The sequence below is a fragment of the Caretta caretta genome, chromosome 27, assembly GCF_965140235.1.
Source record: "Caretta caretta isolate rCarCar2 chromosome 27, rCarCar1.hap1, whole genome shotgun sequence".
Classification (NCBI taxonomy): domain Eukaryota; kingdom Metazoa; phylum Chordata; order Testudines; family Cheloniidae; genus Caretta; species Caretta caretta.
In genome coordinates this window covers 16,070,023-16,211,667 of record NC_134232.1, presented here as the reverse complement: position 1 = coordinate 16,211,667, position 141,645 = coordinate 16,070,023, and the positions used below count along the sequence as shown (strand labels likewise).

At 45.4% G+C, this 141,645-nt stretch overlaps 5 protein-coding genes and 1 long non-coding RNA gene across 16 annotated transcripts; 3 read left to right on the top strand and 3 right to left on the bottom strand.

Annotated features, from left to right (window-relative positions):
• Nucleotides 1–17,509: 17,509 nt before the first annotated feature.
• On the bottom strand, nucleotides 17,510–19,221 carry ARL4D (ARF like GTPase 4D). The gene is made up of 2 exons (XM_048830399.2): nucleotides 19,082–19,221; nucleotides 17,510–18,686 (listed from the first exon to the last, which is right to left on the bottom strand). The coding sequence occupies exon 2, from the start codon at nucleotides 18,663–18,665 to the stop codon at nucleotides 18,060–18,062; it is 606 nt and encodes a 201-aa protein (XP_048686356.1). The 5' UTR covers nucleotides 18,666–18,686; nucleotides 19,082–19,221; the 3' UTR covers nucleotides 17,510–18,059.
• Nucleotides 19,222–22,262: 3,041 nt separating this feature from the next.
• On the top strand, nucleotides 22,263–26,135 carry CCDC200 (coiled-coil domain containing 200). Of its 2 annotated transcripts, none has more exons than XR_007353850.2 (4): nucleotides 22,263–22,389; nucleotides 23,164–23,251; nucleotides 25,177–25,259; nucleotides 25,912–26,135. XR_007353850.2 is itself a non-coding variant. In XM_048830336.2 (4 exons), the coding sequence occupies exons 1-4, from the start codon at nucleotides 22,913–22,915 to the stop codon at nucleotides 25,936–25,938; spliced, it is 276 nt and encodes a 91-aa protein (XP_048686293.2). In that variant the 5' UTR covers nucleotides 22,757–22,912; the 3' UTR covers nucleotides 25,939–26,135. The 2 variants fall into 2 exon arrangements, 1 of the variants encoding a protein (XP_048686293.2); XM_048830336.2 differs by lacking the exon at nucleotides 22,263–22,389 and adding an exon at nucleotides 22,757–22,990.
• A 1,405-nt stretch (nucleotides 26,136–27,540) lies between these two features.
• Nucleotides 27,541–43,450, bottom strand: TMEM106A (transmembrane protein 106A). The gene is made up of 8 exons (XM_048830335.2): nucleotides 43,342–43,450; nucleotides 35,886–36,123; nucleotides 35,362–35,425; nucleotides 34,672–34,831; nucleotides 33,929–34,069; nucleotides 33,427–33,470; nucleotides 32,234–32,287; nucleotides 27,541–29,493 (listed from the first exon to the last, which is right to left on the bottom strand). The coding sequence occupies exons 2-8, from the start codon at nucleotides 36,103–36,105 to the stop codon at nucleotides 29,373–29,375; spliced, it is 804 nt and encodes a 267-aa protein (XP_048686292.1). The 5' UTR covers nucleotides 36,106–36,123; nucleotides 43,342–43,450; the 3' UTR covers nucleotides 27,541–29,372.
• LOC142070176 (uncharacterized) lies at nucleotides 36,724–39,268 on the top strand. Its single transcript, XR_012666175.1, has 3 exons — nucleotides 36,724–37,227; nucleotides 38,046–38,158; nucleotides 39,044–39,268. It is a non-coding gene; the product is annotated as an uncharacterized LOC142070176 (long non-coding RNA).
• A 2,363-nt stretch (nucleotides 43,451–45,813) lies between the features above and the next one.
• On the bottom strand, nucleotides 45,814–74,948 carry NBR1 (NBR1 autophagy cargo receptor). 4 transcript variants are annotated; one of them, XM_048830134.2, is made up of 22 exons: nucleotides 74,863–74,948; nucleotides 72,703–72,813; nucleotides 69,267–69,329; nucleotides 67,877–67,895; nucleotides 67,069–67,091; nucleotides 66,038–66,256; nucleotides 63,691–63,765; nucleotides 62,312–62,529; nucleotides 61,109–61,273; nucleotides 60,285–60,491; nucleotides 58,882–59,041; nucleotides 58,047–58,338; nucleotides 57,411–57,559; nucleotides 56,798–56,873; nucleotides 56,137–56,247; nucleotides 55,063–55,218; nucleotides 54,801–54,935; nucleotides 52,526–52,889; nucleotides 52,160–52,254; nucleotides 51,316–51,397; nucleotides 50,348–50,453; nucleotides 45,814–48,381 (listed from the first exon to the last, which is right to left on the bottom strand). In XM_048830134.2, exons 2-22 carry the CDS (start codon nucleotides 72,802–72,804, stop codon nucleotides 48,205–48,207), a joined length of 2,994 nt encoding a protein of 997 aa, XP_048686091.2. In that variant the 5' UTR covers nucleotides 72,805–72,813; nucleotides 74,863–74,948; the 3' UTR covers nucleotides 45,814–48,204. The 4 variants fall into 4 exon arrangements, with proteins under 4 accessions (XP_048686091.2, XP_048686090.2, XP_048686088.2 ...); XM_048830133.2 differs by lacking the exon at nucleotides 74,863–74,948 and adding an exon at nucleotides 74,451–74,727; XM_048830131.2 differs by lacking the exon at nucleotides 74,863–74,948 and adding an exon at nucleotides 74,324–74,446.
• Nucleotides 74,949–75,107: 159 nt separating this feature from the next.
• Nucleotides 75,108–126,648, top strand: BRCA1 (BRCA1 DNA repair associated). 7 transcript variants are annotated; one of them, XM_048829914.2, is made up of 23 exons: nucleotides 75,108–75,210; nucleotides 77,617–77,716; nucleotides 82,777–82,830; nucleotides 83,184–83,264; nucleotides 83,775–83,863; nucleotides 85,646–85,791; nucleotides 86,806–86,911; nucleotides 88,653–88,698; nucleotides 91,869–92,017; nucleotides 93,372–96,827; nucleotides 98,015–98,100; nucleotides 100,370–100,544; nucleotides 105,478–105,610; nucleotides 108,626–108,825; nucleotides 109,594–109,919; nucleotides 110,916–111,003; nucleotides 112,599–112,676; nucleotides 112,991–113,031; nucleotides 117,114–117,197; nucleotides 120,711–120,765; nucleotides 123,622–123,695; nucleotides 124,255–124,315; nucleotides 125,431–126,648. In XM_048829914.2, the coding sequence occupies exons 2-23, from the start codon at nucleotides 77,637–77,639 to the stop codon at nucleotides 125,535–125,537; spliced, it is 5,715 nt and encodes a 1,904-aa protein (XP_048685871.2). In that variant the 5' UTR covers nucleotides 75,108–75,210; nucleotides 77,617–77,636; the 3' UTR covers nucleotides 125,538–126,648. The 7 variants fall into 7 exon arrangements, 6 of the variants coding, with proteins under 6 accessions (XP_048685871.2, XP_048685873.2, XP_074979661.1 ...); XM_075123557.1 differs by lacking the exon at nucleotides 75,108–75,210 and adding an exon at nucleotides 76,395–76,467; XM_075123560.1 differs by lacking the exon at nucleotides 93,372–96,827 and having other exon boundaries at nucleotides 75,109–75,210.
• The last annotated feature ends 14,997 nt before the right edge of the window (nucleotides 126,649–141,645 follow it).

Here is a 141,645-nt window from a genome sequence, read left to right as displayed (position 1 = left end):
TTGGGGTGCATGCCTTACCGAGCACCCCTGCAGGGAGTGGCTCTGCACAGCTCTGTCTGTATAAGAGAGGGATTCTGTTCAGAAGACCGACAGGCAGCATTCAAAGTTCATGAGTGACTGTTGCCAAGCCTCCAGGACTGGCCTGGAGTCTCCAGGAATTAAAGATTAATCTTTAATTAAAGATGATGTCATGTGATGAAATCGCCAGGAATATGTCCAACCAAAATTGGCAACCCTATGTGGGGAACCCCCAGGGCTCCAGCAGCCAGGAGCCTTGGGAGTGCTTAGCCCAGCCATGAGCAGAGAGTGCACCGTGTTCCCCAACTCAGGGAGGGGATGGAAATTAGACAACACTCTGCAATTCCTCGCCAAGGTCACAGCACAGCTGCAGCCCTCCCCTGGAGCACTGCAGGCCACACAGCTTTGGAATGTGCCTCAAACTCTCCCAGGTGAAAGCTGATCTTGTTTATTAATTAGGAATTAATTCTTCTGTATGTGATGGCTCCTCTAATTATCCAGGAGCAGGTTCTGCTCTTCCCAGGACAGGGAGCAGCAGCCTGTCCAGAGGCCAGCTTCTTGCGGGTGGCTGGGCCCCAGCGCGAGATGTTAGCTGGGGGAGCGTGTAGCGCCATGGGGCACAGTGCCCTGTTGTGCTGCGGTAGGGCCCAAAGGCTCCTGTCAAGAGAGGGGCACCATGGCCCTGGGCACTATGCACACACTGCTGCAACACAGACCCAGCAAGGAGCTGTGCCTCGCACTGGAGGTTCCACGGCGTCCAGGCACTGTAACAGAGCATCTCAGGACAAGCTCCCCCCTCCAGGAGCCTGCTGCAAAGTACTAGGTGTGAGAGCCTACCCTACGGTGGCTCATGCTCCCAAGTGCAGGCGAGCACCAACTCCCAGGCCAGCTGCAGTCTTCACAGAGGCCCCCAGGACTTGCATTTTGCTAGGGAGGAACAGAGAAAATATGAAAAAGAGGAAATATATGGCTGCAGAGCAGAGCTTCTTATCACAACCTGGGACGCTCGCTTTCCCTGCCGCTCCCTCTCGGTTCTGGGGTTTCCTCTGGCTTCCATTTGCCCTACATTTTCTTCTACTTAGGACAAGGTTGTGCTAACACAGATCCGGGGGAACCAGCTACAAATGACCCCATCCACCTGGGCTGCTGGCATGTGTCTCTGCACAATGGAGGGGAAGAGGCCCTGGCTTTTAAATTATCAGTAACACTACACTCTGATCCAGTTCTCCTACACGGTTCCTCTTCTCCACAGCATCTGTCTGTCTCTCTGCCATGACTGTTATAACCCTGCATGCTGCAGTGTGCTTCCTTAAAAGAAACTCTGAATTAGGCAGTGCAGACACGCCAGGCAGCGCAGTTAGTGCTATGATTGATACATCACAGGCTTGCTCATATCTGGCTGTGCTCTGGCCAGCCCCGCAGTCCTTCATTCAAAAGAGTCAGCCCTGCACGTCAGAGGCTCTCAGGCCACTGCATCCTTACACATGGGAGGAGACCCGATTCAGAGGTACCCAGAGCCTTGCTACGTCCCCATGTCATGCACCAATATCAAATGCTGGGGTTTCATGTCTGGTGAGTCCTTGCCAAGCTATTAAATAGTGCAAGAGAAAGGTTTTTTAAAGAGAGATTCAAAGCGGTTTTGGCTGGGTCAAAACCCAGCTGACCCCCTGGGTCACAGAGGGAGCGATTTCAATATCTATAACGCATCCCTGATGGATGGCGCTGGCGCGTCTGCTCCCTCCCTCGGCAGCTCCTCCCATCCCCAAAGCTGTTCCTAGATGTGCCAAATTCCCCTGGTATTTAACCTGCCTTCTCCCTGTGCAGCAGAGTCTCGCTCTGGCCACACTGACAAATGGGGACCTTGTGACATTAACCTGAACAAACTTCCAGCTTGGAAGCTACCCAGAAAACAGGTCCAAGCTCTAGTAACAACGGCTGGAAGGTGATTGATGTGGGCAGAACTGTGCCTGTAGACCCCAAACTGGAAGGCTCCTGCCTCCCAGCTGTTCTGCAGCTCTGGGAGGGACGGGGGCTCTGAAATAATCCATAAACACAGTGATCAGCAGCAAGGCGGGCGAGAGGCTCTAGATTCATCAGACTGTGATCCAGGCTAGGAATGTGACTTGGCTCATATGGTTTCCTTATTTTAGCTGCCACAATCATTATGTGGGCTGCAGATAGAACCTGGGGGAGCAGTGATAAATGTCAGGTCTCTCCCGCGGGCTCTAAGCTCCCTGCTCGCCATGCCAGTGTTCTCAGTGCTCGTCCCCTGGCAGCGGCCACTCAGCACCTCTGCTCTCCCATCCAGGGGGATGTGGGCCAGAGGCTTTGGTGCAGTAAGCCAGGGCAAAGTGGCCTTACACCAGCCAGAGCTTCTCAGTGGAGAATTCCCCCTGCAGGGGGGGATCCCCGCAGATGTCGTGCCCTGGAGGGAGGTGAGCCACCCAGGCCGCACCTCTGACATAAGGGGGCATATCGGGGACTGTGTAGGGAGCTGAGCTGCCCTACACATGACCTCCACCAGCGCAAGGGCCTTTCAAGAGGCTCTCTGCAGCCACCTCTCCGCCACGTCCAAGCAAACTGAGGTCTTTGTTTTCAACCACCTCCTGCTTCTTGGCATGGTGCACGTCTGCCAGCTCTCTGGGGTGGGCCATTTTGCTTGTGCCGCGCTGCACAAAGGAGTCCCAATCCATGATGGCGCCTCTAGGCAAAAAAACTCATAAACAGCAGAATATCCATAGAGCTGGCTTTGCCCATCTCCTCAGTGGATAAAAGCAAGAGCAAAGCCAGGGGCTTGTGCTCAGCATGGACTGTTTTCCTGCTTCCCAAGGCAGGTCCACACTAAAAATAAGACCAATGAAGCTCAGTGCAACATCTGGGAGCTAAATGCTGAGGCTTCCGAGATGGTGCATTTCTGGAGCAAGAGGTGCTTGGCTGACAGGAGGTCACAGAGGGCATAAACACAGTGAGATCCCAGCAGCAGCAGTGTCTGTAACACATGGGTCTTTTCGGAGCCAGGCTGCCCATCCGCAGCCATGGCCTGTCTGGCAGCACAGCACTCAGCCCCAGGAAGCTGTTATGCATTATTTACAGTGGCTCCAGCATTGTTTGTGGATATTGTGCTAAAATCTTCTGCACCAGTGAAGTTTAGCTCAGCGGGATCTGCCCCTTCCCCACAACTTGACAGAGATGGGTATAGGTCAGGGGGCAAAACAAAGCCAACTGCTCACAAAGCCTGCATGCAGCATGGGGAGAAGATGATGGTGTGAACTCTGAGCTGCCCAGCCCAGGAACATTGCGGAGGGGTGGAAGAACAGACAGAACAATCTTCACCCCATAGAGTGACCCCGGCTTGCTGGGGATTTAATCCGCTGACAATATAAACCATGAGAGAGAATCCCTTGCTCCTGAACAATACACCCGCAGAGTAAGCCCAGCAAGTTAGTGACACAGGTGTCTGGGTTTTTCCTGGGCTCTGTGCCACTCTTTCAGAGGGAAACGACGCTGTGCTTTATTTGGATAATACTTGGGAACCAACGAAACACCTGGATGCTTAGCTGAAACTCTCTACTCTTGGCCTGCAGGACAGATGGGACCGACCTGTAATCATTTAAGTATCTGTGTTTAGGATTCTTACTGCTGAGCTGAGCTGTGTGCAAATAACCTGCCTCTACCTGAATAGCAATGAGGTTCTGAGGAAATGCAGGTTTCAGAGTAGCAGCCCTTTCCCCATGTTTATTTTTCCCCACTACTGTTCCTCACACATTCTTGTCAACTGCTGGAAATGGCCCACCTTGATTATCACTACAAAAGTGTTTTTTTTCTCTCCTGCTGGTAATAGCTCACCTTACCTGATCACTCTCCTTACAGTGTGTATGGTAACTCCCATTGTTTCATGTTCTCTGTGTATATAAAATCTCCCCACTGTATTTTCCACTGCATGCATCCGATAAAGTGAGCTGTAGCTCACGAAAGCTTATGCTCAAATAAATTTGTTAGTCTCTAAGGTGCCACAAGTCCTCCTTTTCTTTTTGAGGAAATGCAGCACATCCAGTTTGCATAGTAATGAACCTCTCTCTGCCTGAAAGGTGTTGATTACAAAAAGGCGAGGAGGTTTGCTTGCCCGGGGATAATGAATGCCCCCCTTTGTAATGTTGTGGGCTGGGCATGATTGCAGAGCATGTGGCAGAATCCTATGTCAGTGTGTTGCACACCAGGAAGAGGAGAGGGATGCCTTCCTCCACAGCCCATGTGCAGTTAGACACCTCCCTGCTTAGGGAAATGAGTGGTTTGTAAATCCTGACATGGTCACATTGGAGGGGAGGACATTCTTGCTGGCTGCACTTGGGCAACCTGACCAGAGAAGAGCTAAGTTTGAGAGGGGGCCCTGCTTGGTTGCTATGGTGACCAGGTAATTTTTATTTATGTTAACTTCTTCCCTATGCGCCATTTCTGGTTTCTGTCAGATCTGCGAAAACCAAAATGTGACACTTGTGGTTAAGCAGAGCTGGCTGGTTGTTTGTCTGTTACCTGCTGCTGCTCTCCGAGGAAACAGAACTCTGTCTTCAAGGGACATGGCAGCCTTTCCCAAGGTCAAAGGGCATGGAGAGGCTGCAATCTTCCTCCAGAGGAGTGCCACAGAAATGCCCACGGCTTTCAGTGTGGGGAGACAGGAGGCCTGGTGACCTACGGGCATGATGTGACCCCCATGCCTCGGCCCCCTTGGTCACTGTTAGCATCATTTGCGTTGCAATAGCACTTAGGGGCTCCACTGTGCCAGGCACTGCACAGGAACATCAGGAGACGGTCCCTGCCCCAGGGAGCTCCCAACCTGGACAGACAAAGGCTGGGCACAAAAGCAGAGGCTTGGGAAGGGGTGTGTGTGATTTGCCCAAGATTAACCAAGATTGTCAGTGGCAGAGCGGGAGGGCTTGTCCAGGGTCCTAACCACTAGACCTCACTGCTTCTCAGGGGGTGAGTACAGCAAGCTATTCCCATCCCCTCTGACTCGCTGGAGGAGGTCCCTGGCCTCCCTTCCTCTCCCACTCCAGCTGTTCATGAGGACGCTGGCACTGTGCCAAGCATCCGTGAGTCTGAGCGAGGGGCTCACTCTCTAAGAAGGACCCGACCCCTCCACCCCGAGCATGGGGGGCAGGAGACCAGCTCAATAATTCATGCCAGTTGTTATGCAAAGAGCAGGCTGGCTGGTCCCTGAGGCAGGCGCTCTGACTGCAGAGGAGGGAAGCTGGTAACGAGGGCCAATGCGGGAGCCAGCAAACAATGCCGTGAAAAGCACTAGATAAATATTCACATAATGCCTCTCCTCTGAGCAGCCACACAGCTGGCGAGAGTTGCCAGGGAGGCTGGACGGGCCATGGGCCAGCACTGGCTCAGAATATCTGACTGTCAGGGGTAGGAGAGGTGCGTGTGTCCCCTAGGACAGTCAGTCATGCCTCACGCGCCAACCCAGCTTGGCCTGTAATGCATTGGCAATCTGAGAGCCCTCCAGGAGGTGCCGCAGCAGCCAGCCAGGCCTTGAACAGGTGGAGAGGCAGGCAGAGAGCTGGCCCCAGCCATTGATGGACTCCTGCCTCAGCCACATTGATTCATCAGAGCTGGGGATGAAGTTGCATAAAAACTATGGCAGCGCAGCAGCACAGGCCACTGCAAACACATCCCCCCATGCTCTGCACAGGCTCCCCCATGAACAGAGGCCAGCCCACAGTCTCTGTCCTGATTCTGAAATCTCTCCATGGGACTGGCCCTGGCCAGCAGAGATGCCTCTCACTGTTACTACGGTCTCCCATGACTTCTGTGCTTCACCAGCACAACAGGACTGTTGGCCAACAGCCAGGTCTAGCCTGTGGAACTCACTGCCACAAGAGATGTCTTCTCCATCTTTGCTTCCCCTCGCTAGCACATCGCCAAATTGAATCAAGCCCTCACTTATCCCCGTGCCCTGTGGCAGGCAGGAAGGAGAGAGAATTCCTTTGCTGTGCGTGTTCTTTCCAGGGACTTCTGTGCTACACTTCAGTGAGAAGGGATCTAGGTAAATGGAGACTGGAGCTGGAGGAGAGGATGTGGGGAAATGCTGTCTGAATGCTAGGACACAAGCCCCTCCTGATGCTCAGAGCAGAGGGCGCTGAAGGTACTGTCCGTGTAATGGTCACTTCTCTCTTCACTGAGCAGGACTTTGCCCTCGTTAGCACGTTTTCTTTCAGTCCCCTCCTTGTACTAACTGCTGCAGAACCCCAAGTGCTGGGGATGAGGGAGAAAACTAGGATTAACCAAAAACCAAAGACATTTAACCTGGAACCAGCCATTCTCTCCCCCTTGTTCTTCACGCCTGGCTGTAGCATGTTGGGAAAGGGGGACTAGAGGTAGCTGCCTTTGGCTCCACAAGGATCAATTACACAGGCCCAGAGGATCAGCAGAGATGCCTGCTCTGATAGCGGCGTCAGATGCCCTCTTCCTGCTCTGGGCCTGGTGCTAATTTCTGCTTTGATCATTTGGATGAGATCAAACAAGTTGCTCTGGATGATTGAGGGAGGCGCTTAGAGTCTGCTGGGCTCCCGTCTGCCCAGGACATGGCAGGCATTGCTGCTTCACGGATGGCAGTGAGTCAGCAGCGCACGGAGGATTCCTCAGGCAGGGATGTGAGGAGCATCTGGGCTTCTACAGACAGGGATGGTCAGAAGAAACCAGGCAGATGGGAACTCAGAGACTGAGCCCCATTCCCTGCCTGCTTACCAGCACGTCTGCAGGAGAGCATGCATGCCCTTGTTTGGGTACGCTTCCACAGCAAAGAAAAACCCGCAGCTGGTCCGTGTCTGCTGGCTTGGGCTGTGGGCCTGTTTCATTGCTGTGTGGAGCTGAAGCCTGAGCTCTGGGACCCTCCCACCCAGCCCGAGCCCAGACGTCTACACAGCAATGAAATAGCCCCGCAGCCTGAGCCCCCCGAGCCCAAGTCGGCTCACACAGACCAGCTATGGGTGCCTCATTGCTGTAAAGACATACCCCATGTGTGCTCTTGTACCATGGACACACCTGTGTGCACCCTGACTTGGATCATATGGCTGCAGGTCTGTGTGAGCCCACATCTGCTCCTGCACATGGCAGTATGTACCCACATGACAACATTCCTGCATGGGCCTGTTGGTACATACTGGAGTGTGCAGTAGTAACTAGGCTGCTGGGGGTCCGGATGGCTTAGGGGGCTGAAGATGTCCCCAGCCCAAAGGGCCCAGAGAGCCGGCAGCATGCAGGGTACAACAGGAGAGAGACGACACTGGCAGCAGGGAGCGTGCAGGGGAGATGGATCATGGAACAGAGTTCTGTATGCACCTGGGTTGCCTCGCAAGCAAAACAGCGGTGAACTGTCCATCAGCCCCAGGGTCTGGGACACAGAAGCCTCCCTCTGGGTTTGGTTTGTTAGCTGCTTCCTTCTGTTTCTTGTGTTCCACTCACTCCAGAGGAGGCACGTGAAGCTGCAGAGCTGGCATCTGCTGTACTATACCATTAATCTTCCTCCCCTTGTGCCTTTCACAGGTGGGCTCCTTCAGCTCCCTGGAGAGCTGCAGATGGGTTTCAAAAACTGCAGAACACAGCAGGACTCCTAGTCAGCTATCGCAGGCATGCCACCCCCTGCCCTCCATTGTGGCGCTGCAGCCAGGAGGTTTTCCCACCTCTATTGAGATCAATTCTGCACAGCCCAGAGAAGCGTAAGAAACCAACTGATGCATGAAATGACCCTTAGAGTTATGCACGTAGATGCAAATTACAGAGAGTCCAGGCCCAAAGAGACATTGAATTCCAGACCAATAAGCCTACAGTATCCTACTGCTCCATGCTTGCCTGAATTTTCATGAAGAAATTACAGTCTACAGAATTCTGAGCCAGTAATTTATACAGCACATTGGACAATATTTCATCTTTCCTTTCTATTGATCTTTGGCCTGTGCTTTAGTCTAATAATTATTCCAGTATTTCATACTTCATTTTACAATGTTCTTCAGGAGAACAGAAAAGGCTGTTTATCTTTGGGAGAACAGATGGGAAAGAAAGAGACTGCAGCCAGGAATTTCTTCTTCTTTGGAGCTGATCAAACTCTCATGGTTGAATTGTCAAGAATAAACATAATCAAATAGTGTTGACAACTTCAGCTGAGAGAGCAGAATGCATTTCAGAAGGAGACCTCGGCCTTTGCATATTCCTTCTCTACACACACACCAGCTGGCAGCCTCTAATATCACACACATCAGAACTCACCACGGATAAAAATCTTCCTCTTACAGCAGACACCCCAGAAGCTTCTTGTAGCACCAGAAAATGTGGGACCTAAATCCGCCAGGCGGATTTTCAGTTCCTAGCCCCCTTCCCTTCCCATTGCAGCATCTCAGTCTGTCTTTGCCTTGAGTTATTTACCAATGGAAAACAAGAAGCATACACAGTCCTGGGAGCCGGATGTGTACGAATCTCAGAGAAGGGTGGGGAACCACTTCTGAGAAGTGGGATGAACCAGGGGATGAAGTGTGGGGCTATGAAGTGAGAATCCTGGGTTCTGCCTAAGCCTTAGTTTTCTATAGTATCCGTTGCCATGGTAGCAAAGTCTGCCACTTAAACTGAAGCACCCACTTAATTCCCACTCAGAGATCAACTGCCTGGGGCAACCTTGGCTCTGTTCTGTTAGGAATCTCCCATCCCAGACCCCCACTACGAGCTAGTGGGCTATTCCTGCCTCTTGAGGAGGAAAGGGGGCCCTGTCTGGTTTAGGTCATGGCAGAAGAAGTGGCAGGATCAGTCTCTCTGGAGTGTTTATACGTCCCCCCACCCCTTGGTATACCAGCACCAGAAGCCCAGACCAGTCAGGTTTCAGCCTCCATTTGTCAGCCTGACCTTTGGTCTGAGTTAGCTGCTAAGTGCCACCCTTGACCAGGGCTGAGCTGGATTCTTTCGCAAGGGACCAATTCCTGGGCCTTGTCAGAGCTGTGTCTCCAGGCCTGCTCTGGGGTCGCAGACAGCGCCCTTGTCCCTTCCCCATGTGGTCCCTTCCCCATGTGCCAGCATAGAGTCAGGGCCCCGCTGCCTGTGGAGGGCCCTGGGCAAACATCATCGCCGGCTGGATCCTCACCGTGAGGTGGGCGCTTTCCCCATTTGAAACAGAGGCTGAGGCCAGAGTTTTCAGATGGGCCCAGCTCCCCTTAGACACCAAGCCAAGGGAAGATGTTTTCAAACGTGCCCAACCCCCACAGCTCCCATTATCACAAAGGAATAGCCACCTCCCGCCTCTGCTGAGGGCAAAGGGAGTCAAGGCAGGTCAGGACTCTGACTCAGGAATCCTGGCATCCCGTCCCGGGCTGGGGCTGCATCATTCCAGCTCTCCAGGGTGCCCTCTCCAAGGGAGCTGGTGATGGCAATCAAGGAGCTTGCCCATCAGGTTGTGAATACATGGTGGAAGTTGGGCCACGTAACAGGAGATCAAGAGTAGGGAGGGTGGTTGAGAATCTGACAACGGGGCAGAGTCCAAGGTTCTAGTGGTTTGCCCCTGTTTGTGGAGCATGCCCCAGGCATCCATCTCTGCACAGCTGGGTTCCCACAGAGCCTTGCTGTCAGGCAAGATGTGTCAGGAGAGACCTGTCAGACCAGAGGCCGTTGCAGGTCAAAGGGAGAGAAAGGGCTGGGAAAGCCTTTGAGAGAGGGACCCATGTGGGGCTAGTCACAGCAAGGTCCTCAGCCCACGCTGCTTGTCTCTGAAAAGAAGAGAATTTACGTGGACATCCCGAGTTTGGCTGCAGTGACTTCAGTGCTTCTGAGCCTCCAAGACTGCTCCCTAGAGCTAGCCCTACATGGTACCAATTCATCCTTACAGCCTTCAAACTGCTTAGCCCTCCTAGCACGCACATGCCAGCAAGGCTAGCCACAATCCCTCGGTTTAACTGGTCAGTTGCGCCCAGTGTGGCCTGCCAGGAAATCTAGTGCCCGGGAGTGGCTGGAATAATGAGACTCTGCTGTAGCCCCCAGACTTTCCCCTTGTTCCCTTTCAGTGAGCTTGCTTCAGTTAAAAAAAGAGAGGAGCCCATGCCTGGTTTGTTTGCAAAACCAGGAGACTTGATGCAAGTGCAGCCCCTGCTCAAATGTTTTCAGCATAAATATGCCTGGAGATTCCCTGAAGGAGCCCTCCAACCTACTCCAGGTTCAGCCAACCACTGAGCTGCATCCGAGCTAATGCATTCACTGCCCACCCCTCCCCCACAAGGTGAGAGCCAAGAGCATCACTCCACAGGACTGCATGCCCTGACCTACTTTGTTGCACTGAAGTTTCCCCTTTAATTAAAGCGCTGACCAGAGAAAGGGTCTAGCATCTCCAGCAACTCACAGCTCAGATAATGAAATGTCACATAAAAGAGAATTAGCAGAGTTGTGAATTTCATGTACAGATTTAGTTATGAGAGTCTCTCTGCAGTGTGATGGGCATTGGGGTCTTTGGTGCAATCATACGACGTAAAACACAGCAACAAAAAGCTGAGAGCACGTCTCTGCCTTGCTGATCCATTGCTGAGCCATGAGCTGTGGCCCTCTGGGGACTGGCTTTATTCTCTATGCTGTCATCCTGATGCAAAGTCCAAACTGCTGAGTGTATGGAGGAGCAGTGAGCCACACAACATCACAACTCACATTTTATACCCAAATTTCACTTTCCAGCCAAGAATCTTGGTTTCCCACCAAACCATCCCAGAGGTTTTGCTTTGGTATCTTGTCTAACTGCAGGTGTCAGGACAGTAGACGGGCAAGTGTTGCCAGCAAATTCTGCGGAGACAGTCACCTCAGACTCTAAGAAAGGAGAATGCCCAGGTCAGCATTTCCACCCCTAGCCTCTTTCACCCTCTTTCTCCCTGCTCTGCAGTTGTCTCCTCCCATTTATTTGGCTCACTGGCTCTGGCTCACTTTCACCTTTTAAATCTCTTGAGCCCTGCATAGTCAGGAGATGATTGTACTGAGAATGAATAACTTCTCCTTGCGCACATGATCCACCCATGGGTGTTTGCCTTTTATAGCCTTCCCAGGTAGCTTTGATACAGTATCACCCACACTGTTTGTAGCAGGCACTTATCCCTTCATTGACATCACCTCCTCCCAAGCTGAAATGCGGGGACGGCTCAGCCCAGTTCCTGGAGATACAAGCTATTGCAGTTCTTACAGGAAAGCAACATTTGGCAGCTGGATAATGGCAAGTAGCCGGCCAGTCCTGCACCGTGCCCCTGGTCATGGACACCATGAGCCAATGCCTTTTCCATCTCTCACTGCTGTGCCACGCTGAATTCTGGGGGTAATCTGGTCCAGGCTCTATCTAAAGTGGCCCCTAGCAATAGAGTCACTGAGCACCAGCTTCAGCTTTTGAACTACCCCAATTGCCCTCCAGAAACATAAGCTAGTTTATAATCAGCCATGTGTGTGCACCAGTTCGCAGACTGGCCCAGGGCAAAAGGCTTTTGTGTTTTATTCCGGAGAGGAAATCTTGACCCAGGTGTTTCAAGCAAGGAACCAGGAGCCACATTTTCTGGGCTCTGCTACTGAGCTGTTGGGTGACCTTGGGCAAATCACTTAGCCTCTGTAAAATGCCAGTGTCCCTTCCTCGCAGAGTAGTTGTGAGGCTCAGTTAAACAGGACTTATAAAAGACTGAATTTTCCAATGGAAGCCATGTCAGTGCTGTGTTATTATCATTGCCTCCCCCAAGAGGGGCAGGAAAGTTGAATCTCTTTAGTGCATCTTTCCCAGGGATCAGAAAGAAATTAAGTCGGCAGCACTCTCTCTATGCACTTATACAGAGCCCTCTCTCCAGCCCACCTGAGCTCCATTAGAACCCAGCATTTCAGGAGAGGGGTTTGCAGCCCACTGCCTCTGGGAGGAACGGGATTCCTCTCTGAACCACTGGCCAGCAGCCCACGGGAAGAGCTGGGTAGGAGCGGGCGCCGTGCATTCCTCTACCCAAACATCTGCTTTAGGTAGAGGCTGCAAGGCTTTGTCCAGGTCTCTAGTATTAGCCCTTGGAATAAATCTGCCCTCGAAGACCTTCTCCTCTTTGGTTTCACTCTGTGTGCTCCTAATGCAGCCTGTTTTGGACAGGAAGTTCTATGATTGTTTGCTTCCTGAAGGCACTGGATTTCTTAATGTGTGCTGTATGGCACAAGGAAATCCTGGAAGCCCCCCACCCCAGGCACTATATCAATAACCAAGATATACTAACAATAACTAATAGCTGTAGGAAACCTCCATCAGATAGTTCATAGATTTTAAGGTCAGAGGGGACTGTTTTGACTATCTAGCCTGCCCTCCTGCATGGCACACACTAGAGAACCTCACCCCTTGGTTCTGGCAGTGGAGGGAATCATTCTTCTCCGCTCCACGAGGGAACACTGCTGAGCCCACTCACTCGCGGTCGAACTGAGGCCTGTGCTTTAGAGAAGCCACCAGTCTCTATTGAACAGACCCCAAGTGTTGAGGAATTAAGCATGCGGGGGGAGGAGGGGGAGGGGGAGACAGAGAACCTGTTCCAATAGGTTACCCTCACACCAGGAAGGTTCTGCCAGTTCCAGTCTCTGGTCACAACAAGGCCATTCCCTTGAGTGTATTCTCCAGGTGTGCGTGAGATGCAGCAGAAAGGAGGCTGCAGTGAGAACAGAATAACTCATGCTCTCTCCGCTGCAATTCTCTAGCTTTGTGTGGCTCAGCAGACCAGGTGACGCCTGAGGCTACCGACAGCAAGTAAACACAGGGCTTTGTTAGTTCTGCTCTAGGGGAACTTGCCTTCTCTTACAAGGCAGACCCACTTTCCACCATGGGGGCTGAGCTCTCAGGTTAGGCTTTGATGGGGTTATTTGGGGCTCACCTGCTCTGCTACTTAATCACTGCAAGCAGCCAGTTGTATAAGTTAATTAAAAAATTAACAGGTAACAACAAAGCTTGAATTAAGCTCATTATGATTTTGGAAACTCAGCATCTCACCCCCAGCCGACTCTCCTCTCTGAATAGTCCCAGTGACATATCCTGCCAGCTGGGAAGCTTCAAAGCATGCTGAAAAGATTCTGTGCATTGACCCACCCCCATCGCACAGCCTCCCATGTGATTGCTCAGTGCCAGGTCCTTGACCTCCCAGGTGATGCCATGGGAAACTCTTAGTGAAAGCATATGGCCTCCTGGTCCTGCCATTAATCAAGTTCTTACATTCCCCACCTAAAGCTGGAGGGGGATTGCAGGCACTACTGATTTAAACAAGTCAGCAGAACATCCTAGGGTGGGGTGTTGGAGCCAGAGAGGATGCCAGACACACAGAGCTATATGTTCCTTATATAACAACCCCTAGGGGATTTAAACTGAGCGCAGTGAGCTTGGTTACATAAAGAGATTGGGGCTGAGGCTCATTCTGTCAGCAGGGCACCTTGCTTTCTGTGGCTCAGAATGGGACTCTGCATTCCACCACTTAGCAAAGCTCATCTAGCTTAAAATGCTCAGACAGCGTCCCCCTCCCCTGACACCCATGCTAACTGGGCCAGGAACCCTGCTCAGCCCAAATACCCTGGCACGTGGGCACAGGCTTTGCTCACCCTTCCCCTGCTGCTATCTGGGGAGAAGTGGGTGTGGCTGCTGCAGTAGCCTGGACCCACTGCTAGCCCCGTTCTTGCAAGAATCTGAGCATTGCACTCGTATTAAGCCACCTACGGGTCCTGTGGCAGCCCGGGCTCAAGAGCCTGAGCTACAATAGCCTCACTGCATTCTAGCACAATAACTCGAGGCCCACAGGTACAAGCCTGTCTACCCAGGCTCCCTCTCAGCTACAGCTTAGACATGGCAAGAGAGAGACCTAAGGGCTTATCCACACAGGGAGTTACTCTAGTGCTCTGACTCCCAACTCCAGCAGCCTCAACGCTCAGCTCCTCCTCTAAGCCCCAGACAGGTTTCCTAGTCTGTGACGATGCTAGTACAATGCGAAGAGCCCCCACTGCCCTCCGGCCCCTCCTAGTTCAGTGCTGCTAAGCTAGCAGACGCTCTCCAAGCTGGAGCCTGCCTGCAGAGAGGGGTAGTGGACCTGGGGAAGATCTTATACAGGATGGGTGTGACCCAAGCTGCCATCAGAGAAGAGCGGGATTGGCTGTGAGAGTAAATTGGCATCCTAGTGGAGCATTTCTCATGAGGTTCAGCTGAAGCCATTCAGGGTCTTGCTAATAAGGAAAACTACCAGTATCAACTGAAGGACTAAGTTTGAGGTGCCCAGAAAATCACTGGCACAACAATGGGATCCACAAAGCCTAGGGTTGCCAACTTTGTAATCGCACAAAACTGAACACCTCTGCCCTGCCCCTTCTCCGAGGCCCTGCCCCCACTCACTCCACCCCCCCACCCCCAAAACTCGCTCTCCCCCACCCTCACTTGCTCATTTTCACTGGGAGGGTGGGGTCCCTTTTCGACTGGCTGTTCGACCTGAGTTAGGCACCTAGGCAAGTCCCTGAACAATGCACTGGGGCAGCTAGATACCTGGGAACCACCTAAACTAGCCAATGGGAGATGCCGGATGAGAGGGGTGCGTCCTACGTCCCACCACTCTCACAGAGCAAAACGCCATAGACCCGGGCTGCAGGGAGGCACCTACCTCTGCTGACGATCCCCAGCTAGGACTCCCTCTCCCAGAGCCTGGTGGCTTTGGCAGCTAAAATGCAGGCGGCAGTGGTTCAATTTCTCCCTGCCCCCATCCAGGAGGGGCGAGATCTAGGTTCAATTCCCCCCTCAGCCTGAGGGAGGAAAAAGGATTTGGGGGGGCTCCCACTTCTTACACACTCTAACCATGGAGCTGTGAGATACTCTGATACAGTGCTACCTCAATCTCTCCTGTTCAAGCTATTCCCCGTTGAATAAATAACTGAAGTGTCATTAGAGCAGGGGCCCTGGCCCCTGAGTTTCCCTCCAGGCTATAGGGTCATTCTCATGCTTGCTCTGGCCTGAGGCACTCAGGGATTCTGATGCCTACACTCCTTTATGGATCTGGGCCTGCTCTCCTGAAGCATGAGGATTTATAGCTCCCTTCCAAAACCATTAAACTCTGAAGTGTGTGTGTGTGTGTGGTGGTGGTGGGGGTTTCCCCCTGGTCCTTGCCGCTGATCTCCTGGGGTGGAATGAGGGGTATGGGAAATCAGCTAGGACACAGATCAAGAGGGTTCTTGGCACAGGCACCAAGAATCCTTAGAGAGTCAAGGTAGAAAGATCTGACCTCACCCACCTTAGCTCTGATATCCCGGGACCAACCCAGCTACACCACCAGGAATCTTTAGTACGTTTAATCTGCCTGCAGAACAAAAAGAAACACTTCCTTCTACTACCCACTCCTCAGACACCTGCAACCCCTTCCCTCCTCCAGGCCCCCTTCTCCCCATCCCTCCTCAGGCACAGGCCCACTTCCCCTTATGATCCTGACCTTGGCCCAGGTTCTCAGAGGTACTTAGCACCTGCCTCCCCTGGGGAGTTGATGGGAGCTAGTACACAATTACCTCTAAGGATCTGGGTCCTTGTGACTGACACACTGCGGCTGTGATGGTCCTTCTGTGTCAGGGCTGGGGGGCGAAGCAGAGCAAGGCCAGCCAGCGTGATCATGCTCACAAAGCTCGTCCAATTATTTAAACAGCTTTTTAGGCAAATTATGTGCAAACCCTTGCTGCATATCCCTGTCATCTCTGGCAACTAACCCAAACCCAGGGCCCACATCGGGCTAATACCAAGGAAGAAGGGATTCTCTGGGAGGAAGTCAGTCCCTACCCCCCCCCCCCCACTTCCTCTCCTGCTGTGTGAGAAGTTGTGAATGGTCCAGCTCCCAGTTCTCTGTGCTTAAAACCACTTCTTGGCTCCTCAAACTCTGCTGCTCTTCCCCATGGAGCCCCTCAGTTGCCATAAGACTGCGCCTTCTCTTTGTCTGGAAAAGGGGAACGAGAGCTCTTCACGCACAGTTCATGATGGAAACTGCTTCCGCTCCCGGAACATGAGACACGGCAGCCGCTCCCACAGGTCAGGGGGCTCCGACCCCACCGCTGTCCCACAAACTGCTCAGCACACCCGAGGGCGCAGAAGTGAATACAAAGGTATAATCTTGTTTAGCGAAACAGGCTCCAGCCACACACACACGACCAGCTTAAGCTGAATAAACCCTGCGGTGGTCAATATTTATTCAGACTGGTCAATATTTTATTCAGACTGGTCAATATTTATCCAAACTCGTGTGGCACCCAAGACATTTTTACTCCGGGTCTAACGGAGCTAACACCCTCTAATGCCCTCCGCAACCGCTGCATTTACCACCCTATTGTTAAAGGAGTGGGGGGGAGAAACATCTTGTGTTCACAGGAATGGAGCTGTCCTGCGTATTCCCCCCCCCCAGCCCTCCAGTTCCTGTGACAGCAACCACGTTTGTTGTCACCTTTGTACAATTAGAATTGCTAGGGGTTAGGCTGCAGTGTTGTTAAGGTGTGTGTGGGGGGAAATATATTTTATTGGACCAACTTCTGTTGGTGAGAGACAAGCTACACAGAGCTCTCAAAAGTGTCTCTCTTTCCCCAACAGAAGTTGATCCAGTAAGATAGGATCTCCCCCCTCTGGAGCACCAGTGGGTGTTTATAGCCTGTGAACAGCCCAGCTGCTACAAGGAAGGGACCCAGGGTAGCACATCTGATCCCAGCCAGTTGGGTGTGAGGGAAGGAAGAAGCCTTGGGCTTTTCACAGTTACTTAAAGGCTCCTAGCTCATTTTCACCCATGACACCTACTCAACTCCATACAGGGCACTTCAAAAGGTGACTTTGGTCTAGAGTTTCAGGGGAGCAACTTTTGAGATTTACCATTGACAGAGCAGTAGGAATTGCCACACCGGATCTGGTCCAGTGACCAACACCAAATGCTGGAGAGGAAGGTAGGACACCCACAGTAGCAGAGTGAAATAATTTGCTTCCTCCCAGCCCCCACATCAGGGCTCATCCTGGTCTCCAGTAGTTCAAGACTGGTTTAAACCTACAGCCTGAGATTTAATATCCCTCCTTTGCTGAATCTGTATCATCACTAGTTATAAAACTCCAGATACATGCTGGCATTTGCAATTTTATGCAGTATGGGAGCTGCAAGGGCTTACCACCCTGGAAAAAAAACAATTGGATTGTGATTTTGTTACTATTCATTAGTGCAGCAGTCAGAGATTTGGTTGGTTTCTTTCGACCCCCACAAGAGCTCACTCCCTTAGCATGGAGACAAGGATAGGTTAGATTTCTGTTACTTTATGTTTAAAAGCCTTCTTTCCTTAAAGACAGCCAACTGTTTAGCAGAGGTCATAGGTTTCAATAAAAGGCAGTCCTGCCTTTGATCCCAATGTACCGTTTGTCCTGATCCAGCCAAGTGAAAGCTGGAATCTTGACAAAGTATGAACTCGGACAGCATGAAAGTAAAGAGTCAAAGCCACTCCCAGCTATCCAATCTCTCTGTTTAATAACTTATGTTTAGTTCCTACAAAAAAACCAAACACACGTGGTTTATAAAAAAACAACAACCCAGTAATACAAAGATTCCCCTCCCCCACCTGTCCTGTAGCAATGATGGAAATGAACACCCACACGCCTAGAAAACCCACTTGCAGTGTTTTCACCTAATGCAGGTTGCCATCAAGTTGCAGTCTCCTAACCCCACCCTACCTCTCCTTTAAATTTGATTTGGACACATCAGGGGCCATTGCTCTGAGCCTGGCTGGGGCACTCCGTGTGTCCTGTCGGCCGGCGGGCACAGGTCCAGACCAGTCCCTACAGCACACTCCCATTGGAGCCATCCCAAATCCTGGAGCCAGATTCACCGGGCAGGCACACGCAGCCCCCAGAGGGTGCTGTCCCCTAACAAAGTCCTCGTCTACACGGGCGATTTAGCCGCGCGGGGGTGAGCCAGGCCTGGCACTGGAGCCGCTCACCCCGCGCCCAACCAGCAATGCCCTGGCAGCTGGGTGGGGCCGGGGCAGGCCCAGGGGGCTGCTCATCGCTTCTTCTTGCTGTGTCGCAGCATTTTCTTCCTCTTGAGGATCATTTCGTAGAGCTTCTCCAGCCCCTGCTGCAGGCCCAGCCCGTCCACCGCGCTGCAGCCCTGGGTGTAGCTGAGGGTGGCGGCGCTCAGTTCGTGCAGGGCCAGCAGCTTCTCCACCTCGGAGGCCGCCAGCGCGCCCGGCAGGTCCTGCTTGTTGGCCAGGAGCAGCACGGGGACGCCCTGGTTCTCCGACGTCCGGGTGATCCTGTGGAGCTCCACCCGGGCCTCCTCCATGCGCTCCCCCTCCGCCGAGTCCACCACGAAGACCAGCCCGTCCGTGCGGCGGGTGTAGGACTTCCAGAGGGGCCGCAGCTTCTCCTGGCCGCCCACGTCCCACACCTGGAAGGCGATGGCGCGGGAGCCCCCCAGCGGCACCCGGATCTTCTCCGTGTTGAAGCCCTTGGTGGGCGCAGCGCTCTTGACGAACTCCTTGAACTTGAGCCGGTAGAGCAGTGAGGTCTTGCCGGCCGCGTCCAGCCCGATCACCACCACGTGCAGGGCCTGGAAGTGCGGCAGGAAGGCCGGCGCGGGCGCGATCTCCGCCAGCTGGTTCCCCATGGCGCTACGGGGCGCTCCGGGCTGCGGCGGGGCAGAAGGACAGGGTGAGCCGCGGGAGGGCCGGCCCCAGCCCGAGACCCGCCCCCAGCGCCGGGAGAGGCGAGGCGGGGGACCCCCGGGCCAGCCAGCCCCACTCGCCGGGAGCTCGCCCCGCTGCGGACGCTCCCGGGGCCGGCGTGGGACCAGGGTCCTTCCCACGGGGAAGGGAGCGGGCCGGGCCGGGCACCCGCCGCGCCCCGTCCCCCTGGGTCTCTCCCAGCTCCCATCCCCACGGGCCAGTTCGCCGGCGGGGTCCCAGCGCCCCCGCAGCCAGGTTGGTGGGGATCCCCGGGGAGACGCCCCTTCCCGGCACGTCCCCAGCCCTTCCCGGCTCGCTCCCCGGTCGCGCCTTCCCCCTGCAGCCCCAGCCCGTTTACCTGCCATAGGGGCCGGGGCAGCCCGGGATCGGAGCCTACTCGACCGGCAGGGACCCGCCACCGAGACCGCCTCTCTGCGGCGACCGGAGCAGCGGCTGGAAACTCCTGCAGGGGCGGCGGCGAGGGAGCTAAAAGCCTCCGCGCCAGCCCCGTGATGTCACAGCGCCTGAGCCAATCAACGCCAGCCGCTGCGCACAGCTGGCTCCAGCTGTTTGCCCCTGGACAGGAGCCCGGAGCGTAGAGCCAGCCGCGGGGAAGGAGGGCGCAGCGTGACCGGCGCGGGGGAGAGCTCGTCTTTACATTCGTCCACAGTTTCCCCCCCTGCGCCCGCCTGCTCGCAGTTCCCCTGGCCCCGTCATGCTGGCGAGGAGTCACAGCTTTCCCAGGACAGCCAATGTGTATGGGAAGGCCTGGGGAGAAAGGGAAGGGACCTGACAAAACAAATAAAAAATAAGTCTCCCATTATCCCAGGCAGAGCCTTCTCCCCCAGGGGCATGAGACAGGCCTTCACCTGCAAATCTCATTTGGCTGAGATACTGGGGTACTGAACATTACAGAAAACCCTAAAATATCCATCATCTGAGACTGGAGGGAAAATCCAATGGGATCCTCAAGGCGCACAGGCCCCAGGGCAAAGCCTTGTTTTCACAAAGAAAGCTCATAGATAGTGTTAGTAGCACCCCGCTCGTTTCCTTATGTTGGCGGCTGTCTAGAAGGACTGGCTGAGGTGCGGGTCTGCCTGCAAGCCGAGAATGAAAGGTCCCTTTGTCACCGGTAGATGCTGCTCCCCAAATGAAGATGGGTTTCAGAGTAACAGCTGTGTTAGTCTGTATTCGCAAAAAGAAAAGGAGGACTTGTAGCACCTTAGAGACTAACCAATCTCTAAGGTGCTACAAGTCCTCCTTTTCTTTTTGCAAATGAAGATGGTGACCGTTAACAGTCAATCATGAAATTAAATATGCTTCCTAGGAAGGCGGCTCCTGTTCTAGGAGGATGTATGCTCTGCATGACAGCTGTCAGTCATAGCTGGTGTTATTCGGTAGTCTTTTTTCCATGCTTCAGCTCCTGCTAGCCTTCAAGGTAGCGATACTCACCAGGCAGTGAGAGCTCATTTGCTGACAGAGAAGCCAATTACGCAAACTTAAAAGGGTTAAAGGACTAAACTCCTGCTATCTTTGGGAGATAGTGGAATCCAATAAATAGGTGACCGGGAGCATAAGCAAAGTACCTTGCAGGCAGAGGCCTGCTCACCCCTCGGCTGTGTAAACAATTAGGAAAAAGAAAAGGAGTACTTGTGGCACCTTAGAGACTAACCAATTTATTTGAGCATTAGTCTCTAAGGTGCCACAAGTACTCCTTTTCTTTTTGTGAATACAGACTAACACGGCTGTTCCTCTGAAACCTAAACAATTAGGGAGGATCTAAAGCAGAAGGATGGTCTTGACACTAAGGCAGCGACCTGGGACTCAGCAGATCTGGATTCAGGTCCTGTTTCTGCCACAGGGTCCCTGTGAGATGTCAGGCAAGTCACTGAATCTCTCTGCACCTCATCTCCCTATCTCTGAAAGGGGGGTGGCCCTATTTCCCTACTGCACTGTAAGGGTAAATGCATTAATGGTTGTGAGGTGTTTGGATGCCACCGAGATGGTTTTGGCAGGGCTATGCGGAGTTCCCACCCAGCAGATTAAGATGCTGCTTCATTCTGAATGAAGCACTTGCATAGTCTCTAGGGTTTCCAAATAACCCAGTTTTGATTAAATAGGCCCATGTTTGAGAGGCACAGAGAGGTGAAGTGACTTGCCCGAAGCCTACACAGCACAGCAATAACAGAGCCAGGAACAGAACTCAGGAGTCCTGACTCCCAATCCCTTCTGCTCTCACCCCTGGGCACAATTCCCTGTCCATGTATAATACAGCCCCTTCTTAAAACGGTTACTACTACTTATACACCCGATGAAGTGAGCTGTAGCTCACAAAAGCTTCTGCTCAAATAAATTGGTTAGTCTCTAAGGTGCCTCAAGTCCTCCTTTTCTTTTTGCGGATACAGACTAACAGGGCTGCTCCTCTGAAACCTACTACTTATAGGAGTCACTCTAGATTTAGCACTAATACAACCCCACTGTTCAGGCCTATGAATCTGCCAGTCCACCTCACAAGTGGGTGATGACCTAATTTAAAGGCTGTCAATACACTGCACTGCTATACTTCTCAAGCCAAGCCAAAGAGATTGTCATTGACAGGAGTAATTTAATGGGAAGCATCTAATCCTGTTGGAAGCCAGCGGTGGATGGTTCAGGGAACAAAGAAGTGGACCTTTCACCTCCATGCCCCTGCTGTGAGTCTTGCCTGCTATCTCAAGTGAAATGAGTTTTGGTAAACCCAGTAATCCACTACACTTAACTCATTAATGTAGACAAAGCTGGAAGCCTCTATTCAGGGATAATACCTGAGACTGTCCCTAAGCAAAAAGAAAAGGAGGACTTGTGGCACCTTAGAGACTAACCAATTTATTTGAGCATGAGCTTTCGTGAGCTACAGCTCACTTCATCGGATGCATGAAAGCTCATGCTCAAATAAATTGGTTAGTCTCTAAGGTGCCACAAATACTCCTTTTCTTTTTGCAAAAACAGACTAACATGGCTGTTACTCTGAAACCTGTCCCTAAGCAGGGACTCAATAGCTTCTGGCAGCAATGATCCTTCAAGGCTAAAAGTAGCAGTGAGGAAACAAAGGTCAGCTCCCGCTGTGGCAGGCCCACTTCCCTGGCGCATACACCCAGAAGGAGAGAGCATCAGTCCTAAACACCCTATTACATTTGTTCCCCCTATTCTCTGTTTCCCTGCCCACTTGTTTGTCTCACTTCTTGCTTGTAAACTCTTTGGGGGCAGGGAGTCATTTCTTACGCCTGCATGGTCCCATCCTGCACCAGAGAACTGGGCATTACCACAACAGAAATGTTCAGTAACAAGCACCACCCTCAGGTTTTCAGTGGGATGTTTTATTGCTGGCATTTGATAACTCTGGGGCACCCGGGAACGCAGTAGGTGTTTGTAACACCCACTCTTGGCTCCGAAGGAAGCTAGACACGGACAGGAAGGCGGAATTTGCAGCACCCTTGTGAAGTGTAAGCCACTCCCGGAGAGAGGGAGGCAGAGTTCAGTGCTTACAGGGCCTAAGGAAGCTGCCAAGCGAAACCAGAGAACTGGATTCCACCAGGCTGAATAACTGTCCGCAGCCTGCGATGGGCAGGGGGGCTGTGCTGGCAGGAGACACCCCAAGCCCCCGCGGTTTGAAACCTGAACAGCCAGGTCCGAGTTCCCGAGCAGGGGGTGGGAGATGGGCGCCAGCTGCCCCCACCAGCCCTGCGCGGATGTTCAGCGGGGCCGAGCGCCCACGGGCGCTATTGCCGAGGGCGCAGCACCCGGTGTGGGGGGCCCGAGCGCAGCCCAGCGCGGCTAGGGAGCGGGCGGGACCGGGGGCGGCCCCGCACCTGCCGGACCCCCGGCGCCCCCAGAGGCGCGCCTGGCTCCCGGGGCTCCGCGCGGCCCCCGGCTGGTCCCGGCGCTCGCGGGCGCGGATCCCGGGGGCTTCTGCGGCACCCCCGGAACGCCGGGCGGGCAGCGCCCCCTGGCGGGCAGCCCGGGCTGCAGGGGCCGGGCCGGAGGAGGGGCCCCAGCCGGGGGTGGGTCCCGAGGGAGGGCCCCCGGCAGGCGCAGCGGCTCCCCGGACCCTGTTGCCGGGCAGCCGCCGCCGCATTGTGAGGCCGGGTCCCCGCGGCGGCAGCTGGGCTCCCCTGGGCAGAGCCAGCCCCCGCCCCGGCCCCCCCGCCCCATGTCCGCCTACCACTGGGAGGCCCGGCGCAGGCAGCTGATGCTGGACCGCAGGAGGCGGAACCAGCTCCTCCAGCAGGTGTGCGCGGGGGGGGGGGGGGGGGCGTCCAAGGGCCGGGGGGGGGGAGCAGCGGGGGTGGGGTGGAGAAGGGGGCGGGGAGGGGGGGAGCAGCGGGGGTGGGGTGGGGTGGGGAAGGGGGCGAGGACCCTGCCAGGCGGCTGCTCGCTGAAGGGACGTTCATTCCTGTGCAGAAGGCGCAAGAAGCCTCCAAGAAGGTGCCTGAGCAGAGGCCCGAAATCAACACCCCCCAGCTGCAGCCCCAGAGGCCCCCCGCGCCAGGTGAGGGGGAGCTGGGCGGGCTCTTGCCAGGGCTCAGGAGAATAAGGGTCTAGGCTGTGGCAAGGGGGCACTGTCCTTGGTGGCAGCTTGGCCTGCACGGGGGCAGGGCAATAGACATTTGTGAAACCCCCTTTTTGGGGGGAGTTGTAACATTGGAAGATATCAGAATCGTTTCCTAGGCTGCAGTGATGGGCATAGAGTCAGAACCTGAAGCGACCCGAAGGTCCACCCCGGCGCCTGCCCCCGACAGTCGTATCTTAGCCGTCGGGGTGCTGATGAGCTCCGTGCTTCAGCTCCAACTGAGGATGCTCAGCACCTCTGAAAAATCAGGCCTTTTTCTCCCACCGACTGCTGGAGGCAAAGCCTTCGCTGCATGAATAACTGAAGGGAACCAGAACTTGAGAAGAAGGCGCTAAGGATCCCATCCTCACCTTCACAGCACTGGGGAAAATTCCTGTAGGGAAATGAATTGGTCCACTCACACATCATTCCACACCTGCAGCTTTTAACTTAGGTGGCTGGTGAATAATACATTAACAGATGAGTGAACTAGTAACTGAAGCAGAGTGCAGGATTTACAGGAGAATTGAGTCAATGACTGAAGTGTAGAAAGGAGACTGCTAGGACTAATACAGTGTTTCCAGTGGCTAGTACAGGGGACTGTAGGTCAGGGCTCCTGGATTCTGTTTGCCAGTAAGTCTGAAGGAGTTATGAAGTTTAATTCATTAGTGTTTGTAAAGCACCTTGAGATTCAAACCATGGCCTAGAATTCCAGAAGCGGCCCTTGCTTTAGTGCCCCCCAAATAACTGCACTGAAACAACACAGCCACAACTACCAGAGAGAGAGAAAAACTTCACGTGCAAAAAGAGAGAGGCCCAGCTGAAAATCGGGCCCTAGGTGTAAACAAAGTTTGTGTAGACAAAGAAAGGGAATCAAAGTAACAGCAGTTTAGTTCAGTTTTAGTTATTTTAGGGTAAGACTTATTTCAGATCATGTGTCCCCTGTTTGATTTCACATAATCAGAACAGGACACACTTTGTCCAAAAGGAGTTAATCCATTAGGGAACGCAGGCAAACCATCCTCTTCAGAAAGGCCTTTCCACCTTTGTCCTGACAACATTTACACCCTCTCCACCCAACCTCCCCCCCAAAAACAACAACTAAAACTCTGAAACAAATCAACCTAAAAACACCAATATAATTAATTAAGTTTAAAAAAAACTAGAACTCTGCTTCCACACAGTTTTAGTGTTCAACACTCCACTAGGTAGTCACCATTGCTATCAGTTTTATGTTGAAGGCCCTCAGATACTTCAGCGATGGACAGTAGAATAAGACCCTAAGATAGATAGAAACGTGTCCACACACAGAGATGCACCAAAATAATTAAAAGCGTGGATTAAAACAGAGTTAGCACAGATCCAGTTTGTGTCTAGACAAGCCCTTAATAGCTCTGACCCTATCAGACTACCGGGGGAATTGCAATAGTCTAGGTTTCCTCAGCCCTATTAAGATGGGAGTGAAAAGCAGGGTGGAAGTTCTCTCTCATGCAGCATTGTATCAGGTGTTCTAAAAATAAAGTCAATCCTTAAATTTTAGCTTCATAAACCAACGATGCTACACATCTGAGGCCAATCCTAAACTCGAATACACCACTGCAAATCCCTTTCACTAGGCCAGTTTTTCATTTTATCTTCTTACCACTTGTTGCTGTTTTATGGCAGTATGATAGCAACACAAAGGCATGTCAAGAAATTCTTGTGAATCTGCCTTTGTCCCAGAGGTGCAGTGTGGGTGGTTCTATGGCTCTTCATGGCTTTGCAGTTATTCAGGGCAAAGGCATTTAGTAAAATAAATTCACATTCGGAGAGAGAGTTTCTGCAAAGGCAACTGCATTTGGTTAGTAACTTGTGATTTGTTTCAGAAGTCACCTGCTCCTGCCAGTGCTGCCCATGCAAGTGTCATTACGTGACGATAAGCAGCGCAAAACTGCCACGTAGATTCTCAGTAAGTTGATGGGGAAGAGGTGAGAAAAGAGCTGGGAGCAAGAATTAGCTGTTTGCTTCCTTGATGTAAGGGTGTGATCCCTGTGCATGAGCATCCTGGGTTTCTCTGCAAGGAAATTCCCTAAGAGATTTCAGAGCTTTCATCTTTTGTTGCCATCACAGCCATCTTAATGAATCTCATCCACATCAAGAATTAGGGTTTCTCTCATCTTAGGTGTTTTGCCACTTTAACTATACCGGTATAGCTAAAGCAGCAAAATGTTCCTGGCATGAATGCAGTTACACTGGCATAAAAGACTGTACAGCAGCCTAACTTATTCCAGTTCAGCACCTTTACACTGAGTATAATGAGAAGTTATCAGCAAGAGAGTCACCTGAACTGTTGCTGGAGGTAAATTCCTCTCATTTCTGCATAAAACTGTTTTCTTGCCAATACTGGATCATTATCTAAACCCCACTGCTGTCCACTCCTCACCTCTGTTTGAAATTCAGTTGTGAATGTTAAGAACATGGTTCCTTTTGTTTTTAAAATCTTTTACAAATCCCACCCCCCCCCCCAAATTATAAAATGATGTGGCCTAAAACAGCCACCATGCATGCTTCCATCAGACACAAGAAACATGGAGACAAATGATCTTTCTTTACCCTTCCAGGCTGTACAATACACACAACAATGGTAAGGACCGAATAACCAGCAGCATCGGAATGACTCCTCACCTAGTAACATGCCTTTAAGCACCAAGGAGCTCCAGACGAGTGCAGCTAAATCCAACACCATAAAGAAGCCATCAGCATGAAGAACACATAGGACCTGCCGGCCACTTCCCAACAGGGGCTGTAACCCTTAATGTGTAATAAACTCTCCCAACCCACAGAATGTTATGAGGGTATGGTCTCTCTTAAGCAACCAAGTGCACCTTGCATTTGCATATCATCCATTCACTTTGCAGCAACCTCTCTGCTAAGACAGTTACACCCAACCAAGGCCAGGTACCTTACATTAAAACTAAGCTAAGTTCAGACCAAGAAAGCAGCATCCTTAAGAATTGACGTAGAACTTTTAAATTAGTGTCACCTGTCCACACACTGAAAATCGATTTGATAGACAAAATTCTGAGGGAAGAGACAATAAATACAGTGACAATTTTAGCCCATTTTACTCCACTGCTTATGATCAGGAATCAGATTATCCTTCCCAGTCCGAGTTGGTTTTGTTCAATCCTTCCCCCCCGCCTTTTTTTGCAAGGAAGCCTGGCATTTCTTGGAAGTTGTTATTATTGGAAAGAAACATTTCACCAGTGCCAGCATTGGCACAGCTCAGGATTTTTTACATGCTGGATGAAATCCTGCGAGGGTTTCATTGGGACCGTGAGGGCGAGGAAGAAAGTGTATAGCAGTGACAAATTTGTTCCTGATCTGCGAAGGGAACAGTCTTTTTGACAGAATGATCCAGGGGTGCTGCCCTTTACTCTGGCAGAGCAGGAAATCTGCTCCTTTCCTACCCTGGCACATTCATCCTTCCAACAGCTGCTAATAGAGTGACTGTGGGGTCTCCATCCTTCGTTACCTAATTGCACTAACTTTAATAACCCACACAGGGGAAGACAAAGAAGTCCACTGTAGATACCGAAAACGTTCTAGTTAAGAGGCCAAATTCGAACCCACAGAAGCAACAGGCAGGGGAGAAGGAGAGTTTTGTGCCTTAGGCATATGAATGGGAGTCAGGAGATCTAGGTTCTGGTCCCAGCCTTGCCATTAACTCATTGCATGACTTCAGACGGGTCCCTTTCCTTTCAATTCCTTATCTGTAAAGCTGAAATAGTCACACATCCCTTCCTCATGGGGTGGGTTATGATGAAAATGCACGGATGTACGTGAGGTGATCGGACACTGAAGAAAGGCCTGCAAATAGAATTTGATCTCAGTGTGCTATATTTACAGCTCGAGAAACAACTGCCCTGTAGGAGGCTACGATGCACAACCCGCCGGTGAGAGCAACTCCTGCCTCAGGCCTCCTGCAGAAAGTAGCTGCAAAACCCCTGGTGGGTGCCCCGGACATTGCTCCCCTAGGGGGGATGCTTAGGATGCACTCTCATGGGGCCTTGCTTTTCCCATTTAAAACCTTCCTCCTCCCTTTTTAAGCCCTAATATGCAGTGATCCCCACTGGCCAGCAGGGGTCATGTAACGCTACGAGGAGACTGATTTCCCCAGGGAATCAGGCCCCCCGCTCAGCACTCTCAGGAGTCGTCCCACCACAGATCATAAGGAGAAAGCACCACTCTGATTTTACAACGCCCTTTTTATTTGTGAACGGATTGATGCAGGCAGGTAACAGGCACAGTCGTGCCAGAGCACAGCCAGCTCTCCACGGCTGTGCCGGGGCAGAGGCAGCAAGAAGAGAATGGCAGAGCAGGTCCAACAACACAGCAAATGCAAACACACATTGAGAGACAATGGAAAAGGACCAGAGCCAACAGGCAAGTGACGCTTTCAGAACACGAGGTGCTTCCTCAGGCAGGGATTTAATCTATTGCAACCTTAATGGAACACACAACCAACCAGGAAAAGACACTTAATGATTAACGTGTGTCTGCTGAAATGTGCTAGTTTGGGAGCCCTGGAGACCGGACCTCTGGATCCACAGAGCAGGTAGATGAAAGGCAAGCTACAGCACACTGCCCTGCTGGGACCTCCAGGAAGGTCAGGCCCCTAGGCGTCTCTGCTGAGAGTGCCACCCCAGGGGCAGGGGTCTGGTGGACAGTGATTAGTTCTTTGCTGAGGCACAAAGGTTTCCTCTCCCAAGTGCTCTGATGCGTGTTGCTTTTCCCACCATGTCTCACCTGGCTGGAGAGGTGTTTAGGGCAATGCTGGGCCGCTCCGGGTCAGATCATATGCCCAGCAATTTCTATACATCCATCCATCCAGGCAGAACGTGCCAGCCATTAGCAACACTGGGATCTAAGGAGGGTGCTCACGCCCAGGGGTCTAGCAGGCAGTAACGTGAGTGTGTGTCCTCTGCCTGAGCTGTTCCTACAGCGAATGAGTCTGCACCCTACCAGTCTCTGGAGAGAGGGTGGAAGAGCAGCCAGGGATCCTCCCCTCATAGAAAATGCTACAAATAGGTATAAACAGCAGCTGTTGTTTCCTGGCATTTGCATGAACTGAGATTTTCTTATCCAGGTAAGATTCCTGCCACTTGTTAAAGTTCAACTCCTTAATACAGGAGCCCAGCAAATGGAATGTGCTGTGTGGAGAATGCATGATGGGCTCCTCACCTCCCTCTGCCCTCTGGGATGTAGCAATCCCTCCCCTCCCCTCCCGCCCTCCACGCTGCAAGGATCCACTTGCTCTGGTACAGTTTGATCACTTTGGGTACAAGACAGACCGTGGCTGCTGCATCGATCTGGACTGCACAACCCTTCATGCGAGACGATCCCTCTGGTAGGATTAGGAAAAGCCAGGGAATGAACATACTTACCCAGCCTCCCTAGCAGAGGAACTTGGCCCAGCATCCACTACACCACCCTTACCTCTCTCTGTGCAAACCAGGCATAGTTTTAGCACATTATTCAGAGCTTGTTATTTAAGAGCCAGAGGTTCTTAGATGTCAGTTCAAACTGGGTTTCTCCCTGCTTTGCAGAGCTGGGGGTGTAATTGCAATCCAAGAATCACTAGGAGAGGCACTCTCCAGCCAAGAGCATCCACACCACAGGGCTCAGGCACAAAAATGTTATTTGTCAGGAAGAGCTGATTTGACCAACAAGTAATGCCTCCCCTAGTGAAATACTGCACAGGATAAGGTAGCTAACAACCTAGCAGAGTTCTCTGAATCTGCTAATACAACAATTTCCCTATACAGTGTATAATCTGCTGACACCAACCACCATACAAGTTACAAATGGGAATTGCAAACTCAGAGCAGCATGTTCCAAGTTCATGAAATTTTGTCAGTCTGTGACCAGGAGACAGCAGCAGATTGAAAGTCTCCTCCCAAGGGAGAGCCAAATGTCCTGTTTAAAATCACAGTGGCTTGGAAGAGAAGCCCCTGGAGTGGCTATGTCCCTGGTACAACTTGCCTTTGCGACAGGAGAATGTCATCGTCCAGTGACTCTGTCATGGTGGGCGGTGGTACAGCGGGTGAGGCAGTGTTGCGTTCCCTCTACAGTCCACATACTGGTAGCTCTCAAAAGCCAGTTGCTCCGAGTGGCACAGGTATGAGCAGGTCAGGGTGCCCCTGCAACGCACAGTCACAACAAGAATCCATTTTACTTGAACTAGAGAGAGATTTGAAAGCACCAAGCTGGATCTTCTGCTGGGATTCACTTTAAGGAAAAGTTCCATTGTGGCCTTTCCCAGCCACTCAGACAATTCTCGTCTTTCTTACCCTGCAGCTCCAAACCACTCACACCACAAGTCCAGGCCGAGCTGCCCCGTTTCACACATTTGTGGGGCGGGGGTCCCTCAGACTGCATTTATTTTTAAGGCAGCATTTAAGCGATCCCCCATCAGCAATCTGCAATATTCTTCTAACACAACCTTTAAAGCTGGACCCATTCACTGCTACGGCCTCTGCACCTCTGTGCTGCTCCGCCTGCTCCTTAAACGTCATGCCAAGCAAACCGAGCACTTGTGCAGTCGAAGCGACGACGGACCGCGACAGCAGCACATACCTTCCCGTTCTGTTCTCAGTGTTACAGCAAAGAACAGCGTGTACCCCACCATGCCAGGCACCGCAGGGCTAACGCCACTGGGAAGCGGCACACCACAGAAGAGAGGCAGCAAAGGCCACCACTGAGTCACCTCCCGCCGCCTGCGAGTCCAGCAGATAGATGGCGTGGCTGCAGGAGCTGGGGCCGAGCATCAGCGCCACCGCAGCTGTTCACGCCATCCTAATCGATGCTCAGCCCCGTCACCACAGGTCTCAGTCCAGAGGGGATCCAGACTGTTCAACTGTACAGCAGACGGGCCAAACCATTCTCACCCCACAATGCACCACGGGGACTTGGCCGCACTGTGTCTAAGTCAGTGGTTCTCAACCTATTTAACATTGTGGGCTGCATATGCAGTCCACAATGCATTATGTGGGCTGCATCCAATACGACATGTATGGCCCCGAGGATGCCACATGGGCCACAGCGGAGAACCACACTCTAAGCCATGGTTCAAGAACAGCGTTGGAAATGGGTTTCAGAGTAACAGCCGTGTTAGTCTGTATTCGCAAAAAGAAAAGGAGGACTTGTGGCACCTTAGAGACTAACCAATTTATTTGGGCATGAGCTTTCGTGAGCTACAGCTCACTTCATCAGATGCATACCGTGGAAACTGCAGCAGACTTTATATATACACAGAGAATATGAAACAATACCTCCTCCCACCCCACTGTCCTGCTGGTAATAGCTTATCTAAAGTGATCATCAGGTGGGCCATTTCCAGCACAAATCCAGGTTTTCTCACCCTCCACCCCCCCACACAAATTCACTCTCCTGCTGGTGCTAGCCCATCCAAAGTGACAACTCTTTACATAATCAAGTCGGGCTATTTCCTGCATAAATCCAGGTTTTCTCACATCCCCCCCACCCCCATACACACACACATACACACAGTTTAGATGAGCTATTACCAGCAGGAGAGTGAGTTTGTGTGTGTATGGGGGTGAGGGGGGATGTGAGAAAACCTGGATTTATGCAGGAAATAGCCCGACTTGATTATGTAAAGAGTTGTCACTTTGGATGGGCTAGCACCAGCAGGAGAGTGAATTTGTGTGGGGGGGTGGAGGGTGAGAAAACCTGGATTTGTGCTGGAAATGGCCCACCTGATGATCACTTTAGATAAGCTATTACCAGCAGGACAGTGGGGTGGGAGGAGGTATTGTTTCATATTCTCTGTGTATATATAAAGTCTGCTGCAGTTTCCACGGTATGCATCTGATGAAGTGAGCTGTAGCTCACGAAAGCTCATGCTCAAATAAATTGGTTAGTCTCTAAGGTGCCACAAGTACTCCTTTTCTTTTTGGAAATGGGTTTGTCATCACTGCTCCATTGGCAGCCAGACAGGAAACTGCTGTCAATGGCAGGTCAGTTTCTGGGTCATGTTACTGACCAACCCCTGAGAAGGATTGTGTGGGCCCACACTCACTCCCACCTCCATAGGAGGAGGAGGCAAAGCTTTCTTGGCTTGCCTGGTGTGGGCCATTCGCACTGGCCCATTCAAAATACAGCACAATTCATGTGCAGTCAAGCTGAGTGCAATGCCTTCAGGCCATCTTCCTGGCCAGGACCTCCCCTGCAGCCAGGATGTCTGCAGAAGAGAGAATGTGCTTTGTTCCTTCACACCCTGGTCTCACAGCCATCTGCACATCTGGGGTCTTTGTTCAAATTCTGAAGACCTCAAGCACCAGTCTGAGTCACTCTGCCCCCACATGGTGGATGTACAGGATCTATCCTCTGGGGAACAGGCCAAGCTCATTCTCCCCCACACAGCCTGCACCATTCACTCCAGACACAGGTATAGCTGTTCCCAATGCAGGCTGAAACAGTACCACTGTACAAGTCACCTCACCAACCCTCTGGGTTTGCACTGCTGGAGCTCTCTGGGAGCTGAAGTCAGGGCGTGTTCCTCTGCACCAATAGCTTGGGTGACTTTCCCCTTAAAATTCAAATAACTGTTGCATCCGATGAAGTGAGCTGTAGCTCACGAAAGCTTATGCTCAAATAAATTGGTTAGTCTCTAAGGTGCCACAAGTCCTCCTTTTCTTTTTGCGGATACAGACTAACACGGCTGCTACTCTGAAATAACTGTTACACACCCACGCCAATAGTTGCAAACCTACCTGAGGAAAGACTAATTAAAACTTCAAACAGTCTTGGTCTTTGAAAACACTAATATGAAGGGAAATTCAGATTGCCTCAGTGAGGAATGTTTGGGACAGCGCAGATCAACAGCGAGTGATTTGCTTTTAACCAAATGCCACTTACTGTAAGTGCAGTAGAACGTTGTGGACTTTAATTTTGATCCAGGTGCAGATGTTGCTTAGAAGACAGAAAATAGAGAATTAATTTTGCAGTACAATGTTTTCATCACACAAAATCCGTCTGCACCACAGAGCAACCCAGGCCTGGGGAGAAAGCGCAAGCTTCTCCTAAGTACTTCTCTGATCAGGTCTACACTTGGAAAGCTTTGCCGGTGTGGTTGGACTGATCGGCTTACTTGGCAAAGCACTCCTTGTATGGACGCTGCTTATACTGGCAAAGCATATTCCTTTAAACCTTTAGCTGACAAAGCTTATTCCAGCCACGCCCCTCTCTCCTCCTTGAGCACGATAAGCTATACTGGTGAAAGTGCCATTTTGCCATTATAACTGCATCTACATTAGGAGCTTTTACCGATGCAGCTGATTTGGTCAGAGATCACACCCCCGACAGACATAGCTATGCAGTAGAAGTTTGTAGTGTAGACATGATACCCTCCCTGCAAATTTATCAAGCAAAACAAGATGGGAGAATTCACATTCTGGCAACACCTAGTATCTTCCCCCACCATGGGCAGAGCAGGAAACAGATCGCATGAGATGCCTGTGGAGAATCACCAAACTGCTCATTCACAGAGATTGGGGGTGGTAGATACACTTAACTGCACACAGATGGACTAATCTGTATCAGGCATTTCCAAACCAGATTGATTAATCTGTGGGGGGTATTAGATTTGAAAGTTATACAGTCTTGTCAGTTGCAGGCTGGGAAAACATTTAAGGCAGAAGAACTAGAAAGGAATAGGAAGGGGCTCAGGGATAGCTCTGTGGCTTAAGCATTGGCCTGCTAAACCTAGGGTTGTGAGTTCAATCCTTGAGGGGGCCATTTAGGGATCTAGGGCAAAAATTGGGGATTGGTCCTGCTTTGAGCAGGGGGTTGGACTAGATGTCCTCCTGAGGTCCCTTCCAACCCTGATATTCTATGATTCTATGAATTTAAACTGGACATGCTGGGTTTCTGTCCCCACATGATTACACATATGAAACTCAAAAGGACACATTCTCAGCTGCACTGCAGGGTCAGACAGAAAGAGGCTATGGCCCAAGTTATACATTTATGCCAGACTGCCCCTTGAGAAAAGCCCAGAAACATTAATGCTACTTACCAGCCAGGAAAGTAAGTCTCTGAGAAATACTTACTAGGTATTATAGTCCTGTATAAGACTGGAGACCGTATAATATATCTGCAAGTAAAACAGAAGAGTTAGTTGGAGATTTACAGTGATTACAGTAACCATGTACAGGTGCAGCCCAGTGATCTGAGCACACAAAGAGTTAAAGATTATCCCATCAATTCCACACAGCTCAGAGCCAGTATTTAAAATCCAATCCACACTGTGTTGGGACCAAGTTACAACATGGCAGATCTCGACATAGTTACAATATACAGCATGAACCTGTGCAGGAAACACCCATATGAGACTTCAGGATTCGGTCTTTTGCCTCCCCTGTTTGCTAAGTACTGGCCTGGGCCAGCAGGTGAATGGGCAGCTGGAAAGACAGGAATGGGGGTGGGGGGTGAAGGGACTCTCTGCCCCTGGGGCAATAGAAATACAAGGCAACAGAGAAGGGGACCACTATCTCTCCCCACCCAAAGGGGGCCAGACCTTTTGACAGGGCAGCAACAGGCAGCAGTACCCACCTGGCCGCTGCGCAAAGGGCCGATATTCAGGAGGTTCTTCTTGGTGGTTTTCCCTATCACCAGGGACAGGTGTAAGACCTCAATGTCCAGTTGGGTGACAGTGACTGCGTAGAAGTTGTTGTTGGTTACATTCAACACATTCTAAGGAGAGAGACAAACTCAGCCTGAAGCTCTCACAGAGCGAGGTTAATGCATGTGCTCGATTTCCGTGCAGTGACCTTGCAGCACCACAGCCCTGCAAACGCCAGTCCTCAGACACTCATAGCTTGGCCGTGGCAATTCCCCTCTGCAGAGGATTGGCCCAAGGAAACACCCAAGATCACATTTGGGTGAGAGTCACTGGCTCTTTAAGTTACAGGAGCAAAACTCCTCACCTGCCCCAGAGCTGCTCTGGGAATCACTTGCTCCCTGCTCTGCTCCCTGTGCCACATATTCATGGCTGGGCTGAAAGCGGAGGAAAGATACAACACACAACGACAAACAATTCCCAACATTTGTTACATAGTCAGCTCACTTCCACCCGGCAGCACCTCCTGCCCCATCACACACTGCTCCACCAACATGCCTCATTTCTGACTGGCCACTCCAGTCTTGCCTGCTGTCCCACTGTGCGCACACAGCTCTGCCAACTAGCTCACTACTGACCTGCCGCGCTATCTCCGAGACTTAGAAGTGAGCCAAGCTATGGACTGATAATGGGATATGAGCTCAATGTCACCGTACGCACTGAGCTGAGAACTCACTGTCATGTTGAGATCGATACTGGAAATGGTGGAATTAAAGGCAATGGAGGAGGCATTCAGCCCTGCGGGCTGCACAGCGATGGAGCGAGGGAACAGGAAGAATATGATGAGAGATGACATCAGCAGGCAAATCGTCACAGCAAGGGACACATAAAGCTTCCTGCAAGACAGCATCAAAGGACCATAACTGCAACAGTGGCCTAGCACTGCCCACAGCACTGTCCTAGGCTAGAGCCCTGTCTCTACGGGGTTGGACAAGCACGGGGGGAGTGAGTGCCTGCTCAGACGCAGTGAGCACCAAGACATGAGGGCCTGCGAAGGGACTGTGTACTAGCCAGTGGTAGCAAGTTCACCTTGGGGCCAGAAGGGGGTGGGGTTCAGACCCCGAAACATGCTGCTTGTCACTGCTGGAAGTTAGCAGTCCCACGCGGCACTTTTCAAACAGAACTAGCCCAGAATCCCAGCCCACAGTCCCTCCTGCATGAAGAAGTGCTGCTTGTACAGCCCACAGCCAACACAGAGCAGATGCCCTGCAGGCACCAAACCCACTGCAGCTCGGGGCCCAGTGAGAAACAAAGCTTTTAAATGAACTTCTGCAAACAGATTCCTCATGTAATGCTGTGCACCCTAGCTGCATACATTTAAACGCAGTCAGAGCATTAAAAGAACAGGGGAGAAACAGGACTTTACGTTCGTCTGGGCTTCAGCCTCTGGTCACCATATGGAATCAGAGCCACCAGCTGCTTCTCTTGCTCTGAAAGACAGAAGATAAGAGGTGCAGGTCAGAAGAGATGCATCGCACTGCGTGCAGTAGTGAACAGGGCACATCAGGCTGCAGAGCACCACACTGCAGTTTAGGGCCTATCAGCATTCTCGTTACAAACGCTGCCCCGTTCAGAGGGATGCAGGGATCTAACTCAAATAACCCTTGCTGGCTTCGACCTAACAGAGACAGACTGAGCTTTGCTCACATAGGGCTGCATGGATACTTTCCAACAGCCCCAGTCTTGCACTGATTAACACAAGATGGAGCCAATTGCAGGCTCTCTCTTTAGTACAGGACGGAGATTGTAGGTCACAGCATGCAGTGCTCCATCCTGACTGGTGTTCCATAGGGCGCAGAGCTGAGTGAGAAGCAATAAGCAGAGGTCAGATTGGTGAAGTGCCTGGAAAGGCTGAAAACCACTGACCAAGCACACACAAGAGCCACCTACCCCTGGGGATTCTTCCCGTTCCCTGGCACGTTGGGCAGTTGATGCAGCCCCGACTCACAGTGCCTACACAGGGCATGCAGGATGTGGCAGACTCTCCTCCATTGATGGTGCCATAATTGGTGACTTCATCCTCACCAGCCGATTTCCTGCGCAGAATCGATTTCTCTCCCCTCTCCTTCTGGACAGAGACCTTCCAGAACTGGGAAAACGTTTCACCCATAGTTGAAAGAGTTTTTCACTAGATCCAAAAACAAAAACATTCCAGAAAAGACGTCTCTTTACTGATCAGTCCTGCTAACTCTTGTGTTTTTAATAGCAAATATTGCAATAGTTGGAGTACTTCCTAAAGCCCCACGTCCTGGAGTCATGGGAATGTGTCAGAATCTCAGCTTTCAATTTAAAAAAATGAAAAGTAAGTTTTTCTAGTCCAAATGGTTACAGGGGAAAACTTATCTCGAGCATGAGCTAATGGCTACAAAAACAGAAGGTAAATAAAAAGAACCCAATGTGTTTTGGTTTTTCCAATCTCATTAATTTTGGGGGTCTGACTCATGAATTTTTGAATACTTGTGGGTGGCAACACTTCAAAAATCTACAAGTAACAATTCCCAGGTTCTTTCCATATGTCAGATCACTCACCCTATTGGCAGCGAGAATACCGTGTGCACACACGCATGCGCTCACTTTTGAATGCATCAATCCCTCACCAAACTTAACCTTACTAAACACATGCCTAATTAAAATCAGATCAGTGTTTCTCTCTCCCCTTTTGTTTAAGCCAGAATGACTTCTCAGATCTTCTTCCTAGCTCACTGCAGCCCCTTGCAATCAGAAACTCGTGAATCAGCTGTTGCAATGAGCCAGGCTTATTATTAAAGAGCGTTTGCAACTAAAGAAGAAAAATAGCAGAAGTGAAAGAATAATATTCTACCACCAGACCATCTGATTGCACCTTCCTCCATGATGTCATCTGCCGGCAGAAAGGAGAGAGGATTGCTCCCTAGTCGAGGCAGTCTCGCTTTAATGACTGAGACACAGGCTGCTTCTCAACAGAAAGGGCCTAAAGGAAGACCAACTGCACTCACCTAGAAAGTTATGAGGCTGGACGTAAAGAACCACTCCTGATTCTTGCTTGAAACACGCGCTGGAGAAAAGAACTTGGGGATGGGGCACAACACCCACGGACACATCTAGATCTTTCCTTTAGTCCCCAGACCAGTGCTGCTGAGCTCAGCATCAGAGTCTAGCAAACTCTGGAAGCCACTTATCTTTATCACATGGAGGCAAGTAGTGATATTCCTGGGTGACAAAGGAAGCATCTGGACTTCATTAAAGTAAGGAGGTAAGATAATCACTGCAGCACTGCTGATTTGATCACAGGGTCACAAGGTTTCAGAGTAGCAGCCGTGTTAGTCTGTATCCGTAAAAAGAACAGGAGGACTTGTGGCACCTTAGAGACTAACAAATTTATTAGAGCATAAGCTTTCGTGAGCTACATCCGATGAAGTGAGCTGTAGCTCACAACAGCTTATACTCTAATAAATTTGTTAGTCTCTAAGGTGCCACAAATCCTCCTTTTCTTTTAGGGTCACAAGGGGATCTCCCCACAGCAGCTCCCTGACACCCCATTTTCTGAGTTACTGCATCCACTGAGCACCCAACCCTTTTGCAACCCTGCAGCTTGGAAGGCTGCAGGGGAGACCATGGGCTCTGATGCCGGAAAAATTCCAGTGACTCTGCGACTTTTGATCCCAGGCTTTTCTGCTACGGACCCATCCCCTAGCTCTGCAGCTTCCTTTGGAGAGCTAGACAGGGGTTCTCAAACTTCATTGCACCATGACGCCCTTCTGACAACAAAAATTACTACATGACTCCAGACAGGAGGGGGCCAGAGCCTGAGCCCCCCAACCCTGGGCAGAGTTGGGGGGGCAGAGCCCTGCCACCCCAGGCTCAAGCCCTCTGACTTCGGCTTCAGTCCCAAGCGGCAGGGCCCAGCGAGCGTAACGCTGGCCCTGGTGACCCCATTAAAATGGGGTCGCAACCCACAGTTTGAGAACTGCTCAGCTAGAGGCTTCAAAGATTCCTCTAGCCAGTTTGGTCTCAGCCTCTTACCCTTGCAATTTTCCCCATTAATACTTGCGCTTTTTTTTCCTGTTCCAGGAGTAAAAAATGAGGAGGAGGAGGAATTAAAGCGGTGGTTTTTCATCAACTGGGACAAAAGACTACAGGGGCTGGGAGACGCCTGCTGATGTCAAGGGAAAGCCAAGCATAAGGTAAACCCTTTCCTTTGCTAATTTGCAGTACATTAGGAGAACGGCACTCTTTAGCTGCGACTCTTCATTCCCAGTATAAAATTGCTCTTATATGCTTAACCCCTGAGGGAGAGGGCTTGGGCGGATGCGGTTTGCAAGATACATAAAGGTGGCCTAATAACGTATGTAGATAATCTGGGCGCTGGGAAGAAGCCACACTGACTGTGTAACTACTATTATTTATACAGCACCACGTGTGTGCATGGCACTTTACAGACAAGAAAAGAGCAACTCCTTGATCAAAGAACAAAACAGAGTTTGAAGGATAGTGCTGGAAGCTGATAAACGAGTATCATTTCAAAAGGTCCAAAGCACTAACAGCTCGCTGCCTATCACAACAGACAAGTGCATCACTAGCGATGCTGCGTGCAAATGCTAGGCCAAAGAGGCAAGAAGGCTTTGCTTGTTAAAAGCAACAACCTGGGTTGGAGTTAGTGAAGGCAGCTATAAAAAATAAAAAAATAAAATATAATAAATGGAAGAAAGGGGAAGCTGATGGTAATGTATATAAATCAGAACTAAGGAACCGTAGAAAATCAATAAGGAAAACACAAGGAGAAATCTGTGGCCAGCAGAGTTAAGGACGGTAAGAAATTTTTAAAAATATATTAGCAAAAAGAATCCTGACAATGGTATTGATCCATTGATAGATGGAAACAGTAAAACTATCAGTAATAATGCAAAAAGGCAGAAGTTTTGGATAAATATTTCCATTCTGTATTTGGCAGGAAAAAAAACAAATGGTGCAGTCTCTTCCTAGAGTGATGTTAACACACTTTTCATTCCACTAAATATCTCTGGAGGATGTTAAACAGAATCTACTAAAATCAGAGATTTTTAAACCAGCAGGTCCAGGTGATTTACATCCAAGATTTTAAAAGAGCTGCTGAGGAGCCCTCTGGACTGTTAATGATGATTTTCAGTAAATCTTGGAGCACCACGGAAGTTCCAGAAGATTGGAAGAAAGCTAATGTTGTGCCAATTTTTAAAAACAGTAAATGGGATGACTTGGGTAATTATAGGCATGTCAATCTCACATGGACACTGGGCAAGATAATGGAGCTGCTGATATGGAACTCAATTAATAAAGATTTAAAGGAGGGTAATGTAATTAATGCCAGTCACTATGGGTTTCTAGAAAGTAGTTCCTGTCAAACTAACTTGGTATCTTTTTTTGACAAGATAATAAGTTTGGTAGATAAAGGTAACGGTGTTGACACAGTATACTTAAGACTTCTGCGAGGTGTTTGGCTTGGTATCACACAACATTTTGATTAAAAAAAACTAACAATATAAAATGAACACGGCACACATTACATGGATTAAAAACTAGTTAACTGATAGATTTCAAAATGGGAATGTAAACAGGGAATCCTCATCAAGCAGGTGAGTTTCCTGTGGGGTCCTACAGAGACTGATTTTTTGCCCTAAGCTATTTAACATTTTTGTCAATGACCTGGAAGAAAACATAAAATAATCACTGATTAAGTTATTTACCAAAAATTGGGAGAGCAGTAAATAATGAAGTGGGCAAGTTACTGATTCAGAACAATTTAGATCACTTGGCCAACTAGGTGAAAGCAAACAATGTGTTTTAATACAGATAAATAGAAACGTATCCATCTGAAAACAAAGAACGTAGGCCATACTAACAGGATGGGGAACTATATGCTGGAAAGCAGGAACTGAAAAATATTTGGGGAGGCATCATGCTGGACTGCTGCTGGAATACTGTGTCCAGGTCTGGTGCCCACAATTCAAGGACATTGATAAATTGGAGAGGGTTCAGAGAAGAGCCACAAGAATAATTAAAGGACTAGAAATGCTGCCTTACAACGACAGGCTCAAGCAGCTCATTATTCAGCTTAACAAAGAGAAGGTTAAGGGGTGACTTTATTACAGTTTAGAAGAAGTTACACAGGAATAGAAATTTGATAATGGGCTCTTCAATCTAGAAGACAAAGGTCTAATGTGATCCAATGGCTGGAAGTTGAAGCTAGACAAATTCAGACTGGAAATAAGGTATGTGTTATTAACAGTGAGGGTAATTCACCACTGGAATAATTTACCAAGGGTCGCGGTGGATTCTCCATCACTGACAATTTTTAAATAGAGACTGGATGTTTTTCTAGAAGATCTGCTCTAGGAATTATTGTGGGGAAGTTCTCTGGCCTGTGTTATACAGGAGATCAGACCAGATGGTCACTGTGGTCCCATCTGGCCTTGGAATCTATGGATTACTGGCCTCCAGGAGAGCTGAGGCTAGGTATAGCAGAAGCCCCATAGGAGGTAACACTGCCTCCCCAAGAGGGAGATTGTGTCTGGGTTTGGGAACTTGTGCCATGACTTCCGTTCAGTTCTCTCAGTCGCACAGGGTTTCCTCGGGATGAGCAGTAAAGGGGTTTGAACTCCACGGTGGTTTGGCAGGGATGACACAGCTTTAGACATCCGAGGGTGCCATTCACACCTCTGCAGTGCCTACTAAACACACTGCCATTCGCTTGCCTGGTTAGTATTGAACATCTGCCCCTCCATTTGCAAAAGTACAGTCCTGGTAGGCCGCCCCAGCACCTGTGCCATTCGCTCCCCTGTTCCACTCTGATGTTTGTGAGCTTGCACAAGTGGCTAGGAAGGAGCAGGACCCCTTTTCACAGGGGCCTAGGGAGTGGGGGTTTGCATGAGATCTTTCAAGCTCAGCCCTTTTATTTGTGATATGTTTCCTGCTGACATGGCTCATCAGTTTCCTGCTTGCTTAGGAGCCAGTTTCAGTGCTTTCGAACAGGGCTAGGTCATTTCCTTCTGGCCCTATGGGGTTGGGGGAAGAGGTAACAGATTTGGGGGTTGGATTTACCTGGCAGGGATCCCCCACAACTGGCTCCGTGCATGGGGAAAAGGGCACCAGCGTATTGGAGGCTGGAGGTGCCTCTACGGGGGGAGCAAGTTACAAGTACTGGGGAGGATATGGGGGCAAGGTTCCTCCATGACTAGCTCTGGGCACAAGGCTGGGGGTGGCTTGGACTTGGCGTGTCTGTAAAAGGGAGCTGGGGGTACATGTAATGGGGGCAGTGCTGGGTGAAGTGGTCCCCCTCATAGGGCAGGGCCCCCACGGCTGGCTGTGACGGGGGATGTCTGCAGAAGGGAGCTGGGGCTGCATGTAACAGGGGGTGATGATGGAATCCCCCTTACAAGGCAGGGCCCCCATAGCTAGCTGGGCCTTGGCGTATCTGTGGAAGGGAGCTTGGGGTACATGTAATGGGGGCAGTGCTGGGGTCCCCCTCAGGGCAGGCTGTACCTGGGGGGTGTCTGTGGAAGGGAGCTGGGGGTATATGTAACAGGGGGCAGTGCTGGGGTCCCCCTCAGGGCAGGACCTCCATGGCTGGCTGTGACTAGGGGTGTCTGCAGAAGGGAGCTGGGGGTGCATGTAACAGGGGGTGGTGATGGGATCCCCCTTACAAGGCAGGGCCCCCATGGCATGCTGGGCCTTGGCATGTCTGTGGAAGAGAGCTGGGGGTACAGGTATTGGGGGCAGTACTGGGGTCCCCCTCAGGGCAGGGCCTCCATGGCTGGCTGTACCTGGGGGTGTCTGTGGCAGGGAGCTGGGGGTACATGTAATGGGGGGCAGTGCTGGGGCCCCCTCATGGGGCAGGCGCCCATGGCTGGCTGGGCCTGGGCAGTACTGGGGCCCCCCCACAGGGCAGGGCCCCCATGGCTGGCTGGGCCTGGGGGTACATGTAATGGGGGGCAGTGCTGGGGCCCCCCGACAGGGCAGGCCCCCATTGCTGGCTAGGCCTGAGGATACATATAATGGGGGACAGTGCTGGGGCCCCCCTCACGGGGCAGGGCCTCCATGGCTGGCTGGGCCTGGGGGTACATGTAATGGGGGGCAGTGCTGGGGCCCCCCGACAGGGCAGGCCCCCATGGCTGGCTGGGCCTGGGGATACATGTAATGGGGGTCAGTGCTGGGGCCCCCTCACGGGGCAGGGCCCCCATACCTGGCTGGGCCTGGGGGTACATGTAATGGGGGGCAGCGCTGGGGCCCCCCTCACGGGGCAGGCCCCCATACCTGGCTGGGCCTGGGGGTACGTGTAATGGGGGGCAGTGCGGGGCCCCCCCACGGGCAGGCCCCCATGGCTGGCTGGGCCTGGGGGTACATATAATGGGGGGCAGCGCTGGGGCCCCCCTCACGGGGCAGGCCCCCATGGCTGGCTGGGCCTGGGGGTACATGTAATGGGGGGCAGCGCTGGGGCCCCCCTCACGGGGCAGGCCCCCATACCTGGCTGGGCCTGGGGGTACATGTAATGGGGGGCAGCGCTGGGGCCCCCCCACGGGCAGGCCCCCATGGCTGGCTGGGCCTGGGGGTACATGTAATGGGGGGCAGCGCTGGGGCCCCCCTCACGGGGCAGGCCCCCATACCTGGCTGGGCCTGGGGGTACATGTAATGGGGGGCAGCGCTGGGGCCCCCCCACGGGCAGGCCCGCATGGCTGGCTGGGCCTGGGGGTACATGTAATGGGGGGCAGCGCTGGGGCCCCCCTCACGGGGCAGGCCCCCATACCTGGCTGGGCCTGGGGGTACATGTAATGGGGGGCAGCGCTGGGGCCCCCCCACGGGCAGGCCCGCATGGCTGGCTGGGCCTGGGGGTACATGTAATGGGGGGCAGTGAGGGCCCCCCCACGGGCAGGCCCCCATGGCTGGCTGGGCCTGGGGGTACATGTAATGGGGGGCAGCGCTGGGGCCCCCCTCACGGGGCAGGCCCCCATACCTGGCTGGGCCTGGGGGTACATGTAATGGGGGGCAGCGCTGGGGCCCCCCCACGGGCAGGCCCGCATGGCTGGCTGGGCCTGGGGGTACATGTAATGGGGGGCAGCGCTGGGGCCCCCCTCACGGGGCAGGCCCCCATACCTGGCTGGGCCTGGGGGTACATGTAATGGGGGGCAGCGCTGGGGCCCCCCCACGGGCAGGCCCGCATGGCTGGCTGGGCCTGGGGGTACATGTAATGGGGGGCAGTGAGGGCCCCCCCACGGGCAGGCCCCCATGGCTGGCTGGGCCTGGGGAACACCGGGGAAGGAGGCGAAACAAGGGCGGGGGGCGGCCGGGCCGCTCGGGGTCCCCCCGCCCCGCGAGGGCCCCGGGCCCGGTCTCTTACCCCGGCGGCGGCTCCTCCGGCCCGCGGCAGCAGCAGCAGCCGAGCCAGCCCCGCGGGGGAGCGGGACAAAGCGGAACCAAACACGCCTCCGGCCGGGGGCGGGGCGGGGCGGGGCGGCCTCTCCCCGCCGCTGCCGGCAGGTGCGGCTCGGCCCCGGCCCGGCCCGCGGTCCCCCGCCGGACCGGCGCCCCGGGGGCCGCGGCCCGGCCCGCCCCGGCCCGCGGCCCCCCGCGGGCCGCACCCCGCCCGGCCTGCGCCTTAGCGGCGCAGACACGGGCTGCGCCCGGGGGGCCTGCGGGGTTCGTCCCCCTCCCCGCCCCGGCCCCGGCCCACGGCCCGTCCGGCCCAGCGCCGGGAGCCCCGGAGGGAGCGAACGGAACCGGGACTCGCCCAGTGATCCAGCCCCTGGCGCCAGCCCTGGCCGACAGAGCCTAGGGCCACCATTCTTGCCTATCCTGGCTACTGGTGGACTGATCCTCCATAAACTTATCTGGTTCCTTTTTGAACTCTCTTAAGTCTTGGCCTTCACATCCTCTGGCAAGGAGTTCCACACGTTAATGGGGGGGGGGGGTGCTGAGAGCTATTGAACCAAACAGGTTCTAGAGTAGCAGCCCTGTTAGTCTGTATTCTCAAAACAAAAAGGAGTACTTAGGGCACCTTAGAGACGAACCAATTTATTTGAGCATGAGCTTTCGATGCATCCGATGAAGTGAGCTGTAGCTCACGAAAGCTTATGCTCAAATAAATTGGTTCGTCTCTAAAGTGCCACAAGTACTCATTGAGCCAAATGGTAAACCCTGCATAGAACGGAAGCCACTTCAAGCCCAGGGGTGCAGCAGCACCCTCAATTCTAGCATGTATGGCCATTGCATCCAAGCACCCTTTGAAATCCCAGCCCCACCCTTGGATTTTACACAGCAGGAACAGGGCAGCTCTACAGCCCCTCTCAGCCCACTGCTGGCTTTCAGAAGTTTCCTTAAACCAGTGACCCACTTCCTCATCAAGTGGGCCCTTTGGAGGTGGAAATGTATTTTAGGTTAGGAGCAGGAAAGCATGCTGTTCTCCCACAGCAAGGCCGGGGGTGTTTTTGTGCAGGTGTACAGCAAAACTGTAGGCTTGTTAGGCCAGTGCCAGTGAGCAAACTGTGCCCTTTAAACAGACAAGAGAAGAAACTTTATGCCTATATGCAGAATTCTGCACAGTAGCTGAGGGTGGTTTAACGTTGGTATTACCACCACTGGCAGATTTAGAGCAGACTGCACAAAAATTTCACCAACAGTAGTGTCATAGGAAGATTGATAGTAGCTGAGAGAGGAGGATGTTTCAGGAAAGTTGAAACAGTAATTAAGTAGAAAGGGATAATAGAAATAACTACCAAATGGAGTTTACCTGCCACCATTACAAAAGGAAAGGAGTACTTGTGGCACCTTAGAGACTAACCAATTTATTTGAGCATGAGCTTTCATGAGCTACAGCTCACTTCATCGGATGCTGTAGCTCACGAAAGCTCATGCTCAAATAAATTGGTTAGTCTCTAAGGTGCCACAAGTCCTCCTTTTCTTTTTGCGAATACAGACTAACACGGCTGTTACTCTGAAACCTGTCATTACAAAAGGATGGCAGAGCAGATCAGCACCTTTGGGTCCACTGTATGAAAATAATCCAACAGGCACAGCTATGGTTCCGTTATGGCCACAATCACATTTCATTATTTTGGTGTTTAACATTGTCTACACAGGACTTTTAATCCCCTGCTCTGGCACTTCCCTAGCTGAAGCTCCCTCCCTATGACTGTAGAGAACTACTGAGAGTCAGATTAAAAGGTGTCCTGTTTATACCACTATTATTCTACAGAACTGCCCCCAACTGTGGAATTGCATAGAGGATTGTGCAACAGTGAGAAGTTTTAGGCTGTGTCACAGTCTACGGGTCGCTGTTCTCACATGATTGGCTCAGGGCCTGAGCACGCCTTTGAACTGTGGTTACAGCTCAACAGAACTATGATAAAAGTAGAGCTGCACACTTTCTACCAGAACAGTAGTAACAGAATGAGGAAATGAACCAAGATGTCCACTTAAATCACAGGTAGGAGTAAGAAGTTTGGTTCAGACTACAGCTGCAGAATCATAATGCTCAGCAGCTCCACAGAAACATTAGTTAAGTGACCTCAACATCTTTGTTTAACCTTGCTGTATTTATCCCCTTATGTGTCAAAGAGATTGCATAAGAGCCCTCACCAAAGCTGTGCCAAAACTGGAATTGTTCAGATGCTTTGTTCCATACTTCCTGCTCTCAACCCTGCTACCTAACATCAATGAACTTTTTTCTTGATAAGTAATCTGCATAGTGAGACAGTCAATCACTAGTTATGTGAAAGGAAAAAACCCAAAGTATCCTACTAGTTCATAATATCAGAAATGTACTTGTCACTCCCATTGTGTTACTGCAAGGCTACTAAGTGCACTTTAAGAGTTTGATGAACAAATAGTTAAGGATTTTATTATAAGGACCGAGGCAAAGATTTTTAATTTTTTTTTTTTACATCACATTTGAAGACTTTAAAGTGCTTATTCTAAATAATATACAAAGACCTTATCTGCACTATGGAATATATTATAAATTATATCATGCATCATTAACAAAATATACAAAGCCAACAGAAATATATCTTAAGTCCAAGCATACATTATCTAAAACGATCAGGATACAGGAGAATGGCTTAGAGTTACAACAGTAAAACTAACCCAAGCATTTTGGAGGGGGAAACTAAAGAGAATAGGTCTTGCAAACTTGAAAGGGTTTCAATCTCAAATGAAGTGTTACTTGCAAATCTTTTAGTGTTTAACAACTACTTAAAGTAGCTCAAATGGAAACTTATTTAAAAACACAAACAAAAAACCCCACCCACCCTAGTATAAAGGTATGTATTTAAAAAAAAAAATTCTTGTTGAACAATCCAGATCAAAGTAAGATGCTTACCAGCAACTGAACTTCATCCTCACCATTTCATTCTCTGTAAGCTTGAGCTACAATACTACAGACCAGAGTTTGCACACATACTGTAGGTGATGGAAAAAGTATTAAACTGTAGTTTTATCAAGTGAAGAATTATCTAGAATTGGTCCACAGCAGATAGAAATGTACTGGGGAGAAACACTGCAAAATAGTCTCACTGTATTTCAAAATAAATGTTTAACAATTTGTTATCTTGCATCTTCTATAAAAATAGGTTTTAAACAAAATTGTATCTGATACATATTTTCTTCTAATACTTTATTTAATAGAATCTAATTTATATTTGTATGGCTAATGATTATTATATAGTCAATCACAATACTGACACTGCTTTGGACTCTTTATCCACATCCTGTCAAAATATTAACACCTTAATTAGAAGCAGCAGAGATCAGAATTTAATGTGTTTTCGATACTGTCAATGGTATGAGTTTTGCTGTAGCAAGGACAAAAAAAATTCACTTACACCATGACAGATTCAAAATAAGAGTGTAGTCTACACTGCTGTCAAATCCAAACGACTGGGTTCTACGTTACGAAGTACCGGCACACTACTGCACAGCAGTGGACACTGATGGTTTCTGGTCTCTTCCAAGAATCAAACCCTAGCTCTGACAGGTTTCAAGGGGAATTATTTTCTCAGATTTTCACCTCTCTCAAAAACTGCACATAAGCCAAAACGGCAATGGCACTGTACCATACAATATAACTGTATATAGCATAACCTGATTCATCAAGAGACTGGGTAGTTTATGCTGCTGGAGTCACTGCTTTTTTTAAACCAGAAGTCAACCAAATCCTACCTCTCACTCCTACTCACATTCCCAAACATAACTAGAATTCACACGCCCATATAGGCCTGACCTATCATATTCTTCAGTTCTTTATCAGTAAAACAGAAGGTTTGCACTGGAGTGATTTGGAAAAAGTAACAGTCAAACCTTCATCCTTTGCAAAAGGTCCCTAAGGATTCATAGGTGGACTTTTCCCTGTAGTTCTATTCTAATTTAGGAAAATATTTTATGCAGGCTGTGTGACTTTGTACTATTCACCATTGCAGATACTGGTCAGGAACTGCTGGTGAATCAATTTCTCATGCTTCATTGTATCTACAATGAAATTAAAAAATGAAATTCCTGATCTTCATTAAGTACATTTAAATTAACACGGGTTATACTTTCAGTATTTTAAAATAAATTTTAAGTCATGGGTTTGTTTTTTTTGAAAGGTGTCTTTCATGTGAGCACCCCCTTTCTTTTTTTTTTAAAAAAAAAAAAAAGAGTGCTTAGTCTGTATTTTTAGTCTATTAGTACTTCTATCATGCATTAGAAAAAAGTCAATTTAAAAAAAAAACCCTCAGTAGAAGTGGCAACCTGCTAGCTGTGTGCAGATCTTGAAGATTAGGTAAGACTACATTTAACAGCAGTGTCTGGCCCCTCTTCCCAATGTTTTGTTTTGCTGACCTCAGCATGAACAAATATCCCAACTGCCCAAAAACAACTTATACAGTAAAAGAGGAAGTTGTCACTTTTGTTGGAGAAGTTTAAAATAATTCTACTGAACTCCCAGATACAAGAGATTAGTATCAAATCAGATTTAAAACTTGTTCAATTATCTATCCAGTGTCTAAAGCAAAGTTAAAATTCTGGTCTTTGATTCATAAAATTCTGAGTCGCAGGTGGCGTGTTTGAGATTTCAGTGAAGGAACAAATCAAGAGTTCAAGAAAAATGGAAACGAAGTGCTTCTATCCCCCAACCCCAAAACAGAAGGAAGCCTGGGAGTAGTCTGCTGCTGTGGTGTTTAATAACAGTCTGGTCAAATATGGGTGCTTTGGCTACAAGGAGGAGTCAATATCTGCTGCTGTACCAGTCATTGTTATTGATCTGAAGCAATTCGGTAACTACTTGCACTATGTTATAGTTGTGTTTCTTCAGCAGTCTCAGGTTTAACTGCCTGTCACAGAATCCCATCTCACACAGATTGGCTAGGAGAGTGGCAGTCTGCTCTTCTGTAGTTGTAGGCTGCTTAAAGAAAAGAGAACCCTTTAAATTCAAAATACTGAATTGACTGAATAGTCATCTCTATTTCAAAGCAGAAAACTTAATACTTTATAAAAAGATTTTAAAGCTAATCTTAGCTTTATTTGCCACTAAATTGTTTACAGTCTCTGATATTTGAAATGACCTCACTTTTTAGGGTCTCATTTAGCAACCAAGAATTAGTCTGCATGGGCTGTCTAGTGCAGCTGGTTAGTGCATTAGCCCTTCAGAGATGGATTTAAGTATCGGCTCATGTTCCAAATGAATCAAGATTACCATGTCCTACCCTACTGCAGGCAACAGGAGGATCACCTCTCAAACTACGCTCTTTGGGGCAGGGACCAGGTACAGCCACCCTTTATATGTGGTTGTACATTTCATCACCCTACATAAAAAAAGTGTGTATGAGGAGCAATCAGAAAGGGTTAGAACTGAAGTCACCCTGGGGAACTTGAAGAGTCTGCCAGCACTATGGCTAGTACTAAGCAGTACTACGGATTTCACAATAAGCACCAACTGTTCTAGTTTACAGAACAATTTCGAAAAATCAGTGATCTCCTCCAGGAAATACCTGGTTTATTTTATTTTAATGATATGATATCAGGATGTGTTTAGAAATCAATGCAAGTTACTTGCTGGAGAAAACACAGAATAATCCTAGGACCATGAGCAAATCATTATTTTAATGAGTAACTTGGTTCTTTAGTTACTCATGAAAATAACTGTTATATGCTCACTGGCCAGAAGATGGATGAGATGAAAAAGACCTCAATGGGTATGTCTACACTGCAGTTAAAGACCCTTGGCTAACCCGTGCCAGCTGACTCGGTGTGGCGGGGCTCAGGCTAACAGGCTGTTTAATTGTGGTGTAGACATTCAGGCTTGGGCTGGAGACTGGGTTCTAGGACCCTGTGAGGTGGGAGGATCCCATAGCTCAGGCTGCAGCCCAAGCCCAAATGTTTACAGTGCAATTAAACAGTCCCAGGAGCCTGCGAGCCTGAGTCAGCTGGTAAAGGCCACCTGCAGGTGTCTAACTGCAGTATAGGCATACCCTAAGAGGCATCTCCCATCTGCAACTTTTATGGTTCCATGCTGTCAGGAAAAACAGTGCAAACAGACTTATTATAGGGAGGTAACTCAATAGTTCCTAGCCATATTGGAATATACAAAGCCTTAAACAGCTGCTGAGATTTATTAGTGGTGGAAATAATGGTGAGATGATTAGCCAATCCCAAAAGGCACACACAACAAAGCAACAGATGACTGTTATTACACTAGATAAAACAAGGGTCTGCAGACACTCTAAAGACATCATGGCTGAATGGGACACAGGTGGTTCACTGAAGGGCAACTCATTTTTCAGGGCTGAGTGGTTGAAACAATTCTCCTTCTTCCAATTGGCTGAAAGTTACATTGGAATATTACTACATCAGCTGTCCAATCACATCACTACTTTATACAAGTCACTCCCTCCAATAACTTCACCTCAGCTCAGTCAACAATACATAACTGTAAATCTTTCCCAGCAAAGGAAATGGCATATCCCTCATTTTTGCATCTTAAAATCAAACTGCAGAATAAAAATAACCTTCAAGACACTGGAGTCAATGTGATAACCATACAGAGCTCAACTCTGACAGTTCAGCCCCCTTTTCAGATTTACTTGGTATGAAGCCAGTTATTGCTTTGTATGAACTGCTAGGATTACTAATGTCCCCCAGTTAACCATCTGTTGTTTGGCTTTCCTGAATTAGTCAGGGAAGCTGTGCTAGTGTTTCAACTGCGGACAGTTACTGCCAAACCTGTTTAATATTTTACTGTTCCAAGAGTAAAAGGACAGGAGTTTTACCCCTATACAGGGTAACAAACACATAATTAATATTTTTAATGTAAGGTTAAAGTTCTTAAAAAAAATCCACATAGTGCATCAGAAAATGAGAGATATACATACCTGTTCTGCAATGGACTGTCCAGCAAACAGTGCTTTGTAGGCAGAGGCAGCAACAGACAAAGCTCCTTTAACCAGCCCTCCTGCAATGCTGCTTCCTTGGGGGTGTCTGTGGAGAAGTGTGATGTTATCTGAAGTCAGTAAAGGCAAGAGTGTATTTCACTTACAGTATCTCCTTGTTAGAGAACCTACTGCAATGTAAGTCTCATTGGAGAAAATGGGGTATAATCAAAAGGAATCATTCAGAGGCTATTTGTGGAGGTCAGTCCATTTCTTTTAAGACACCTTATCAACAGGTTTTATGTAAGTATAGAAAGAGTGCATTCAAGACACACTTAACAGCTTTCTACAGTGGAACTATTATTTGCTTGCCCACAGAGATCTACAGGGTTGTATGTGGGTATGTAGCAGCATACTGTGTTGCCTGCCAAATACCTCTCTCAGAACAATCCTAACATCCAGATTTACCATTACCATTTCTGGTCTCTATTGGTCCCCTCAACTTAACCAGATATTCTGCCTGGTCTCTTGACCATTTTCTTTTTAGATTACTATGCTGTACATCCAACTCCCAACATCTTTATAAGCTGGTTGCATTCTCACTGTGTCTTTAGTTTAAATTTTTCCCAAGACCCAAGAATCTGAAAGACCTGGAGGCAACAAACCAGATTTTCAGAAGGACTCAGCTCCAACAGAAGCAGGCAAGTCAAGGGCAAGACTTTCAAAGTGGTCATCAACTTTGGTCCCTTCATTTAGGGGCATAAATCAGAGAAGAGCTCTTTTAAAGATCTGGCCCCATTGAATTCGGCATTAATTTCTGAAATCTTGAATTGAATGTTGCTAAGACAGGCTCCCCACCATCTCCACAGACTACAAAGAGAACTTATGCCCTTCACTGCTTTTCTCAGTTTAAAGAGATGCGAGGCCAAGATGCATCAATTCTGAAGTGATAAATGATTGGTTTCAATTACCTTGTGTATTCTGGGCACTTCAATTTATTATTATTTACAATTCCTGAAGGTCCTGGTCCAGGAAAGTCTTCATATCTGGGCTCTAGAAGTAAATCAAAACAAGTGAGCAAGTGCAGTAAACAAGCATAGTAGACAGCTGAGGTTTGCACATGTGAACTGAAGTGAGTAGTGAGGTTCCTACAGTCCACAAGAAACTAAGTTTAACACAGATATCACAAGCTTGTAGGCCAACAGTTCACCATACTCTAAGCTGGGTGCTGCTGCAGCTATCCAGTGTTTGGGGATTATGGGATAAGAAGAGAGGGAAAGCGCAGGGGTACTTATCTTTCACCCCCCTCGCCCTTTTTCCCCTGCACCCTCTGCATTCAGAAAACACCACTGAGACAGATTGATTTCCACAGGGCCTTTTGTGGCAAGCCTAGGAGTCCCACCTCTGCTACATCTGCCTCTGAAGATCTCTCTTTGCCAGGAAATGTGGTCAGGATTAGCTAGCACATCTCCAAATCTCTCTTCAGGCACATTTCTACCCAAACGAGAAGTTAAACCATTACTGGTGGGATAAATCGAAAAGCAGAAAGGGATCATTTGTGTATAAAAGAATCATTCTGACTGTATACTGGAATACTTCACCCCCAAAGAATTTATAGTATAAAAGACAAACATACAAAGAGTGTTGGGAGAAACTGCATCTTCCTTTGCCTCTATGGCAACTAGCAGATTTTAGACACTAATAGAAATAATATGCTGCAGAACCCAAAAAACGTGACAATTAACTACCTGGACTACTAACAGTGTATGGTACTAAGCAGCCACCCATGGAATTTATAATATATGCTGCAGGTACCTTCTCTTATTTGATCAGGAACAGCTGAAGGTATTTCCTCTGTAAATGGCAAATTTGGTTTTTGGAGACTATGGCTCTGAAGAGAAGAGGGGTTCCTGCAAAAAAGTTATATATAAAAACATGTACAAAGATACAGAAGCAAAAACCACAAACCTCAGTTCTGGAGTCAGTACAGGCTGCACAGAAGATGCTTCCTTAAACGGTACAGCAGGATCTGAGACATTCATACTTGCACATACTTTTCAAACAGCACAAATGTAACTTTTTCAGTTTGTACACAGGGCTCAGGCTCAGTGCCCCACAGACATAGAAATTCCATCTTTAGCATTTTTGTTCTTGTCACAGAAGCACCCACACCCTCCATACCTTTGCAGTTGGGGTAGGGTGCCGACGATCTCTGGGGTCAATGGTACTGCATCCAACGTCTGTGAAGTTGTTAAGATATCGTTGATATTATGGACCTGAGGCTGGCTCTCTCCTTCTGGGATCACCATCTCCATTTCAGCGTCTATTGCTCTTTCCAAACTGGGCTGAGAGAGGGCAGAGCTATACATAGACTCTCCCAGTGGACGGCTGGTATCGAAGCACTCAGGGAGGATAATGATATAATCCTCTGAAGAAGCAGAGGACACTTGGCTTTGAACTTCATCTTTAACATCCCCTTCCTGTTCATACTCTGCGTCGCTAGGCTCCCCACTGAGATTTGCTCCATCAGACCCTGCAAATTTCTCTAACAGAAGAAAAAGAATGGTGTACTAGAATTTTGCCATTAAGACCAGCTTGGCAACAAAGGCACCATTTGCCTACAAACACAAGACAACAAGCTCAGAAACAACTGCAGGACCTTTGGTGCCAAGGCTGGCCAGGTTTTTTTCCCTGTGCGCATGTAGTGATGGTATGGGCTTTTGATTGGCTAGGAAGCAGACCTTGTCTAAATGGCCTTTGGCATGAGATTGGTGGGGTTGCACTTTGTCTTTGCTACTGCCTGGCATTCCAACTGTATATCAGGTTGTTTATCCAGTGCTCACACAAGGGAAGAGGGGTGAGGAACTGCACTATGCCTGGGTACCTTAAGTTAGAAAGGCACTGTGACACTCCATCCCATATTCTTCATAGGGATATTATTATAATAGGATTATGGCATAATTATGGTGCATTTTGTACAAGATGGGCCATGTGAGGGGTCTTGCTTAATATGATTATCCTATTTGTATGTATGTTTCATTTTTGTACCTAAAGTTATGAATATTGATTATGTATCTGTATTTCAAATGTGCTTACTCTGGGTGACGCCCACAACTAGACTTTCAGGTATAACAATGAAGAAGCCAGACAGTGCTGATGGCCTATCAGCAAAGACAATGGACCCTGAAAGAACTTAACCTTCCTGTAAATGTTCCAGACAGTCTATAAGTAATGGCTCCTATGACTCAGCAAGGTAAGCAAGGCCATGTGACTAGGCCACATGACTCTGGACTTCCATGCTGAGACATTTGTATTTTTCCACAAACTGGTCTAGGAACCAAGTTTAAAACAAAGGGTTCCTACCATATGCTAAAGCAATATAAAGCAGAGTGACATCTCTTGTTCTTTACTTCCCACACAAGAGGACACCTGGAAACACCTGAGGAACAAAGACTGAACTGGGGGGGAAGTACTGGACCCAGGCTAAAGAGATTTCTAGCCTGTGTATGAAAAACTTGGGGATTCCAAGCTGTAAAGCAAGTGCAGCTTGTGCTTTAAGAATCTGCAAGCCTGCTTATACCATCACTCAGGCTGAGAAACTACTAAAACATATCCAATCTAGTATGTTAAGCTTAGTTTGTGTTTTTGTTTATTAGGTAATCTGCTTTGATCTGTTTGCTATCACGTATAATCTATCTTTTGTAATTAATACATTTGTTTTTGCTTTATCTAAACCAGTAAGTTTGAATGAAGTGCTTGGAAATCTCAGCTCAAGGGGCAAAGGCTGTTGAAGAAATAGCTGTGTTTTGTTGACAGCAGAGCTCTCTCCTGTCGACATAATAAAACCAGCTCAATGAGCAGTGATAGCTATGTTGGTGGGAGAGCATCTCCTGCTGACAGTGCTGTACACACAAGTGCTTCTGTCAGTGTAACTTATGTTGCTCAGGGGGATGTTTTTCACACACCCCGGGAGTGACAAAAGTTTTTCCAACATAAATGCTAGTATAGATACGGCCTAACATGGACACAGACTGAAAACCAGGCCCTTCACCTAGTGTTATGACAGACACCTACCCAACTAGAATTCCCCTTTCAAGTTTTCATTAGCCCCCTGTAGTTTAATTCCATTTTGCAGGAGAAAACTGTTTCAACTGCTGCTCGGTTAGAGTACAGACACCGATCTTCTAACGCAACAATGATTCCCTTCCACAGACTTCTTATTGTATTTCAGAGTTTATCACAATTCTTAACATGGGATCTATTACAGCCTTAGAGTCAGAGTCAGCCATTCAAACACACATTTGACCTCACTGGTTGGGTTTTTTTTTTTTTTTAAAAAGGCAGTTCTAAATCAAAACAGGAATTATTTTAAGAGAAGTCCTATCCTGTGTTAAGAAGGAGGTCAGATTAGATGATTACAGCGGTCCATTCTGGCCTCAGAATCCATTTTACTTACCAAACCTATTTTCCTCTGTCTGTTGGCTCTTTGACGCCATTTCCTTGGGTTTGGAAGTGGAATTACTTTTTGTCCTAATAGTTTCTTCACTTTTTACACTGTAACTGAAGGGGTCTTGTAGTGTTTGCAGAGAGCCTAACAGAAGAAACAGGAAGAACAGTTAAAATGCTGTACCCACCTTCAGGATGAGGCAATTTATTACCAAGGTTCAGCTGCACAAAATTAAATAAAGCCACAGAACTCAGCTGAGGGGAGCACTCACTCTGCAGCGATTTCTTCCTTTGAGGGGGTTTGTGGTCAGGTGCAGCATCCAGGGTGAGTGAGCGTATGACTGTTTCACATACAAACTGAGTCCCACTCATGTCTTCTTCCCCTTCTTCCACTGGATGTTCAGCCTTCATTGTCACCATGTGAGCATCTACAGGACAGCAGGCTTCAATTACCACTTTGCAAGTGAAGTACCCCAGCTTATTTTAGTGCAGCTAAAGGAATGTATCACATGGACTATGTGAAAGGCAGCCTGACCAGGGCAGAGGCTAGCACAAGTAAACCTCTAGGTTTTCAAATGTTATTACTTCTTTGAAAGAGATACATTCCAGAGTTCACTTCCTTTAAAGTTAAATATAAGTGAGTAGAATCTTGAGAAACGCATGGACCAGAGAGACTGCAGTTTTCTGAGCATAACTCAAAGCACAACTGCAAGGGGGAGAGGTTCTGAGTTCTGGAGATTTTCCAACTGCTGTTTCTCACTGGATCTAAAATCCACGTGAATCCCGCCATCAGAGTGGATCAGCCAATGGTAGATTATGAGCCAGGCATTCTCATTTGCTCCTCCATAGAAAGGGTTAAAAGGAGCAAACATTTAAGACGCTAAAGTAGTTTGGACTGAGGGCTTGTCTACACTACCACGCAGGGTCAATTTAAGACTCAACTTCAGCTATGTGAATAGCGTAGCTGAAGTTGACGTACTTAGATCTACTTACTGTGATGTCTTCACTGCGGTAAGTCGACAGCTGATGCTCTCCCGTCGAATCCGCTTGCGCTCCTCATTCTGGTGGAGTACCGGAGTTGACGGGAGAGTGCTCAGCAGTCGATAGACATGATAAATCGGGTGGGTCGTGTAGACAAGCCCTTAGACTCAATGAGCAGAAATGCGGAGTAAGGCGGCACCATTTTCGCTGCATTTCAGGCCACAGCGGCAATTTAAGGCAACAAAGAGGTTGCAACAAATTTGGTGGTGGCAGCAGGTAGGTGGTTCCCACTTACAGACCTTAAACTGCTAGCAATCTAGAGAAAACGGGAAATGTTCCTGGGGACTCCAAGGGTGACCACTTACCAGGTACTGGTTTAAATCCACTCCCCTCATTTTCCTCCTCTATCTGACCCAAGCCAGGCTTCTCTATCAGAGGGCTATCATGTGGCAGAGGAGACATGCATGGAGTCATGTCTGGAAAATAAAGGTAAAAAAGATTTATTTGCATTACAGGTAACTGTAATATGCATTACTGCTAAACAAAAGGCAACCTTTCAAGCAATTAGCCATTTTTAGGTTTAGCACCCCCCTCAGGTTACTTGCTCCAAGGTTGATGGAGACTGTGAGCATCTGAACAAGCACCTCAAACAGGCTGATCTATGATACTCCACTGACACTGGCTGGTTGGGTGGACAGAAGAGCAGCCTCCCTTGAGGTCCATCACCTTGTTCATGGTGATGCGAGTGAGAAAGGGAGTCAAAAATGAAAGCACAAGGGACCCTCAAGATTCCGCTGGGCCAGAGCAAGGGGAATTCTGAGCAAAGTGCAGAGAAGAGCTCATTACTCTACCTCTGCCTCAAGAGGCAAAGTCTCACATGCAGAGTGCCAAATCGCTTCTCCAGCATCTCAGTCCATGTAGACCCAAAGGAAGAATCGGCTGTCTGCGTGATCACAGTCATACTCCTCTATTCTATGTCTCCTGGAATGGGAGATGCTGTGCACCAGAATTTAAGAAGTTCCTTACCAACAGGAGTGTTGTGTGGCACTCGCTCCAGTTCCTGCACAATGTTAATGTCCAGCAGCTCGAAGGACAGCAAATCCTACAGGAGAAAACCCCAGATCATTTCCATTAGTGTGCCCTGCACTGCACCCCCACACAGAACCTACCAGCACCACATTTATTATAAATAAATCTATTCCACTTCTCCAGTGGCCTCAGAATTTCAGGCAGACTGCAGCTCTCTAGTAGGACTCCTATGTCCAATGCAGAAGAATAGTTGTGTTTTTAAAATCAGTGAATTACCAGAAAGAGGGAGGCTATACAGTGGGAGCAAAGCACATACAAATGCCCTTTATTAGGGGCAAAGGAGGTGCCCATATAACTCAGTGTGGAATAGGTTCTACTCGGATAACAAGATAGGTGGCATTCCTATTGTAGTGGCAACAAGTTCCCACTACTGGTTGCTCCAGGGAAATAGTAGTTTTACTGAATCAGAAAAGCTTTGGCCTGTATTTTCTTGAACCCAAAACAGCTGACAGTTCAAGACAGAGGCAACTAATCCCTGTGAATCTCTATGCACTTTACTAAAACCAGGGCACAAAAAATCTTTTCTTCTGCTTTTAATTTAGTATTTTACCTGTGCAGTAAGGAGATCAACTGATGGGATGTAAAACTCTCTCTCACTGGGGATATTTTTAATCTTCAGAGGGATGGCTGGCACTGGCAAGTCTGTCTGCTCCATCTCCTCACCAGCCTGCTGGCCTTCTACTTCTAATTTTGAAGAAACTGCCTGCAGAAAACCAAGGGTGGGGAGGAGAGACATCCCAGAGGCACCTTAAATTAACACCCTCTGATGTTGCAGGAGGCTCAAAAATATAGTTATATAAAATATGAAGCCAGAATATTATGTAGAATGACAGTATGAATATGAAAAAAGCCTCATTCCACCTACTTTGGAGCCTTACGGACAGGTGCAAATCTCATAAGAGTGGGGTCTTGCAAGGTTTCAGTTACAACAAAAGCCAAAAAAAAAGCACCTGCAATACACCGCAACAAGTAATTCCAGGTTCGGCAAAGCAACAGGTAATATGTTAGCAACTACTACAGCAACAAAGTTAGGCCACCTTTTTTAAACAACGGGAAACAACTGAAACAATCCCCAACACTAGATCAACACTGCGGGAGGACGGAAGCAACTACACCATTACACCAAAGAGAGACAGACACTATTTTCTCTTCCATAGGTAGAGCCCATCATATCAGTTTGGGATACTTGCCTCATTTCTACATGAAGCGTTATCCTTTAGACTGGAACTACAGGTCTTCTGATTTCTCTCCAGACAGGCAGTGACTGGGGAGGGATCCACAACAATGCTGCACCAAACTCTGGGCCCAAACTGCTCTCCCTTGTGTGACAGCCGCCAATGAGAAGCATAGGTCCCTTCTAGAGGAGGAGCAATAAACTCGACAGAGACAATCCCCACTTGCCCCGCTGGCAGGGATGGCACCAACACGTCCTTTTTTTCAGAAGACCCCAGGGTCAGGTTTCCCCACATGAATTTCAGCTGAAGGATAAAAAAACAAAACCAACTAGTTTATTGGCAGCCTAACCTCCCCCACACTCACCAGCTCTGCTCTTTCAGCGGAGGACCCTTCTAACGAACGCTTCAGGCTTTCTAAGTAAGTCACAGTCTGGCACAGGTTGATAAAATATTGATGTTTCAGTTTTAATTTTGGTCTAGACTAATGAAAGGAAAAGGCTGTGGTGCTGTGGTCAGATGTTTGTATGTGTGATAGAAGCAAAGGCCGATGACAGAACCACCATGCTGTGGGGCCCCTCCCCCCTGACAACTCACTAATTCAATATAGTTTCCCAAAGTTATGGCGGTCATTAACCCCTTTTCTTCAGTCCTCTGCCATCTATTCTGAGGAGTGCAAGAAGTGTACTCTTCTATGAGCAGACTAGCCAGAACCTGAGGCAGGTGTTGCTTTGGCTGCAGTCAAAATCAAAATCCCCGTCCATAGCCAACACATACAAACATTACCTCCTGCAACTTACTCAAGTGATTTACAAGTGTAAACACAGCAATAGCAAAAGAGGGGGGCACCTTGGTGTCTGAGTTCCACTCCACATTGCCAGTGTTCTTCATTCGCCAGTGCTTGATAAACTTTGTCCCTGGTTGTATATGAGTCCCGTCAGGCAAATTCTCATCCACGAATGCTGCGCTCAGTGTAGGGACAACTGTTGAGCAGGGCAGGATAGGACTCCTGAGTACAGAGCAAAGCACAGAAGCCACTCTGAAACCGATTGAATCAACCAGACTGACCTATTTCAGCTGTCATCCTTCTCCTCAGCCTGTGGAAGGCAGATCCAAAGCCCTAGCATTTTAAATAAATATCTTCCACTTAAGTTCTAAAATCCCACCATTTAAGCAGTTCGTCTTCCTTTGCTTATAGGGGTCAAAATAAAACATTTTTCTGAAAATTCCCCCTAGTATAAAGATTAATATAAATGAAATAATTTGTTCCGAGCTGGTTTACTTTCATTTGACAGTTCTTTGGCCTAGAATCAGCAAAGCATTTAAAATGCATACTGAAATGCTCTGTTGAATCAGAACACTAGTATCTGGTCAGCCTCATCATTTCCCCTGTAAGGATTCTCTGCAATAGATTGGTTTAAATGTTCCCCCCGACCAACCCACAAAAAAACTTGACAGAAGGCTTAGGGACATGTCAATTTAAACACAGGTCCTGCACTACATTTCAAATTAGTGTCCTTTAAAAGAAGTGGAAATATTTCCTATTTAGTAAATAGGTAACAACTGGATCTACTATACTCATGGATGAGTTTAAAGTAGCTCCAACTGTTAATTGGATTCAGACATGTATAAAGGGAAAATATACACTCCAATGATTTTAAAGGAATGAGAAACCAGAGATATTACATGTTTTAAATCTGTACATGCATAAAGTAGAATGATTGAAAAACTCAAAGCAGACTTCTCCACTTGGAAGACCCCCATCTAATGAGACAACAGGGTGCTATAGCCTCCACTCTTACCTCAGCATGGTCTTGTGCAAAACCTGTGCACATGGAGCACAGACTAGATTCCAAAAGGAGCCCGTCAGGAAGACAATAAAAAATGCAGTCTGTTCAAATGAGGCACCAAGTCAACTTCAATTTATGTTGCCCTCCCTCCTTGTCATTCCACCTCAAATTTACACCCCTCATGCTCTCCCAACGCACACAAGATGCCCATCTTATGCTCGATATACACCTGTTTTCAGATTTTTGGTAAGGGATAGGATTTTAACAAACAGCATCAAACTTTGCAGTCCTCACTAGGGCAAAGCTCTCATGGAATCTCTCTGCCATCAGTGAGAGTCTCCAGGATTTAGCCTTTCATTATTTCATAAAATTCTAGATGACATTTTAACCTCGTCGCATCACAGGATCAAGAAATAACACAGCTATGCACGAAGCACTGCTCTGGCTCCCAGCATTCCTTACATGATGGCACTGGGCTGCAGGCTCTCTGGTTTGATAGTGGGTGAGCCGGTGATCTCCAGCGCATGGACAGAGTTCCACAGGTGAATCTTCCTGTGCAGCTTGAGCTGCTTTTTAAGCTCTCGGACTTCAGCCTTGCGCTGTTTCTTCTCCGCTCGTAATCTTTGCTTTTCTGCCTTCAAAAATCTTTTGTCCATCTGTTTCTGGAGCCTGTGAATAAAGACATCCAGCTCTGTACAACATACACTTAGCAACCGAACTGGAGTTCAGCTTCCATCAACAACACAAATTCTAGTTCTGCCAGGAATGTTTCATGGAACACTAAATGAAAAGCCTCAGGCTTCTACGAGCAATATCCCAGTGACATCTTCTGAAGGGCACATTTCCCAAAGAATGGAAATCTGCAACAAATCCTGAAGAGTAGCTGGTGAAGATATTCAATGTGGCACTGATGGAAGAGCTAACTCATGGAAGTCACATTAACGTATGTGGCATCACAGGGACGTACTGAACTCGTTAGGTGCTGTAGAACCCAGCTATGAGACAAGAAAGGAGAAAAAAACCTCTGCCTAACTAACTATCTCTTCCGCCTTCTTCCTGAAGAGTCTACGACAGTCTTGGATTTAATGTGGCACAGACATATGCTACTCTGCTTAGTCATCTACTCCATATTCTGGAAATGATGCATATGCCAGTTTCCACTTCTTGCTTTCTTCTATATCTGGAGTCATAAAAACCTAAACAAAACTGCAAATATAGGCGTTTTCAAACTGCCTCCTGCAGATCAGAAGAACATTGCCATGTAACTGAGGCAGCTATGCATTTACCTAACTTGCTCCAGAGTAGCAGGGAGACGAGGGGAGAACTGCCCAACGCTGTAGGTCTCAGAGACACATAGAACAGGTCTCCGCAACTTCAACAAGACATGATTTGGATCATGTGCATACGTCCCCACCTCACACGATTCACAGATACTGTAGGCTGGGCACACACTGCAAAGGAAGTAAAGGCAAGCAGGTTACTTAAAGGTAAATAAAGGAGCGGGGTGTGTGTGTACGCACGCGCCCTCATACGGGCGACACCCCCATCTCCCTAAAGCAGCAAATCACTGTATCAGAACCTCTGCATATTAAGCAAGACTACTTGTGTGGAGCAGGGGTCGGATCCATCATTTGTGCAGCCACCTCTATCGGGAACATTCTTTCCAAGCCAACCCCATCCAAGACATTGAGTCATTTCCTCTTTAGTGTCACATCTTAAGACATGCCTTACTCAACTTATGAGTGACTGACTGCAGATTGTTTTGCGACAGAGGGTAAGAAAGACTAAGCAAAATTCTCTGTAAAATATACTGCAGTACAGTGGATGATACAGTGTAGGGGACAGGACACCAGAGCTCTTAGCAGCCTCCCAGGGCTGTAAAGCAGATGTACTGATGAAATGAAATCAGTGGAAGTATCTCAATCTGTATGCTCTGAGTGACAGAGGAAATATACATCAGATTGAACTATGTCAGTTGCTACAGTTGCTATTTAGGCCATAAAAGAACCAAGTATTTATTTGTACAGGAACTCAAAAGGCAGCTGCCCCTTTTTATGGGATGTGTGTTATCGCACAGCGCTTAGATACCCATCAGTATGATCCTTATAAATGTATTTGTAATGCAGGGTTCAGGGCTTGGAATTCTCATGTGGCGATGGAAAAGAAGAGGAGAAAAAAAAACGTGCACCAGCCTAGTAACCAATCACGGCCCACAAGAGAACGATGTACGAAAGACCTCATGATCTCCGATCTAGGCCCGTATGCCACTGGGAAAGTTGCCAGATCACCAAAAGCACGTGTACTGGAACAGTTGCTGATTATGCAAGACATGCAGCAATGGACACGGGGCATCTGAGACCAGGATCACACCTTGTGGATTCAAACTCTTGAGGTTTTTCCAAGTTCCAACAATTTCTCATCCTATAAAGCACAGGCATGCAACATGGATGTGTCACTCTTCTGAACAAGCAGATGCCATCAGACTGTACCTGCACTGGTAGCGGATCCCCACAATCCGGGTGTGGCAGTTGCTGCAGGAGATTAGCCAGTCACACTGGCTGCCTTGTGTCGACTGGGTCTCTGGAGCGGGATGTGGTGTTACAGTGGAGCTGCTGGATGAGTCTGGGGGCCGATGATGAAGGATGAGCGTCTCACTTAGTTTTTGCTCAAGTTTCTCAACAGTTTCTTTAACTACTCGTTCCCTAAACTGAGGAAAAGAAGGTGGTCACCAATGGCACCTGCCTGGACAACTTTAGGTTTTGGTCCACATAGTCCCAATATCCCCAATTTTTAAGACAAAAAGTTCATTGTTAATTCCTTTTCCTCTCTTGGCATCTTCCAGGCTGAAATCAGTGGAGTATCATCCTCAGAGAGCCAGTTGGCTTTTTACAAAATACCAAACCACTTATTTTAACGAATCAAGTTTGTAGCAGAAAAGCTAACAGAAGATTCTAAATACTGACTCTATGGCACAGCTTCCTAGGCAGGTCAGGTAACTCTGGGAGTTAGGTAAGTCTAGAATTTTCTCTTAAACTCAGGGTTTGCATGGATCTTCCCAGACAGCAAGCAGGTCTTCAGCCTTCATTTTTAGAAGATCCCTAAAAGTCTGAATCTTTACTTACCTCATAAATAAGCGGCTGCTTAGTTTGTGGTGCTATTATTACAGGGATCATTATTACTTGGATTAGTTCAGGAAGGAAGTAGCTGATTATTTCTGGCTAGTTATCTCTCCTGTGAGCTTGTGGATTAAGGAGCTGATCGACAACAACATTAATATCCATGTTAACAGTCTATATGTTCTACTCACTGGTCTCCTAGGAAGCGTTACCTTTAGTGGCCTAGCCTTTCTTAATTGTTCTGTTTATGTTGTGGTTCAAAGTCTTAAGAAGCCTTGAGGGATACACCTGTTGAACTGGTCAAACAGGACATTCTAAGAGTGACACCATATTTTATGTAAGTTCTTCCGGACAATGACTAGCATGAGATCCTAAGGGCTGTGTGGAATGCAACATGGATTCTACTGTGGCAGTCTCCCAATGGAAAGTGAGAATCCCTAAACTACTCCAACCCTTGTCAAAGCTAAGATTATTTAAAATCAGATTGGAAAACATTTGTAAATGTTCAACAAGGAACAATCCAGCTTTGACAAGGGATAGAGCAGTTGTAACTTTCAGCGTGGACCATATCTTAGGCAACAGCTACACTACAGAATTGTAGTGGCTTCTTGATATTTAGAAGCCAAGTGCCATCTGCTTTAAGGAAACCAGATTAACCAGACCTATACTTGTAAGAAACAAAATCCTCCCTGCATCCCCCACAGTGTCTCACATAAACCTTTGAGAGGACAAAGATCCAGGGAAACACTTACTGATTCCAAGTAGCTAGTAAACCACTCTGGAGGCTTTTCATTGGTCCCTTCAGCTTCGTTGCGATTTACCTTTTGCTGTAGAGCCAAAAATAAATTGCAAACCTTAAATACATAATTTCCTTGTATGTATCTCCTATCAATTTGGGATTAAGCAGCAAAAACCCCAACTCCAAATACATTCCTTTCCCCTTCCCCCCCAGCCCCATGAACAGCCAGGAGAGTTCAGAACATATTCCCCTCAAACACCTTTCACCATAAACAGAGTTTCAGGGTATGTCTACACTACGAAATTAGGTGGAATTTATAGAAGTCGGTTTTATGTATTCGAGTGTGTGTGTCCCCACAGTAAATGCTCTAAGTGCATTAACTCTGCGGAGTGCTTCAACAGAACTGAGGCAAGCGTCGACTTCTGGAGTGTTGCACTGTGGGTAGCTATCCCACAGTTCCCGCAGTCTCCGCTGTCCATTGAAATTCTGGGTTGAGATCCCAATGCCTGATGGGGCTAAAACATTGTCGCGGGTGGTTCTGGGTACATGTTGTCAGGTCCCCCTTCCCTCCCTCCGTGCAAGAAAGGGCAGACAATCGTTTTGCGCCTTTCTTCCTGGGTTACCCGTGCAGAAGCCATACCACGGCAAGCATGGAGCCCGCTCAGCTCACAGTCACCATATGTCTCCTGGGTGCTGGCAGACGTGGTACTGCATTGCTACACAGCAGCAGCAACCCATTGCCTTATGCCAGCAGACGGTACAGTAGGACTGGTAGCCGTCATCGTCATGTCCGAGGTGCTCCTGGTCGCCTCTGTGAGGTCGATCAGGAGCACCTGGGCAGACATGGGCGCAGGGACTAAATTTGGAGTGACTTGATCAGTTCATTCTCTTTAGTCCTGCAGTCAGTCCTATTGAACCATCTCATGGTGAGCAGGCAGGCAATACGGATTGCTAGCAGTCCTCTTGTACCATCTTCTGCCGGGCAGGCAAGAGATGAGGATGGCTAGCAGTCCTATTGTACCATCTTCTGCCGAGCAGCCATGAGATGTGGATGGCATGCAGTCCTTCTGCACTGTCTGCTGCCAAAGACGTAAGAGATAGATGGAGTGTATCAAAACAAGAAATACACCAGATTTGTTTTGTACTCATTTGCAACTCCCCCTCCCCCCCCCCGCCTAGGGGGCTCATTCCTCTAGGTCACACTGCAGTCACTCACAGAGAAGGTGCAGCGAGGTAAATCTAGCCATGTATCAGAGGCCAGACCAACCTGCTTGTTCCAATAAGAACAATAACTTAGGTGCACCATTTCTTATTGGAACCCTCCGTGAAGCCCTGCCTGAAATACTCCTTGATGTAAAGCCACCCCTTTTGTTGATTTTAACTCCCTGTAAGCCAACCCTGTAAGCCATGTCGTCAGTCGCCCCTCCCGGCGTCAGAGCAACGGCAAACAATCGGGCATCTGAGTTGAGAGTGCTGTCCAGAGCAGTCACAATGGAGCACTCTGGGATAGCTCCCAGAGGCCAATACCGTCGAATTGTGCCCACAGTACCCCAAATTCGACCCGGCAAGGCCGATTTAAGCGCTTATCCACTTGTCAGGGGTGGAGTAAGGAAATCGATTTTAAGAGCCCTTTAAGTCGAAATAAAGGGCTTCATCGTGTGGACGGGTGTAGGTTTACATCAATTTAACGCTGCTAAATTTGACCTAAAGTCCTAGTGTAGACCAGGGCTCAGTCTCCTAGAAGACCACTGGAAGCCTCGTAAGCAAGCCACTGTCTGCATACACTAAAAGTTTACTGGCAAAGAGTCCTGTGGCACCTTATAGACTAACCGACTTATTGGAGCATTGGTATTCTCCCACGAAAGCTTATGCTCCAATACGTCGGTTAGTCTATAAGGTGCCACAGGACTCTTTGGCGCTTTTACAGATCCAGACTAACACGGCTACCCCTCTGATAAAAGTTTACTGAAAGCTTCCTCCATAATTAGCATTAGCTGCAAAATTACACACTGAAAGCTAGAGAAAATTACTTGAGAGCCGCTAGTTTGTAGCTGAGAATTACAGAGGGAATCAAGGCTTTAGGAATCTAACAATCGCACCTCTTCTAATGTTTAAGACCCCGTCCTCGACATTAAGGATTCCTTCATCCTAATATCGGACCAAAAAAAAAATCCCTCCTCAGTTACATCCAATCAACTTTACTGATTTCAGTGGGTTTGAACAAGTGTGACTGAGGGGCAAAATTTTGACTCAAGCCTCCATCTCATGTACAGGTAGATGACTACCAGCCTGCAATAATAGGCTATCAAGTGAAACATTTCAAAATCATTTGTTTTGAACAATACAGCTCTGTATCCTACCTGTGCTGTGGTTTCCCTTTCAGCCTTTAAGTCCTGCCCTAAGGCCTGAGCAAGCATGGAATAGTGTGAGAGAGGTCTCTTTCCATCTTTGGGAATGGATAGTTTTTCTAACCCAGCTTTTTCACAGACTTGCGTGGAACAGGAATGCGAAGTTTCACTTGGAAGGGAGTTTACTTGATACACTTTCATTTGGAGCTGATTTCCTTGTGTAACTGCAATCTAAGTGAACAGTGCGTGATACATACACTTTCCATTCTTGCCATTTCACAAGCAACAAGCAAGTTTTCCTACAGAAACATACTACAATGGTATGACAGAAAAGCCAAAAAAGCAAGTGACATGCCAGACTACAGTCAGCTGGTCTCTATTACCAAATAAAATAATTAGAAAGTCATAATATAAATGGAACGGAAAGCAGACAGAGCTTCTGTAGGTTTTGCTAAATCCACAACAGAGCAGTTTATCTGACCTGATAAACAGGATGACTAGGAAGAACTTTAGCCCTGGAGCAGTCAGGAGATTACTTCACAGTTCTTTTGTTCTTGAATATTTAAACATTATTTCCAGAACAGAAATTCAAAATTGAACCAAGTGATGAAAGGATTTTTCTTGTGCTAGTTACACAGCAAGTGGTTTACTGTTTACAGCTGCTCTGACAAATTAACCTTAGATTCAGCAGCTGAGCTCATCACCACTGTAGTTTACATTATTCAGGAATGCAGGACTGGAGCTTGTATGTGGTAAGGCCTTTAAGAGCCTGGAAGACCATGCGTCGGAGTCTCTTTTGCATTCTCTGAATATTGTTTTGTTTTTTAAGACGGGAAACATTTGGGAAGTCAGTGTAACAATATTTTGGCCTGGAAGAACTATTCTAATAAAGTCTTCAAACTAGCATCTAAAACTAGAAAACTTTACAACCAGGTTGTTCTGATTCCCCACATGCCAGATAGCCTGAGAAAAATCCAGCACTATGTGGATTTTCATTATAGAGATTTTTGAAGATATCAGAAAACGTTACAGGGACCAGTTACCTTCAGAGCTTCTTCATATTCCTCTAAAAGAAAAAAGAAGAAATGCGTGAATACTTCCATGTCCTAGACATAACATGGGGCATTTAGCATGTGCTATTTGGGTTCCTGTGTCAGGAAGTGGGTGCTCTTCCTCAGGGACACGATAGCATTTAAAGGGCCTTCTGCAATTTACAAAGTAGCACAAAAGACGGTATATGCATCTGCAATCTGGCAATGTAAAATTTCTCCCTTCATTTCTACTCATTTCTCATAATTCCCATACAACCAGCCAATGGATCACCAAAAAACCCTTAGAACTCCGCAGAAGACCTGAGCGTCAGGACCTACCCAGGTAGAAATTCATGACATCAGCAGCCTTGATGGACCAAACAGCCCTTCATTTGTGAAGAGCTTGAGCAAGAAACATGATAAAGCCAGCAACCAGCACCCAAGCATGGATTCCCCATCCAGGGAACTTTAGGGGGAGGAATGATCAGATGCCACTCACACAGAACAAAAGCAGGACAATTCCATGAGAGCAACAGAACTAGCCAACACTCCACAAGCCTTTTAACAATTTAAAAACTCTCTCTCTACATAGCTTCCAGCAAAGTTAATAAGTCAGGGAGACACCAGAAGATTGGTTAAAAGGGGAGTCTTAAGACTAGCAGTGCTATAGATTTTCAGAAGCCCAGACCCTCCCTCTTCACCACTGAGATGCCCTGAATTGGCACGGCCTAGCAGTACCACATTTCCCCAGAAACTTAAGCAGAGCTATTACTTTACTAAAAATAATAAACCAAGTATGAAAAGCAAAGTAATACCTTACCTTCGCTATTGATAGAGACCTGTGAAGAGAAATAATAGTGAGCAAAAGCCATCATGTCATTAATATTTCCTATTATTACTCCCCATATGTTCCAACAACTACTTTTGAAAATTTATTTTCAAATAAAATTCTCTTATTCAGAATTTCAGAAACACGGTCTTACTTCTGTTACCTCATTCTCAATCTCCACCCAGGTGTTATTTCATCCAGCTGCATCTTGTTATTAACATAGATTGTATGCTCTTTGGGTCTTTCTACTAGATTTGTATACCAATCCCCAGCTGAGGCCTCGAGGCACTACTAGAACACAAACACAATCCTGTCTACGAGAAGCAAGTTGGAGAAGATTCCATCCGTGTCTTTGGGCCATTGACAGAAACCTATTACCTTTCAAGGTGTAATGCTCAACTGAATTAGACACAAGCCAGCCCCATCTCCTACAGTTTGCCTGATTAGTAAGTGTGCACAGAAAAGTTATTAATCCGTTGCATAAAATAGATCCTATTTCATCACTACAGACTGTTGATTCTGAAGATCCTGGGCAATGAGTCATCAGTTAGCATTTTGGAATGAAGTTTAACAAGAGAGCACCTAGTCTTCATAGGTGTGCCTTAAATGATAAAGGGAGACTCCATTCCTGTAATCTTTTTCTGGAGACAACACAATACTGATCTGTTTGTTAAAGTACCAAAAAGGGCTTTCCTCAAAGCTTCCAGAAGTGTTTGCTTTTCTCCCAGCATACAAGAGCAGCTGTGAGCTATCCAACAGGGGTAGTGTTCAGGAGCTTTCTGAGAGTTTTACTGTGATCTCTAACTATATATTGAGAGGCAGTGAGTGGGTCAGGTTATGCTATGCAGCAAGTTACCCAAAAACAATAATTACAAATAGGCAATTTACTCACTCCGAAGGGAAGCATCACTTCACAGAGATCATGGAGTTTGAATAAGACATGCAAAGAATTTGAATGCTTCACGTCATAGAAATAAGCCTAAATTTTCCATGAGAAAGGGCATGGACTAAGGAGCTAGGGCTTTGCAGTGGCTGACAACACAAGTAGCTACAACCCTGTGAGTCTCCAGGAACAGGAACATCCCTCCCACATAACAGCATGGAACTACTATAGGTTTTCACTAGGCCATGGGAGATGGCAGCAGGACTGCATTTTTCCATTTTTTTTTTTTTTTAACAGGAACATCTCATTTTACAAGAGGGGAAACCAGCAAAGTGAATCCTCCATGTGGAGCTGCAGAGTTCCAAAAGGAATTAACTCTGACCTGTCTAGCAGCTACAAACCATCAACTTACTGGCCTCACACTAATGTTTCCGGGGGGGAGGGGAGAGATGGATTGGGGGGGGACGGGGACACAACAGGAATCACTAACATAAGTACCTCATCATTATCGTCATCCATGTATTTGATCTGAATGTTGCTTAGATCAAATGAAACTTTCACCTGCAAGTAAAATTACAAAGAGTGAGACAGGAACATGGCCATTCTCAGTTAGTCATAGTTATTAATAGGGGAGACTGTTAAACTCTCTCCCCTCCCATAGTCTCTCATTTGAGATCAATCAAGTTTTATGAAATCCATTTTTCTGCAGTCAAATTACATCCCTCTCTAGGCCTTACACAATTTAAATACCTATCATGACCAAGGGCAATACTCCCCTTTGATCCCTTCTTCGTTAGTTAATATGCACCTAACCCAAGCTTCATTCAGCAACCTTTCCACTGAAACGGGATTTACACAAGGTTAATGGTCCTATTCTGTGTAAACACCCTGCAGTAAAGAAAGGCTGAGGCAAACTATTTTTAAGCACCTGCACTTTTACACAAACAAGCAATCAGGAGACAGTTTACTCGTGAAGAGCCTTTATTTGACATACCTGCTTTACTTGTCCCCTTGGGTTTCCAGATACTGAAGCCACATAAGCACTCAGAGTAAAGTACCTTACTCTTGCATTACCCACTACCTGATACTCTGCTCTGTGGGACCACACAGAATCTCTAATTTCAAGTGTTTCAGATTCAAGAAAATGGTTCCATGCAGCCATTCTGTATTTTGCATTAGCAGAAGACCTTGAATGGCTCCAAATGAGCCATAAACACAGGCAGATGCTTCTTATTGCGATAAGTCTTTGGGGTCCATGTATGTTTCCAAAATTATGAAATTTAAATAAGTAAACAATCCTTTTCTTTCCCGTAGCAGATTCAAATCTCTCTACTTGACATGAGGAATAATTAATTATGGGCCAGTTTTCTGCAATTCTGAACCTAGTAGAGACAACCAGTGGGGACGGAAGACACATGAAAGCTGAGTTTCTTATACTGTAGTTTCCTGAGAACTTGAGCAACTCTCCAGTGAAATAACTACAATCAGTGTAGCGGATCAGGCCAATAAATGCAGTTGTCCTCAAGAATATACCCCAGAATCAGCACCTTTGAAAAGTGGTCTCAGCACTCCTAATAGAATCCCTCTCTGCAGGTTTATCATTGCCATTTTATCAATAAATTATCTGCAAAGCTCCCAGTTGAGAGGCTGCAATACTGAATGTTTTGGAGCATCTGCCCCAGCACTCAAGTATCTCAGTGGAGCTATAGGAAGCACTGCAAATTGACTCATGTCCCTCACTCCCGGTGTGAGTAGGAGATGGGAGTACAGACCTGATGGTCCTGTCCTTTCCTTCCCTTTAGAAACATCAGAATAGCTTGTCATGCCAATAAAGTATTCTGAATCTGAACTACAACTCCTCCCAGAGTATTACAGTGCAGCTCTCAAGGGAGTTAGAGCTGTTTAGTTCCTGAATACAAGGATGAGTGAGAGCTGTGAAGCAGGGCCCTCTCCCAAGATGCACCATTCAAAGATCATAGCCAAGTCTTATATAGTGATTGAAAGTAGAGATGTAAGCGGATAACTGCCCATTATGTCAAGAAGAACATAAACAAATCAAAAAGGAAAAAGATGGGAAGTTATTGCAGGTGGAAAAGAATTTGGTGCATTATTTCTGCTATGGCTAATGGAATTGTGAACTCTCCCAGACAGCTATGCCAGTGAAAGCATTTAACTATAAAATGTTGGAAATGCAAATCCAAGCTAACACTTTTCAGTGACCAGTCACCTAACATATATGATATACAGATTGGTACAAGTGATTGTGAGAGTCCACACGCACAGCTTATATGCAAGATAAACACTTGCGTCCAAAAGGTAAACCAGTCCATAAAAGAGCACTAACATAACAAGAAGCTGATAACTCATGTCAGCATTTCCACTGCACCTCAGAACAAAGATCAAGTTTCAGGAGAACCAGTCAGAGCCAAGGCAGAGAACCATTAAGGTACATTTCAGAGTAACAGCCGTGTTAGTCTGTAGTCGCAAAAAGAAAAGGAGTACTTGTGGCACCTTAGAGACTAACCAATTTATTTGAGCATGAGCTTTCGTGAGCTACAGCTCACTTCCTCGGATGCATACCGTGGAAACTAAGGTGCCCCAAGTACTCCTTTTCTTATTAAGGTACATTATTTCCTTATGTCTATTTTGGTAGGGAAGAGAATTAAGAAGTTGAGGACAAGACAGTGCATTTGATAGTAGAAAATGCCTAAATTTGAATCCTTAAAAAGAAAAGGAGTACTTGTGGCACCTTAGAGACTAACCAATTTATTTAATCCTTAGTAACTGTTAGTGCTGTGGAAAAGAACAGGATATGGAGACATTACCTCTTACTTTCAGACAAGCCAAATGAAAGATTCCAACTTTCACAATAAAATATAATTTCACCCCAAAACTAGCCAGTTGCAACCAATTTTAGAAAACACAATCAATGATAAAAGGGGGTAAGATTTAGAGAGATGAAGAGACCAAAAACAGATGATAGCATGATTATGACTCCTAAAGCTGAAAAGGAAAGGGAGAGAAGCTTCATTTTTAAAGTTTTCACCGATTAATCAAACATAAGAACTTCACTATGATTTTCAAATAACATAACCAAATTGGATTAGTATTCAAGGCAACCTGAGTTTTAGATTAAGTTTACTAAGGCCACGTCTACACTGTATCAGCCATGTGCTCCTAGTGTGGATGCAGTTTATAGCAGCAAAGCTGCACTTTTACCATACTGCCACCACTAAAGAAAACAAAATACACCAGTAAATGTGCAGTTTTGCCAGTATAACTGCATCTACGCTAGGGGCTTCTATGGGCACAGCTACGTTGACCAGAGATACTTCTCTTCGCACCCCTGACCAACACAGCTACGCTGGCAGAAATATGTAGCATAGACATAGCTAATAGCTTAATGAAATCTAGAGGACCCTGTGTTTAACTGCATCAATAAAACGAACTTTAAGAACTTCTTCACAGTGGCAATTATCTATTTCAGTGGTTCCCAAACTTGTTCCGCCACTTGTGCGGGGAAAGCCCCTGCCAGGCCGGTTTGTTTACCTGCCGCATCAGCAGGTTCAGCTGATCGCCTGCGGTTCACTGCTCCAGGCCAAAAGGGAGCTGCTGGAAGCGGCGGCCAGTATGTCCCTTAGCCTGCGCCGCTTCCAGCGGCTCCCTTTGGCCTGGAGCAGCGAACTGCGGCCACTGTGAGCTGCGATCGGCCGAACCTGCGGACTTGGCAAGTAAACAAACCGGCCCGGCAGGGGCTTTCCTTGCACAAGCGGTGGAACAAACTTGGGAACCACTGATCTATTTTAACATTCCCTTTAATTTGCTTTTCTCAAAAGAAATACAATTGCCTATATTAAAAATAAAAGTTCTTTAATTCCTAGATTTCTATAAAAGTTTAGTATACAGGATCCATCAATACAATTACAAAACTCACCATGGCTTCCACATCAGCCCAGGTAGTGTTTGATGAATCTGAAACCAGGAAACTCTGAGTCTCACCTCTAAAAGTCACACTGAGGTTTACCTGGGGCTCCATGCTGTGGGGCTATGGAAAAAGAAAGACTGTTACCCTAAAATATGTTAAGAGACTTCAGGCCAAATCCTCTTCTGGGGAAACTGAATGCAACTCCACTGACTTCACTGGAATTGTGAATTTAGTCCTTAATATTTAAGGTTTGAACAAAGATGGTTAAAACAACAGAGGTGATCTTAATTGAAATGCTTGCAGCACTTTTGTTAGTCCAGGAATTAACAATACTTTGCCTTTAGAAATGACAGGTTTGTTCACACAAAGGACACACGAATTTTCAGCCATTTCTCTTCACAAATTGGCCACCCAACAGAGAGTTCAAACAGAGTCTTGGCTCCATGTCAATCCTGGAAATTTGCTACACCTCTTCCAACAACTATTTACATTGCAACCTAGAGTCAGGTGACTAGCACCAACTCCTTCTCTCAGTCCTCAGTGGGCTAGGATGTATTCATGATTGATTGATCACACAGCTGAGTGCGTGCATCACTGCCCTTTCAGGCAATGTCCACACAGCTTTTCTCTGTGCTTAAGGTAACAAAGTTTTTCTGACACTCTGTTTTTTAGTCAATACATTTGTGAGAAGCAGGAAACAATATCTAGGTTTTGCAGAACTTGCATTAATCCCATTTCAGAGTAGCAGCCGTGTTAGTCTGTATTCGCAAAAAGAACGGGAGTTCTTGGGGCACTTTAGAGACTAATAGATTTATCTGAGCATAAGTTTTCGTGAGCTACAGCTCACTTCATCCACTGAACGCATCCGATGAAGTGAGCTGTAGCTCAGGAAAGCGTATGCTCTAATAAATCGGTTAGTGTCTAAGGTGCCACAAGTCCTCCTGTTCTTTTTATTAATCCCATTGCTGCTAGAGCCTGCTTAGAGCACTAGGCAAGGCCGCCTGTGGTCCGGGAGTCTGCTCCCAGGCCAATTTCCAGGGGAAGCTGCCCTACAGCGGATGCCAGCGGTGAGAGGGCTGCCCAGCTCCTCGATAGGATTTAAAGCCAAGGCCACTCCTTTCAAACCCGGACGCCCAGAACCCAGCTTTCAGGAGCTGAGCGGTCTCTGGGACAGCAGCGACCAGAGCTCGGCACCCCCACAAGGCAGAGAGGGGGCCTGACTCCAGGGGAGGGACTCGCTGCCCGCGCCCATCACGCGGGCCCGCGGGCGGCCAGGACGCGAGAGCGCAGCGCCCTGTCCGTGCCCGGGGGCCGAAAGCGGTGACGGGCTCGGCAGAGGGTGCAGAGGCGGCTGGGGGGCAGAGGGTCAGGCCGGGCCCAGGGCACGGGGCAGAGCTGGCCGGGCCGAGGGGCCAGTCGAGGCCCGCGGGCCGACCGGGCCGGGCCCCGGCCGGACAGCCGCGTACGTTGCCGGGGGTGACGCTGCCAGCCAAGGGGCGCGGACAGCCCGGGGGCCTGCAGGGAGAGGGGCCCGTGGCCCGCCCCGGGCCCGGGCGGCGGGTCGGGAAGCCGGCTCGGCGTTCAAGGGTCTGCCCCGGGGCCGGGCCGCCCCGCCGCTGGGGGTCCTTACCCGCCTGCGGCCGCTCCCGGCGGGGACGGGGGACCGCTCCGCGGGACCCTGGGCAGGGGGAGGCTCCCGGCGCCGCTCGCTCCTCCCTGTCGCGAGAGAGGATCCTAACATGGCGGATTCACCTCACCTAGCCCCGCACCGTTTACTGCCGCCCGATTGGTCCGCGCGCCTGCCACTCACAACCTTCCTCCTTCTGATTGGTCTCCACCATGAGGGGTGGAGCCACGTTTTTGGGGACCATAACAATAAACAAGACGGGGGCGGGAGGCTGGGTCCGGGGCGGAGCGGTTTCCAACACCCTCCACTTCCGGGGTGAAGTGCCGCTGCCGGCATGCAGCCGCCTGAGGACGGCAACTCCCGGCACGCACAGCGTCGTCTCCCCAAAGGCCAGCGCCCGATGTTCCCCACCTCACCCGGAACCGCGACTCCCAGGATGCCTCACTCTGGCTACTACAGTTCCCAGCATACACCACTCCCCAGAGGGGCTGGCCTGCGCAGTGCATGCTGGGAGTCGCAGTCCTTGTTGGGGCGGCATGTACCTCCTAGGCTGGGCCTAGCTCCAAACATGGCCCCGCTCGGTGAGGGAATCCAGGCCTGCTCGAACGGCAGGCCTCGCAGCTCGCTTTACGCCCGTGACGGAATAAACAAGCCCAAAGGTCACATGGGGCAGCACAGCCAATCAGCTGCTGTTCGTCTACCCTACGTGACCCTCACTTCCGGGTGCGCGAACAGTCATGTGGCTGTAGTGGAGCCAATAAGGAGAAACTTTTCTCCCCACGTGACGCGAACTGAAACGTGTGATTGGCTGCTTAGGGGCGGTGGTTTCCTAGGTGATGGAAAGGGCGCGAAATACCTTCAGACCGACTGAGGAGTGAGAAGTTTGGAAAGTGAGTGTGCGAGAGGAGCAGGGGTGGGGGAGGGTGTCAGGGCCGGAGGGGGCATGTGGGGTGGTGGGCAGGGCGGGGGGTAATGCCTGGGGTGGGGGAAAGGAAAGAGGCAGTGTATGGGGCGGGACGGGTAGGCTCCAAGCTGGCAGGGCTCGGGCGTGGAGTGCATGTGTGGGGTAGGCCTCAAACTGGTAGGACTCCTGGGTGGGGCAGGGGAGGCCCTTAATTGGCAGGGCTTGTGGGTGGCACAGGGCGCAGGCAGGGTTTGGGGATGGGGGTGCATGTGTGGGGCAGGGCCCTGGGGCAGGGGGTAGGGCCCTAAACTGGCAAGGCTTAGGAGCTGGGGGAGATGTGCAAGACAGGACCTCTGGGGGCTAGGGGACAAGCTGATGCAAGGGGTAGGCTTGATTCTGGCAAGGTTTAGGGTGGGGGATGATCTGGAGGGATAAGCCCCTAGCTGACAAGGTTTGGGGGTAAGGGGCATGGCGTGACAGGGCCCGGGGTGTAGTGAGTAGGAGCAGGAGAGAGCTCTGTCTGGGGAACCATTACACTCTCTTGGTTTGGCTGCATTGGGCTATTGTTGTCTGAGGGAGGACCCCCACTGTTGTGGTTCTGGGGTGTCGACACATTCATTCTCTTTAAATGACGGGCTGTTGTGATTGCCCTTGGGCTCTTGGGTTTATCCCTTGGGTTTATCCCTCCTTTCAACTGTTCTGTTTCTGAGGACAGTGCTAGGCTGTCTGCCTCTTGTGCTCTGGCTGATTCTCCCTTGGGTTTTTCTGTGTTAAATTTACACTGAAGCAAGGACAAAAGTAAAGACATTGCTGCCCCCATCTGTCTGAGCTTCAGAACTGAGTCTATGCAATAATCCCTTTCAAGTGAAAAGTCTCAGACCTGGAAACTGCCATCCTTGAATAAGGTGGCACAGAGTGTCCTTTTGGTTCAAAATCTAGATCTGATCCTTCAGGCTAACACTAATCTGAGCTTCTGCAAGTGTCACCTGCTTTTGCTGCTGAGTGCTCACTGTGACTATATCATGTTTTGTTTCTGGTCTCTAACTGCACATTATTTGAATAGCCCATACTTGTAAGATCTAAACTGATTTCATTCAATTTTGATTTGTATACTCTTGCCCTGATACTCATAACTCCAAAAGCTGATTTTATTCCTTGTGTGATCTAATAGGTTTTCCAGATTCCAACTCTACTATGTCAACTACCATTATCAGATAATTTATCATGCTTTCTGCAAGTTAATGTAAGAAATATTAAATGTTTTATGTAAATCTATGGATATTTAGCTTTTCATTAGTTCTGGAAACTGTTCATGTGCAAGGCCCTGATCCTGGAAGTATGAGTCAGTGGAGCTCAGGATTGGGCCTCCTCACAACTAAGGCTATGTCCACATTGCACTTTCATTGGTAAAACTTTTGCCAGTCAAGGGTGTGGAAAAAAATCACACCCCTGATCGACAAAAGTTTTACGGATGAAAAGCACCAGTGTGGACAGCGCTTTGTCAGTGGGAGACGCTCTCCTGCTCACAAAGCTACCCTCGTTGTGGGTGTTTTTATTGGAGAGCTCTCTCCAGCCGACAAAGAGCAGCTACACTGCTTACCTCACAGCGGCATGGCTGTAGTGTGTCACAGCTGTGCTGCTGTAAAGTGCGCAGTGTAGGCATAGCCTAAGATACTTGTGCATACCCTAACCATTTCCTGCTTTGACTATTATAGCCTCCTCTTCTTGACGTGCACCTCACCCATTTCAGAGTTATGGGAAACAGTATGTTTCCTATAACTCTGAAAGCCCTGTACTTGTTCACTATCCCTCTGCATATTAAGGTCAAATTCTGACCTTCAAGACTGAGATTCGGTTCCTCCCTATATCTTTAATATAGTCTACTTTCATGTCCTAATCTGTTCTGTCCACCAGTGATGCCAGCTTTTGACTTCTCACATAAATCTCTGCTGTTTTCTATGCTGCCTTCTGTGTTTAGAAAACTCAGCTAAAACCTATTCACTAAGGCATTACCCTCGCTGAATCCAGGTCCCTCCTAAAGACTCACATCTGCCCCAAAGCCTCAAAGAAATAAACTAAGTCATATTTTAAATGAAAGCTTGAAAAAAACGTTGTTCATCAAGAAGTGTACATGAGTTCGCTGAGTCTCCATATGATCTTATTTCTGTTACTTTACCCCACACTACTCTATTCCTCTGTGGTCAGCTTCATATGTAATGTCAAGTCGAAATTGTCAGTTGTAAACTCTTTAGAGCAAGGATCCATGAAATTCTCTGAGGAGCCTAATACATGCTACATAGTACATATTAATGTAGTAATGGTCACATTGCAGGCAAATGTGAATGAGAGATTATGTGCCAGAATAAATTGCAATGACATTTCGTTTTTGTAGATTGTGTTTGGAATTGAGGAATGGACTCGTCTGTGGCTGCCATTGGAGATGTGCAAAGTGTGCTTTTGGCTATGCAGAAGAACTTGGAGTGCCCAATATGGTATGTCAGGGGAATAATCTGGACTTCATACTATGCAGTGAATTATGACACATTGTTTATTAACTTTTTTTTCTTGTATTCAAACATTACTTACTCTACGCACAGCCAGAAAAACACACAGAATAGTTGGGGCCATTTGGATAATGAATATTTGGGTTTTGTGAGGTCCAAGCATTCCGTATCTCAGAGAGCTTATTGAGAAAATATTTGCATCTGCTCGGATCTAAGCATGAAGAGTTAAAAACAGCACCTGGATACATGCAACAAACGTGTTCTAACAAATCCTGCCTTTATTAACGAGGAAGCATGAACCTCCCTTAACTATTCAGTAGTGGGGGAAAAAAACTGGCACTGGCTGGATCCAAGTGCTGCTTGTGAGAGAGCCTGGATCCAGCCTGTTTGTCTCTGCACAAGGTACATAGTCCTTTAAAACAAGCAGGATGTTAAAATGTTAAGGGTCAGAGTTAAAGCCAGGAAATTCAGAATTCTTGATGAACTTAGGACAGACTCTTAATTTCTAAGAACCACATATGTGGTAGATTTTGCATTTAATAGCAAACAGTTCAGGGATGAAAGGTCTGAGTTGAGTTTTAAACAAGCTTAACATCTTGCTTTTGCCCCAGTGACTAGAAAATGAGGTGGCCTAACTGCAGTGGACATGTTATAGTATAATCTCTTCCATTGTAAAACCACAGTGTAGAAGACTCTATATTCTTTTAGAGTAACAGCCGTGTTAGTCTGTATTCGCAAAAAGAAAAGGAGTACTTGTGGCACCTTAGAGACTAACCAATTTATTTGAGCATGAGCTTTCGTGAGCTACAGCTCACTTCATCGGATGCATACCGTGGAAACTTTATGATGACTCAAGTGTCACTGTACTGCCTCTTCTGGAGCATTTAGGGTGTAATAATCCTGGTGCTTCTTTGGTAAATATCTGAATCACTGCATGATTTGTTATGACAATAAATAGCGAACCATTTGAGAGCGGCAAATATTAAAAGGTCATAATTGCTCAGAGAGAAAATATAATCCAACACAGTTGTCAAGGTTTTGCTTTCAGGTTTGCCTGGTGCTCATTTTCTACCCTGTTCTGTTCTCCATATGTGTATGGAGCTCCTTAAATGACGGTAACAAAAAGGAGTCTGGTGGCACCTTAAAGACTAACAGATTTATTTGGGCATAAGCTTTTGTGGGTAAAAAACCACTTCTTCAGATGCAACAGTACAAATGACAGTAGAATATCTCGTCTGAGGGGAGAGTTTTGCCCAGTGCAATCACCTACTCATTGATGGGAGAACTCTGAGAGGCAACATGGATTTGATTCTTAAAGCGAGCAGCATATTTGCTAAATAATAAGCCATGGAAAAATGCATAGTCTAACTTAAGAACCACTAAGGCAGAGAAACAGTAGATGGCAATACTAAAAAATACTTCTGGGATTTTACAAAACTTACTAAGCTCTCGTGGTAATTATAAAGTGAGCAAAAAGCTATGGATACTGTGGAAGTTGGGTCCATTTATTTTGCATTTTCATGAGAATCTAAGTCATAAAAGTGTAATGTTCTTTCTTTATTACTCTAGCAAATAATCAATTTTAAAAGTTAGGAGACTCATAAAAATTAAGGATGCAGGAATGAGAGTTAATGCTGATGCTGCTTTTTTGACTACTATTGCTGTAGATTTTGCTATTACCAATTATTATTTAGACTCTTTTGCAGCAGAAACTGCTTTATTTGCTTTGACCAAGTAAAAGTCATTTTGATGTGGCCTTTTAATTGGAGTCATTGTGGTACTTGGCAAAGTTTATATAGTATGTTATTCTTCTCTACATTATTCACTGAGTTCATTGAGCTGAAATCCATTTCTGTGGCAGCTGTTGAAAGAAGAATGGTAGCAGTGAACAGAAAATACTTAGCCTGTTCTTACATGCTGCTAATTTCTGAGATTCTGGGATTCTGAATGATCTGAACTCCTGATGTGGATACAAGAACTGTGAAGCCCTTAAGGCTTTCGCAACATGACTCGGCCTGCTAACACCATGCTTGCCTAGGTGTAGGACATTTTATCTAAATAAAGGGAAATTTTTCCACATGTTGAAGGTAGGTTGTACTTGCTGACTTTAAGATGGCTAAAGCCTGGAAACGGTTCAAGTAAATCCCTTAGGAGCGTGTCTCAAAGCCACAACAACAAAGGATTCAGGATCAAAAGTGAGTTAAAGTTTTGAAGCCAGTCCTGTCTTAAGAACAGCTGAAAGAGTTAAAATGATTAAAGCCAAGTTATTTACTGAATGTTTCTTTCTGCACCAGGTGGATTTTGCTACTGTAATTCCCTACTCCATGTATTTCTTTTATTTTTGTACTGAGGCTAGAGCAGATTTGACTATTTTGACCTTGTCTGCCCATGCTCACAAGAAATGTATGATTCCAGCCAGTGTGCCATAACTTAGTTTTGAAAGGTAGCGGAAATGGAATTTAACTGTTATGCTAAAGATCACAGTGTGGCAAAGGACTGTCCCCAGTGGAATCGTTTTTCTAATCCCTTTCTGATTTTCTTTTGGTCTTACTCCTTTCCCTCTGTCCTGCTTAGAAACTTATTTCATATCTTCCCTCTAGCGATGGTTGCTTATGTGTGGGATTGGGGGATGGAAAAGGTGGGTTGGTGGTAGGACATCTTTGAAGTCCTTACTTCCTATTAAAACATAGTATGTATTGGATTTTTGGATGGAAAATGAGGGGCTTAGTAATATCATTCACTGATTGGGCAGGTCCTGTCTTTATGAGCCTTCACCAATCCAAAGGTGGGTGTGTGAATGTTCTTTATGAAACATGTCATCCTGAAAAATAAGATGCTGAACACAGTGCAATGAGCCATTTTAGTAAAAGATGTGGCAGAGGAGGAAATGTCTCTCTTAGCCTGTTAGTCAGTGTTTGCAAGACAAACTACAAGAATGGTTTCAATCCTGTTTTGTTTGTTTTGTTTTTTAAAATTATTATTTTATGTTGGAATTTTCCTGTGTTCTGAGTTTGTTTGCAGGATGTCCGCCTGTTTTGGGTTATAATTACTGTGCTGGAATGTAATTATTCCAGATCTGTGGTATTAGATGAGGATGTGGTACCCTAGCTAGAACTTGCTTCCCAATAACATTGATTTCTGCTCTATGTGCTGTATCTCAAAAAGCAGTAGGGTTGTATCCAAGCAGGGATTGTCTGTTTGCTTCAGAGCTTTGAGTTAATCTAGTCAAGACATGAGAACCATCATAATCATAAAAAGAAAAGGAGGACTTGTGGCACCTTAGAGACTAACAAATTTATTTGAGCCATAAGCTTTCGTGAGCTACAGCTCACTTCGTCGGATGCATTCAGTGGAAAATACAGTGGGGCGATTTTATATACACAGAGAACATGAAACAATGGCTGTTACCATCACTCTCGTTACAGTGTGTATGGTAACAGCCATTGTTTCATGTTCTCTGGGTATATAAAATCGCCCCACTGTATTTTCCACTGAATGCATCCGACGATTTTATATACCCAGAGAACATGAAACAATGGCTGTTACCATACACACTGTAACGAGAGTGATGGTAACAGCCATTGTTTCATGTTCTCTGTGTATATAAAATCGCCCCACTGTATTTTCCACTGAATGCATCCGACGAAGTGAGCTGTAGCTCACGAAAGCTTATGGCTCAAATAAATTTGTTAGTCTCTAAGGTGCCACAAGTCCTCCTTTTCCTTTTGCGGATACAGACTAACACGGCTGCTACTCTGAAATCTATCATAATCATAGTGCACTTTTTGAGGAGTTTCCAGCATGGTGCAGTCTCTATTAATTAAAGTTGTGCAACTGGACTATTCAGTGCACAGTTTAGGAGTGCTTCTATGTTCCTCACAAACTCTAAGTAGCATCTGCAAGTCACATGTTCCAGGAAATTGGGTCTCATCTCAGCAGGCTAGAGGAATGCTGTCTAATTGGGAATGAAGCTGTTGGCCCTCTGGAAACTACAACCAGTATGGAATGTGGCAACCCATCTCCCCAGCAACATGAGCTACTGCAAAAACATCAAACTTGTCTTCTGCTCTTTTCAGAGGCTCACCATATACTACCATCTCAATTCAAGGACTCAGTCCTAAATGGTTTGAGTCCAGGATATTTAAAAGATCCCTAAAACTCTAGGACGAGGACTACAGATGAAAGCGCTGCTTCTCTGGTTCAATGGAACTATCCAGAGCAAAGATAAAGGTCATTTGTACAGGAGACAGAACTTTCACAGGGGGCTCTATCCAAGACTGGAGCAGACTCCCACAGGAACTAAGAACAACCACAGCCATCTCCACCTTCTGCTCTAAATGCAGTGTTCACATCTTTGACCTTGCTTTTGCTAATGTCAATACACAGCACAATGTACTTACATTCAATTGATATAAATAAATAACTTTTAAAAATAGAATAAACCACTCCACACACACAGTTTCCCCTTGGGAGAAAAAGATAATCACACCTGACAGATGCTAGTCATATCACTTGGACTTCTGGAAAATGCTCATATTGCAGTGATGGGGACCACATAACAACCTGAGTAGAATAGAATTGGTATAGGGAAGGCTTGTATTCCCAGTGTTCCACTCTGACCCCTTGTGGAAAGAGGTTTCAGAGTAACAGCCGTGTTAGTCTGTATTCGCAAAAAGAAAAGGAGTACTTGTGGCACCTTAGAGACTAACCAATTTATTTGGAGTGGAAGAGGACATCTTTTGTAGCTGCAAAACAGCTTGTCCCTTGCCATGCTGAACTGGCATCTCCAGAAAGCATACCTTTTAGGTAGAGAGGAAGAAAGAAAGAAATTGCTTAGAAAAACTAATATTGTGCAATAGGCTGCACAACTGGAAAACTCGGCCACCTTGCCTGGTGCCCAAACAAAAATTATGTTGAATATTCTGCTTTTGTTGGCAAAAATTATGTATCTTTTTTCTAGTTCAATGAATTTTTTGCCTTTCTATCTTTATTTTTGTTGTATTGTCTTTTCAAATGTATAACTGTAAATATTTTTTTTCCTCTTCCAGTTTGGAGTTGATAAAAGAGCCAGTCTCAACAAAATGTGACCATATATTCTGCAGGTGGGCCTCCAAACTTCTTCAGCACATAATGCTCTCTGAGCATACTCTCTCCTATCAATGCTAATGGAGTAGGCTACTTCATAAATTAATGATTAGCTATTTCAAGAGAAGAAAAGCCTTTCCAACTGAGAACTAGTTGCAGCTTCGTAGACCATTTCAGAAACAATTGGCTCAATTTGGTTTAAACTCTGTAGTAATAATGTAGGTACTCAGCTTGACAATGACAGATTTGTACAGATATGAGATTATCCCAGCAAAGTGAAACCTATCAAAATGGGTGCAGCTTTTTAGAAAAAACTATTTCTTCCGTTAAAATGTATTACCAGCATGATTTTTCCTCTTTCTTTTAATAGATTCTGTATGTTTAAACTTCTCAGCAAAAAGAAAAAAGGCCCAGCACAGTGTCCACTGTGTAAGACTGAGGTTACCAAAAGGTAATGTACTCTGGGGACCATGGCGTTGGAGAGAGAGAGAGAGAGCAGATCCTGTTTTATGCAAATGTCTTCACCAATAAGGAACAAAAAATTGAAAGAGTAGAAAAATAGGAAGAATTGTCCCTTAGCTTTTTCTGTGACCATCTCCAAAACAGCTGTATGGTTCAGAATCTACTCTTAGGAAATGTTTGTGCTGTAAAATATCTCAGATTTCACAATTGTTTAACCATCACAGGCAGTTTCTGTGCTAAAGCTGTGTTAGAATAATTAAGTATAAAATTATAAGGATAATGTGTACCACCTCTTGGTTTATTCTGAAGTGAATAATACTTTAATTATAGTAATAATGGCTTGGGGGAACCTCTGCTCCTTGGAAACCGTGCATAGCACTGCCTCATTTTCCACATACCCAGTTGCATCCCCCTCCTACTTAGCTCAGATTCCCAGGGAACTAATGGTAACTTACCCATGCCTTCATCTTTGACACACATCTGTTGTTTTTTGTTTCAGAAGTCTTCAGGAAAATCCAAGATTTAAGCAGCTAATTGAAGGGCTACTGGAAACTATCCATGCTTTTGAACTTGACACTGGAATCAAGTGTAGGTATTGCTTGTCTCAAAGGGCCTGCACTGATATGGTAAACTTTTGGGCATTTGTGTCAAAATTATATGTCCAATGCCAAAGTCACTATGCAGAACTCCAAGGGGTGGGTTTTTCAGAAGTGTTTCGTTATTTAGGGCCGTAAGTTGTAAAGAAAGTCACTCGGGCACTTCTGAAAATCTCACCCCAGGACTTTGAGGACTGTTCTGTGTGTGGAATGACTGCGGTATCTGACCATATTTTCAGTGTTCATCTGAGATATGTTTGTACTTGTGTTAGCTAATTCTGTAACCATGTCTAAAGTCTTATCCTGCTTCCTCTCTTTCTGATGCCCCCAACTCCTCTTACTGTGTCTTTGCTTTCTTCTATTCATTTTTTTAACTAAACTGTGATATAATGAATTTTTAGCCTAATGAGACTGAATTGTGAATCACTGCAATGATTACATTTAAATGTACACTCTCAGTCATGTTGTTCTGATATGAAACGATCCGTTCTAGCACACGGGAACTGGTAGACTTTTACATACATATTTTTGTTCATATTTTGGAATAGGACTTTCTTATGGGAAGGTGTTTTGATATATGGAGTTGGACAATTCCTCTCAGGTTTTTTAATTGTTTTGTGTTGCTTTAAAATTACTAGTGTTAGGCCCTGATCCTGCAAGCTGATCCATGTGGTCATATCGATTTGCCTGGGCTATTGGTTTTTAAGAATGGGGCTTCAGTAAATTAGTTGTAAGGAATTTCTCATGAATCTAGGTGAGGGGTAGTTTTGTAGTTTAAAATTAATACTAATAATTTGTTCACTGCTAGTCTTAAAATCAATAACTTTCTTTTCTGGGGCTTGGAGCATTATGTACAAGATACAATTGTACATACAGGACTTCTGTTACTGTTGCACATGATGTATTAGTGTCCAGTTCATGGATATTTAATGGTTATGGTGGAAGAAAGTTTACATAAGTATGGCCATACTGGGATCTCTCTCCTGCCATCCATCTCCATCCTCTGACAAACAGAGGCTAGGGACACCTTTCCTTACCCATCCTGGCTAATAGCCATTAATGGACTTAACCTCCATGAATTTATCCAGTTCTCTTTTAAACCCTGTTATAGTCCTACTCTTCACAACCTCCTCAGGCAAGGAGTTCCACAGGTTGACTGTGTGTTAAGTGAAGAAGAACTTCCTTTTATTTGTTTTAAACCTGCTACTCACTAATTTCATTTGATGCCCCCTAGTTCTTATTATTATGGGAACAAGTAAATAACTTTTCCTTATTCACTTTCTCCACGCTACTCATGATTTTATATACCTCTATCATATCCCCCCCTCGTCTCCTCTTTTCCAAGCTGAAAAGTCCTAGCCTCTTTAATCTCTCCTCATATGGGACCTGTTCCAAACCCCTAATCATTTTAGTTGCCCTTTTCTGAACCTTTTCCAATGCCAGTATATCTTTTTTGAGATGAGGGGACCACATCTGTACGCAGTATTCAAGATGTGGGTGTACCATGGATTTATATAAGGGCAATAAGATAATCTCCATCTTATTCTCTCTCCCTTTTTTAATGATTCCTAACATCCTGTTTGCTTTTTGACTGCCACTGCACACTGCGTGGACGTCTTTAGAGAACTATCCACAATGACTCCAAGATCTTTCTCCTGATTAGTTGTAGCTAAATTAGCCCCTATCATATTGTATGAATAGTTGGGGTTATTTTTTCCAATGTGCATTACTTTACATGTATGTTTCCTAATATTTTTCTTCTATCATTTCTCAGTTTTAAACAGTCAGGATTTTTCTAAAAAACCTGTAGAAACCAATTCTACTGGGCTCCTGGGGAAGGAAGGTTCCATCATCCAAAGTAAGGGCTACAGAAACAGACAAAAAAGAATTAAAGAACAAGAGCAAGAAAGTCCTACCTTGGTAATTTTTCTCTTCTTTTTATTCTTAATCTCTCCTGCATCTGGAATATCTTCTGATGGCTAATGATTTAGGAATGCAACTCTGAGTTAATTTAAATGAGCCAAAATCCTTATATTGTGTTGGTTTTTAAATGACTATTTGACTGAAATAACTCTCCTTAAAGATGTTGCTTGAATAAAAGGGCTTCATTACTTTTTAATATGCAAGGTTGTAATATATATTAATTGTTGCTGAAATTACTGCTATGAGGTTTTTTCAACTAATGTATAATGGTGAATCCTAAATGAATAACTATTAAAAGGACATTGCAGACTTAAAAAAAAACTATAAAAGAAAATTACTTGACATTGTAATAGCCCGTAATAATCTTGAAAAATAAAAACTTTTCAAATGTTGCCTTTCCACTTCAGTGTATGTCCTGTGAGAGCTGACAGTAGCATGAGCTTCTGTTGGATATTTTTTCTACTCCTGTGCAACTGGTGATGTTGGGGGAAGAACTGATTTTTGCAGCAGAGCTTTAAAAAAAACTTGGTTAGTTTACAGTCTACCTAGCCACTGTTTAATTTTTTGGTAGTAAAGTAGTGAATTTGAAGAAAATATTCTTGGCTATTTATAATCAAATATAACCAAATGGGTGGTAATTTTTTTGAGCCTAAGCTCGTTCCCAGGACCTATTAGGACGCTTGTCTGATCTGCCAAATATTGAATAAAATCCTATGCTAAATGTGGCAGAACTATAACAGAAATGCTTTGAAATGTTAAATGAGTAAAAATTACATTTCTGCTTCTACACCGGAAGAATGTTTGTTAATTGCAGAAGGCCTCTCAAATAAATCGGGTAAAGCCACTCTCATGAACTGCACGTTAAAGTTCTGTACAGAGTCTCCAGATACAAACATTCTCCCTTATGCTCCATAACACATCTGACCGTCCTACAGATTATATAATTCAGCCTGACGGGCTTACTTTTGTTTTTTGCAGTAACCACTTCCTCTGTACTCTTTTTATTGGCAGGAAGCTAATGCTGGTGCCCAGGTTGCAGACAACATGGTCAGGAGAAGTTCCCTCAGAAACAAAAGGCAGAAATGTGAATCTGGTAAAGCAGTGTACATTGAATTTGGTAAGAACCCCTGAGTGTAAATGTACTAATCTAAAGCATAATAATGCTTGTATAGCACCTTTTGCCTGTGCATTGCAAAGTGTTTTACAAGCAGTTCTCTCTGTTTCATAACCCAAGAACAAGGGGACATTTTAATTGTATTGGGTGGGAAATTCAAAGGTGATTAAATACTTTTTCAAACAATGTGTAATTAAAATATGAAACTCACTACCATAGGCAGTTTGTGAGGCCAAGAACTTAACAAGATTCAAAAAGGGATTGGGTAGTTATATGTATATCAAGAATATCCAGACTTGTTAAAAATGATTATGGTAATTAAACCTTGTGCTTCAAGGTTTAGGCCAATGTGCTTCAAGGTTTAGGCCAATCTCTAAGTGCTAGAGATCAGGATGATGTGATGAAGTGGGACTGTTCTTAATGTTTCCTCTGAATAGTGTGGGGGTTCCTCAGTTTCCCCTAGGCAGTTCTTAAGTATCTAGGGGGTGGGGTAAGGGTGTATGATCATTGCAGAGCCCTAGAGGGCAGGTGTGTGCAGGAGTCTGGACACAGAGAATGGCCGACACCCTGTTTCCTGGCAACTGATGGCCTGGGCCCTTCCCCCCTGCAAGGTGAGAGCTGAAGGGTTGGAGAACAAAGGAATCAGGTGACCTCCTGGCCCGGGAAAGGAACAAAGCCCAGAGGAGGAGGGGCTGGAGGGGGTTTTCAGTTTGGGGCTGGCTGGGACATGGAGTGAAGGGCAGACATGGTTGTCTGGCTCACTGCCCCCCAGAATGGACCCAGCTGAGGGGTCCCGTTCTCTGCACCTGCAAGTTCTGTGTTAGACCATGTTCCTGTAGTCTAATAAACCTTCTGTTTTACTGGCTGGCTGAGAGTCACGTCTGACTGCGGAGTTGGGGGGCAGGACCCTCTGGCTTCCCCAGGATCCCGCCTGAGCGGACTCGCTGTGGGAAGCGCACGGAGGGGCAGAGGATGCTGAATGCTCCGAGGTCAGACCCAGGAAGGTGGAAGCTGTGTGAGCTGCGTGTCCTGAAGACAGGCTGCTCACAGAAAGGCGACTGCCCCAGAGTCCTGACTGGCTTCATGGGGAGCAGTTCCAGAGCATCGCCCAGGGACTCCGTGACAGATGAGACCTAATGTTGGGGGCAGATTATCCCACATCTGCCTACTGTGGGGTTTTGACACCTTCCGCTAAAGCAGCTGGCACTGTCCACTGTCAGAATCAAGATACTGGACTAGGTGGAGTTCAGGTCTGATTCCATATAACAGTTCCTGTGTTCCTAATTAATTTAGACTTGCACCATCCTTGGGAGTGCAGAATTCTCCACTTATAAAAAGGAAATAAACTGAGCCACCGAAGCCTGGGCTGGGATTAGAATATAGCCAGAGCTCCCGACTTAGTCTCATGCTTTAGACACTAGCCAATGCCTTCTGTATTGGATAAAAAATTAGAAACTCCAATCAGAACTTTTCTTTCACTAGCTGGCTCTGTATAAAAAGTTTTAGTACATTGTTTTGTGCTGGGGGCAACAATGTATCTGCACAGAGAAATTAGACTCAGCATAAATTGCTGGCATGATCAAGGTGGAGTTCACATAGCACAAGCTGAAAGAACTTAACCGTGAAAAAGACCAGGGTATAAGTGCCTGTGTGAATACAGCACATTGAAACAATGGCAAATCCTGGTTTGCTTTTTGAATTTTTTCAACCAGAGTGCTAATCGCTGATTTGTTTTTTTTCCCAGGATCTGATTCTTCTGAAGATCTTTTTAAAAAAGCAGGTGGTTGTGGGTAAGTAAAAGAGAACAATACTTGGAATGTTGTTGGTATTTTCTAGTTTAGCTCATTTAACCCCTTCCTGTTGGGTTTTGGAGGATCAGATGTGCTGCAGTGCTGTCAGGAGGGACCTACCGCATTTAGCGATGCTAGGCACCTTTGACGGATTTTTCCAAATAGACAGCAATGCTGTAGTAAACATTCACAAAACATGTCTGAAGACATGTTTACAGTTAAATCCCATTTCTACCCACATTCTGCACTCCCTTGACAGCTAACAGTAGTGTCCCAGGATTCACATCCATAAGTCGTTATGGAAAATATTACGCTTTTCATTCCTTCATACATTTCCAGATACATTGGTTTTTCCACACTTTCAAAAGGAAAGCCATTCCTAGGCTTCCAATTTCTTCAGAGTAGCCTCCTTGGTTGGATGTATATGATCCCAGATAATTTAATTCATCTACTCCCTCTACAGCTTGACCATTAATCGTAATGTCCATTTGTATCATGTTGTTATTGATCATGGCAACATACAAGCATTTCATTTTTGCCACATTCAGGAATAGTCCTGATTACATGTTTTTACAGGCTCCATTATTCATTGCATTGTGTGCGTGGTTGCAGCAAAAAGTGTCATGTCAACATCAGCATATCTGAGGTCAGTTAAGAAGTGTCCACCAATAGAACCTCAGCTCCTTCCACTTTCAAAACCTTCCAAAGCTTGAATTGTAATAAATTTTGTGAACATGTTGAAAAGACTAGAGGGCAAAATTCACCCTAGTCTCACAGCCAGCTCAAAGGAAAACCAATTGCTGCTGTTCACGCCATGTTCTGTTGTTGACAGAAGAGACTTGCAATGAGTTCAGTTCGATGCTTTGGAGTCTCCATGTCTGCCTGTATCCTCCGCTGATGGTTATGTCCGATGGTATCACGTAACCAATGGGTGTTTATACTCCTTGTTTTCAGTTATATGGATATTTGCAAATTTGATCATCTGTGTCTCATTCCTCTCTGAAATCACATAGTTGTGGTGGTAGTTCTGCTCCTATCGTACTTCATGGTATCCTGAATTATGTAGAGTAGCACTTTGCTCATGTGCGATATCAGGGAGCTGGTACAATAGTTACTGCATTCTGTTATATCCCTGTTCTTTGGTAAGGGCAGAAAGATTCCCTTTGTCCACTTGTCCAGCCAGTTTTTAGTCATCCATACATCATTGCAGATTTTCCACATGAGATCAAAACTGTGGACACGAATCGCTTTTAGCAATTCTGCTGATATGTTATTCACCCATGGTGCTTTCCTAGGCTTAATTTTCATAATAACACACCCCGCTTCAGCTCTGTATTCTCTTCTCTGCTGTCATGTGTAGTACATGGTTCTGATGAAGGATACAGATTGCCACAGTAATCACTCCACTTGCATTTGATATCGTAATCTTCAGTAAGAACTCTATCATCGTAATCTTTTATTATGGTTGGTCGTGGGGAAAACTTTTTAGTAAGGAGACTGACCACTGGGAGAATAGCTTTTGCAATATTACTGCCTTTATAATTCTCAAGTTCCTTGCATTTTGCCCTATTGTGTTTACTCTTGCCATAAGAACATAAGAATGACCATACTGGGTCAGACCAATCAGCAGTGACCAATGCCGGATGTTTCAAGAACGAACAGAACAAGTCAATTATCAAGTTCTATAACTCCTGTCCTCCAGTCGCAGCATCTGGCAGTCTCGTCTAGTCTGCCTTGAATCCATCTGCTCAATTCCTTGTATTTTCTCCTGCACTCTTCAGTCTTCACGCCTCTCTTTCACTCTGCATTGTGTTTTTGCCAGCTTGAACACCTTTTCCATTAGCTGTAGTGCCATCTGACCCTGGCTTTTTGGAATGTGTAGTTTGGGGGCTTTGAGCATGATAGTTTTCATTTTATTCCAGAGTTTATTCAGGTTGTTCTCCTCTTTCACCTGTGACAACGACTCAGGTGCATTCTTTACAGAAGTCATGTAGTTTTTGTTGATTTTGGACAGGTCCAGATGCAGTGGACCTGCCAAACATGTTATCCTAAGTTTTAATTTTATGTTTGAGGCAAACAGTTGATGGCCTGACTCACAATCTGCACTCAGGAAAATCTTTGTCCATTGAATGCTTGTTCTCCAATGTCCATGTATCGTTACATCGGTGATTTGGATCTTTGTCACACTGTCAGATGACCTCCATGTCTATAAACGTCTAGGATGTTGGGTGAAGATTATGATTGTAATGACTAGATGATTAAACAGTAGAATTCAACTAAACACCTTCCTCTCTCATTTTGTAAACCCAGATCATTGTTTCCCCTTACTACTTTGAGAGCTTACAGCTCCAACTTTCTCATTCAGGTCTCCAGTTACAAGGGTGATATCTTTACTTGGTGTTTCAATGAGTGTCTTTTCAAACCGTTCATAGAACTCATCAATTGCATTGTCATCAGCTGCTGTTGTAGGGACATAAACCTATATGATCAACATTAACTGGCTTATCTCAAAGGCAAATTGTGATGATTCTGTTGCTGACTAGATTATGTCCAAGTACGTACTTGGAGGTTTCCTTGGATAAGATAAATGTAATCACTTTTTCTCTCACTTTCACAGAGCCTGCATAGTACATGGCATACCCATCCATCGTCATGAAATGGCCCCTGCCATTCCATCACAGCTCTGAGATTTCACATATTTCTATCTTGCATCTTTCCAATTCTTTGGTCACAATGGCAAGCTTCCCTTCCTACACAGTCCTCATGTTCTAGGTTTCTATTCTGATGATTCATTTATGAAGGTTCAGGTCATTCTTTTCCTTGGTGCAAACATCAGGTACTGTATTTTCCAAAGGATTTGGTACAGCACCATCATAACCACAACAGTTCGTTTTCTCGCTCCCCCCCCCCCCCCATATGAGATAGTGTAAAATCAGGTACAAGGGGGAAAAAGACTTCAGAAAGGGTTACCCACACTCCGAGGGGATCTGGGTTGGATGAGAATGAATCCTGAAAGATGATGTCTTCAGAGGAGCAGAAATAATAATAATAATTACCTGGTAAATAATCTTTGTTTGCTATGGGGTATAAAATAGTATTTTCTGATTATGTCCAAGCATTATTGCACTTGTGACTACATGGATTTTCTTTTTCATAATCCTTCCCAACAGAATGGGACACACAAAATTATTTCAGACTCCACCTCAAAAAGGAGAACGGGAGGAAGAAATAAAGTATGCTGAGAAGGAAAGTGAAAGTCCATACAACATGTGGCCTAGCACGTCAGATGCAGGAGAAATACTCTCATCGGATATCTTAGGTATGTGTGATATTTTTGTGACAGATAGTGCTTATGGACAGGAAGGAAGTTTGAAATTAGAGTATTTCATTTTCATGTTTAGGTAATATGCACACTCAGTACTGTACTGAATTCATTTTTCTTGTTGACTTTGGCTAGAGTGTGTGTAGTTTTGAGGCTAACTGTTTACAGATTAGACACACAAAAATGTTAGACATTTGGTTGTCTGTATCAGACTCAGATATTTAACTGTCTGTGTGCATGGAAACAGAAAAATGAACTCGTTTAAAGGGCAAAACAAATTCATCTCTGCATGGATTCCTATATCACCCTCATCACGTTAGTATCTGAGTGCCTTCCGTTAGTGCATTAAGCATCATGGTGAACACATGCCACGTGGTTCAGTGTTTCTCCCATCCTATCCCCATATGGAGAATAGTGTGTGCAGTGAACTATATTGGTAGGATTTTGGTTTTGTTTTTAAATTAAAGAACACAAGTTGAAAAAGTACATCTTGCACTTGGAGTGGAAAGTGGTGAGGTTTGTGATGGTCTGTAGTTCCTGTGGGAGCTCATTCCACAATCTCATTTCACGTCTCTGCCTCCCGCACAGACGAGCGTTATCCTTATGGGAAAAGTTCCATTTTGCAGCAGAGTAGTCTACCAGAATTCTCATCCTAGAGCTTTAGTCATCTTTTAGGTGTCCTGTGCTCAGGCCATAGAGCACCTTGAAGATAAGGACAGAGACACTGAACTTAATTCAATTCAGAGAAATTTCAGGAGCTGCAGGGGTTAATGAGGCTCTTTCATGACTGTATAATCAAACTACTCATAAGGAGTTCTGCCTTTCTTTTGCTGGTGAACTTTCTGTTAGTTCCAGATATTCAAACAAAGTCTGCTTTTGTAACTTACTCATACTGGTTGTCGTAATTATATTTCTAAAAATGTGTTGAAAGACTGGCAATTGAAAGACTTATTGTAGTTTAAATGGAATAACATTGTATAGAATAGACATTAAAACTTGATAACATGCCCACCTAAAAATGCAGAAAAATGAATGACTTGGTGTTAATTAGCCTTTGAAGATCAGGGAATAGAATAGTGTAGAGGGAGTAACAAAAACTCTGAAATTAAGTATCCTGGAAAAATGAGAGATGAGCTAGGTCTGGAATATCTTTTGTTTAGTTATCTAGTGAGTCTGGTAGTTGTACCTGAGTGTTCATGTAGGTAGGTTTTTAAAGCTATAACTAGTTTTTATTAATAAAATTAAAATTCCGTGTATTTGCAAACAAAATATTAGCTGTTAAGCACTTCATTATTCCTGTGTACACAAACCCTGAGGTGCTTAACAGCTTGTAAGTCTTATGTATTTTCAGGTGAATGTGGTGTCTCAGAGGAAGACAGCAAAGGCACTTGGAATGGCATCGAAGACTTCGAGGCTGCTCAAGTGAATGTGGCTGAGGGTCATTTAAAAGAGAGCCAGGGCATTTCTGCTTCAAACTCACAGGCAGAACAGCGTGACAGAACAGGCAATGCCAGCTCTTTACTGAATGAGGACACAAGTTTATTCCACAGTGCAGAAGAAATGGATGCTGGGGAAACTCCATTTAGTAGTGAAAACAAAGAGTCTGGCTTAGCGCACAGCTCAGAAAACCAATTAGATAAAAGCAAGAAGTCAGGTAATGGTGTCCAGCATACAGAAGCTGTAGAAACATGTCAACCTGAGAGTAACTCCCTGCATGAAAGGGAACCTGCTTTGGAGAGTCTATTGCAGCCCAAGACTCTTCACGGCAATCCTTTGAGTCAAGTTTCTGGGAAAAGACTGAAGAGAAGTATTCAAAAAGTCAACGAGTGGTTTTCTAAAAGCAATGAGATGCTCTCTTCTGGTTCCTCCCAGGATGCTCCTGCTGGGGCATCTGACACAGAAGATGGAGATTCATATTTATCAGACAGAGAGTCCTGTATTTCAGAGAAGACTGACCTGATGGTAAACTGCACAGAAGTTGTGGTGGGATGTGAAAATGATAGGAATTTGTCAAAATTAACTGTGCATAAAATAGAAGATAAAATATTTGGGAAAACGTATAAAAGAGAGAGAAAGTCGAACCCTCTTGTCCACACGAGAGAGATGCCACTGACTCCAAAAGTGGAAGATGTTACTACTGATATGAAACCCTCAAGTAATTCCAGAACAAGTAAATTAAAACGGAAAAGAAAGACTGCCTCTGATCTCCAACCTGCGGACTTCATCAAGAAGAGAGATGAAAAGGATCTAAAGAAGCACTCTGAGGGTGTTAATCAGTGCATTGTTGGTAGAAATGCTCGAAGGAAAAAAGGTGGTGAAGGTTCCACTGTTGTTAATGAGAGTCCCATGGGTGTGAAAAATGGGGACAATATATCAGCAGAACTTTCCCTCCGAGAGGGGGAATCCATATTGAAAAATGATACTGAGAAAGTAACTTGCAACAGCACTGATGGAAAGCCGGCACAGGATACCCGTGACCGAAAGAATACTAAAAAAATGAGAAGCTCATTAACGAAAAGAAGCAGACATTCAGCTAGGCCCGTGTGTGCTCTGCAGCTGGTAGTGGATAGAAACTCAAGTTGCCCTGATCAGACTGAGCTGCAGATTGATAGTTACCCAAGCAGTGAAGAGCCAAAAAAAGTTGATTCAGAAAATAAACGAGTCAGACGCAGCAGGAGGCTTCAGTTACTGACTGAAAAAATGACAAAAGAAACCAGGAGAAGAAGTGAGCCAAACGAGAGAGCAAGAAAGCATGCCAGTGAAAGCAAAGATTCCTCCTCTGGATTGCAGATGAATGTGTTGGTCCATGTCCCTGAATGCAAAGACCCTGATGAGCAGCAGGATGTACTGAACCATAGCATACCTCTGTCAGACACTGATCTGAAGGGTAATGCCTTGGAAGTAGATAAAACACCCCCTAATCCTGAAAATTGTTCTGATGGGATGCAAACTGGAAAAGGCCTCTTGTATGATGAAATATCAGTGGAGGATTTAAATGCTTGTTCTGTTGTGCCTGATACAGATTCTCAAGATAACGAAAATCAAGGAAGCCATTCACTTCTGCAGCCTCATTCCACAAATGTGGATCAAGCTGCCTGCCTAGTGCAGAATTTGTCTGAGAATAATCAGTGTGCTGCATTCGAGCCCAAGAACAGAGAGTTGTGTGCATGTTCATCCAAGACTAATAGACATTGCACAGAAAATGACTTGGAAAGTTTCAGAAACTCAAAGTCACATGAAGCTAAAATCATTTCAGAGTTGAACACAGAAACTGAAGACAGTGAGCTAGAAACACAGTACTTCCGAAATATGTTCAGACATTCAAAAAGACTGTCATTTACCCTTCATCCTAGTCCAGTGAAGGAATCTGTGACTGAAAGCACTGCTTCTGAAACTCTAAGGAAATCAGGTGCTAGCAGTGTAGAATATAGGCATAACAATAGTGACTTAAAAAATGAACCTCCATATGTTAAAAAAACCGTGGGCCTGGATGAGGTTTGTGAGAGAGATGAGCCTAAAACATGTGAATCTGCTAAAGGTATTTCTGGGCGTAGTCCAGGAATTCACTTTTCCAGGGACACCGAATGTGGACATGTTAGTGACGATGGCAAGAATATTTCACAAGTTCCAGATCAAGTGCAGTTATTCTCACCACCAAGAGTAGCCACTGCCAAGATTAAGAGTAGGAGCAGACTGCAAAAACGAAGGCAACCAAAGGAAAAGAGAATTTCACCTGAAATGGTGATAGAAAGTCAATTAAGTCAGAACAAAAGTAACAGAAGCCTAGGTGACCAGAGAAATATAGAAGAGCGAATTTCCCAAAGAACTGATTTAAGCACAATTAATGAAACAGGAAGCAATCAAGGAGTAAAAGCTGAAGAAGCTGAAAACAAAGGGCCAGTATTAAATTTTCAGCCCAAGCCAGTGCTGGTATATCCTGTAGTTTGTCAACAAAGCCCTGCTGAATTTAGCTGCAAAGTAATTGAAAAGAACGGTTATGAAGGGGAATGCAAACAAGTAAAGAGTGATAAAGAACAAGTATCCCAAATTGCCAGCATAGGTGTGCCTGAGTGCTTAATTTCAGAGGATGCTCTGGAACAGCCCACTGAAGGTACTAGTGGTTTTCCATTGCTGTCTGAGACCCCTGATGGCTTATTGTGCTCTGCTGATGACATTAAAGAGAACATAAGCATTTGTGAAATTGATAGGAAAGAAATTTCTGCGGTATTTGTTAAAACAGGTGAGAGAGCCTCGTTAAGAGAACTGGACAGTGGCAGCAGTAGTTCTAAGTCTAGGTCTCAAAACTTTGTTCGGGAACCCAGAAGACCAGCCTGGAAATTGCAGTCCTCCGAGGAGGATTCTAGTGAAGATGAAGAACTACCTTGCTTTCAGGCATTAATATTTGGCAAATTAGTAAGCACACCATTGCAGCCTACAGAACAGATCATGTCTACAGTAGAGTCTTCATCACCGGAAGAGATTCTAGCACTGCTGAACAGTAGCAGTGGCAATAATAAAGCTGTACAGAAATCGCCTGGAGTCATCTTGAGAGATACATGTGTTTCTCCAAGCCAAGAGTCAGAATGCTCAGTTAACTTATTTTCTTCCCAGTCCAACATGTCAGAAGATTCAACCAATAGACTACAAGAGCTGAAGAAGCCCATAACACTAGCTCCTTGTTCCAAAGAAATGAGCAGTTTCAGTGGAAGCAGAGAAGCTAGTCCAAATGGTAATGAAGAGCTGACAGGAAGAAAAACTGATTTGGAAGATGGACACCAACGAGACCAGAATGTGCAACCAAATTTAGGTACAAAGCAAGATATCCTTGCTCCAATTTATTATTTGTATTACTGGATACTTAGGAGTCCCATTGTGTCAGGCGCTGTACAAACACAGAACAAAAAGACAGTCCCTGCCTCAAAAGCTTACAATCTAAGTAATGTGCAATCAAATCAGAAGTATAAATAAATTTACTTTTCTGCATTTGTGTTCATTTTTGTTTCCTTTAAGTTAAATTCTCATAGTAATTCTTAGAGCAGAGAGGAAATGACTAAAATAGAGCCTGGAATTAATTTGGCCCCAACCCCTGTTGACTAAAGGGCTGAATTTCATATGAGAATTTGATTCCTAGATCTGCTGACAAAACTTCACTGTTCGTTCTAAGGTGGTTTTTCCAGAAAAAATATCCATGAAAGTGGTAGTCGATATCTTTTGCTGTTCAGCTCTACATTACTTAGTACTCTGAGAAGTTTTAAATTCACAGGATAATTACTTTTTTTTTTTCCTAAAGATGCTTACATAAGCTATTCTTAGGACACAGACCTAAGGTAAAATTTTCAAAAGCTCTTAAGTTCCATTGATATTAAGTGATACTTAGGATGGGCATAATTAGGACTCCTACGTACTACAGTAATAGAAATAAATAATAATATTTTTCAGAAGTGCCCAGGTGACTTAAGAGCACCAGTCCCATTGGAAGGGACTTGTGCTCTTGTTACTTGGATGCTTTAGAGCAGTGTTTCCCAAACTTGGGACGCCGCTTGTTCAGGGAAAGCCCCTGGCGGGCCGGGCTGGTTTGTTTACCTGCCATGTCCACAGATTCGGCCAATTGCGGCTCCCACTGGCCGCGGTTTGCCGCTGCAGGCCAATGGGGGCTGCCGAAAGCAGCGCGGGCCGAGGGAGCCGCAATCGGCCGAACCTGCGGATGCGGCAGGTAAACAAACTGGCCTGGCCCACCGGGGCTTTCCCTGAACAAGCAGCATCCAAAGTTTCGGAAGCACTGCTTTAGAAGATCACTCCCTTAGGAGCCTATGTGCTTAAGTCACTTCTGAATATGAGACTTTTGCTCCTAAGTCATTTAGGTGCTTTTGAAAACGTCACCCTTAATCTCTGTATTGTGAACGTACAGTGATGGGCCCCGTGGTGAGTGAGAGATGTCGTTGTTGTTATTAGTAGTACTTTTTTATATATGAATCATAGCTTTTGTTTTTCAAGGTGAAGCATCCGGATATGACAGTGAAGCCAGTCACCAAGGAGATTCTTCTGGGCTGTCCTCCCAGGGTGAGATCCTTACCACACAGGTATGCAAGTTCATGCACTGAGCTCTCTAACTGCTTAACGCACTTTCCGGATATGGTTGGATAGTATAAAATCTAGGAACTAGACAGTCTTGTGAAAATTATGGAGCTACCATCACCGGAAGCCACAGATCTACAGAAAAGGTGCGGTTAGTTTCAGCTACTAAGCTATCCAGAATTGCAGAGCTGCTTTAATGCTGATATTTGTCAGATTTTGCCTTATGCATTAGCAACACATTCTACTACAGATTGTTCACCATATAGCATTAAGATTTTGATGCTTAATTGTGGCTGGTGTCTGTAACTTCCCTTCTGCATTTGATTAGTGCTGGAAACCTGTGCTTCATACACCAAAGGTTTGCATTGGTAGGAACTGATGTTGGATTTATGGTAAAAAGGCTTTTAAAATTATAACCCTGGTTAACTATTATTATCTGATTCCAGTTGTCTGTGGGGAAAGAGGTACTGGATTGTTATGGTGATTAATTAGAAGCACAAAGTCTTTGCCTTCTTGGTCACTGATTCCAGACCAGACCACGTTGAAAGAGTGGTCTGGATCATTTATACTGGCTGGTTGACCTCAGTCCACTTTCCAGTGGACAGGTCTCCCCACAGAACTTCCCCTTGGCCTCCTGTCACACCCTGTTGGCTGTCTCAGCAGAGAATCCAAGGAAGAATAAACTTCATCTTTCTGTTGTGTGGGTGGCCCTTCCATGTTCAAACCAGTGTGTGCTGCACTATTGCAAGTCATAGTTTGTACCGGTGTAGCTCAGCTATGCTGTGGGTTTAAGTGGTGCAGCTTCATTGGTGACTGAGGCCTTGTCTACACGATAGAGTTAGATCGACACAAGGCAGTTTTCATCGACCTAACTATGTAAGTGTCTGCACTAAAATTTTGCTTCTGCGATGTAACTACCTGGCTACGCCGACTTAATAACTCCATCTCTATGGAGGCATAGAGTCGACGTAATTAGGTCAGTGCAGTGTTGGTGTAGACACTGTTTTTCTTTCAACAACTGTTACTGGCTTTCAGAAGCCGTCCCACAGTGCCCCACACTGACAGTACAATCAATACAAGTTCTGCCGGTGAGGATGTGCACCGCTGACACAAGGAGCCAAGAGTAGACACGCACAAGCAATGTAATTACTGTGGCGGCTGTATGCCGAAGTAAGTTATGTCGACTTAATTTTGTAGTGTAGACATGCCCTGAAAAGCCCAGTGTACACAAGTCCTAAGAGCTTTGGGCTGGACTTATTGATGAAAGAGTTATTCTTCTCATTTCTATCTTGGTCAGTGATGCAATAACCAGAAAGTTCCACATGGTGGCAGTGGTGGAACTGGCAACGTAATAGCCACTGTTGTTATAGAAACCACCTCTGTCTAGCTTGGAAAACTGTTTATAAAAGCATCCTTTGAAGCCATGTATTCTGTGAGGCGTAAGAAGGTAAATGGCATATTTTTAGTAGAAGGCACAGCAGTTTTCAAGGATCAGAGACAGCATTAAGAAGGGAAGGGATGCAATATTTTCCTATTTGAAAACAGCTGTTGGGATTCTGAGTTATAGTGGAGAGCAAACATAAATTTTAATTAGAGGCTCTGTACTACCACTTTCTAAATAAAAGGAGTACTAGTGGCACCTCACGAAAGCTTAAATAAATTGGTTAGTCTCTAAGGTGCCACAAGGACTCCTTTTCTTTTTGCGAATACAGACTAACACGGCTGCTACTCTGAAACCTTTCTAAATAAAGTGGCCTATTAACCCTTCATGTACTAGGCTCAGTATGCCTGGAATTCATGTAATAGGGACCTTTGCCACTGCTGAATAAATAGCATGTGCAATTTAGGACCAATTCAGTGGGCATGCAAGGGCCATTTTGTTAGACGTGTTGTCTTAGGGCATTCAACAGGTTAAGATGACTGGAAGGAAAAAGTAGTAATCGATTATTGGAATTATGTAAATCATTCTGTAGAAGCCAACGCCTGTATTTGCTGCTAACTGCGAGGCTGTGATAACTTGGAGTCTGTTTCAAAATGTTTTGCAATTGCAAAGTGAATGTATTTTTTTTTTCTTCTGCCATGACATGGTTTGTTTTTACAATAAAAACTCAGTAATTTCCCAAGCACCCAGTATGTAAATGAATTACATTCAGTATGTTGAATCAGAATTGTTCTGCTGTGGTTCCATTCACAACTATTTGAATAGAAGTTATTTTTTACTGTTTAGCAATTGAGCTGACTCCTGGTAGCACAATGTAGTTTCTTCTATTGCAGCAGAAGGATGCCATGCAAAACAACTTAAAAGAACTTCAGCAGGAAATGGCTGTACTTGAGGCCGTGCTGGAAGAGCATGGAAGCCAGGGCTTTGAATTCCCAGCCCCACACAGTGAACTGCCTCCTTCCAGAGTGGAAGGAACACTCGCAGTGGGACAAACGAGACCAGCTAGAGGTAACAGAACATCAAAGAAAATTATTTTTAACCTTTGTTCCAAACAACTTGCTGAGAATCTCATGATTATTTTTCCCCCCAGGAGCTGAGGTGTTGGGTTGAGCTGGCTTAATCTTAATATAGTTTTGCTTAAACTCAATTATTCAGTGAAATGCACAGAATATAATAGTGGCGTTTTTGTGCTTATATGATTTACGTGGTAAAATTCATAGGCTACAAAACACGCACTTGTCTGTTCCTGACTCTCATAAAATGATTCTTGCTTAAGATATTTTCAAAAAGAAATTAGGTAGGCCTCATGGCTTAGCAATACTGATCCATGCTGCTTGTTTTGTGGGCATTCGTTCCAGTCTGACTGTCTTTGGTCCCTTGGATGGATGGGGGCTGTGAGAGCTGCTAAATCCTCAAGAGGTCTCCACCTTCTCTCACTGTAGGACTGTGCTTTGGCAAAACAGAATGGAGTTGATTTCAGTATCGCTTGGCTGTAGGTGGTGATGCAGGACAGGTCCAGACTGCTGACAGGTAGAGAGGGAGGAAGTAGATGTTTTATAGTGGAGTGTAAATTCTCTGGACAGGATGTGAACAGAGTCCCTCCTTGGGGACTGCAAAGAAGAGCACTGACTCTGAGAAGTATTTAAATCAGGTGTGGGCAAACTATGGCCTGCAGGCTGAATCCGGCCCACCCGCTGTTTTAGGCTGGCCCTCGAGCTCCTGCTGGGGAGCGGGGGCTGGGACTTGCCCCGTTCCGGTGCTCTAGCCGGGGAGTAGGGTCAGGGGGCTGCTCCACGCAGCTCCTGGAAGCAGCAGCATGGCCCCCCTCTGGCTTCTGCACGCTCCAGTGGCCCCCTCTGGTGCTCCACTGGGAGCTGTAGGGGCAGTGCCTGTGGACATGGCAGCGTGCAGAGCCGCCTGGCCCTGCCTCCGCATAGGAGCTGGAAAAGGGACATGCCACTGCTTCCATGAGTCGCTTGAGGTAAGCACTGCCTGGAGTCTACATCCCTGAGCCATGCCCCAACCCCCTGGCCCAGCCCTGATCCCCCTCCCACCCTCCAAACCCCTCGATCCCAGCCCGAAGCACCCTCCTGCATCCGAAACCCCTCATCCCTAGCCCCACCCCAGAGCCCGCACCCCCAGCCAGAGCCTGCACCCCAACACCAGGCCTGATCGCCCTCCCACCCTCAATCCCAGCCCGCAGCACCCTCCTGCACCCCAAACTCCTCCTCTTCAGCCCCACCCCAGAGCCCATCCCCCTGCTGCCAAAGTCCTCAACCCCCGCCACCCCAGACCGGAGCCCCCTCCTGCACCGTGAACTCATTTCTGGCTTCACCCCAGAGCCCCCACCCCCAACCAGAGCCCCCAGCCCCAATTCTGTGAGCATTCATGGCCTGCCCTACAATTGCTAGTCCCAGATGTGGCCCACCCCTGATTTAAATTGTCGTGGGAAACTTACCGTATGAATAATATGCTGAGGATAGGGTGAGGCCCCCTGCATGTGTGTGTACTAAGGAAAGGGCTTTAGTTAGGCTTTTGAATATGACATTTCAAAGAAATTCATAGATTTTAAGGCCGGAAGGAAGTATTGTGATCATCTAGTCTGACCTGCATAACACAGGCCAGAGAACATCCACCAGCATTTCCTACTTTGGGCACAGTAGCTTGTGATTGAAGTAGCACACTTTTAGAAAGACCTACAATTCTGATTCGAAGACTTCAAGTGATGTTGTATTACCACATCGCTTGGTAAGCTGTGCAATGGATAACTACCCTCATTGTTTAAAAATGTATGCCTTATTTCCAGTTTGAGAGACTTATTTCTGTCCGTTACCCTTCCTCTTTGAGGGCAGCTGGAATAATCTGAATACTAATATGTGTAATAAAACCTTGTGTTCAATTCATTATCCTGTCAAAATTTACTGGCTGTGGGAATATCACTGCAGGATTCTTTAAGGTAGGGTCCAGAAGTGTTTTTCATCACTGCTACAGGGGGCCAGTCAAATGGCACAAACAGCCTATGGTTTCCTGATCGTTCTTTCGGTTGGTGTTGCTCGCATACAGTGTGCTGCGTATGTCTTTGGTCTTGTACCTATAGTCTTTCTAAGAACTGAAGTCTCTTGTCAGTGCAATATGCTATGGCTACACCAATGGCTCTGCTGCTCATGTGTTACTAAGTTAATTTTTGTTGTTGCTCAGGAGTTCATGGATGAAACACTAGAAGAGTCGGTTGCCATGGTTAGTGGTTTAAAGTGTTTTTCCATCAACATGTTGTTTTGTGGCTGTCTTGCGTTAGTTCATCTCCTAGATAATAAAGCCCACAGTCTTCTTTCAGTAAGCAGCACAGTGCTCCTATTTGGTGTATTTTCTTTGACTCCAACTAATTGCTGACTCCGTTCTAACACTGAGCTCCTTGTACACGGGGATTTAGAGAGCTAACTCTAGAATATCTATGCGGTATCCTACATCTGCATCATCTGTGCCTTGAGGTCCGTAAATAGATGGTTTCTCTCTGGCTTGCTCCTTAAAGGCTTTGGGCATTTAGCTAAGATGAATCCCCGCTGTCGATTTATTGTGAAGGAGAGGTGGGCCTAGGTGAAGCCACGATGTTACTTTAATGCCTTGACTTCCTACGCGTGCACTGCTGCATAGTTTGTGTCGTTTTATTCCTCCTTCCCACCTACACTAATAGAGGGAGGGCTTTTGTTGGAATTTAGCATTGTTAGGTTTCTGTTTGTGTTTTGGAGTCCTTCTCTCATAGTACAAGGGACACTGTCGCCTGAGAACCAAATTTCTGATACTTGTTTTTCTTTCTTTTGTAACCAGTTGCACCTTAAATACTAAACTGAAAGAAAAAATATTTTTTGTTCAGTTTGTTTACAGTTTGCATCAGACAGAACTCTGGGCAGAGTCAGTCAATTGACAATTTAATTTCCTAGTTTCATACTCAAGGGTGAGGTCACTGTACTAATGTACAGTTCCAGGAGCCTGTGTGTGTGCTCTTTCGCAGTCATTCTGAGAACTTGTAACTGTGCAATGTGCTTGCATCCCACAAGGTGGGCATAGAGCTCTTCCCTGTGTATCACAATCAGTGGAACTGAAGTCGGAGGACACATGATCCCTGGAGGGACTGTTATTGAGGGGACAGCAGTGGAGCGGGTGTGTCCCCGAGTTAGACTGCAAGCAACTCAAACTCATGGCCAAAGCAGGCCACCAGGCTTAATAAAGTTCCATTTATCCAACTTAACCTGCATTCAGCTTCACTCATTGTGAATGAAACACCCTGGACTCTTCCAGAAAGCGGCGGGGGGGACTGCAGGTACAAGATGAAGCCAAAGAGAGACCAAAAGAGCTAGGGGCAGTGGGGCCCGGCAAAGGCTCCAGGGCACAGGCAGGGGAGCAGGTCACACAAATATCAGGGAACAGTACAGCCTGCATAAAATTAAAAAAGGAAAAAAGATACAGTACAAGTTAAAAAATGACCAGGCTGAATCACTTAAAGGCATCCTTTCAGAAACTTGGGTTTAGCGTTTGACAAATGTCAAGAAGTCGAAGGGCTTGTTTACATGGGCCCGCAGTTCAGACTACACGGGTATGAACGGTCGTGCACGCCAGAGTGCTGGGCTGGGACTGCCTCCCATGGACGCTTCTGGTGCGAACTGAAAGGTACTTAGTTCACATCCCGTTTGCAACGATAATGACAGCGATGGAAAATGGAAATTCCAGTCACAAATGTGCCTGGAACATAATGGCTTTTTAATTACTGTTCATAACCCTTTCCTTTTTCCATTTGAACAGACTATTCAGCTGCTGTGTGAGCAGTCCTCTTACGTTTTGAGTTCAAAAATATCCTGTACTTTAGGAATATAATTCATGTGATTAAACTTCTCCTATGTCTCGTAACTGAAAAGCGTGTTGACACTGGTGGGCCTAATTCGGTATGAGAGACACATTATTCCCGGTGGAGCTCACTTTGGAATGAGTGTTTGTGTGACATTTCTAAATTCAATAAGCCAAATTCATAAGATAACTATAAATACAGTGTTTGAGGATTAAGTTGGGAAATCCAATGATTAGTTTCCTTCAGGCTAGAAAGTGACTTAAAACAATTTTAATTAATGCAAACCTTGTTTACGTTGTCATGCTAGAATATGGATTTCAGGCTTTCTCATAAAAGCTTAAAACTGATTACAATTATTGATGGTTTGTTAAAAATTACAAGCATCTCCCAGCCATTAAGTATTTGCCTTTCTAAAACACTTACTGGTGAACAGAGATACGTTAATGTTTTTGAGGCTTTATAAATAAAAAGTGTATAAAATAGCAGAATTTTGCCTTAATGTTTCTACTTTTCCCTATTATTTCATCATTAGTTTCACCTAACGCATCAGTTGACACCTTGTTTTTGTAAATGATTGAATATATGAAGTTTGCTATGTTTCAAATGGGGAAGTATTTTATACACATTTTGATTTGGGGACATTGGGATTTTATAGTCTGTAAGACGTAACTTTTTCTTTTGCAGGGGTCAGAAATTAATATGGTTCCATTTTTTTCATGATCAGTGCTGCATTATAATTCTGCAGCATACTGAAAATTACGTAAAAACTAATCTCATTTCATCATTATTGACAGTAAAATGTGCTACTGGCACTATAGTTCGCTCAAACCGTGTATTGTTCGTATGTAGCTGTGTGTCCTTAGCCTAGAAAATTGTTCTTTTTCCGTCATTCTCCTGGTGATAACGGTTGCATATGCCTGTTGCTTTACTTGATGTTTTCCATTTTTTTATCTGGAATACTTTCTGTTTTAAAACAAATCTGATTTGTCTCAAGGTTGCTGCTTTAAAGAAATAATTGAATTCTTCCCTTAAGAACAAGGTTGAAAACACTAGTGTTTTTATTTCTCTTGGATTTTTGTAAATACTGTTTTTCTTTTGAAGGAACAGCATTAATTTCAGAAGTAAATCTTGAAAATCACAAAATCAGCAGTTCAAAGGGACTTTCAGCTGATGGGTTCCATGTAATGCCAAGTGATCATTCCAACACAAAAAATAAAGAGCTAGAAGAAGAAGGGTAAATGCTTTTTGTTTGTCATTTATGGTCTTCTACGAACAATTAGCACCTTGAAGCAGAAAGGCTGCATTTTGTTAGTATTTCCTTGATTGGCGATTCCATTTCTAGCCAAAATAATATTTATTTATTTATTTATTTTATTTAGATATCATGTAGCTTGTTCTGTCATCTCTGTTTAATGATAGACACGCAAACTATTTCAGTGATGCAGGATTAACCCTTTTGCAGCATGCATACAGGAAACCGGAGTTTAGAGCAGACTTGTTTTTCCGTCTTTCGGGATAGAGAAGTAGGGGCTGTTCTTGTGTTGACTGTGTAGAGATCAGTGGGACCTGAAAGTTTCTTTTCAAGGCCCTCCAGTCTATCAGTTCAAGTAATAGGGATAAAATCCTGTCCCCACTTAAGTCAATAATTGACTTCAGTAGAGATAGGATTAAACTAGAGATGGACTATTCTACAGAAGTGTGATTAGTTTACAAACGATCCATATTGTATTGCGCCCTGAAGTTATTTATGGCCAGTGCTTTTGGTTAGTAGAAAAGGAAGAGTTTGGCTTTCATTTTTAAATGAAAACAGGCGCACACCGTACAAATAATTGAAGGGTGTAAACATCAGGGAAGAACAAGAAGAATTCAAGTTGATCTGAGGAAATGTAATTACAAGTAACAGAACCAAACTGAGTAAAGGGGAAAACTTCAGGCTAAATATCATGGAAACTTGCCCCAGCAGTGAGATTTTCTAGACTGGAATAACAAAGCCCCATCAACTAGATCCTTTAAATTTGTACTGTACAAAATACTAGAAAACAAATTGTAGGGAGCAAGTCACCATTGGGCTTTGGAGATGTTTAGTAGGTCTCTTCCAGCACTAATTTCTATGATGTGTGCCCAGAAATAAAATGTTAAAACTAAAATTACTGGCAGATACTCTGTCTGTAATAAGATGTAAGCATAGGGAAGACAAACCTCTTCTATGTAACTAAGTGCAGGAAGATAGTTTGAAATATTTATTTATTCAGTCATCCTTGTTTAATTACTGTTTGGTGGTTGATTGTGTGTTTCCTAAATGTAAGCATACATTGCACATGTCTGTCAAAGACAGCTGGGAGATGAAATAGGAACTTGAGGTATTGGTTGGAGGAGATAGGGGAGAAAAGATCAATTGGGCTGTCAAGGGATTAAAAAAAGTAATTGTGATTAATTACGCAATTAAAAAGATTAATCCTGATGTTAAACAATAATTGAATATCATTTAAATATTTTTGGATGTTTTCTACATTTTCAAATATATTCAATTACATCACAGAATACGAAGTGTACAGTGCTCACTTTGTATTTATTTTTATTACAAATATTTGCACTGTAAAAAACCAAAAGAAATAATATTTTTCAGTTCACGTAATACAAATACTGTAGCGCAATCTCCTTATCATGAAAGTTGAGCTTAGAAATGTAGAATTATGTACCAAAAAAGGGCATTCAAAAATACAACAACGTAAAACTTTGGAGCCTATAAGTTCACTCAGTCCTACTTCAGCCAGTCGCTCAGACAAACAAGTTTGGTTACAATTTGCAGGAGGTAATGCTGCCCGCTTCTTGTTTACAATGTCACCTGAAAATGAGAACAGGCGTTCGCATGGCACTGTTGTAGCCGGCGTTGCAAGATATTTACCTGCCAGATGCGCTCAAGATTAATGTCACTTCATGCTTCAGCCACCATTCCAGAGAATATGCGTCCATGCTGATGACAGGTTCTGCTCAATAACAATCCAAAGCAGAGCAGATTGACTCATGTTCATTTACATCATTTGAGTCAGATGCCACAAGCAGAAGGTTGATTTTCTTTTTCAGTGGTTTGGGTTCTGTAGTTTCTGCATCTGAGTGTTGCTCTTTTAAGACTTCTGAAAGCATGCTCCACACCTCGTCCTTCTCAGATTTTGGATGGCACTTCAGATTCTTAAACCTTGGGTCCAGGGCTGTAGCTATTTTTAGAAATCTCACATTGGTACCTTCTTTGCATTTTGTCAAATCTGCTGTGAAAGTGTTCTTAAAGCAAACATGTGCTGGGTCGTCATCCAAGACTGCTATAACATGAAATATATGGCAGAATGTCGGGAGTTCAGTCACAAATTTAATTAATGCATCAAGAAGCAGGCAGCAGGATCTCCCATAAATGTAAACAAAGTTGTTTGTCTTAGCGATTGGCTGCGCAACAAGTAGGACTGAGTAGACTTGTAGGCTCTAAAGTTTTACATTGTTTTGTTTTTGAGTGCAGTCATATAACAAAAAAATCTACATTTGTAAGTTACACTTTCATGATAAAGAGATTGCACTACAGTACTTGTATAAGGAAAATTGAAAAATACTATTTCTTTTGTTTATCATTTTTACAGTGCAAATATTTGTAATAAAAAATAATAATATAAAGTGAGCACTATACACTTTGTCTTCTGTGTTGTAATAGAAATCAATATATTTGAAAATGTAGAAAAACATCCAAAAATATTTAATAAATTTCAATTGGTATTCTATTGTTTAACAGTGCGATTAATCGTGATTAATTTTTTTAATCTTAATTAATTTTTTTAATTAATCATGTGAATTAACTGCAATTAATCAACAGCCCTGATATATTGGTCCTGTGAAATCAGCAAAGATTTCTGTTCTTTTTAAGGGAGACCCAGGTTCTAGCAAAGTTTTTGGAACCTAGGTGCATGGAGAAAAGACCAAAATTAAGTTTGTTTCACAAGGCTGGATAGTGTGGTGAATACAGCTGGTATGTTGTTAAGCAGCAAGCTATTAGCATTTATCCTTTGGGGTTAGTTTGAGAAAATTTACGTGACGGGTCGACATGCAGTTTTTAAAAATATTTTAATCAATTTGAATTCAACAGTACTGCTTTTGTGCCTTCATACTAGTTCTGTTGCTAATCATTCCCCAACATGTAATTCCACTGTTGCTATCCAATGTCTCTGATAGCTAAGGAGATGATAAATTGTTCATAATTCTTTTCTAGTTTGAGGTCGCCTGCTTTACAGCTTTCCCATCCTAAATCCCATCTTTTTAAAAAAGAAGCTCTGGAGCAAGGCCACTGGTGCCCGAGCCTTTGGAAAGCCAAAACTCGCTCTCAGGAGGGCACATTTCAGCGGGTTGGTGCGGCAGTGCTGCTGGAACAAGAGGCAATGAAACCATGTAATCGGTATAGACTTGAATCAGGTAACTCAGAGGACTGATCAAACCCAACATCTGCCTTTTGGCTTCTACTTGTACCCCAGTCACTGATCTGGGTTATATCTCCATAATGAGAGAGATCGTGAAGAACATACATTTAAATTAACTGTATAGTGTCGTCTTGTGAATCAAGAGACTTTTAATCTTTTGAAACCTGGATAATTCCTGGTACTGTTTGGGAGGGGATAGTTCTCTGATACAATAATGAATTTTAATGTTTTAGTCCCAAATTCATAGTATTCTCAGGAAATGCTAATTGTAGCCTGATATGTTTCACAGGTGTTTGAGCACCTTAGCTCTAGATCAGGAAAAATTATGATTCTTGGTGATTTTAAATAATGAATGAGGTAAAGGTGAAGTAGTGAATAACTAAGCAGAGAAAGGTTTCAGAGTGGTAGCCATGTTAGTCTGTGTCAGCAAAAAACGAGGAGTCCTTGTGGCACCTTAGAGCCTAACAAATGTATTTGGGCATAAGCTTTTGTGGGCTAAAACCCACATGCTGTGTATTTATACCTCTCTACTGTATTTTCCACTCCATGCATCTGATGAAGTGGGTTTTAGCCCATGAAAGCTTATGCCCAAATAAATGTGTTCGTCTTTAAGGTGCCACAAGGACTCCCCGTTGTTTAAGCAGAGAAAATGACTGTAGCCTATAAATTTAAGAGATGGAGCAACATCCTCCAGCATGACTGCAATGAGAAACTGTAATTAAAGACTGGGACTGTTTCAGTTACTGATTCCTCTTTCCTTCAGAAAATGCCGCTGAGCAGGAATTTGGAACAAAGCTAAACACTGCAGCTGTTCCGTGTGGGAATGAGAGCAGGACTCCAAACAGCTCTCCCTTGAAATTTTCTGAAAGACTTACAAACTGTCAAACTGCAGAATCAACAAATAGTGCTGCCATATCGTGGAATGCTAATAATGGGAAGAGCGCTCAGGGATGTAAGCAGGAGAGAAGGGCATTTTCCTCTGCATCTGCTCTGCACACTGGAGTTGTAAAAGAAAATGCCAAAAGCTCAGTTGTGACCTGTAGGAGACAAATGTCAATTGTGGCATCAGGTCTGAACCAGAATGAGCTTGTAAGTGTATTCCACTACCTTTGTCAATCCCCTGTTAATATATATATACCATGACCCCTGTGATCCTAAATAAAATTTTAACCTCTCCCTAAAGAGATCTATATGCAACAAAACTTAATTTAACATGAATTACCCATTAATAATACCAGAGTATTTGAAATTAGATACTGCCTTGTTAGCTAGTACTGATAAATATGGGGGTTTATATGTAATGATGCAATTAGGTATGGTTCAGAGCTTCTAAATGGATTGGAAAGCCATCCACATAAGCAGGCAAAAAGAAGGCTCGTTGTTCCAAAGCAAGGGAGACTCTCACCTCAAAGAACATAATTTTTTTTTTATACATTTGAGTAGACTTCTTGCAAGTTTTAGAGGCTCATAGCAGTAGGCTAGAGCCAGGTATGATGCAGACAAGTGCAGCTGGAGGAGTAACAGAGCTGAGTAATTTCTTTTACTATATAGCTATTGATTTTATTTTGTTAATAGATAACTGGAAAACTCTAGATTTCTACAACAATGAACATGCTAGTTAAAATCCTTCTTTGTAAGTAGATTGAAACGGATGGTTATATCACTGAGCTTTCACATCATCTGGACTTTTAATGTTTTGTTGCCATCAGAAGTTGAATATTGGCTTAATGCCTCTGATAACTGCAGCACATGTTTCCAGATTGATCTGAATTACAGTATAATAGAGTATTGCTTTACTTGAATTTATGTAAGCCAATCAAATAATTTCTGTTGTTAAAGGCAAAATGAATGTCATTTTTGAAGTAACGGTTGTGTCTATGTGCCTGTTGGCATAGAATATCTCCATTTGTTTCAAAGTACCTCTCCACTGTATGTTGTACTTACAACTTCCATTGACATATGTTTAATTTCTCAGCCATATTAGAAAGCTAATCTTGTAACGTGGAAGCTCCTATTCAAAGCCAGAGATGTCTAATGTTCCGATTAAATCAATTCTTTTCTAATTCAATATTTATTTGTTTTCAGTTATTGGTGCAGAAGTTTGCCAGGAAAACCCAGAGCACTTTATCTAATCAAATTACTGAAGGAACAACCCATGTCATAATGAAAACAGGTGTGTTGGAAGCTCTGTGAACAAACCAGATATTTAATGCCACATAAAACACTAACTCCAGGCTAAATAAAGAGCACATTGACGGTCATTCAGCATGATGGTCTGAAGATGTTTGATTAGGATGTGGGATTTACAGTTCACTGCTCTTTTATTCTTTATCAGAGTTTGTGTGATCCCGAGTCTAAACTAAAACTTGACCCATCTGTCTTTTATTCCATTTCATGGAGTCCAGATGAGAGGTTTCTATTTTGGTTGCTTGTTTATATGGTATCATTGACATGGTAACAAGTAGAATTTGAAATTGACATATCATTATGATGAGTGATTGATGTCCTGTCACCTCTGTAGATTTAAGAAGGTGTCAGTAGCACGTTGACTTTAGATAATTCACAACCAACCAAAGGGAGAGCCAGACATTTTTCTTACAGCATCCTTTGTCTTTGTTTTAAAAAGCCCACTTAAATTCTTTCTCAAAAATCCAAATAGTCTGATGTAATCAAAAACAGACCAAAACTGAATTTTATTTGGCTTTCTAATGGTAGCTGAAAAAACGAATGGAGACCATACTTCCATTGGAACAAAGTAACAGTGTTGCAAGATCAGGTGCACTTTTCAGAGTACGTTAGCTTCAGAAAGTAAAAGACCTGTACCTTTTTCTTAATTATTATTATGGAACTTAAATTGCTTTTTGTTCTTTAGTAGAGCTCACTGATCTCTCTTAAAGACTTGAATAAACTTTATATAAACTTTAGTACACAGAACAGCTTCAGATTTTACAAATGCAAATCAAACTCTTAACTGATTAGCGTAAGATTCATTGATTGGTTTTCAAGAAGGCATCAAACCTCTCTCTTCACATTCGTTACTCAAAATTTAAAATGACTTGGCATAGGTTAGTTTTAAGCTCCTTGCTAAATCTGTTTTATCAGCAGATGTTAAAAAACTTTAAAAATTAAACTGTAAAGTATTTGATGAGCTATTGCTGTTAGTTGATCTGCTGTGTTACAGGATTTAGTTATTTATAATATTAAAATAACCTACTCTGTCCTCAGTTTGCTTCATAAGAACATTTCAAAATTCTTCAAAATCTGAAGTGACTCTTCTTATCAGTTTAAAAAAAACAATGTAGGAAGGGAAAAAAGTCTTTATCGTTTTTAATCCATTAGATCCTCAACATACTCTTTTTGTCCTCTCCTTATGAAAGCTGGTGAGGCAGTCACAAGGGGAAAATCAGGAGGATTTGAATGTTTCACTTGCATACGAATTCAGAGTCTTGTATTTTGACTGGTGTTCTATGCCTTTCCAACATCTCTTAGCTCAGGTCAATAGGAAACCTGGGCTGGAGGGTGCGGGTGTACAGTCAGAGACTCTCCACTGACTACCATACTAGATTCCTCCCTTTTAGCAGACCCAGGAGGGGGCAGCATTAGGACATTGGTACTTTGAACCCCCCTGAAAATGCCTTCGTCAACAGTGTCATTGGGCAATATGTGTTTTTCTGGTGGTTTAAATACAAGTCAACTGTCAAAGTTGCTTTACGTTATTTAGATGGCAAAATTGAGAATGATACCAGTATATTTCTACTTAATCTGCAGATATGGAGCTAGTTTGTGAGCGGACACTGAAGTACTTTCTGGGCATTGCAGGAAGAAAATGGGTAGTTAGCTATGAATGTAAGTATAATACTCTTTGGAGCAGCTACATGTCCCATCCTCCCCAGTTTCCTAACACTACATACTTTATATTTCATATTTAACATATTTTAGCATCTGGTATTTTTCAGAGTACCATCTGAATATTTAGACATTTAACGATAATGCTCAGTTTTTCTTTCTTTTTTTTTTTAAAGTATCCATTGCTTCATTCAAATAACTGTAAGTGACCTCTCCCAAAGAAATACTTTCTCTTTATAATTAGACTGTTGGTGCTGATTAGAGCATCCTGCCTGATTTAATGTGATCTGTTCTTCTCTGCTCTTTTTGTTTAGGGATTGTTCAGTCTTTTAAGGAAGGAAAGATACTTGATGAGGTGGGTGTGATGTCTTAAGAGTGAAATGCAAAATATGTCCATTGCACTAGCATCCAGACACTATGGCGATGAGCATATTAATCATGTCTGAGACAGAAACAGGAATTAAATATTTGAAACTGAAAATTAGTTGAGGGTGTTTCGGACAGAGGAGAATTTGGCATAGGACCAGAGTCGGGATTCTAGGCTGTACCAAGAAACGTCACTGAAACCCACAGTTCTGCAGAATGCACGTATTCCATGCTGCTGAACAAAGAGCCTCCCCTGTGATATTTTCTTGACCTTTTGTCTAGCAACGGTTCCAAAGATAAAATACGTCTCTTGATATTGGCAAATGCAAGGTGGAGGTAATTACCTGCTGTGTGTATGAAGGAATAATGTTGGAACACAACCATGTCCAAGCTCTTGCACTTAATTAACTGATCTATAGCCAACTATTGAAAACTTCCCACTGCAGCATCTTCTATCTTTGTAGTGCAGTTAGCTACCTGAGACTAGAGCATGGATTAGGTGGTATCTGCCTCTCTTTATGTATAGTGCTCAGATTTTTTGCCTCAGGCACAGATTTTTGCAGAACCTTGCATAAGGAACATAAGAACGGCTGTACTGGATCAGACCAAAGGTCCATCTAGTCCAGTATCCTGTCTTCTGACAGTGGCCAGTGCCAGATGCTTCCAAGGGAATGAACAGAACAGGGCAATTTCAAGTGATCCATCCCTTCTTCTGGCAGTTGGAGGTTTAGTGACACCCAGAGCATTGGACTGCATCACTGACCATCTTGGCTAATAGCCATTGATGGACCTATCCTCCAGGAATTTACCTAATTCTGTTTTAAACCCAGTTATACCTTTTGGCCTTCACAAAATCCCATTGCCATGACTTCCATAGGTTGACTGTGTGTTGGGAGAAGAGGTACTTCACAAACTTTGGTCCAGTGCAAAATTTCATGATTCTGATGAGTAGAAATGGATGTCTTGCCTGCTCCACCCTCAACTTCTCTGGTCAAAAAACCCTAGGCTAGCATCCAAAGCCAAGGGAGTAGAAAAAAACTACTAATCCCAAAAACTCTCTGGGAGACTTCATCATTCTCCAGCTGGGTCTTACTTTATCCATTATGGAGGCTCCTGAAACTCTGGTCTCTCCAGCGAGCGATATGGGGCATCTACTGAATGCCCTTCAGTCTCAATTAATCTTCTGTTTCAAGCAATGTGAGAGGGGTTTTCAGGACAGATTCAGTCTCCCTCATTATGGAAACCACTACATAAGTCTGAAGTTGGGTGAAAATATGAGTTGTCTTTTATTTTTATTTATTTATTTATTAATTCCCTGCCAGTTCTCCATAGAAATCTATGAAGGAGCTTTCTTAATGTAGTGAATAATAGACAATTGAGAGACAGATGCAGACCTAACATTATCAAATAAAGCATTGTATTTACTGTTAATCTAAATGGCAAGTGAATGCTTTGAAATAAAATAGATGTTGAAAATTAAATAAATTAAGTTCTAGAGGTTATGTACTGATAGTTAATTTCTACTGAATGAGATTTGCCTCTGTAAACTGATTGCCACTCTTCTGAGTCAGTTCAGCGAGTTGAATAGAATTTGATTAGTTTCTTTTAAAGAAACACTTATGTGATTAAGCTGAAGGATTCATAGATTCAAAGCCCAGAAGGGACCACTGTGATCATTTAGCCTGACCTCCTGAGTAACACAGGCTGTATAACTTTCCCACAGTGATTCCTAGACCACATCTTTTAGAAGAATTATCCAATCTTGATTTAAAAATGGCCAGTGATGGATAATCTACCATGAGGGTAAATTTTTCCAGTGGCTGATTACTGACCTGTTATAAATGTACACCTTACTTCAGCTTCCAGCCATTGGATCAAGTTACATCTTTCTCTGCTAGAGTGAAGAGCCCATTATTAAATATTTGTTTCCCATGTAGATACTTATAGACTGTAATCAAGTCGTCCCTTAACCTTTTCTTTGTTAAGCTAAATAGATTGAGTTCTTTGAGTCTATCGCTATAAGGCATGTTTTCTAATCCTTTAATCATTCTCGTGGCTTTTCTCTGAACCCTCTCCAATTTATTAACATCCTTCTTGAACTGTTGGCATCAGAATTTGACACAATGTTCTAGCAGTGATCGTACCGGCTCCAAATATAGAGGTAAAATAACCCCTCTACTCCTATACAAGATTCCCCTGTGATCATGAGATGCATAAACATTAGTACTTTTGGCCACAGTATCACACTGGGAGCTCATGTTCAACTGATTATCCACCACAACCCCCACATGTTTTTCAGAGTCACTGTTTCCCAGGGTAGTCTCCCATCCTGTAAGTATGGCCTACATTCTTTATTCCTACATGTATACATTTATATTTAGCCATACGAAAACACACATTATTTGCTTGTGCAGTTTACCAAGTGATCCAGATCACTCTGAATCAGTGATCTGTCCTTTTTGTTATTTACCACACTCCCAATTTTTGTGTCACCTGCAAACTTCATCAGTGATGATTTTGTTTTTTCTTCCAGATCTTTGATAAAAATGTTAAATAGCGTAGGGCCACGAACAGATCCCTGCAGGACTCCACTGGAAATGCACCTGCTCAATGATGATTCCCATTTATAGTTAAATTTTGAGACCTAACATTTAGCCAGTTTTTAATCCATTTAATATGTGCCATGTTAATTTTATTTCATTCTAACTTTTTAATCATAGTGTTGTGCGGTACCAAGTCAAACACATTACAGAAATCTAAGTATATTACATCAACACTATTACCTTTATCAACCAGATTTATAATCTTATAAAAAAATAAATATATCCGGTTAGTTTGACTGGTTCTAATTTCGGTAAACTCAAGGTGATTTGCATTAATTACATTACTCTGTTTTCATTCTTTATTAATTGAGTCCCATATAGCTGCTCTTTTATCTTGCCTGGGATTGATGTCAGGCTGACGTACCTATAATGACCTAGGTCATCTCGTTTACCCTTTTTAAAAATTGGTACATTAGCTGTCTTCCAGTTTTCTGGAACTTACCCAGTGTTCCAAGACTTATTGAAAATCAACATTAATGGTCCAGCAGGCTCCCCAGTCAGCTCTTTTAAAATTCTTGGATGCAAGTAATCTGGACCTGCTGATTTAAAAATATTTATCGTTAGTAGTTTCTGTTTGGTATCTTTGGAGGATGTTAGTGGAATGGAAAGAGTGTTTATGCATCCGATGAAGTGAGCTGTAGCTCACAAAAGCTTATGCTCAAATAAATTGGTTAGTCTCTAAGGTGCCACAAGTACTCCTTTTCTTTTTGCGAATACAGACTAACACGGTTGTTACTCTGAAACCTATCACCATATGGTGAGACTATATCATCTGGTTTTTTTCCCCCAAATATGGAACAGAAATATTTACTGAACATTTCTGCTTTTTCTGCATTATCAATGATAATGCTACTATTTCCATCTAGTAATGGTCCATTACCATTGTCAGCATTCTTTTTGTTCCTAATATATTTTAAAAATTCCTTCTAATTGTCCTTAACTCTGCTGGCCATAGATTTCTCCTTGTGTTCCTTTGCTTCCCTAATCAATTTTTCTACAATTTCTAACTTCTGATATATAGGCAATTCGAGAATTTCTTCTCCATCAGTGTTAGGAGCCTGGGTAGCAAACAAGAGGAATTGGAATTGCTCGGTTTTTTAGCATAAGTTCAATCTAATTGGTATTACTGAAACCTTGGTGGGACAAGTCTCACAACTGGAATGTTAAAATCAATGGTTATAACCTATTTAGAAGGACTGAATGAGGGAAAGGGGGAGGGGGAATGGCATTCTATGTCAAAAATAGCATTACTTGTTACCAAGTCACTGATAACTCGGAAGAAAATGATCTTGAATGCTTCAACATCCTAACAGATAAAGGACAATGCTTTTTAGTCAGTCTTCTGCGTGCATTTGTTGTAAGGTTTCTAGTTTCTGAAATCTGAGAGCTGTTTCCTGCCTTGGCCCAAGGGGCTCACCATGCCGGCCTTTTCTGTCTCTGATTTCTGATTCTTTGCATTATCTTCCAGTACGACTTTGAAGTGAGAGGAGACGTGATCAATGGGAGAAACCACCAAGGCCCTAAGAGAGCTAGACGATCCCAGACTGGAAAGGTACAGGCACATCAGCATAAGAAACCATTCATAGCTGTCAGAAGAATCCCATTCTACATAAACGGTTGTTTATGATGCCAGCTGAATAGCTGAAATATTTTTAAATGGTCTTTTATCCTCCCATGAAATCAAATGTACAGAATTGTACATAAGGGTGTAGTTGGCTCTGTCTCTGCAGTGCTGCTCCTAGAGCTTGCCAGTCATGCAACAGAAATATTCAAATGTTTTTGCATACCATGAGTGAATTACACCTTTTATAATATAGGTGTGGGCTGGCTCAAAGGAAGTGCTCTGCTATAGAGACAGCTCCCTGGGAAACTATTTGCAATCCCTCTGCCTGATTAAGAATCTGTGTTGATAGGTTCTGAAAGGAGATCCTATAATCCTTCTACAGAAAGTAGAATGAGTGAGATACAAGACATGTTTTTGCAGGCAGGGTAAATTTTAATTAAAAATATGGGTAGGTGATCCTCCAGGCTCTGGGAAATGGAGGCCTGGGGGAGGAAAAGGTAAAACCAATCTATGCTAATTCTCATCTAGAAGAAACAGGCAGTGTTTCCATTGATCACCTGCTGTTTAACCTCTGAAACTTTCTCTCTGTACATGAAACTCTGTTCCCACGATTTTAAGCGTAGGATTTTTTTTTTTAAAGATAGTTATTTATATTCTGTGTGTAGGGACCTTTTGACTAAACTGCTACAGAAAACAGTTTGCAGAGTGATGGAACTGTAAAATACTAAATGTCATGCTGTCTTGCCACTGCAGTAGGAAAGAAATGGGTTTGTACAAAGCCAAATCTCAAAATGATAAATGTTGTTTGTTCTTGAGTTTAGGGCTGTGTTCAAATTGCACTTCAGCTGTTACAAAAAATGTAGCAAATTTGAAATTTTATCTCTCATTTATCGAATCTGGGTGCTCATTATCTTTGAGGTCCTGTGCAAATAGTCTGTGACCTTAAAATGTTGCAGGCATAGTTAGTTGCTGTTTCATACCACATTGTTTATGCCATCAGATGGGAAAGCCCTGCCCTTATCCTGGAACCACATGGGTTTTTCCTCAAGCTCCTTCCCATTAACATTTGCCATTCTGGTACCAATCCCTCCAGTTGGCTGGGGAAATCTGCCATGTTCTCATAGAATGGGATAAATAATGCTCTGTGTGACTGCCATTGGAAGGATGGCAGAGCCATCAGCTGGAAACACAGCCTGTTGTCTCCACTGGGCTGGAGAACGAGAAGCCAGAGGTTCTCTCTTGAATTGAATCCTAGTGCACAGGAGAGAGAGAGGCAATTCATCCCTGATCTTTCCTCTCCGTAGTTATATAAGTATGTGCAATGCACTTATTTGGAGACATTTCTCACCCTGCTCTTTGGTAATATTCATTATTCTTGTATTTACAGTTCCTTAACCTTTAACAAGATACAAGACTTCATACAGTGTTCCTCTCCTTTTTGTAACAAAATTGCCAAACACAAGTTTTAAACCTAAAGAAACTCCAGCTTTATCCATTTTTATAGCATACGGGTTGCTTTGTGGAGCAGCAGCGTCTTGTATAGTTCTCTGGGCTGGCACTTGTGGGAGCAGCAGTAGAAGGAGAAAAATAAAAATAAATGAAAAGGAAGATGTAATCTGCATGTACTGTAGAAAGAGTGTGCTCTTCAGTCTTTGCCAGCAATATAACTGATTTTTCTCTTTTGCTCCTATAGGAGCTAAAATAATATTTTTCAATTCTATGGTAGCTTTCATCCCAAGTTTTCAAAGTCCCATATTTTACCAATATTAGTGAATAAAGCCTTGTAACACCCTGTGAGTGTAGCTAAAGATTAGCACCTCCTCAGCTACAATTGCAATGCTGTAGGTTACTGTATCCATTGAAAATGCATAGGAAATTTAGATAGTGTGATTACTCACTTTGCAAATTAGGCAGAATAGTCCTACTCTCATGAAGGGTGCTATTTTAATATGACCAGAAGGAGTTTTATACCTCCTTCAGAAGATGGCATCTCTGAAAGCACAATGCCCCTAACATCATGCTGGAGTTTTATTTCAGTGCTGACTTGGAGATAAGTGTGCCACATTCTGTTGTTAACACCACTTCTGTAGCACCTAGGTTTGGTAGTTGGAAGTGTAATGATTTGGTGCATTCCTGCCTGCCTTGTGATATCTGCTGAGCTCACAACACAAGAAGGTCTGGCTGCAGCTGTGCTTGTTGATTTATGATCCGTATTCTGTGATGTGTTTTCTCTGTGTGGTGCCCGTAAAATGTCAGGATCAGTGTGATGTTCACACTAAACTACTTCTAAATCAATGAAGTGAGCTGTAGCTCACGAAAGCCTATGCTCAAATAAATTGGTTAGTCTCTGAGGTGCCACAAGTACTCCCTTTCTTTTTGTGAATACAGACTAACACGGCTGCTGCTCTGAAACCTGATTTTGGATGTGTTTGCTCTGACTTTCTGAGGATAACAGCACTGCAAGGGCTGGACGTGGTCTGGCAACTCTTCTCTCTCCCGATTTATAATTGTCATTGGAACTTCAAAAGTTATCATAGGTGTTGCAGATTTTAATTGAATGATTAAGCAAGTGGGTCATGGAACAAGCATTAACTGCAAAATAGCTCTCTCCTTGACATAATAAACCCTTTTCATAGGAAAGAAGAAACTTTATACCTTGCCTATGGGCCACTGATGTGAGGGTGGTTGACCCAATGCTTCATGAATGGGGATTTCTGTTTCTGAAACAATTGTTGAAATAATTCTAGCAGATCCCAAAGAACTTATTGTAGGCATTATAAATGTCTACTATCCATGAGCAATGACATAGAATGTCAGTTTTAAATTAAAAAGAAAAGGAGTACTTGTGGCACCTTAGAGACTAACCAATTTATTTGAGCATGAGCTTTCATGAGCTACAGCTCACTTCATCAGATGCATCCGATGAAGTGAGCTGTAGCTCACGAAAGCTCATGCTCAAATAAATTAGTTAGTCTCTAAGGTGCCACAAGTACTCCTTTTCTTTTTGCGAATACAGACCAACACGGCTGTTACTCTGAAACCAGTTTTAAATTAACCAGCTAGCAGTGAGGAAATCCATTCATGTTCAAGCTGCACGCATAACAAATAAGAGAAGTGAGGGGTGTATTTTCCAAAATATACACTGTGATCTTATATACATTAGCATAAGTCATATACCAAAGTCACAAGAACTAACATGTCCCAGAGTATACCTGTATACTGGGGTGCAGGGGTCTCCGGTGCTTTCATTCTTCAGACAACTTCATGAGAGAGAGATTCCTTTTCCAGTCCCACAACCGTCCCCTGCTTGGTTGTCAAAACATTTAATTTGTGGACTGCCAGGAAGAGTTTACTGCACCACAGCTGCTTCACAGAGCATAACTTCAGAATCCCAACCATAGAGGGACCTCATACATCACTCTAATAAAACAGACATTTCATTGAATGTCCATTCTGCCCTGGAACCACATACCCTGTGTTCACATGTGCCTTGTTTTTCAGCTCTTCAAAGACTTTGAGATCTGTTGCTATGGACCATTCACCGATATGCGCACAGGTGAGGGGAATGTACTATCATTTCTAGAATCCACAGAAAATATCTGCAGTGGTCATTGCAAATTCTCCAGAATTGTTGCCTTTGCTGACCCTTTCATGGAGACCCACCTTTTAGGGCTATTTAATCTGCAATTTACAGGATAGCAAAATGAAACATACACTAGGTATTTTTTCCCAGTTTTATCTCCTTAACTCATAAGAGGCTGCTTGACTTTAAAAAAAAAAGTTTGGATGCAATTCTTTGTTTTGGGGGAAAACTCATCATACTATGATACACAGTCTGTCCCCTGCTGATCTCAGGAGAATTCCATCTCTGTATTGGTGGCATAGGGATGGCACAAAATAGAATAAGATTTGGCTTTATAGAACACTTTTCATCTTGGAAGTGTGTCCCCAAAGCACTTGCAGTGTGACTAGAGGCCCTAACAAATACAGTGATGGCCCCAAGCACTCCTTACAGCACAGAAATGTATACCATGATGTTGCTAATGTGATGGTGTTTTTAATGTAAGGTGATGAGCCCTATAGAAATGCCTATAAGTAAATTGAATAAAAAGAAAAGAACTAGAGCCTTGAGGAAAATATTGCACAGCTTAGGATGATGGAAAGTAAGATCTCCAAGTTCTCTAATGGCCACCTATTCCAATTAATACTCTTACCACAAGCAATAAATTAAAGCACTAGAGACCAGTAATAACGAGAATGCTGTGCAGTCATGGGGTTAGAGCGGAAGTGCTTTCTTTAAAACATTTTTTAAGAGTCTTGACAAATCTGGCATTTAGATTTTGTACTGAATGTGGCAGGTGTCAGTCCTCTAAACTGTCAGAAATATCAAAGGACTAGATTCTGTCACCCTCCAACTGAGCCGTACTTTACACTGCGTGTAGCACCACTGAAATAAATATTACTTGTGGGGTCAGGTACTACTCAACCTGAGGTGAGGATGGAAAATTCAGGCCTATGTAAACAGCCCAATCAGAGAGAGAGAGAGAATCTTGTGCCTCCTGGCCCCATCTACCCAAGTGTCCATAGAAGACTGTTCAATTCTTATTATTACTCAGTAGGCAATTCTTAGAAGAATCTACTTAGCCAGAAATGTCTAATTTCATGATTATGCTCCCTGGTTATGGAAAAATCTTTGGACAGAGTCTGTAGGGTTGCCAGGTGTCCGGTTTTCAACTGAAACACCTGGTTGAAAAAGGACCCTGGCAACTCCAGTCAGCAGTGCTGACTGGGCCGTTAAAAGTCCAGTTGGTATGGGGCTGGCAGGCTCCCTACCCAGCTCCACGTGGCTCCCGGGAAGCAACTGGCATGTCCCTCCAGCTCCTAGGCATAGGGACAGTCACGGGGGCTCCGTGTGCTACCCCCGCCCCGAGCACCAGCCCTGTAATTCCCGTTGGCCAGGAACTGCAGCCAGTGGGAGCTATGGGGACAGTGGGCGGGGGTAGCCCATGGAGCCCCCAGGTCCCCCCTATGCCTAGGAGCCAGAGGGACATGCTGGCTGCTTCCTGGAAGCCACCTGAGGTGAGTGAGCTGCACCCCTCACCTCCTCCCGCACCCCTGCCCTAGCCCGGATCCCCCTCCTGCACTCCACACCCCTAGCCCCAGCCTGGATCCCCCTCCTGCACCCCAACCCCCTACCCCAGCGCAGTGAAAATGAGCGAGTGAGCAACGGAAGGAAGGGTGCTGGAGTGAGCAGGGGTGGGGCCTCAGAGAAGGGGCGGAGCAATGGTGTTCAGTTTTCTGCAGTTAGAAAGTTGGCAACCTTAAATGTCTCCCATTCCCATCGGTATCTGCCTTGGCCACATAAAATGTTTTTAGAAGTAATCCTTCCATTCAATGTTTGAAATTTTCTGTTCACATTGAAAAAAAAAAAAAAGGCACGCAGATGTGTAAGCACCACTATCTCTGGAAAAAAGCTTATGTACTCCCTGTTGAACATTTGAAGTTATTTGAGTAGTTTTCTGCCCCCACACACAGCTCCTACCCATTATCTTCTTAACAACTGAGACAACCACAGTGTAACTTTATCTCTTCCTGATCTTACAAAAGAGCAGTTGTGAAAAGTAAAACACATATTAAAGCCTGCAATTATGTACATAGGATAAATAGATGAAAAGGATTGAAGCTTTCTCATTAGTTTAAAGCTGCAGGTATGTGGAGTCTCTTTATGGAGACAATTAAGCAAAACTTGTAGCTTAACTTTTCAGTAGTAGAAGCACATATCTTCCCATCTTTGCTCTTCATTCTCTTCCCTGCAACAAGCTCTGATTTGTCCAGTATCACATTTATTTCTGACTGGATGAATTATCCCCACATCTCTTGACATTTACAGTAATTCCCACAGCATGTGCAGAGCTCACTCCTAGTGCCGTGATGAGCAATTACAGGCTCCTTCTGCTTAGGAGATTTTGTTATGTTTTTTCATCAAGAGTTCAGCAAATTAATGGGAATTAAACACTTTGGCTAGTTTGTGTTAATGAGAAATTATCCCAGATCGCTAACTTCTTATTCCAATTGTAATGTCACGCTTTGGCTCTTTTAAGTTAAGATGAACTGACTGGCAGCATTTTTTCTGGGGACTGTTTGTTATCTGCCTGGGACCCTGAGGTTCCCATGATGGTTCTCCCTGCTGAAGAACCTAGGATAGGACTATAGTAATAATTGGCCTACACAGGCTAGAAAGAGCAGGGCTCCTTGTTCTCTGCTTATGCCACAAATAAAGAGGATAAAATTATTTCACTTGTAACAACCACTCTAGCAAGGTGTGGAGAACCAGGGCTGGATCTCTGACATGCTGGTCCCCAGGGCAGTGCAGTCATAATTGTAACATGCTACTTTTGTCTGACTTAATCAGGTGATCTAGAGTGGATGGTGGAGCTTTGTGGCGCCTCAGTGGTGAAACAGCCTCACCTGTTCACACACAAAGCTGTAAGTATTCAGTGGTGATGGGTGTAAGGTAAACTGTCCTATTGATCCCCCCCACCCCATAAATACTTAGTGATTTTTGGTGCTTGTAAAAGACTGATTTATGCAGATATAGATAGAGATAGGCGCTGTTCGCACTTCTGTGGGTGAACCAGGGGCTGATCTGTAGCAGTCCTGTTCCAAGCTTGGCCTCTCCTGAGCACAGTGTCAGTATGTCAAGACACATGCTGGTCTTGTTGTGTTGAGGTTCACAGAGACTGTGTACAAGCTGCCTAACTCATCTCATTGGGGCTCACCTCTGGCTTCAGCTTTCGGGAGCAAAAAGGCTCTGGTGCATTAATTTATCTTCACCAAGTCTCCCTGAACAGAAACCCTTGTAGAATATCCTTACAAACTTAATACACTTTTTATTTTTCCTCCTCTTGACTCCTTCGCTGGAGCTATGCAGTGAAGCAAAGAAATACCAAGTTATTGCTATCTGCAGACAGACAGGAAGGATTGATTTTATGTGATACAAATAATGGTAGCTATTTTTATCTTGTTTCTTATCTTGAAATCCTAGAACTCTACTACTGTAATAGTTGTACAGCCTGATGCTTGGCTCGAAAACACAGGGTACAGAGGTAAGATTATATGGAGCTATGGATTGCTTTGTGCTGCACATGGTGAGTGCCTTATGGTTCCACTGGTCTGGGTAATAGAATAGAAGTAAGGTTCTATAAAGGAAGCAGAATAAAGTCCTTTTATGTTTGGAATTGGGAGCACATTCCTTCATTTCAAAACAGACACAGTTGGTCATTTCAAACTTTTCCCTTACCTATCTTGAGAGTAAACAAAGTCCTGAGAGGTGGTTTGCCAGGCAGTCTCCTCGCCTGATGTAGAGTAGGAAGGTTGTGATGAAATGTGAATGTAAATATGCAGCAAAATAAACTGCCAGCCCATGTACCCTGCATGTCTCCAGAGTCAGGTTTAACTGAAATTATCCCTGCCAGTAGGGCTACTTTCTAAAATTTACAAAGTTTAGGAGAGGCTTTGCATTGTAGAGACCAGTGAGATCTAGTAGAAAACCTCAGCTGAGACAAAGAACACCCAGGAACAAGCAGCCAACAATCTTCCTTTCCCAACCATTCAAGCGCCAGTACCCCAACCCCAAAATAAAATATAAAAACCTCACTTGTCTCTGGTCATCCACCCCACTTATTTACAAAAGACACAGGCCCTTGGCATTTAGTTTTCTGGGCAGTGGTTGGGACAAGAGGATCCCTGAGTTCCTCTCTCTCCACGCCTCACCTAAACTGAAAAATGGATGTAATCCGGGAGCATTTTAATGCCACAAACACCCTTTTGTGCCATCCTCCCCTAGGAGTGTGTCCTCACATGTCTAGAAACATGACCTACACACTGAATGTGTGTGTGCATGGAGAAACTGAGAGTCTGTGATTTGGAAATCCTTTAGCAATGCTTATCAAAGACTGCTCAGCTCACTTATCTTTATTACTCTCTCTTTTATGGTAGTTTAAAGAGTTCCTGTGTAGATACTGCCAGTTTGTCAAGTGGCCATGAAACAGCTGCATTTTATGCAATGTCAGGAAATGTAGAGTAGTAGCCACCATTTAACTGATTTGAAATGATATTTTGAACACCGTTAATGAAAATAATGCTGAAATAGAACAGCTCACAATCTGAATCTCACACTGACCTGCAGATATTATTTTATCATTCATATTTTGTTTTACAGCAATCCCTCAGAAGTGTACTGCCATGGTGACCCGAGAGTGGGTTTTAGACAGCGTTGCATGCTATGAGTGCCAGGAGTTTGATACCTACCTTGTGTCCCAGTCATGATGGTGCTGCTGCTCTTCTGTTCCCATTGCTCAGAAATCCTTATCAGTGCAGGCACTTAAGGACCAGGTATTTTTAGAATATCTTGTACACCATGTGTCTTTTAATAAGCAATGTTGTTTCAAGACAAATTATCCAAAGTTTTACTTAAATCAGCACAAAAAATATTTAATTCTGCCTTTGCACCATAAAAGTTGCTTAACGGCTACTGTTTAAAGACTGTAAAACTTCTTGCTCGAAGTAGTCCTATAAAATCTATGTGAAGTGAGTCAAACAAATTTGTCACCTATCAGGAATTTAAAGCCGGACCTCCAAAGAGAAACAATGATGCATTATTTACCACCCCAGCCAGATCTTGATTATTTGCTCCAGGATGTTTTGGAAACATAACTATTTATAAGAGTTATATGGAGCTTGAATTAACTCAGCAGTGCAAGTGCCATTTATTTCCCTGATTTTTGTTTGCATAATAGTGCTTATACCAACACATTGAAATATAATCGTTTTGGGATCAGTGGTACGTCAACTCATTTTATTGTGGACCATTGAAAAAGCTGTTTTGAAAATAGTACAAACGGTTCTTTTGTTGTTTGTTGGTACTTAACTCTTAATTTCTCTATCCTAAAGACTTATCTACAAGAAAGAGCCTAAAAAAGAAGCCAACTTAACCAGCAGTCACTAAGAAGTTAAAGTAAATCAGTCCTTAATCCCCGTTAGTGATTGCTCTGTGATAATTTTAGTTCTATATGAGAGTATTTGTAGCATCCTGATGTAGTAGTAAACAAGATGCATTGTCATATTCCTGCTACCTATAATAAGCCCTAAAAAACTCTTTGATCCTAATACTTCATGCCTGCAAAATGAGAGGTCACAAGGAGAAAGAACATAATTGCTTTTGCTGTTGCCAAGGAATCAACCTTCATAAATAATATTGTACTTTCAGAGCAGAAAGAGAAACTGTTTTCATAAAGTTATATTTTTTAAAAATTGTTTATAGTACAGTTCAAATAATTGTTTGATACAATGACCTGCAGTAGGCTGGTCTAGAATATTTGTATAAAGTATATTTGTAAATGTTAGAATATTCAAAGCAAATAAATGTGACTGGCAAGTATTTTCCTTAGTTGTGCAGCTCTCTGGGTGTGAATCAGCCATTCAGCCTTGGTACTGAGACTCATATGGAAATATTTCTAAAGTCTAATCTCCTGGCAATGGTGGGAGGTGGAGGAGGAGGCCAGCTGGAAGAGATTTTATAATTGTACATTGGAATTTCAGAGCCGGAGACACAATTGTATGTAGGTTCCATCAGAATGAGGAGTAGATGTGTTATCAAGTGTCAAACACAGGCAGATGTAGTCTAGCTGGGGCTTACTACAAGTAGGATGGGTGCTGGGAGCATTTGCCTCAGTCTACTTATATTGCTATTTTTCTTTTTTTTTGGTTCCTTTTTCAAGCTTGTGTGACCTATTTCATAACTGCCACGGCTGCTCAGCACAGCCTCACCTTCAGGCTGACATTCCTCTTATCTCTAGAGTCCACATTGGCTTTTTTATCTGCCTTTCAAAAGATTATAGCTATCGGGGTAAATGTTGCCTGTTAGATGAGAGGGAAAAGCCGAGCCCCTCTCGCAGCTGCCACTGTGAAATTATTCCTCTGATCTGGACACAAGAGTTGTCCTTTCTCGGAGGTAACGTAATAGTTCCTGCTAGATTATTGTCAACAGGCACAATACATGTGACGCTGTCCTCCTCCCTCTGTGAAAAGCTGCGTTACAGGTGACAAGGTCTCTGGAAGCTGTTTCTAAGCAGTACCATGTGCAAATTTTGCATAGTAATCTGCATCTGAGTTAAGCTTTGAGTGAAAAGTTCAATTATTTTGAGAATCCAGTTGAGGATTACTCTACTTCATTGAAGCCGCAGCTTGCCCCTCCGCCTTGAGGTGTATTTTCTGGTTTTGGATGCTTTAGAACTTTATGTTCACTGGATCACTTTCTCTTTCCTCCTCATTCTGTTTGCCATTTAAAAAAAAATCACCAGCTTTAGGTCAGCCCCAGGGCAGTGCCTTAAACTGGAGACTAGGTGCCAGTTCCCTCACTCTCATGCTCCAGGTCAGGATGGGCTGGGAGTCCTGCAAGGGCAGCCTCTGAAAAAAGGGAAGAGTCACATCACATAGTGGTGACCCTCCACCTCATGGGCAAAGTTTGTGGATGTCATAGGGAGCTCCCAGGGTGAGGGTCTAGAGCTCAGAGAAGGACTTATAGAGCCTTCAGGGGGAAATTAAATAGCTTCACCCAATTTAAAATCTGGTTAAATTATATGGCTTTAATAAATTACGGTTGGCACCTCATTCCCCATCATAAGCATAGATTCAGATTTTATATTGTATTGGCATGTTTCTTGCAGCTTTCTAGTATCTCTGTCCTGAGACTTTTCTCTGTTCCCTGTGAAAAGGCTGCATTCCAGCACATCGCTGATGTGTAACGACTGAAACCAAGCCCCTAGGACATAGCAGATTCTGCAACTAAACTATGGGTATCTGCTCTAGTCTGACAGTACTCTGCAGCTAAAAGCTCAACTGCCAGCTTCATCAGGACAATCTGAGGTTAAGCTCCTAGTGATCAGGATCGTGTGCCCTTTGTGATATCCTGGGGTGACTTGTGTGCAGAAGGTGAATCCAAAAAGATCTTAGACATATCTAAAACACTACAGCTCCTTAGGATTAGACACTGAACAAAATTATGGATGAGCATGAAGCTCCAGAGAGGCTTTTCTCTCTCCATGCTCCTGGATTGCCGGGGTTGCACGTTGCCAACGATTTATACTGATAAATGTGTTATTGTTAGGGAAAGCATTATCGAAAAGGTCTGACTTACATTTCTATCTGAACACAATAGGGCTGAGGCTCAATCAGATCTCTAACTCAGCATTTCTCAAACTGAGGTCCTTGACTCCTCCCCCCCTCCCAGTGCCTCCGCCGTGGAACAGCTGTTCAGCAGCGTGTAGGAGGTGCTGGGAGGGAGGGGGAGGAGGCGGGAAGAAGAGGACAGGGGTAGGTCTTGGGGGGGAAAGGGTGGAGTGGGGGTGGGGCCTGGGGCTGAGCAGGGGGCTTAGGGGTCCACAAAATTTTTTAAATCAAAATGGGGGTCCTGTGGTTACTAAAGTTGGAGAATTGCTGCTCTAACTACCTAATTCCACTAAACAGCAGTGGGCAATAGCTAGCTTGCAAGGCACTGAAATGATTCAAAACTAACAAGCTTCCCTAGGATTTGAGCAGTAGGTATAAATTTAACTGGTTCTCAGATTTTACTCTCAGGCATAGAGAGGGACGGCAACGTCTGTATGAAGTCTGAGTAAACAATATTGCGATGGCAGAACCAGCACTTAGATTCAAGTGTATCCAGTGAGGGACAAATTGGAAGATTCTTGAGAAATAGCAGAATTTGGATGTCTCTCACTACACCAGCAGAAAGGTCGAGTCAAGTAAAATCCTTGGAAAAACAGCAATATCTGTAACTACCGCTGCTAAAAGCAAATGCTGAAGTGAAGGGATACTCATCAAGAGCTTAAATAGTTTATATCCACTGTAATAGGGTATATGCCTGGTAAAGGTCTGATAATATAATTACATAAATTCCTGAGGAAACACCTAAAAGGAGTAGATGAAAAGTCTTTCAATAGCACCTACCATTTGAGATTGTGTCCACAGTTCAAAATCTCCCATATCAGTCTGTGTTGCAGGAAGTGTGAGAAAACGAATGCTGTTTCATCGGTGGGGTGATGAGAGCAGCTATACAACCTTCTGTCACAGTTTCAGGGTAACTCTCCCCAACCCCTACCTCTGTGGTCCACTGCAGGAGTGCCCAGTTAGGCTTCAGGTCTCCAGCCTTCCTTCTGACCAGGCAGTTTTAAGGCTGCACTGCTCCCTGCCTTACACTGTGATATCCCCAGCAAGCCAGGCTGTCTAACAGGCAGCGCCTGTGTTTTTCTCTCTCACAGGTCTGTGAGCAGTGTTTTGCCAGCAGTTACTAGTGGTCACACAGCTCTTTCTAGCAAGCACCTTTGTTCTTAAGGTAACAATATTACAGAGAAACGTAATAAACAGATTTAAACACACATGAAATATAGCACAAGTCATACATCAGTCTGCTGGGGCCCTTCTGCAAGAGTGGAGGGCCCCCCTTGGACAGACAGGGCTGAACATTTGATGGATCAGAAAGAAGGCCCAGAGTGCATTTAAAAGCAACCTTTTTATGCCAAAAGCCCTTTCAGTGTTGGTCTCTGCAAAATGCCGTTTGAACCAGTATACAACAGCATCCCTGAGGGGTTGGGGGGGTGTTAAGTGGCACCTCTCTGGAGGAGTTTACAACCTAAGTGATTCACCTTAATCTCCCTCCACTGTTTTGGTTCCTGGGAACTCTCCCTGCTGGATTTGTAGACAGCCCCAGGCCCACAATGATGTATAACTATACAGTATGGTCCCCAAAGATAGCACATGGGATTGGAATGTCTGTCAGATACCCTGCACCCATGTCATCCCCAGAATGAGCTAACCATGGCTACAGCCATTACAGAAAGGCCACACACAACAAGCCATAGCATACATTGACTCTGCATAAAGTTACACAAAATGCAAAACTCAGGCAAAGGGCTGAAGAGAAAGGCCTTGAGCAGTGATTCTTTGTGCAGAGGTTTCCTGTTTGTGTCAGTTTGTTTTGGATGAAAGTTGGATTTTCCTAGATTACTGAGGGATTAGAACAGTTATGGTTGATGTTGCCACTGCACTGTCTTCCTGTAAATATGCATGACAGTATGTGTTGATGGGTGTGTTTGGATGGGTATAAATTTTGGTGGATTCTTATTTATTTTTGGTTGTGGTTGGAATGTTTCCTTGATGATCTGCTCCCGATTGTTACAACATACAGTGTAGGGGAAATAAGGAGAGACAATGCAGGGACAGCCTGTCAATTACTGTTAAAATAACAAGAAAAAGGGGGGAGACTCAACTAATAGAATTGATACTGGCTCTTTAGTTTGCCACTGAGTTGGAGTCTTTCATCTCCACTGGTTCCAGTCCTGCTCTGGTGAGTGGTCCTCAGAAGTCACTATTATTGACCCCTGGGAAGTGAACTGGGTTGGGTCTCGGTCCAGTTCCTAGTAGTGCAAATGTCAGTCACAAACACAATCCTAATTAGATTGTTCCCTTTGTTGTGAGCATCGTGGCAGAGGCCTGAGATTGAGTTATGGAGACTGAATGCACCTCTCGCACCTGGAAAGATATCATTAAGATTGCTCTCCAGATAAGGTAGCGTCTTGACAAAAGTTGATCCAAAACCAGACTGTAGCTTCCTCCAGAGAGGAAAACGCAACATTTGCTTTCCAGGAGGCTGATTGGAATTCTGAAGGCAGCAAAGTGGGCATAGTCACCATCACCCCTTCTCTGCATAGGTCCCCTTTCCTTCAGTGTCACAGGTATGTGCTGAGGTAAAGCAGGTGACTTGAGAGAAGATGCCCTACTCTACCTTGTAGCGCTAAGAATCAGAGGGCCAGGCTGAAATAACTTGCCCACCTGGAATAGTAAGTTAAAGCATCCGAATCTGGCCCTAGGTGAGCAGGGCCATGTTTAACCATCTTTTCTCTCTCCCTTCTCCGCATCTGTTATAGACTCTTCTCCTTTGATGCACTTTGGTTTTACATTTTCTTGGAGGGACCACATCACGTTTCTAACTTTCATTTTATTTGTTAAAAGAAAAGGAGTACTTGTGGCACCTTAGAGACTAACCAATTTGAGCATAAGCTTTCGTGAGCTACAGCTCACTTCATCGGATGCAATCTGTTACTCTGAAACCTGTCATTTTATTTGTTGTTATTCCCTCTCTCCTCCCTACATCTGTATAACAGTTTTTATCTTGGACTTTAATTTCCTCCAGTAACTTCTGTTCTGTACAGCTCCTGCCCCCTTGCTACAATCTCCCAGTAGCCACACTGCCTCATCAATCTGAAACCTATTCTCTTTCGAATTTCTCCTCTAATGAGGTTATTACCTCCTTCAAGGAATCCAGCCTCTCTGTCACTGCTTGGCTGCCTCTAGCAATAAGGAACGTTTTACAAGATTCTAACGGCCCAAAATCTCACATCAGCTCTTGAATAAGTTCCAGCTCAGCGAAGAAAACTCTGCTTTGATTTTCCTGGTTTAATTTTTGGCCCCTTAACTTCAGATAAACAAAACAGTGAGGAAAACTTAAGCAAGATGTAAAGAAGGCTGGCTTGAAACCATGCTCTCTTGCCCCATCTCCTGTTTGTTCTTTATTCTGTGTGTCTAGCCTCAGTCCTCCTGCAGTTTGGGAATATGAATGTCATCTCGTCAAGTCTAAATTCAGTCCCTCTCCAGAAATCTAACCTGACTTCCCTGGAGTGTGAATGTGGGATCCTCGCTGAAATAACGGTTTGTCTTAGATGTTCAAATATTGCACTAATGAGGCCAGATAGAGGTCTGGATTGACCGTCTCTTTAGGGGCTGGTGAATAAGCGGGTGAAAGTATTCTGTTTTCCTACAGCATGTTTGTGCACGTACAACTAATGCTAGGCCAATGGACTGCATGTAAAATAGAAAACAGGAAACCGGAACATGAGGCTAGAGCAACAATGAGTATTATCCTGGCATCTCCGCTGGGTTAGGTTGGCTGATCCTGAGTGTCCATAGCTACTGTGAGCTCATATGCCTGTCACTCAGAGGCCCGCTATAATAGAGACCTACAGGGATCAAATTCAACTATATGTGACTTAAAAACAAAAAATCTAACTCATGGCTGAGCATTACAGCAGAAAGCTACATGGTTTTGTGATGTTAGAAGCCTGTTTTCGGAAGTGCTTGACCATCTTGCTTATCAGTGCATTTAAATCGGTTGTACTGTTCACTCATGAGATGCATTCCAGAGCTTACCATGTGGCATGTAAAATCCCTTGCCTTAATGTTAATTCAGGCAAGGACTTGTTTCTAGGAGAGACAGCTTGAAACTAGAGTCACTTTTCTACAGACTGGTGTATAGAAAGTTTGGCCAAGATTTTTAAATGTTGGTGCTCAACATTAGTCACCTGAAGACGTGAGCACCCATTGCGCCTGTTGATGTCAACTGGAGTTGTGAGTGCTCGGCATCTCTGCAAATCTAGCTGCTTATTTAGGTACCTGTCATTAGCCACCCAGGTTTGAAAATGTTGGCTTTGGTCTCTCAAAAGTGTGTTTCTCCCTGTGTAACTAAACATGGCTCGCCAAAGCTAAAGACTGAAGTTGAAAGCGCTGCCTTTGTGGAGGAAGGTTTAACACAAAGCAGCATTGCAGGGACTCCAATTGTCTACTGAAGATTTTGCATTGCATTTAATTTCAAATGGAGGAGTCAAGCGCTGCTGCAGTTGACATTCTTGTGGGAAATGCTCTATACTCAGCAGGCTTAATGCCAGCGACACAGAATCTAATTGGAGTTTGCTTTGTAGCTTGTGACTTAGGAATGGTAAATGTAGGCAATGATAGCCTGTAGGAAAGGTAAGACAAAGCTGTCAGCACCTTTTCTGAGGCAGCATGCAGGCCTTGGACAAATTGCTCTGTCCAGTTTATTATCTTGCAGCATTTCTGGATATTGTCATGTGCATCTGTATTAAATATTGGTGTTCCCCTCTCACCAGGAAGGCCAGAGAGTTTTTCAGTCTCCAGCATATATGTGCACTTAATGCCGAGGCAGCTTTACCTCTTGGTGGGGCCTTGGAAGAATCACTTCTCCTTGTCTTCAGAATTCACAGTGTAATCTTAATCCACTGAATATGTCTTGGTCTGAGTTGGTCTGAGTGACCCCTCAAACAAAGGCAGTCTATATGTAGTTTTATCATGGCTTGCTGGCAAAGGCTCACTCCAGCAGACAGGTCCTCCCGTGTTTCGTGATTTCTGTCGGTCTGCCATTGTGTGACTTCAGCAGCTCCGGGTCCTGTTGAAAAGGTGGGGCTGGGTCACATGCAAGTACTCTGGGAGTCTGGATAATGGTGGGTTTAAAGTTGGTGTCAGCAGGTAGCAGCCCCCTGAACTATCCATATTTTAAAAGTGGGAATGATAGATTGTCCTATAAGACCTTACAGTAATTTGTTACTTGGAGAATCTCCCTTTTCTCTCTCTCTCTTTTTTTTTTTTTTTTTTTTTTAAACACAAAAGCCCTGGATGCAGGATCCCTGGGCCAGATTCAGTAGTGACGTAAACAGAGGTGCACACTACAAGCTAACGGAGAAAGAAGTTGAAGTGGACGTAAGATAAATTAGAGGAGGCCCTCCTTTCACTTATGCTTCCCAGTTATTTGCCTTCCCTGCATCACCTCTTCCTCAGCGTATCAGGCACACTCACTCTGCACACCAAATCAGTGCAAGTTATGCTGCTCACACTAGCCACCTATGCCCATTCTTTGGCTAACTTACCCACTGTTTTCCCAGAGATCTAAACGGGGCGGGGGACTACTCCTTTTTACACCAGGTCTGAATTTGGGCCCCTTGTTTATAACTGTAGGACCAGTTCTGGCTCCAGCCATGTTCCCTTATAGAAAGCAGTTTTCAAAGGCGGTTCAGTACAAGAGCTGGTTAGCTGTCTTGTTGTAGCTGTCTGCACCCGTGGGAGGGTGATGGGACAATGGGAGCATCTGCTCTGGGCATTCTGAAGAAAGCTCTGACAGTGTCCTGTGATGTACAGACTAAAATCATAACATGCCTCAAGGTGCTTTGGAAAGGGAGTGAAAACAGTCTCCAAGCTCCAGGCCTCACTCCCTCCTGTATCTGGCTGTTCCCACAGAATCAGTCTGGCCCTGGAAGCTCTGTGGCTTTGTAGGAGTAGCTCATTCTGAATGATGGGTAGCGGCAAAGAGCCTAGACCACGTCAGGTAGTTGTCATTTGGCCCAGCAGTTGCCATGGCAACCTGATAGCATTTTGCTTTTACCCGGTGGCATAGATGTAGGTGGGGAATGCGAAGGAAAAAGCAAGACGACTGGACTGCTACTCTTCCAGGAAGCAGGAGAGGGTACTCACGCGTAGGAGTAGCAGGGCAGGGGACAAGGGACAGCCAGATCACATTTCCCAAATGAGTTGGCAGACAGAGTATTAGACTTTTAGCAGCTAGTCGGACTCCATGTACAGGATTGCTTAACACTAATATCATCTACGACGGGCTCTTCAGCTCAAGCCAAAATATCACAGTGAGCAAAGACATATAATTTAATAAAAAGTGTCTGTAGGTTTAAACTCCATTGCCATTTTCGCTAGCGTGGTATAACTCCCTGCATAGGCCAAGTGGCAGGCTGTGTATGGTGGTTCGTTCCCACGTGTGTTTCAGAGTTGGGAGGCATTTCCATTCTCGTTTCAGCAGGAGGGCTGTTCTGAGTGTTCCGTCCTGTTTCACCTACTGCTCCATATCAAGGCACCGGCACTTTCAAGTGTTCTGGAAACTCCATAGAGCTTCTGCGCAACAGCCAAGCTGCTCAATGGAGCTGGTCAGCTTCCCTCAGCCCAACTTCGCCTTGGTGCAGGAAATGTGGGCTCAACTATTGTCCACACGCCGTCAGCCTCCTCCCTGGTATGCAGCCAGGACAGAGGGAAGATTCAGGAGGCTTCGTCACAAACACAGGCCTCTTCCTGTGCCACTTTACGGGCTGTGCTTTCGACCTCTTTAGAACTTGCTGATTTTGAGGGTGGAGATCTAGTGTATTACCGAGAATTGTGGAGTTCCTGAAGGGCAAGGCCTGCAGTACCTGGCCTAGAAGTGACTGCTCCATCTCTCACCTGCATACATTGTTATCTCTTTCCTTCACTGGGGGGTGGTGGTGCTGCTCAGATCCCAGCATGTGGGAGTTGCAATCTAGGCCTGTTTCCAATTGGGCTCCTTTACAAAGGCATTGCTAAGGACTAAATGGGATTAGGGAATCTGGTTCCAATTTGGTCCAAGGAGGTAGTGACCTAAAGCCATGTTACATTCTGTGGAATGATTTGGTAGCCCCGGCCTCCTGCCCCAGTGACTAGTGAACCCTTTGTCAGCTGGCACCAGAGCTTGCATCACAGCAGGTATCCTGGGTATTGCAAAAATCAGCAGCATCACACCTGCACTAGCTTGGTGCCCTGCCAGTTTCTGCGCAGGAGGCAAGGGCTAGATGGACATGGAGCCTGACTTCCCTTCTCACCCCTTCAAAGTGGTACCCTGGCCAAAGGCTGAGAAGCAATGAGGGGTCAGCGTGAGGAGGCTTGTGTAAGGGGACTGTTGTTCCCTTACTAAAACTCAGTGGGGGTGTTTTGGTTGCTAGCTCCCAGTACCAAAAGAAAGGGGAAGGGTCGATGGGGAATCAGGACCCTGAGACTGACAGTCCCCAGGAACAATGGGGAGAGGCCAGTGCTCCAGGTCAGCCTGATTGACAGGGCGGGCAGGCTAATCAGGGAGGCAAGAGGCCAGGGGGGTCCCGTCCTCCGAGTGAGCTGGATGTGCCTGGGTCAGACAGAGTGGGGCCGAGCTAAGGAGAGAGCAGGGGCCCGAGCTGAGCTGTGGAGCAGAGCTGGGCCAGATCCAGAGGGGCCAGAGAAGCAGCCCAGGGAGAAGACCTGTCCTGGGAGCGGAGCTGCAGCAACCAGAGCCAGAGGGGCCAGAGAAGCAGCCCAAGGAGCCAAAGCAGCAGCCGTGCTGAGGCAGAGGGGTGGAGCTGGAGCTGACGCGGAGTGGAGCTGGAGCCGTCCGGAGCCGGGTGCGGTGAGCAGCTGGGGAGAGCGAGGGGGGACCCTGGGCAGCGGGCCCAGCGCAGGGAGACGCTCCCAGCCAAGACACCCTGCAGGCCAGACTTGGAGGGGCATCGTAACCTGCGGGGGGGGGAAGCTGGGAAGAAGGGTCCTGCCTCCTAGAGCCTGAGGGCGTGTGGCCACTGCCAGAGCAGTGTCCGACCCGCAGCATCCCTGCCTGGGACGTGTGAGGAACAGGCTGAACTGCCCTGACGTTCCAGAGACGCTGGATGTGACGTCCCCGTGCCGCAGAGCTGCGTGACAGGTTTTCCTTTAACCTTTCACTTTTTTCCTTATTTTTTTAATTGATTGCTGTTTATTAAATTGTCTTTGTTTTGAACTGTATGTAATGATCAGTGGGTCAGGGAAGCATCGAGAGCACCCCGGAGTGGAGACACCCTAGCCCCTGCCCTAAGTGATCACGACAGGGTTGGGGCTTGAGCCCCCCAGGAATCCTGGGCCCAGCCTTGTCGGGGTTACGAGGACTCTGCCACACAGGAGAGTGGAAGGGAGCCCTCGAGGTCAGGCAGGCCTCTGGGTAAAGGAAGTGGGAGCGAGGACTCGGATCCTTTCACTAGCCCACTTAACTGGGGTAGCACATAAGCCAGGAAAGTTTCCCACAATAGCGGGACCATTCCCTCGCTTACACTTGTTTTGCCACAGCCAGTGCGGCAGGGCTGGTTCTCTGGGAGGTGTCAGCTCAAAAACAACTGAACTGCTAGAGTGAAGTGTGCCTGGGATCCTGCCTCCCCAGTCCTCATCTGCAGGCTCTGCTGCCAAATCACTCGTGTGCCCATAAGTCTATGTGGGGTTTGGCTCACATGTTAATTCACAGAAGGAGGAAATTCAAAATTAAATCTGCCGTAGTGTAGCCCAGCATTTCCCAAACTGTGTTCCGTGGAACACTGGTGTTCTGCACGATGTGAATAGGTGTTCCATGAAAGAATCGTAATTTTAAAAAAAGGGTCTTGCACTTGATTTTTGTACTACTTTATATGCGTTTTCCAGTTAGAAATTGTTAGTTCAAGTTATTTTAAATTTGTAATTTTGCATTGTTTTATAAAATAAAATATATTTGAGCATAAATAACGCAATTTTCTATTTGAAAACCAACCGACTACAAAATAATATTAGACGTGTTCCGTAAGTATATACCAGGTGTTCCGTGGCCAAAAAAGTTTGGGAGCGCTGGTGTAGCCTAACTTCCAGCCTCTTCTGTGTCTCCTAGCCCTTTCCCAGCCATAGCAGCAGGTGCAAATAATGTGACGTGGTTTATGCAGGCTTCACCTCCCTTGTGCCTGGACAGAGCCATGCCATGTGATAGTTTGCTTTGTTGGGCACAGATGCTACAAACAAACACCAGCCTTAACTCCCACATTCCTGTGCATTCGGCAGTGTTTGTCACACAGCTAACCGTGTTAACATTTAGAGAAACAAGGAGGGTCAAGTAATATCTTTTATTGGACCAACTTCTGTCCCACAAGGCTACACCAGCCCTGCATACAACAAGTGTGTTAACTTTTAGCACTTTCACATTGATTAGTTCACAGCAAAGTTTGCTATAAGAGAGAGGTAGTGAACATGTCCCCTTTAAGAGTTCAAGGAGCAGATGCTGTCCCGCAGCGGCCACTCAAACAGCCCAAAGAAGTCTGTCAGGAAATTAGACTGAACTTGTGTGCATGAATGGCATCTTCAGCTCATTACTGGGGCGGGGTGGGGGAGAGAGAGGGAAGCTGTTACAAGTGTCTCGATGTTTTGGATAGTCCCTGAATCTCTGCTACACCCATCTTTTAAAATAAAACCAAAAGGAATAATGAACAATGGGCTATGAAAACACAGCATTCTGAGAACAGAAGAAATATTGCTTTTAAAAAATTAAACTAGAATTTGATTGTTTTATTAATATTTAAATTACAATGAATCCACCAAGACTGTCTTATAAAACCATTTATTTGTTCGTTACCTTAAGGGAAGCCTGTAATTGCTTTTTTAAGTTGTATTTGCATATTTCTATATTGGCATTGTAAGTCACTTTAATGACATGAAATACACATCTGCCATGATAAGTCAATGCTTCAGTTTGTGGGGAAGGGCTGGGCTGATTCAGATACAGAATGGATAAAGTCAGCATCGCAACTGGGATGATTAGCAGTGTGCGAAGGAGTACTCTGAGCCCCACCATCTGGAGGCACGCAAGCTGGGAAAACGGAGCTGCTGTGGCTCAGTGACACTGAAAGCCTGGAAAGAGGGGATAACAGTCCCACTGCAGCTTCCAGCAAGTCAGCACTTGGTTCTGCAAGCTTGATGGTAGAGCTGGATGGGAAGAGAGGGTTGGGCCTTGTAGTAACGGGGGTTTGTTTCATGTGTTCCCACAATAGTCATCTAGCCATGCTGCTCATTGCAAACGGGAAAGAATGGAGCCCAAAGACCAGTGGCCCAGGCCAAGTCAATAACATTCTGCAGCAGCCCTTCACCATATATTCAGCAGATGGAAAGAACTTCAATCAGAGAGAGAATCTGGTCTCACTGGTTGAATGTAATATGGGAAAATCATGCTAGATGTTTGCACGCTTGATGAAACAATCCTTTCAAATTGAATGATCACCATGTTGGTAGCAAACTCCTGCCGTTCTGCCTCAGATCTTTCCCACTCCCTAGGACTATGCATTTTGGCGTGCACACATCTCTTGTAACCAGAGCGGCAGAGATGGTGGAATAAACTGAGCACAGGCAAACCAGGTGCAGCAAAGCTCTTCATGAGACATCTTGGCTGGAAAGGGGAGAGCCTGGGACAAGCCAACATTTTGTGAGAGAGAGCTGGATGCCCTAGTCCCGCTACTTGTAGGAGCTCTTGTCCATACCTGATAAACCTTGCATAGGCAAAAAGTTCCTATCTCCATGTCAAAATCATCACTTGCTGAGAGGAAGCACAGTCAAGAGGGCTGGGGAGTTGGTGGGGGTGGGAGGACAGGTGCTAGGAATCCCTGGAATCTAATTCTGTATTGGCCACTGTGTGACCCCCCATTGATAAAATTGAATAGGAGGATCCACTTAGCAGGGATGTTGGGAGGATAAATCAGTTTGTGTAACACTTTGGAAATAAAGATCAAATGTTTGTGTAAGTGGTGCAATAAAATCTAAAATGTCTTGATTGACCATTATCAGGGGGTAGCCGTGTTAGTCTGCATCCACAAAAACAACGAGGAGACTTTGTGGCACCTTGAAGACTAACAGATTTTTTGGGCAGAAGCTTTTGTGGGTAAAAAAAAAAAACACGTCTTCAGATGAGGTGGTTTTTTACCCACGGAAGCTTATGCCCAAATAAATCTGTTAGTTTTTAAGGTGCCGCCGGACTCCTCGTTGTTTTTGATTGACCATGTCCACTCTCTCATGGACCACTGTGGGCATAAACATTTTGCAGACAGGAGCATTATGGGGCTGGGGTGTTTTTGTGGGGTGGGATACTTAACACCAGCTGGAACAGCCAACAGATTTCAATGACCACCTCGTATTTCCTAATATTAGGTCTTTATGTTAATCAGACTTGTCCAAACAGACCCCCACCCACACCTGCCATCACTGTAGACCACTGTGAAGGCCAAAAGATCCATCTCTCTGGGCGCAGGGCTAGAAGAAGCAGTGCGAAAAGCTTTCATGTACAAATGCTTCAGCAGAGGACAGTGTCCTAAGTAAAGGGACAGTGAGATGCAGGTGGGGACAAGCAGACCCAATGCAGAACATCGATGGGGATTATTGCAGCATCTTGGCACATCAGAGTGGACAAGGCTCATAAACAGAAAAGAAGAGATTAATTCAAGCTCCCCTCTGGTGCTGAAGTAAGGGGTACAGGGGTGCATGGTCATCTTTGGCACAATCCTTCTGACGCAGGCAAACATTTTGCTGTGGACTGGCAGCAGTGGGTTGCCTCATGTGCCACTGGCCACAGAAGATTCTAATGCTGCAGCACCAGCAGGCAGCCACCTGCCCGTGGAGAGCGTCTGCCTGAGTCCTGACAATAGCCAGGATTCAGCCTGCTATTTTCTGTTGTTTTTCAAGAAAATGTCACTGCTCGGTTACGTAATTGGGTTTTTTACATTTACTTGCACGTCAGTTGCCAATTTGCCATTCCACGCGGCATCCAGCTGCAAATGTGCAAAACCACAGCTGATAAGGGTGGAGAATTACTGGCTAATTCATTGCATCGCTCACTGGATCTGAAATAGATTCTCTGTTATCATGCAAAACGCTGCAATGCTCACTAAGGCTGTCACAGAGGTGGGAGAATGGCGTGAGATTGGGTATCCATGCAGATTAGCACAGCTAGTTGTTTGTTTCAAGTTTCATTTTGCAATATTTTTTTACTCTAGTAGTAGTTTTATGACTTCAGGTTATTAAATGGGTTGTAAATTAGGACTGTAGAATCTGGGTGACACTTGGTCTCTAGTAAATGGGATGAGTCCATTCCTTTTGTCAGGACGGTGATACCGGTTTTTATTGGTCCCAGGGAGACAAGGATTTCAGGGCTCATCTTTCTGTCATGCTGTGTAATTACTGAATGGCTGATGGCTGATGCTGTGGCTGGATGGGCACTGGCTGGGAGGGAACTAGGCAGACAAGGTAGAGGAGATGAGATCTTTTATTGGACCAGCTTCGGTTGGTGAGAGGAGACGCGCTTTCGAGCTACCCGGAGCCCTTCGTCAGGTCTGTGGGAGGAAGTGGCAGAGGTAGTTGCCAGAAGGGCAGGATCTGGGCAGACCCAGCAGTACCCAAATGTTTGCAGTTTCTCTTTGGTTTATCTTCTCTGCTCCTGGAGTCTGCACCCTTTGGAGATTTCAAAGGGCAGGAGAGGGAAAGTTAGCAGTGAATTTGCATAACATATTTGCTAGGAGCAGAATGGAAACGTAATTGAGACAGTGATCCTGTGTCCTGGCTGGAGTGTGAGATTTTTAGGCTTGAGAGGAGGTGTGGTATGGTGGTCATGGTGCTCGCCTAGGACTTGAGAGACCTGGGTTCAGTTCCCCACCCTGGCTGAGACTCCCGGTGTGACCTTAGGTCAGTTACTCCGTTGCTGTGTGCCTCTGTTCCCACCTGTACAATGGAGATAAAGCCCTGTGCTTTTGAGACGCTATGGCCACAGACAGACATATCCGCACCTGCCTCTGTTACGCCTCAAGTCTCTCTCGAAGCAGAAGACACGCCTGAATTTGTTGGGTTCTGACCCTGACGCCCAAAATGGCCTCTGTTGAGATGCTGTCACAGGTGGCCTCTTGGCCCTGGGCATTTCATTATTTGTGTGGAGGAGCCCGGCCCACTGTGCACAGTGCTGAACAAA

Coding starts and splice junctions, on each gene's coding strand:
- BRCA1 (XM_048829914.2), top strand. CDS start 77,637: ATGGACTCGTCTGTGGCTGCCATTGGAGATGTGCAAAGTGTGCTTTTG. Junction 96,828..98,014: donor GAATGTGCAACCAAATTTAG/GTACAAAGCAAG, acceptor TTGTTTTTCAAG/GTGAAGCATCCGGATATGAC. Junction 98,101..100,369: donor GTGAGATCCTTACCACACAG/GTATGCAAGTTC, acceptor CTTCTATTGCAG/CAGAAGGATGCCATGCAAAA.
- TMEM106A (XM_048830335.2), bottom strand. CDS start 36,105: ATGGGTGAAACGTTTTCCCAGTTCTGGAAGGTCTCTGTCCAGAAGGAG. Junction 34,832..35,361: donor AGGCTGAAGCCCAGACGAAC/GTAAAGTCCTGT, acceptor GCTGTCTTGCAG/GAAGCTTTATGTGTCCCTTG. Junction 29,494..32,233: donor AACGTTCTACTGCACTTACA/GTAAGTGGCATT, acceptor TGTGCGTTGCAG/GGGCACCCTGACCTGCTCAT.
- ARL4D (XM_048830399.2), bottom strand. CDS start 18,665: ATGGGGAACCAGCTGGCGGAGATCGCGCCCGCGCCGGCCTTCCTGCCG.
- NBR1 (XM_048830131.2), bottom strand. CDS start 74,434: ATGTTAGGATCCTCTCTCGCGACAGGGAGGAGCGAGCGGCGCCGGGAG. Junction 60,492..61,108: donor GCTACTCTGGAGCAAGTTAG/GTAAATGCATAG, acceptor CTTTATTCACAG/GCTCCAGAAACAGATGGACA. Junction 51,398..52,159: donor TCCTGATCAAATAAGAGAAG/GTACCTGCAGCA, acceptor ATTTACTTCTAG/AGCCCAGATATGAAGACTTT.
- CCDC200 (XM_048830336.2), top strand. CDS start 22,913: ATGTCCGCCTACCACTGGGAGGCCCGGCGCAGGCAGCTGATGCTGGAC. Junction 22,991..23,163: donor GGAACCAGCTCCTCCAGCAG/GTGTGCGCGGGG, acceptor ATTCCTGTGCAG/AAGGCGCAAGAAGCCTCCAA. Junction 23,252..25,176: donor CCAGAGGCCCCCCGCGCCAG/GTGAGGGGGAGC, acceptor GATTTGTTTCAG/AAGTCACCTGCTCCTGCCAG.